The sequence below is a fragment of the Pseudorasbora parva genome, chromosome 11, assembly GCF_024679245.1.
Source record: "Pseudorasbora parva isolate DD20220531a chromosome 11, ASM2467924v1, whole genome shotgun sequence".
NCBI lineage: Eukaryota > Metazoa > Chordata > Actinopteri > Cypriniformes > Gobionidae > Pseudorasbora > Pseudorasbora parva.
In genome coordinates, this window is record NC_090182.1 from 19,627,990 (window position 1) to 19,758,157 (window position 130,168).

General features: G+C 38.0%; 8 protein-coding genes across 14 annotated transcripts; 5 read left to right on the forward strand and 3 right to left on the reverse strand.

Annotated features, from left to right (window-relative positions):
- Positions 1 to 8,464: 8,464 nt before the first annotated feature.
- Positions 8,465 to 21,118, forward strand: LOC137092837 (CMRF35-like molecule 6). The gene is made up of 6 exons (XM_067457328.1): positions 8,465 to 8,493; positions 8,576 to 8,612; positions 8,762 to 9,139; positions 9,312 to 9,434; positions 15,143 to 15,207; positions 21,005 to 21,118. The coding sequence occupies exons 2-6, from the start codon at positions 8,609 to 8,611 to the stop codon at positions 21,023 to 21,025; spliced, it is 591 nt and encodes a 196-aa protein (XP_067313429.1). The 5' UTR covers positions 8,465 to 8,493; positions 8,576 to 8,608; the 3' UTR covers positions 21,026 to 21,118.
- Positions 20,714 to 52,783, reverse strand: nitr13 (novel immune-type receptor 13). 2 transcript variants are annotated; one of them, XM_067457327.1, is made up of 6 exons: positions 52,666 to 52,783; positions 30,589 to 30,933; positions 29,923 to 30,258; positions 29,538 to 29,654; positions 29,337 to 29,380; positions 20,714 to 21,633 (listed from the first exon to the last, which is right to left on the reverse strand). In XM_067457327.1, the coding sequence occupies exons 2-6, from the start codon at positions 30,890 to 30,892 to the stop codon at positions 21,481 to 21,483; spliced, it is 954 nt and encodes a 317-aa protein (XP_067313428.1). In that variant the 5' UTR covers positions 30,893 to 30,933; positions 52,666 to 52,783; the 3' UTR covers positions 20,714 to 21,480. The 2 variants fall into 2 exon arrangements, with proteins under 2 accessions (XP_067313428.1, XP_067313427.1); XM_067457326.1 differs by lacking the exon at positions 52,666 to 52,783 and adding an exon at positions 31,345 to 31,428 and having other exon boundaries at positions 21,481 to 21,633.
- On the forward strand, positions 44,399 to 46,190 carry LOC137092079 (uncharacterized). Its single transcript, XM_067456352.1, has 6 exons — positions 44,399 to 44,465; positions 44,637 to 44,981; positions 45,169 to 45,273; positions 45,353 to 45,484; positions 45,573 to 45,616; positions 46,074 to 46,190. The coding sequence occupies exons 1-6, from the start codon at positions 44,426 to 44,428 to the stop codon at positions 46,188 to 46,190; spliced, it is 783 nt and encodes a 260-aa protein (XP_067312453.1). The 5' UTR covers positions 44,399 to 44,425.
- A 4,589-nt stretch (positions 52,784 to 57,372) lies between the features above and the next one.
- itga6l (integrin, alpha 6, like) lies at positions 57,373 to 71,386 on the forward strand. The gene is made up of 26 exons (XM_067457330.1): positions 57,373 to 57,545; positions 57,860 to 57,987; positions 58,156 to 58,247; positions 58,404 to 58,641; positions 58,755 to 58,859; positions 59,165 to 59,381; positions 59,492 to 59,697; positions 59,783 to 59,874; positions 60,104 to 60,231; positions 63,385 to 63,474; positions 63,546 to 63,610; positions 64,910 to 65,061; positions 65,144 to 65,287; positions 65,372 to 65,487; positions 65,784 to 65,940; positions 67,349 to 67,432; positions 67,535 to 67,614; positions 67,796 to 67,870; positions 68,272 to 68,374; positions 68,674 to 68,850; positions 69,025 to 69,135; positions 69,280 to 69,390; positions 70,048 to 70,146; positions 70,267 to 70,392; positions 70,522 to 70,600; positions 70,910 to 71,386. The coding sequence occupies exons 1-25, from the start codon at positions 57,373 to 57,375 to the stop codon at positions 70,570 to 70,572; spliced, it is 3,120 nt and encodes a 1,039-aa protein (XP_067313431.1). The 3' UTR covers positions 70,573 to 70,600; positions 70,910 to 71,386.
- Positions 70,933 to 76,164, reverse strand: chrnb3b (cholinergic receptor nicotinic beta 3 subunit b). Its single transcript, XM_067457331.1, has 6 exons — positions 75,904 to 76,164; positions 75,355 to 75,503; positions 74,101 to 74,145; positions 72,790 to 72,899; positions 71,843 to 72,710; positions 70,933 to 71,076 (listed from the first exon to the last, which is right to left on the reverse strand). Exons 1-6 carry the CDS (start codon positions 75,962 to 75,964, stop codon positions 70,933 to 70,935), a joined length of 1,377 nt encoding a protein of 458 aa, XP_067313432.1. The 5' UTR covers positions 75,965 to 76,164.
- Positions 76,165 to 82,297: 6,133 nt separating this feature from the next.
- Positions 82,298 to 126,980, reverse strand: chrnb5b (cholinergic receptor, nicotinic, beta 5b). Of its 6 annotated transcripts, none has more exons than XM_067457335.1 (8): positions 103,999 to 104,189; positions 103,541 to 103,621; positions 103,270 to 103,385; positions 86,415 to 86,560; positions 86,291 to 86,335; positions 86,109 to 86,218; positions 83,883 to 84,846; positions 82,298 to 83,039 (listed from the first exon to the last, which is right to left on the reverse strand). In XM_067457335.1, the coding sequence occupies exons 3-8, from the start codon at positions 103,340 to 103,342 to the stop codon at positions 82,893 to 82,895; spliced, it is 1,485 nt and encodes a 494-aa protein (XP_067313436.1). In that variant the 5' UTR covers positions 103,343 to 103,385; positions 103,541 to 103,621; positions 103,999 to 104,189; the 3' UTR covers positions 82,298 to 82,892. The 6 variants fall into 6 exon arrangements, with proteins under 6 accessions (XP_067313436.1, XP_067313435.1, XP_067313440.1 ...); XM_067457334.1 differs by having other exon boundaries at positions 103,483 to 103,621; XM_067457339.1 differs by lacking the exons at positions 103,270 to 103,385; positions 103,999 to 104,189 and adding an exon at positions 126,962 to 126,980.
- Positions 105,661 to 113,401, forward strand: tspan6 (tetraspanin 6). The gene is made up of 8 exons (XM_067457332.1): positions 105,661 to 105,903; positions 107,169 to 107,357; positions 109,017 to 109,091; positions 109,191 to 109,280; positions 111,690 to 111,851; positions 111,932 to 112,015; positions 112,091 to 112,175; positions 112,336 to 113,401. The coding sequence occupies exons 1-7, from the start codon at positions 105,817 to 105,819 to the stop codon at positions 112,157 to 112,159; spliced, it is 756 nt and encodes a 251-aa protein (XP_067313433.1). The 5' UTR covers positions 105,661 to 105,816; the 3' UTR covers positions 112,160 to 112,175; positions 112,336 to 113,401.
- Positions 114,022 to 116,038, forward strand: mid1ip1l (MID1 interacting protein 1, like). Its single transcript, XM_067457333.1, has 2 exons — positions 114,022 to 114,177; positions 114,922 to 116,038. Exon 2 carries the CDS (start codon positions 114,929 to 114,931, stop codon positions 115,415 to 115,417), a length of 489 nt encoding a protein of 162 aa, XP_067313434.1. The 5' UTR covers positions 114,022 to 114,177; positions 114,922 to 114,928; the 3' UTR covers positions 115,418 to 116,038.
- Positions 126,981 to 130,168: the final 3,188 nt, after the last annotated feature.

The following is a 130,168-nucleotide window of genomic DNA, read 5'->3' on the forward strand; positions in this document are numbered from 1 at the left end:
TTCGACACCAGTAAAGTAGGGAAATATTCCCAGCAGGATTTGATGGGTATTAATATTCGGATAGGGTTACAAAGAGGGGGCTACAGTTCTTAAGACTGTTTCCTCTGTGCTCCCTGTGGATGACAAGGGCAAGAAAAACTCTCCACCAACACCAAACGCCCCAGAGGTGAGTGCTGACTGAGCACTGGGCATTTGAGCTTTGAGCTTTTACAAGAAAAAAAGAAAAAGGTTTAGACTGCTTTAATGTACTGAAACAGCCGCATGGATAGAGAAACTGTTGGTGCCTGCCAAACCAATTGTACGGGTAATATAGACAAAGTTTATGGTGCCATCTAGAGGACTTAATTGTTGTTACCAGTTAATGTGAAATAAAAAGCCTGTTTCTACTTCTCTTAAAAACACCATGAAATCAAACCAAACTATTTTTTTATGGAATGTTGCAGTAATAATTATAAATGATTTATCCAGGCACATTATTCTTTAAACTTCAACCTATCACTCATGCAAAGCATAAGCAAACCGCAAAGTTATAAAAAAAATCTGTAATGTGATAATTACAAGGTTAGCTAAAGCTGATCATTCATTTTCGGTTTCTCTTTTTTTTTTAGGTTCCCTTTGACTATATGTATCATTGCATGGTTGCACCTACATGTCTATTAACTCTCAATAGATGAGTGTAGGGGTAAGCGGGGAACAACGTGGGGCTAGTTGTAACACATGGTTTAACACTTTCCACAAATACCAGCATAACAAAACTTTGTGTATTTACTAGTTTCCATATCAACACTTTAAAGAGAAAAAAACTGCACAAAAATGTAAAAAAAAATCTTTGGAAGTTATCACTGACCATTTACTTAACCATACCAAAAGTACATTTTTTACTCAAAGGTGCACTATGCAACTTTCCGTCCACTGGAGGGCGCCTATTCAAAACAAATGCGTAGTTTGATGACGCAAAGTTTGAGCGCAGCATCTTGGGACATGTGGTCTTCACCTCACAGCCGGTGGAAAATAGGACTCGGGCAGAAATCACCTTAGTTAAAATAGCAATTTTTTTCACAATTTAGAAATAGTTGGAAACATCTGGGATATTGTAGGTACTCAACTGAACAAAATATGTAACACCGGCCTAGTCGTTTTTGGATATTTTACTGCAAAAATACTACATAGTGCACCTTTAAGTTTATTTTTCATCACTGTAAAATAAGACAAATCTGATATTTGTTCAATCTTATATCTATGTGGTGTGTTCTAACACTGGATTACAACGAGCCCATATTAGAACTACGCTATTATATTCTATACTTTTATGAATTCTATTGAGAAAAAGATGAATAAAGACAAGTCAAATCATTCATTATGTTTTTAACTATGCTGTATAGTGGTTGTCTTGTGTGTTTATCGTCAAACTAAAAAAAAAAAAAAAAGATTATTTTTAATTGTTAAAAAAATCCATTATTTTATTTGAAAAGTTGATAATTGTATTTTATGACATAATATTTTAGTTTGTGTTGGATATTTTTTTGATTATATCAGGTAACATTTTAAGCTGTCATTTGGTTCCAATGTGCCCCTCAAATGTTAATGTACCCCACCTATGGGGCATGTTGTCACATTTCAGTTCCATTCTTTCAGAGGAAGTCAAGGCCTGTGTTCAACTTCCTGTGGAAGTTCAATGACCTGTTCGTAAACGACTGCCTCATTCTTGAGTGAATCAGTCGTTTAAATGAATCGTTTGAATTAATGACTCAGTGACTCACTCATTAAGACTTACCTGCTGCCACCTACTGGTGGTTTAGTGAAATATGCCTTTCAACATTTCTTTTGTTTTTTCAAAAATACAAATCTCATAACATAATCTAATGTAATTTTTCATGGTAAATTATTGAATTTGATTGGTAACACTATAGAATGTCTTTTTTAATTGAATGTATAGATCAAATTTAAGATTATAATATGAAACCTGAAGCATAGCCTATATTTAATAAGATTGGGGAAAATGCCCTTTATAAAAGGTAAAAATATCACAAATATGCAGATTAAAAATATGTCTGATTGAAAGCTGATTTAACACTGGTGAGAATATTACACAAAAATCTACCTTTTTTTCAGACATGCAAATTTTTTACTCAGACAAGTGAATGACCAATTTACTTAGAGGTACAAGCACATGAACTTGCTTAATGTCGAGCCCTGTTAGAGCTGCAAAAGAGTAAACAAGAAAGGCTATACTAAGTCCTTTTTTGAACTTTATTTGAGTTTCTGTTTATATCATTTTGACCTTTGTCTTTTTATGCTCTGCCTCATGGTTTTGAAGTAGAAGCATATCTTACTCTTGTGCATCTAAAAATAAAATGCATTTCATGCTATCCCACAACAGATCATCATTCAGAACACTCCTCCTTTATGTGGTTTTGATCTGTCTTTTGTCAAAGTGACCAATGAAAACGCCTTTTTGAGCAGTTATATGTTATTGGTGTGATATACCAAACATGTTTTCATATTATTAGATTTGCATGAATATATTTATTTCTATCTGATTCAACTAATAGTCATATGAAAAATTGTGTCTAAATTGGAGTGGAAAGGGGAGGCTTAAAGTTTTATCTGACATCTGGACACCAGCGCAACACATCTTAAATATGAGGCTCTTCTTTGTTCTTCTACTTCTGAGCTGTTTTTGTAAGTATCATTTTATATGTTTAAGACTAGACCCAAAACAAACTGAATATGAGGTATGGAATATAATTCAGTTAGTGCTTATAAATTGATATATTGGGATGATTTAGTGAGACAGAGAGAAAAAAAGTGCAATTGAAATGACTTTCCTGTAAAGCAAATATGTTTATTTTCAGACTCTCAGACCAAAGGCAATAATTCCAGCGCAAGTAAGGAACTTTTGCATTTTAAAATAGTTGTATTTATAAAATACATTTAAAATATCTATTCATCTGTATGTCTGTCTTTTTTTATTGTGTTAAACTATATATTATATTTCAAGATCACATCCTTTTTTTTCAATCTTTCAGGTTCTAATGAAAACATATTGATTCCCGTCATTGTAATCCTCTGTGAAGCATTACTGCTTTCTATTACTGTAAATGTCTACTTCATTTGCATGACAAGATACAGAGAGCCATGCCAGAACTTTTATAGTAGGTATCTTTTATTTACTTTACTTTTACTTTCCAAGTAATTTTATTTTTCCAAGTATATGTACTTTATCGGTGTTCTCCTTTGGAAAACTTTCGCTTCACAACATTCCAAAACATAATATTGTACTTTTTACTGCAATACATTTCATATTGAATATCATTTAATACTTAATTACATTAAAAATGTAGTACTTTTACTCAAGTAAAAGTAATTCAGTTTTACTTGAATAAGTTAAAAAAAAGTACTACATTTTTAATATAATTCAGTATTAAAGGTATAAAAAATACTTTTATTTATAATATGTAGTGCAGTAAAAGGTATGGAATTATACTGTATATATGGCTTTGGAATGCAGTAAAGTAAAAGTTTTCCAAAGAAAAACCCTGATAAAGCATACTTAAAAATTTGCTTGAGTAGAAAGTAAAAATACTCCACTACTGTCTGCCTCTGAGCGTAAGTCACATTACATCAAAAACAGCAACATATGCAGTTTAAATTTTCTTTTTTTCCACAGATAATTATATTGCTGTCTGTTGTTGTTGTGGCAGACCAAATGAGCCTGAGCAATCAGATGACCAGGTACAAATTTATCAGATGCAAACTGTAATTGTAATACATAACATTTCTAGTTTCAAAGAACTTGATGTGATTGATGAAAATGAAATATTCAATGTACATAAACAGTTCTCTAAACTGAAAGTTTATCATATGCAGTCAGATACCATTCCGTTAGATTTTTCTTTATGTATTAGCCTATTAAATCCTCACACTTCTGAACAGATTTTATGTGTTTACTTGTAGGTTCAAGCGGACACACAATACTCTGCAATAAGTCATTTCAGTGAGACAAGAGAGCGTGAGGGACAACCAGAAGAGAGCTCCATGGATTGTGTGTACTCTCATGTGAAACACTAGAATGGAGACCATATCATAAACTTATGCTAAAATTGGTGAAATATTCAGTTTTTTCCTTCAATCTTTATTGTTAATTTTTTTATTTGTTTTTGTTTAGTTTTTTTCCCATACTGTATTTCTAATGTGTTAAGCGGATCATGATTAAATATTTCAAAGACTATATTGAATGGTTTTCTTAATATGTATGTAGTTCTGTCTAAAGTTAAAGCACAACACAAAGGTAAGTGCATTATTGATGTTGCTGGGTTATTGTACAATATGTATCATTGAATGACATTTTTTTGGCTGTCATGTGCATGAAATTGTGAAATGCCTGCTAATTACGCTGCTCGTTCCGGTCACTTATATTCTGCACTTTTTGCTCAATTTAATATTTCCCTGATTTGATCTGGTGTTCTGGGAAATTTAATGAATTTAGTTTTATTTTGTCACTAGTATTTTTGTTTTAAGGAGAGAAAAAAGTGCTTATATACCTTGATTGGCATGGCAATAAAATTCTGTAACATTATTTTGTTAGTTTTGGGTGGGTTTTTGTGAGCTTGTGGGCTGGAAATCGCTTACCCAATAGCTTGCTATTGCTAGCCTCTCTGAAATTGCCTACCATACCTTTCAAATTCTAGAAGATTTTTTATTCAACACGGTTTACCAGTTTTGGGCAGATAGAGGTAGTAGTTAATTGGTGTAGGTTATTAGTTGTGCAGTAGTTCCCTCAATAGTTTCCACATTCTGGATAACTCACATTAGTTTTTTACCCCTTTTCTGTGCAACATTTTAAGCTAGGCCTTTATTTAAACTCTATTTGCACTTCTGGTTAGATGCTACATTTCATTGGCTCTGTACTTGTACTCTGTGCTCAATGACATAAAGTTGAATCTGAATCTGATCTGAATATGTGTTTATGAGAAGCGTAAACCTAAACCTGTGGGCCTACCTAAAAGAAAATGGTCGCTGTCAGAACTTCAAAACATAGCTTATGAATTTTACCTTTGAAGCAGTATTTTTCAGTTGAAAGATTTCTCATTTCTTTTATGTGTGAAGTCTCTGTCATGTAGGTTTGTTTTCCTGTTTGTTGATTTTTTTTTTTTTAAAGCAGGCCTTCACATAGTGTAATGTTCATGATGTTAATATAAACTATTATTAAACAGTTATATTTACAGCGTATGACTTAAACTGACTTAAATTCTCCCGTTTTTGTACACATCCGTATTTTGTAGAGGTCGTATCAAGTTCAGTGCATAAGGTTTGTCTTCATTACCTGCAATCTCAGAGTTCACCTTATGAGGGCAGCAAAACGTAGTGGGAGAGCTGGGCACAGCCGAACGCCCTCTAAAATTCTCAGTTTGTGGTTAAGACAGAGTACAAAATTGTGGTTATTACAGTTATGTGGTTTTGTTTCATTAATGCAGTGTATATTTCTTTCTTGATTTACCCCAAAAGAATGGAAGTGAAATGGCAGCTTAAAATGTTACCTGATATATCAAAAAAAATTAGTCAACTAAATTAGACCCCCAAAAAAACTAAAATATTTTGTCAATACAATACAATTACAAACTTTTCAAATTAAATAAGGGCATTTTAATCATTAGAAATAATCACATTTTTGAGTTTGACAACAAAGACATCGCTAAATTTTAACTATGCACCATTGTTAAAACATCATAATAATGAATCATTTCTGAACAACATTGACTCTCCGTCTTTATTCACCTTTTTCTCGTGGTTTCTAACTAGAATTAATAAAAGTATAGAATATAATAGCGTAGTTCTAAAAGGGGCACAACGTAACGCAGTGTTAGAACACACCACATCTGCACAAACTGGGATTTAAACCCGGCTCGTGTCTTCTGCTGCTGAATGTCTTCAGAATTAAAGAACGATCTCAACAGTTAAATAACAGATATAATAGTATAATAGTATCATATTTGTCTTATTTAAAAAATAAAAATAAATGGTATGCTTAAATAAATGTTCGGTAATAGGCCTCTTCCAAAGATTTTTAATTTTGGGACAATTTTTTCTCTAAATAATGTCGTTATGGCAGCTTGTAAATACAATAAGTTTTGTCATGCTGGCATGTGTGGAAAGTGTTAAACCATGTTTGTTACAACTAACCCCACGTTAGGTTGTGCCCCGCTCTCCGACTTATAAGGTCCAAGAGAAATTGCCTACCCTTTTTTTTTTCTTTACAACTGTTTTAATTGTTCTTGTTTTTATTTGAATTCTTACACATGGTTTTCTTATTTCTTATGCATATGTTATCACTATTTTAATTAATTTCTATGTAAAGCAAATTGCCATTGTGTATGAAATGTGCTATACAAATAACTTGCCTTGCCTGGCCTCTACTAAATGAAAAACAAGGATACTTTATAAAATGTGCAACATTAGAAAATAGGCTATTAGAAAAGTCTATTCCTACAAAATCAATGCATTGCACTGGAGATTGGATGGTCAAAATGGTAAACGGATACAGCAGATACAAAAATGCATTTAACATATGCCAGTGAACACTGAAAGATCTGCCGCACCAGATAAACATCACAACCTGCGGAACCTCCCTGGCTCAGACGGCAGCTTCTCATCCACTCATACATGAGTGTGTCCTTTGAGGCTGCTGGATGACTCAGGGTTTGCATGCTTGACCCCAGAGGTGCCCTTAACATGACAAATGGTGTTAGCATATGCATTACCAGCAGGCCGGAATAACAGCAGTCAAGACAAGTTTTACTTTTTCTTTCGCTTCTTATTTAAAGGGTTAGTTCTAGAACCTCCGTTCATCTTCTGAACACAGTTTAAGATATATTTTATATTCAGTCCAAGAACGTAACCAAGTGTATGCACACTATACACTATATATGTCCAGAAAGGGAATAAAAACATCATCAATGTAGTCCACATGTGACATCAGTTGGTTAATCTTTTGAAGCATCGAATTGATTCATGATTTTTATCACGTGTCAAACTGCTGAAATCATGTGACATTGGCGGAAGAGAAGACAATGCGTAATAAAGTCGTAGTTTTTGTTATTTTTGGACCAAAATGTATTTTCGATGCTTCAAAAGATTCAAATTCATTCCTAAACATATATATTGCCCTATTTTTCAAAGCCAGGATAGCAAAACCGCCAGCTTGTGGACACAAATGTCATGTTCTAGGCTGTGCAGGAGACCTGAGGACTTTTCTACTCCTCCCACAGATAAAAATGTCAACAGTCATGGTTGACGATTATAATCCGATACCACAACAATTTAATTCAAGATCGTTCGTTTGTTCGGCCATTTCAAGCCAGCTTGGCTCAGCTTCTTAAACTGAAGAAAGTGGCAACTATATTCCTGCAAGCAGTAAGTAGATATTTATCCACTTATTGACTGTTAAGGTTAAACAATTTCTGATTAAATTGTAAGTTTCTTAGAGAGACCGCATTGTCCAGAAAACGCAAGACTGCTTGTACAGTAAGGAAACTCAAGTACCGTATAAAACTAAGGCGTGTCTAATGGCAAAGGTTAATAATATTTTGTAGTACAAAATACAACCATAGATACTTTGCTTAGATAGTTCACTTGATCCTTCTAGCAAACGTCACCTTTTCCACCATATAAATTAAAACGATAGTCATTTGACAAGGCTATTCATTTTGTAAAAATATATATATTTAAATTTTTGAGAACGTAAGTATGATGTTTTTGCATGCTTGTATTTCAGAGTACATCACAGTCACTGCGTAACCTACATTGTGACTAACGTTATATAAACATGCAATATCGTTGACGAAAAAAGACGAGTCTAAAATCACTGGCTTTGGTTTGGAAAAGAAGAGAGTTTGTGTGGTTGCCAGATTTCAGTAATTTAAATCCCCCAAACAGAGCTTTTCTGTGAAAAGAACACGTATACTATCCAGTGTTTTACCTAAACATGTCCAATCTGGCAGCCATAAGCTCTCTCTCTCGTGCGCGGTGTACTGAAAACACCAATAAACAAGTAAGCTGTATTTTAGCAATCTCCATTTGAGATGTTCTGCTTAAAGTGTCATTCAGTCAGCCTGTGTTCTGTCAGGACGGTCAGGACTCACGAGCCGCTTTGCTGAACAACTGAAATGCTGTTTCATTACAGCAAACTCTAATTTTAATATTAATGACTCAAATGACCAAATAAGGCAAAAACAGAGCATTACATCCTAGGAACAATTTGTAAAATGGACATGTAAAACTGTAATTTTTGCCCTTAAATAAGCCACATACCCTCTATGTAGATATCAGAGAACAATTTAACATATTGTTTCAACTCATTCTAGGGCACCTTTAAGAAAACGAATGGCTTTTACATTTAGTAATATGTAGAATGGAAACTTGTGGTTTCCCTTGTACACCTCCTCCACACATCAGTGACAAAAGACTAACGAAGATCTCTCATACGACACCTATGTAGGTATGCATGTGTTATATGTCTCGTGTGTTTCGTTATATTAAACATTAGACTATCAACCCACAAATGATGTTTGTCCAGATTATCCAGGCGGTTTTGGTGCTGTATCTTAATATGTGTAAGTGTAGTTTATTATTTAAACAATTTCAGTTGTAGCCTGCAGCAGCAATAGACTGTGAGACCTGAAAAAAGGCTCTGTGTCTTCATTTTTTATAGACCAACTAATGCTTAAACTTGTGAAAATGTTTTTAATTTTGTTTGTTTCAGATTACACTCTCTGCACGGTTCTCCATCAGCATGACTCTGTTATCACAGTTAAACCTGGTGCCAATGTGACTCTGCAATGCTTTTTCACAGAAAACTACACTATCTATGACATGTTTTGGTACAAGCAAATCAAGAGCCAACGGCCATGCGCTGTCGTTATGGCGAGAGCAGTCGCTGATCCCATTTTTTATAAAGGGTATACAAACACACGCTTCAATATCAGCAGATCAAAAAAAAGATTTTCTCTTAGTATTATTAACGTTAGTCATTGGGATGAGGGGGTCTATTACTGTGGAGTGGAGGTTTTCTTTGATATTGAGTTTGGAAATGGAGTATTTTTGACATTAAATGAATCAAATGCATCATCATTAGGAACAGGTGAGTTCTGATTTTTAAACAAGAACATAAATTGGCTGTACTGAACTTGTCAGTTGATTAAAATTAAAACAAAATCTGTATTATGTTGCTTAAGTTATTCAGTGTGCATGTACCAGTGATTTTTAGATATACAATTTATTATAATAATTGCACTTTTCTGTTCGTTTTTCAGATTTAGATCCAACTAGGATCCAAGATCAGACTTGGATTGGAGTTGTGATCTTTCAGTGCAATATTATTGGAATATGTGCTGTGTGGATTGTATATCTCTGCATCAGGATTAGACAAGAAAAGGGTCTGTACTGCAAAATATTGTATTATACATGTGACATATGTTTTCAATACTCTTCTGTACTCCTACAACCTCAAATAGTACATTTGTAAATAGACCATATTTTGACATATAGGGTATTGAACAGCAAAGAAATAAGTAAAATGTTATGCATATTAGACATTGTTTGGCACTTCTGTAGAGTTCTGTAAGTTCTGTAGAAAATCTAATGTCATTTTTGATTATCTTAAACATAATTCTTACAGTTAAACGAGTAATGCTTTCAAGTATAACCTTTACAAATAATATTAAAGGTGCACTATGTAAAAAAATGTATATATCCAAATATCCAAAAACCACTAGGCCAGTGTTATATATTTTGTTCAGTTCAGTACTCACAATATCCCAAATATTTCCAGCTATTTGTAAATTGTGAGAAAATTGCTATTTTAACCAATGAACCGGGATGTCTGAGGGAGTCGCCTGTCAATCGAGTCATAGCTGCCCTACTCTCTGTTTTTCCCGTTTTATTTTATAGAAACAGCTTTACTCTGCAGTGTACAACAAGTGCAGGGTATATGCAGGAATCCTGAAGTTAATTTCAATACCTTTTTAAGACTTTTTAAAGACCTTCTCAAAATATTTTAAGACCTCATCGCACTTCAAGTTCTAATCGGCATCAAACCTTTAATAAACAGTTGTAGTTGAATGTAGACTTAAAATCTCTATCGTAGGCCAATTTTGTATCGCTTATATTGCATATCTGTTTCGCAACGTATGGAGGGCGACACATCACCTAACTGCGCATTTCGCAAAATACATGACTTCACCCGTAGAATGCGCTCGCCAGGGATGGAAATTAACTTTTTTCAAAGTCTACCACTCAATGTTTTTACCAGCCACTTTTTTGTTTTTAACTGACAATGTGTAACTGCATGTGAAAATTAATACTACAAGCTCTACAATGGCTTCCAGTTTTATGGTTTTTAGTCCCAACAATGAAACTATTCGTTCTGGCATCTTTGAAGCGTGTTGAAAACATACCGAGCAGAACATTGTCAGTAGGGATGCAACGAATTCAAAATTCTTGGCCGAAACCAAAAAAGAAGAAACCAAAGCCGAAAACCGAAAAATCTAATTCAAACTAAAATGTTTAACTCGACCTCACTCATGTGTACATTAAATAATGCACATGCCTACTGGCCTGCAGAAAGGTACAGAAATTGAATTAAGATATCAAATGTAAAATAACTGCATATTTAACTGTTTAAATTAAAGATTAATCCTTATTAAACGTACAAAAGCTATTCAATCAAGAGCGTTGTTTAATGCCAAACTAAATATAAGGACATCACTCAGGCAGCAGTAAAGGCTACTGCGCCTTTAAGACCTGATGCAGGGATATGCTCGTCTTTCTCGACTGTGCATACTATACAGTTCACTTAAGGGCATATTCAGACTATGTCTGCTAGGATACTCATCAAGATGGACATGTTGACATACTTCTTCTGTGAGTTGGTCCGCTTAAGCGCAAGACTTGAAAGAGAACTCAATATTTGCGCGCTGTGAGACGAGTGCGCGCTTTCGGATGATGCACAGCGTCAGATCCACTCGCTCCGTGAGTCTCACAGCGCGTCTTCACGCGAGTGATGATGGAGAAAACGACTGGTCATATGCGCACATACGGCAGCACTCGCATGCATTGAACAGTTTACAAAGAGATGAAACAGCTCGGTAGGTGAAGCGAGTTTACCTGCCACAACTCAAAATCAGCCGCATTTGGCTGATGGTGGTGCTAATTTCCATCCTTGGCGCGCGCGCTCCGGGCCGATCTCAGACTGAGCGCCCCGTTGTTTTTTAATACTTATGGGGATGAAAATAAATACTTTTTGGAGTCAAACTCTTTTGACAAAGCTTGAACAAAATACTTTCAAAATTTAACTTTATAAAGCCGTGATAAGACTCTTTAATACTTCATAAGGGTCTTAATTTTCCCAAAATTGATTTTTCACCTTTTAATACTTTTCAAGACCCCGCGGATACCCTGAAGTGTCATATCGTCATAACATCATTTTTAACAAACATAAATGTATCTAAACAGAGCTATGCTACATCATCCTCACGACCAGAGAAGCGGAAATGGTGCTGGCGACAGTGTCTCGTCATAATAAAAGTCCCGCTGCTTGTGAGCCATCAGTTGTATAGCAATCGCTCCAGCGGCCTTGCTCAGCTCTCTCAACACTCGGTCCTGCTCTGCTTCATACTACAGTAACATTAATAATCACATCCATGAACATGATTTCTGCCCGAGTCCTATCCCGAGTCTTTTCCACCGGCTGTGAGGTGAAAACCACGTCCTAAGATTCTGAGCTCAAACTTGGCGTCATCAAACTATGCCTTTGTTTTGAATGGGCGCTCTCTAGCAGAGGGAAAAATTACATAGTGCACCTTTAATGAGACAAGGGTAGCTGCAGCTTGGAGAAATGTGCGTGCCGAACTGTAGGGGGCGTGCTGAACCGTTTCCTATATTACAATTCATAGTTTTCACGTGTTGTCACATGCTTAAAGGAACGTCCACCTGGAGGGCAAAACAAGGCTTTCCTCCATTGACTGCCAGTCATTTTTCCAGGTTTGTAGTCAGTATTAATGCAGTAAGACAGTGATGTTAAAATACCAAATTCAATATACAGGAAAGCAGAAGAACACAAAATATTAGTGCAACACGAGGTTTCTCATTAAGTGTTTTCACCATCCAGGGACGTGCACAGGGGGGTTGCTCAGGTTGCCCGGGCAACTGCCCATATGCCCTTCTCGGCTCACGTTGCCCTTCTGAGGTGGAAAAAAATAAATTAAAAAATAGTACAATGGATGCAGAATTTCACGTAGGCCTAGATAAAAAATTTTTTTTAAAAAAGTGATAGTGAAAGTGAAAGTCAAGCAAAGTGAAAGTCATGCAATTGATTGGGGCCCCGAGCTGGCCTGGGGCCTCAAGACAACGACAGGTTAAGAATAAAATGCAACGACAAACTGCTTGAGCGCCCCTTTGATAGTCAATGCAGTAAAGTGCGATTACATTGTTATCGGAATCCCCCTCAAGGGGGCCCTCTCAGTCGTCGCTGACAGCAGCCACCCAAACCATAGACAGTAAAAGAAATGGACAGAGCTATCCCATTGACTTCAACGTCGGAAAAATGAGGCCAATCAGAGGCACTCACTTCCTGATGGCTGAGCGTACTGCGCAGGCTCAGACTGAGCTTGACGACGTAGATGTGACGTGAGCCTCCTGTCTGACAGTTGTAGGTCTTCTAGTAGTTGTGGAAAGTGAAAGCTGAATCACGTTGTTTAAATATTTTCTCCCGTTGCTTTTGGATCACTATCGGCTTCTCCCCATTCTTCTCCCTTGACTTTATCGGACTTTATGTTTCAACGTCCCCCCGACTGCCTCATAGACAGTAAAAGATTGTTTCTGAGCGTCTCCTCCTGTCTATACGGTAATTTCTCAACTGTACGACAGAGTTGCGTTGGTTATGACGCAACCGTTAGCCTATTTTTACAAAAACAGCTTCTGCGGGGCGATAGTGTAAGGTAATGAAGCCTTTTATGCATTGTCGTGTTTCTTTAGAAATAAACAATGGACAAATGGAGTCTTTAAACCCCTCAAATGTAAAGTTATTCAAAGTGACTCAAAAATGAATGGGAGTCAATGGGATGCTAACAGCAGGTGATGGCTTGGTTAGCAATGGCCGCCCCTATGGGTGGAACGCTTTCCGAGTGCTATATTACCCGCTTGACCCAAACACGCAATCTCTGCTGCCGGCAAAATACAAAACCTCCTCAGCAATCATGAAACGGAATTATGCTTTAGGAAGCCAGAAAAGCAAAAAGAGAAAAAACAAGATCGTGGTAAGTGATAAATTACACTATATAAAATAGCTCTATTTGTACAGAAATTGTGTAATTTTGCAGCAGGTAGGCTAGCAAAAACATTCAGTTTTTGGGGGGGCTTTTTTAGGTCAGAGCAACTGCCCCTCAAAAATCCTGTGCACGTCCCTGATCGTTACAATATGTTATCGTTATCGTAACAACTAAATATATTTGTATTATATGATATTATTATCGTATTTTTATTATAAATATGATGCAACCTCTAAGATGGACACCCAACTTAAGATATTTACCATTTTAGTCAGCTGTTTATCATCATGTTAATTATGCCTTTTACCCCAAATACCATACTTTTACATATTCTGTTATTAAAAAAATGTTGCGTATGATTTACATAAATCATAAACAAGACCTTTGACCCAAAATATATTCAATAATTTTAGTGATTCTCATTTGCTACTTAAATCTCCAATAAAAAATAAAAAGAGAAAAGAGATCAAATTAGCACAGAATCGACTTTTTGGAAGAATAATTAGAACAACATAAATTCAATTAACACAAAAGCCTAACAATTGTATTTACAGTATGATTGTAAAAGGTTTGTTATTCATTCTCTATATTAAATGATACTCAACCCCTTTATAGTGCCCTTTTTTTTGGGTTTGGACCACTGCCCCTCAAAATGTCTGTGCACGGCCCTGCTTTGCTCCACCGCTCCATTTCCACGAATGCCTACGGTTGCCCGTGCTGAGCTATGAATGCAATCTTCCACAGCTCCAATGTGCAGTTTGAAAACATGTGGAAATAGCTCCCTCTGCTGGCTGTATTCTTTATCCTCTGGCCAAAGGTTCTTCCGATGAGCAAATTGACGTCATCAGAGGATTTTTTTTATAGAAATAAAATGCATAAATCTCTTCCCACGAGTATAGGTTTCTACTGATACAAAGCCACTGTGAGATGAAATGATGAATGATTTTTCTCCTGTTTTGTTGTTGTTGTTGTTGTTGTTGTTGTTGTTGTTGTTGTTGTTGTTTTGGCCTGTGAACCCAAGCCCTTGACCAATTAAATTGAAAACTGAATAAATGGTTTAGTGGATAAAGCGTTGTGTGTTTGCTAAATTGGTTAATGTCACTCAACGAGGTTAAGAAAACAGATATCTATTTTTAAATTAATTTGATCAACAATATATAGTTGTCTCTATCAGGCAAAACATTGTTTTAAAGGTAACACTTTACAAGGTTTCATTTAACATATTAATTAATTAACTATGAGCAATAAATACATTTGATACAGTATTTATTAACCTTTGTTAGTAAAAAATTTAATACAACTGTACATGTTCAGAGTAAATGATTTTAATGTGTATTGGTAAATGTTGAAATTAACATTAATAAAGAATAATCATTTTTGATCATAAATTTACATGGTTGATAAACTTAGACCTAAATCGTGGTGATGACATCGGTAATCTGCGTTATGTAAGGACAGTAATCTGCGCCATGCAGAGGTATTTTTGGGGGAAAAAAATTAATCGAATGTTCTTAATATCATTAACATTGTTTTTACATTAAAAGAATGGAATTTGGTCTTATAGGATTATGTTTGATGTAGCGATTAAGAGTATAGCAACAGGAACAGGCAGCTTTCCCAACCAATGAGAAACCGTTTGGCACGCCCATTACTCCAAGCTACAGTTACCCATACTTGCCTTTAATCATAAAATGTTATACCAACACCTTGAAAGGTAAGTGCTTTGACTACATTCACTGTTATAATAGGTAAAAAGGCAGGCCTTATCACTGTTTAAAAAAGTATGTATCTTTATCTATTTTTTGCTTTATCTCCAGCTCCTTTTTCCAGCCGGCCTCATAGCAACCACATGTCCATCCATATTGAAAATCCTGGTGCAAAGGTAAAATACACTTTTTTGTTTTACTTATCAAATCTCTGTTTGTTCATTCGAAAGACTTTTTTCAAAATACAAAATGTTTTAAAGGAACAATATGAAAGATTTGTATTAAAATACCCAAAAACCACTAGAACAATGTTATATATTTTGTTGATTTGTGTATGTACTTTATCCTAAATGTTTCCAAGAATGTTTAAATCCAGAGAAATAAGCAATTTTAAACAGGACACGGACCATGTCCATGTGTCGCCTATCAATGACATCATACACGCATTACCCTCAATTCCGTTTTTATTTTGTAGAAACCATGGAAACGTCAACAACGTTTTATTAGACATGTGAGCAACTGTTTGGAGACATTCATTGACAGAAAACGAACGTACTCGGTTACTTTCGTAACCTCGGTTCCCTGAGAGAGAGGAACGAGTATTACGTATGGGAAAACTCCTTTTCTCGAGAATATGAAGCAAAACTTTATTAATAAAGGTATCCATGTAAAGCGTAGTGCCGCTGTACGGCCATAGCCCAGCGTGAGGAGCGCTCTGATTGGCCGGGCCGTGGCAACTGCAGGAACCTATGGTGAGGCGGCTGAGAGGAACGAACCAATGGGGGGCGTTCCAGAAAGCCCACCGTAAAAGGTGCTTATATTTGCATACAGGAGGCTATATAAGACCCTAATTCGCCATAGGTGTCAGGTTTTAAGATCGACTGAAGCGATACCTGAGAAGCATAAACACGGCACGGAACGTAATACTCGTTCCTCTCTCTCAGGGAACCGAGGTTACGAAAGTAACCGAGTACGTTCCCTTTCGAGAGAGGTTCCTCATATTACGTATGGGAACACAATGTAAAGCGCCGTGTGTGTGCTGACTGACCCAGTATACCCAAAGCACATGTTAATAAACCCCTGATAGACCGACAGAGGCGGCTTATAAGGGGAATGAAGAACTGGAAGAGTCGGTTCGTTTGAACAGCTGATCGGACATAGTCGGATCTTATGATGAATGAATAAGTGCTTGAGGGCTAATGTGTACAGGCCAAAACGTAAGGCAATCTGTTTGTCAGGGTCAAGATAGAGCCTAGATGGAGAGAAGCCCTGCTTGCAGAGCTGGAACCTCCAATTTGTAGAATCTGTTAAAAGTGGACGGAGAGATATCTTCCAAAGAAATGCCGCACGACCAAGCCCAAGATGAGGCCATGCCTCTAGTGGAGTGGGCTTTAACGCCTATAGGGCAAGTCAGGTTTTTAGACTCAGGTTTTTATATGCCAGCGAGATCGCGTCCACTATCCAGTGTGAGAGTCTTTGCTTCGTGACAGCACAACCTTTAGTGCGGCCGCCGAAGCAGACAAACAGCTGGTCCGACTGCCTGAAGGGGGAGGAGCGCTCCAGATACAGTCTCAAAGCTCTGACCGGGCAGAGTAGGTTCGCGTCCTGTTCACCCTGAGACGCGGGTAATGGAAGCAGAGTAATAACCTGTGCTCTAAAAGGGGTAGAAAGCACTTTGGGAATAAAACCATGTCTCGGTTTGAGAACAACTTTGGAGTTGTTAGGCCCGAACTCGAGACAGGACGGGCTCACTGAGAGTGCGTGTAAATCACTCACACGTTTAACCGAGGCCAGAGCCAGCAGAAACGCGGTTTTGAGTGATAAAAGCTTTACGGTCGCGGTCTGGAGTGGCTCGAAGGGGGGACCCTTCATAGCGCCTAAAACCACCGCGAGGTCCCAAATAGGGACCGAGGGGGGGCGAGGGGGGTTCAATCTCCTAGCCCCTTTAAGAAAACGTACAATGAGCTCACTTTTCCCTAGTGAATGTCCAGCGATCCGAGCGTGGTTAGCTGCTATGGCGGCGACATAAACTTTGAGCGTGGAGGGGGAACGACCCGCGTCCAGTAGCTCTTGGAGAAAAGTGAGCACTTCTGCTGTTTCGCATGAGCGTGCGTCGATATTTCGGACGGCACACCAGTTAGAAAACACCGACCACTTCAGAGTATAGAGCCGCCTAGTCGCGGGGGCTCTAGCTTCCGCAATAGTGTTCATAACTCTGTCAGAGAGGTTTCCCGATACCAGTTGATGGGCCATATGTGGAGGGCCCATAGTTTGGGACTGGGAAGCCAGATCTTCCCCTTCGCCTGCGTGAGGAGGTCTTTCCTCAGCGGAATGGGCTATGGGGCTGTGTCTGACAGCTGGATCAGATCGGAGAACCACGTTCGGTTCCTCCAGAGCGGGGCTATTGAAAGCACCGTGGATGCTGTCCCCCTGATTTTCTTGATGGTTTGCGGCAGCATCGCGATCGGGGGGAAAGCATATAGCGGGAGACTGGGCCAGGGCGTCCCTGCGTTTGGAGAAAAATATTGGGCAGTGAGTGTTGTCTTCTGAGGCGAAGAGATCCACCTTCGCTCTGCCGAAGGTGTTCCAAATTAAGAGAACCGTTTGCGGGTGAAGAGACCATTCCCCTAGGAGATGGACATAAAAGGAGATGCTTCGCCATGCGGTGAAGAGAATGTGATCTCAGGCCGCCCTGGCGATTTATATACGCTACCACCGACATGTTGTCTGTACGAACCAAGACGTGGTGGTTCTTTATATGTGGAAGGAAAGCTGTCAGCGATAACGAGACCGCTTTCATCTCTAGACAGTTTATGTGCAGCCGTTTCTCTGTTTCTGTCCACAGGCCAGAGATCGGCTTGCCCTCGTGTAGGGCTCCCCACCCTCGAGTGGAGGCGTCTGTCGAGACCACTTTCAACCTCGTAACCGTGCCCATAAGCACGCCCCTCCGATACCACTCTGTCCCCGTCCAAGGAGCCAGAGCTTTGACAAGGCTGTGGTTCACTTTGACGGGAAGACGGCCCCATTTCCATGCATAAGGAGGGACACGGGCGTGTAGCCAACGCTGGAGGGGACACATGTGTAACAGTCCCAGCCTGAGCACTGACGATGCCGAGGCCATAAGGCCGAGCATCCTCTAAAAATGTTTCAGGGGAACACGAGTCCCGGCTTTGAATGAAGCCGCCATGTTCTGGACGGATAGCGCGCGCTGTGTCGTTAGCCGCGCGTTCATGAGTCTCGAGTCTAGAATTATCCCCAGAAAATATATCTTTTGAGTGGGGGACAGCAAGCTCTTGGCGATATTGATCCTGAGACCCAAACAGTCTAAATGGTTGAGGAGCCAGGATCTGTGTGTTAGTAGTTGTGCTCGAGACTGGGCTATCACTAGCCAGTCGTCGAGGTAGCTGAGCACCCTCATCCCTTTCAGCCTGAGCGGGGCTAATGCCGCGTCCATGCGTTTCGTAAACGTGCGGGGCGCCAGGGATAACCCGAATGGCAGGACCGTGTACTGATAAGCCTGCCCCTCGAAGGCAAATCTCAAGAATGGCCTGTGGTGGGGGGCTACCTGAACGTGAAAGTATGCATCTTTCAGATCTATCGTGAAAAACCAGTCCCCGGGGCGAATGTGCGCGAGGATCTGTTTCACTGTCAGCATTTTGAAAGAGCGAGACATTAGAGCTTTGTTCAAATGCCTTAGATCTAGGATTGGCCTGAGACCTGCGTCCTTCTTCGGAACGAGAAAGTATCGGCTGTAGAAGCCCGACTCGCTTCGGGATGGGGGAACGGGCTCCACCGCTCCCTTCTCTAACAGTTTCGAAATCTCGGTGCGAAGCACGTGACTGACGCTGCTTTTCACCAAGGCCTCGACCACGGCGCGAAAGCGCGGGGCTGAAAGCGCGCGTGCAGACAAGCGTATTTGACCACAGGCTAGTTGACTGCAATAAGGCTAGTTGACTTTATATGGTGTAATCCGGCCGCGGCGGGATTTATTTGTGATTTTGTGGGGCTGAATTAACAGTGCTTATGTAGGGGTGCACACTGTGTAGTGGACACTTTGTCTACAGTGTAAAAACCTTTCCAGCCGCCTGAATAAAGGGGACTGGAAGTGATAGAGTAAAAAAAGGGCTTAGCTTGGCAGCCATTTTCCGACGCCCTTATGCTCTGACAGTGAGCGCGTGCTATGACGTAAGTCGCGCTCTAGTCAGCAACGCGCTGTGGAAGGGGGCGCGCGCGCTATCATGACAAGGCAGCCATTACAACTTCCTTGGCAGTAAGCGCGCGCTGCAGCGACATTGTTCTTGACATACCCAACAGCCCGAGCTCGCTCGTCTAACTTACTGTAGTATTCTCTGTCCGCAGCGCTTCAGCACGGCGGCGGTAGAATGAGCACGGCGAGAGCTTCGGCTCGAGTTAGTTTATTCACTCTAGTATTCTCTGTCTGCGGCGACAGCGCGGCTGAACGAGAGAATTGGAAGCGTGAGGAAAAACTCTGTCCGCGGCGCTTCTAGCACGGAGTTTTTTTTTTCACTCTAGTATTCTCTGTCCGCGGCGACAGCGCAACTGAACAAGAGAATTGGAAGCGTGAGGAAAAACTCTGTCCGCGGCGCTTCTAGCACGGCGAGAGCTTCAGCTCGAGTTTGTTTATTCACTCTAGTATTCTCTGTCCGCGGCGACAGCGCAACTGAAAGAGAGAATTGGAAGCGTGAGGAAAAACTCTGTCCGTGGCGCTTCTAGCACGGCGAGAGCTTCAGCTCGAGTTTGTTTATTCACTCTAGTATTCTCTGTCCGCGGCGACAGCGCAACTGAACGAGAGAATTGGAAGCGTGAGGAAAAACTCTGTCCGCGGCGCTTATAGCACGGCGAGAGCTTCGGCTCTAGTTTGTTTATTCACTCTAGTACGTTATTCTCCGTCCGCGGCGACAGCGCGACTGGACGAGAGAATTGGAACGAGAGAAGAGGGAGAGTGAGAAGAGCTCCGTCTTTCCGCGGCGCTAAACGACGCGGCGGAACGAGAGAGTCCTCAAATAGAACAAGCCTGTAAGCTCTAGAAGTGGCGTTGCAGCGGCAACACACACACAAACACATATAACACTCAACATAGACACACAGTATAAAGGATATATATCGCCGGATGGCGCAGCAGGAACACAGGTGGCTGAAGGCGGAGACTCGGAGGAAATTCGGCGTCCTCAGGGCTGCAGGAATGTCCTGCTGGTTGCTTTTCGACGGCGGTTTGCTTGATTTCGGAGGTCAGCGACGGTGTCGCTGAAGGAGATAAAATCTGACACCTATGGCGAATTAGGGTCTTATATAGCCTCCTGTATGCAAATATAAGCACCTTTTACGGCGGGCTTTCTGGAACGCCCCCCATTGGTTCGTTCCTCTCAGCCGCCTCACCATAGGTTCCTGTAGTTGCCGCGGCCCGGCCAATCAGAGCGCTCCTCGCGCTGGGCTATGGCCGTACAGCGGCACTACGCTTTACATGGATACCTTTATTAATAAAGTTTTGCTTCATATTCTCGAGAAAAGGAGTTTTCCCATTCGTAATACGAGGAACCTCTCTCGAAAGGGAATCATTGTTACATAGCTCAACACAGATAGTCTTATTGTTTAAATCTGGTTTTCTTTATTTATAGCACGTATGTTTTGCCATGCATTATATCAATCTAACTTACTGCAATGTGCAACAAGTGTCTCATAGCAGCCTCCGAGTGAATGCATAGATTAGCATTATAATTTTTAACACTCAATATATCTAATCTGATAAAAATATATATTTCTATATTTCAATAACATCAGGAACACTGCTGCTTAAATATGTTTTGAATCACTGCATAACAACACCATACTGATAGCTCTTATTTTAACAGTTTAGAAAATGTGGCCAATAAAACAGTAATTCCTTACTACTTACTTAAAAAGTAAAAGCTTTGCAATAGCTTATTTACTAACTTTTTTTTTTATTATTTACAGAGAAATACATCCAGTTTTTGATGCTAATCAAGATCAAAGCCTGAGGGGACAGTAATGCCAAAAAAAGGACAATCATTCCCAAATGAAACATGTTCAGTAGAATTTACAATTCTACAAATCTAGAATAAACTTCTCAACTTTGTTTCAACACTGAAGTAATTTAAGCTGAACAACAGCTGAAATTATATATATATGTATTGTATACATTGTATATATTGTATTGTATATATTGTAAAGCCCTTTATAGATAAAGGCAATATAACCTGACTTGATCCATTATAATTATGTGTCAGATTTAAAAGGATTGCAATATGGATTTTGGGGAAGAAAATAAAAAATAAAAAGTTTTAATGATCACAAATGTGTGAAATTAAATATGTTGTGTGTTCAAACTTTTACAAAATGATATACACTGTTAGTAAATTAATAACAATAAAAGCAAGTGTAGCACAAGTTAATTGGCTGTTTAATAGAGTCTACATATTTCTGTACTCAACTATATAGTCAGTGTGGATATAGATTTGGTTGTACACGCAGTCTTGAGACGTTTCCTCTTTCCTCCGAACTCTTCTGTTTTTTTTTTCCTTAAAATGCAATGCAGCATAACTCAATTCCACCACATCATGGTCCTATGAGAGCCACACATGGCAGAAAGAAAGACACAAAGTATAAAAATATAAGAAACAAAAACAATTTTAAATACTTTCAGATTTCTTTGCAATAATTGTTCATTTTATTGTGTGTGTGTGTGTGTGTGTGTGTGTGTGTGTGTGTGTGTGTGTGTGTGTGTGTGTGTGTGTGTGTGTGTGTGTGTGTGTGTGTGTGTGTGTGTGTGTGTGTGTGTGTGTGTGTGTGTGTGTGTGTGTGTGTGTGTGTGTGTGTGTGTGTGTGTGTGTGTGTGTGTGTGTGTTCTCCTGGTGGGGACTTCAACCTGAACACACACTCAATAATGAACCGTAAAAGCCAATAGTTGTTTATACTTAGACTTTTTAATTAACTTTACTTAATGTCCAATAATTTGTGGAACTTACTTTTTAAAAAATTGTAATCTGAACTATTGGCATGCTAATGCATTTGTTACTCAGAAAACCCAAGTAAACATTACTTGACTGGTTTGAGTAACATTTTGCCAAAGGAAAAAAAAAAACGGTGGGCGGGCAAAAGGTTGAGGTGGGGCAATTCTTAATAGACTCATCACTCATTTCCTCCACTTCTGCAGTCATCGTTCTTCTTAGTTGCATTCACTCATTTTCCAGTCAACTTGAATCTTTTTGACAATACAACTAAATACTTTGGGAGAGCGTCACATAAGCTGACTTCATAAATTTATGTTGATTTCCTAAAAAATTTCTCACCATTATGGTGATCTGTGTTCCCTTTGGTTGGGAACTTGGAAATTAATTTATATTACTGTAAATCTCATCCTATTGATGCAGCAATGCGATACGAAATCAAAGTTATCTGATTTCAAACGAAGGGATATATATATACATATACATAAGTGTGTGTGTGTGTATATATATATATATATATATATATATATATATATATATATATATATATATATACATATATATATATTACACATACAGATACAAATGTAATGCCAATCAATGATCTATTAACATTTTATTGCTAACACTTATGACAAACTGTGTTGTGTTGATATAATGCCGTGTTGATATAATGCCTCTATATTTGTGACAATATCTAACAATTGACCATGCTTGAGTCACACACATACTTTAAAATTAAGCATGCAAAACAAAACAATGGTAATATATATATAGTGTATATATATATATATATATATATATATATATATATATATATATATATATATATAAATACACATACTTAATAAGACCTTTACATGTTCATTTGCTGTCATTATTGGGGCTATGCTGACAAAAAAACAGCAAATAAAATTGTCAAATAAAGCCAAAAATAATAAAACAAAGTTAAGATTGCCCTGTGATTAATTTATTCGTTTTGCAATGCATTCTGTGAGTACACTTCCTCAGCTCACAGATAGAATATGTTGACACAACTTGAATGGTTTAAGTAAGTACAACTTGATGCAATTAAGCTTATTTGATTGAGAGTTAAGTGCATTCATGCTAGGTGAACTACTAAAAATACGTTCACTTTACTTGAAGAAAATGTGGAAACCGATTGCACAGTTTTTTAAGTCACCATAGCTGAAAATGACAGATTAAAACTATGCATAACTTAATATAAAACTGTTAGTTAAATGGAACTACTCAAGTATTCTTTCGGTTAAATCTTAAGTAAGATTAGTTAATATCTAGAGTATGTTAACTAGAATTGGCATTAAACTGACTTGATATGCATTACTTAATTCACTTGGGAGGTGTTAGCTTTCTTTACTTTTAGCTGAATATTAAAGGGGGGGTGAAACACTCAGTTTCAGTTAATCTCATGTCAGTCTTGAGTACCTATAGAGTAGTATTGCATCCTTCATATCTCCGAAAAGTCTTTAGTTTTATTATACTTATAAAAGAAATTATAGGCTGTACCGAGTCTTTCCGGAAAAAAACGAGCGCCTGGAGGCGTATTGTGTGGGCGGAGCTAAAGAACGACAAGTGCAGGTGACGTCCTCAAGCGTGGAGAAGAAAACGCTATACCCTAAATAAACCATGGCTATCAATCAGATTCAACTAATACATATATGATCCAGAATCAGATCCGGAGGCTGAAATAAACTGAACAGGAGAAGCAACAACGGCAGGACGTCCATCTCTGTGGTATGTACTGTATTTATTGGCCTGTCAACATTTGTGTGTGTTTATTCGCAGTTTATGAGGACATGATTCGGTTTATGGACTATTGTATGCAACTAAACCTTAGCAGTAGCAAGCAAAACAGTTTTGCACGTCAGACTAGTGTAACGTTATACATAGAACAACAATGGAGTTAGCGCATTTGAATGAAGAAGCACGCTTTGTGAGAACGCTAGGTTTATGTTTGGGTGGTTTTCCAATAAACAAACTGACACCTATATTGGTCAGCTAAACAAATGTATTTAAACCATAGACTGTAAAAAAATATGGACGTAGTGTCCGTGACGTCACCCATAGGATTCTGATAAGCCGTTCTGAAGCTTAAAGTATGGTCGAGCTGGGCGTTGCCATCTTGTGAGCGAGTCATCGCGTGTCACTCTCGGATAACAGAAAATGGGCAAAAAGGCGGGATGTGCGCGGAGCTGAGGTGACGCAATAACTATAGACGGCGGATAAATGGCTATCCACTTGTAACCACGCCCTTTATTATGCAGAACCTTAAGGCTTTATATAACATAAACGAATGAGTTATAAAAAAATTCACCCCCCTCAGAGTTGTCATGAAGATCAAAATTAGCCTTATAAGCCAAAACCACAATTTGTACCAGGCTGTAAACATGTTTTTTTCTGCTTTAAAGTTGAGAATTTTAACATGGGGCTCAATGAGATTCTGCTCCCTTCTGGAGCCTGTCCCTAGTGGCCAGTTGAGGAATTGTAGTTTACATTACTTCCGTATTGGCTTCAAGAGAGATCGCGGGAGGTTGCCGCTTGATTTAAACACACACCATAGATCGCATGCTCCATTGATAAATTAACTAACGGTTTACACGGTCGTGTTGTTTACTGATGTTTACTTACACGACGATAGCCAACAACATATTTGAAGCAGTTTTACTCACCGCCCGTTGAAGTCGCTTGATGTCACCCATAGGAATAAAGTGGAGCGCGGAGCGACAGAAGTGTTCACGGACGAGTGGATCTGCACCTGAGAGAGTGTTTATGGGCATGCATTTCCTCTCTCGCTCTGGTCACGCGCACGCGCACGGTTCCGGGAGAAGAGGCCGTATGGCCCATACAAGGACCTTCCGCTCTATCGACGTCAAGCCGAGCCATACTCAAAAAAAACTCTCCGAAACTTGTGAGAAACCAAAAGGAGTATTTTTGATACACCCCCCCCCCCCCCCCCCCCCCCTTTAAATTAACTTCAGTTTTCCCTTTAAGTTTGCTTTGCAAAAATAAGGCAATCGGTTTCCAAACTTTTTTTAAGTAAACTGAATTTGTTAGAATTTACAATGTGGGGACTCGTCTCATACAGTAAACAGTTTCCACAGTAAAAACTATTATGTATATTTAGAGAGTCCCCATATACAGTCCCTGACAAAAGTCTTGTCGCTTATCTATTTTATAGAAATACCTGATATTAACCTGACTTTTAATTAATTAATTGGTGTTAGAAATAGCTCATATGAAAAGCTGAAACCCTCCCAAATGATGTTTAATGCACTGAAATAAATAATTTTCATAGAAAAAATATTTATCATTTAATCAAGACAGAAAGGTCAAATTTTGGCAAAACAAAAGTTTTGTCGCCTATACAGAAATTGAACAAATTTACTGCAAATACAAAAATATGTCAGCAAATTAAGTTGTGGTGCTGTGAGATCCAAATTTAATATCTTGTATGACTTCCATGAGCTTGAAGGACTGCATCCATGCGGTTTGGCAAGGACTCATACAATTTATTGATGAAGTCATCAGGAATAGCTAAGAAAGCAGTCTTGCATGCCTCCCAGAGTTCATCAATATTCTTTGGTTTCGTCTTCCATGCGTCCTCTTTCATCCTACCCCACATATGCTCAATGATGTTCATGTCTGGTGACTGGGCTGGCCAATCCTGGAGCATGTTGATCTTCTTCGCCTTGAGGAACTTTGATGTGGAGATGGAAGTATGCGATAGAGCACCGTCCTGCTGCAGAATTTGGCCTCTTTTATGCAAGGTTATTATAGTTTTGCTTTTTGAAATTAGTTTTTATTTTAGTATCGTTTTCAATTTTGCTACAAATTTCAGTTTAGTTTTAGTTAGTTTTACAAATGGTTTTGCTAGTTTTAGTTTAGTTTTTATTTTGCAAATACATTTCTATTTAGTTTTTATTTATTTAGTTTCAGTTTTAGTTTTAGTAATTATAGTTTAGCAAAGTTAGCATAATGAAGTGTAGAGACCAAATCAAGGTTTTTAATTTCAGCAAAGTTTAATGTTTGCACAGATTAGAGTTTAATCTTACTAAACATCCTTAAGTGAAATAACTTGATAAACGAGCATTATTGTTTAAACCCAGGAAGGTCTTACAAAACATGCATAAAGTTGGGTCTTCACCTTTGAGAAAAAAAGCTTGAGTCAAACTATGACCTATACAAACAACGATCTGGAGATTAAAAATGAAATAAATTATATTTTGATATTAAAAAATTATATTTGATATTTTTGACATAGATCCTCTGAGTATTAGCCTATCTTAAAGAACAAAATAAATGCAACGTAAAATATAAAAGTAAAAATTATAAATTCCAGACAAACATCATTCATAACAAGGATGAAATATTGTTAAACAATTAAAAGCTTATTTTAATTTCTTCAGTAGTACAATGTAGGCTAGCAGCGTAAGACCACAGCTAAAGTCATCTGAATACAGCCAACACACACTGTTGTGCGGTGTGTGTGTGTGTGTGTGTGTGTGTGTGTGTGTGTGTGTGTGTGTGTGTGTGTGTGTGTGTGTGTGTGTGTGTGTGTGTTGTGCTATAATTGTAAAGGGGACCAATGTCCTCATTTATCTAGTAAAATATTATGATAACTTTATTATTATTTATAAGCCTTTTTAACTAGTGAGGACCAGTTAAATGTCCTCACTAGTTAAAAAGGCTTATAAATCGGCCAAAACATGTTTTTATTTAAATCTATTGTTTTGCACGTTCTTGGCATGGGTAGGTTTAGGGATAGGGATTGGGTTAGGGGATATAAAATATCATTAACCTGATATAAAATCAATGGAAGTCCATGCAATGTCCTCGCTTATATAGTGAAACAAACGTGTGTGTGTGTGTGTGTGTGTGTGTGTGTGTGTGTGTGTGTGTGTGTGTGTGTGTGTGTGTGTGTGTGTGTGTGTGTGTGTGTGTGTGTGTCCTGGTATTCCCTACTTTGTGGGGAAATGTCTCCACACAGATAATAATATTAGTAGTAGTAAATGATTATGATAACACCTTTGAGCCTGTCAATATTATGCACATGAAATCTCAAATGCACAGTAGGCTAGTACTTGCTACTATAGTTGCTGACTTTTGCGCCTGCGTCTCTCGTCGCGTAAGAAACGGCATTCTAAAACAGTGAGCTTAAGTTAAAAGAAGTTCAACGTGCATCTCATTACCTTGTGTTATTTCCCATTTCACTGCCACGGACGCATTGATTCTTTGTGAACTGCCTATTAGGATGTGTTGCCTGTCTGCACGCGTCGGTCACAGGACAGCGGTTAATCTCCTCAGATCACTTCACGCGCAGTAGCGCAATATACAGACACTCCCTCAACCGCCACAGTCAGATTTTCCACCACATTAAATAGGGGCTTATTAATAACGAAAACGAATACTTATTTTTGCTAATTATTATTTTATTTCAGTTAGTTTTTTAGTAAGAGTAGTTCGTTTCATTTAGTTTTAGTTTTTTATTTATTCCGATTTTTAATTTTATTTCAGTTTACGAAAATGTTTTTTGACCAATAGTTTTAGTCTTAGTTTCAGTTTTCGTTTACGAAAATAACCTTGCTTTTATGGTTGAGAATAAGAGGTAGCTAAGATTTCTTGGTATTTTAGACTATTGATGTTGCCTTCCACCCTGCAGATCTCTCGCACTCCCCCATACTGGATGTAACCCCAGACCATGATTTTTCCGCCACCAAACTTCACTGTTTTCTGGGTGAATCTCGGATCCATTCTGGCTCCAGTAGGTCTCCTGCAATATTTGCGGCAACTGTGGTGTAATTCAACAGAAGATTCATCTGAAAAATCCACCTTCTGCCACTTTTCCAGCATCCATCCTTTTAGCAGGCTGTGGGCCTTGGCAAATGCCACACGGTTTTTCAATTGTCTTTTGTTTAGTGCTGGCTTCTGGGCACTGATACGACCATGGAGGCCATTTCGAGACAGAATCCGACAAACAGTTCTGGTTGACACAGGGACTTCAGGTGACCAGGTCTCGTGGAGCTCTGCTGCAGTGGAAAATGGGCTGGCCTTGGATTTTCAAGCCAACAAACGGTCCTCTCGAGCAGTTGTCTTGCGGGGTCTGCCTGACCTGGGCTTGTCAAAAACGTCTCCAGTCTCTTCAAATCTTTTTTTTATCCTCTGTACTTGACGCTGAGACACATTGAAGGTGTCTGCCACGTCAGCAGTGGATCTGGTCTTCAGCCTCTTGATAATCAAAACTTTAGTCTCTGGGTGAGTCTTAGGCATGTTTGCAGAAGTCTAGTTGCAGTTGATGTGAAGGTCTAGCGTACTGGGGTTCTTTTTATACACACTTGAGACCTAATTGATCCATTATTGGTCACAGGTGAAGCTCATATGACAAGGTGACAACACTTATGTCTTTGCAAAAATTGACTCAATGGGCTTTACCAAGCTGTGAACATTAGAATACTTTTTGAAAGTTTAGTTTTTCACTGAAACATTATCACAAAAGCTGGTGGGATTAAAATGAGCCATTTCTTGTAAAAAAAAAATCTTGATTAGAAATATATTTCAGCTGCACTTTAGGTCAATTTGTACACAAGCGACAAGACTTTTGTCAGGGACTGTAGATAGGGAACCAAATGTGTGTGTATGTGTGGCCTGGTAAACCCTACATAATGGGCACAAAATATCAAAGATGCAATACACAGAATCCTTGTCCATGTGGGGACATTTTTTGTCCCCATGAGGAAAACAAATAATGTTTTTTGAAAGTGTAAAAAAATTGTTTAGGGGGATATACAGTTTTTGCAGTATAAAAATAATTTTAAAAAATATAATTAAATAATTGCATAAGAAATTATCTGTAACACTTAACAATAAGGAACCATTTGTTAACATTAATAATATTAGTTAAAATGAACTAACTATAAACATACTTCTAAATAATTTATTAATCTTAGTTCATATTAACCTCAACATTAATGAAAACATTATTCAAATCAAATGTTGTATCTGTTAATATTATTTAATGGACCTGAGCTAACAATGATGAACAGTTGTCCTTTTATTAACTAACATAACAAATATAATAAATAAATACTGTAACAAATGTAAAGCTATAATGTCAGTTAATGCTCATTTGTAATGCATTGACAAACATTAACTATTGGAACCTTATTGTTACCAAATGATCTAAATGGACTGCATGGACTGCATTTATATAGCGCTTTTATCCAAAGCGCTTTACATTTTTGCCTCACATTCATCTATTAAATACATTAATCAATTAATCAATATCAATTTATGATGCGCACCTGACTAGTTGGGTGTTCTTTTTCAGTGTCTTTTGGCCCTTTTTCTGGTTGAAAGACAAAAAATAAAAATCATGTTACAATGGAATGGTATAAAATATTTTTTTGTCAGGAAACTAAAATCTAAAAAGATTTGAATAGGTCAAATCATGGAAAAACACTTCCTACACAAGTGTCATTTTAAGTAACAAATGAAATGCTCACCTTTGTTGCAGTAATATCTGTCCTTTTTATGACTTAAAATAGCTTGTGCAGTGATCACAACCACACAAACACCCAGTAACACAGCCAATATCATCACCAGAGGATCCACTGGCTTTACTGTAAGACCGTAAAACATTATGTAGTATGTCATGTGGAGATGTACATTTATCATTTATATTTAAAATACTTACATGAATATTACATTCATTTAAATATGTTTGCTCTTTGGTATACAGAGACATTTCTAATATTGTGCAAACTTTCTTTTTTGTCTGCTTTATACAACAACGATTTTTTTTAATCAAATAGCATGTGCAGAAATAACTAAACCATTTATTCCCTACAAAATATTAAAATACCTAAAATAAAATATTTAGGCACTTACCTATATTAATGTTTGTCCCATTCCCAAAAATAATTTTTCCACAAGTGACTACAGCACAGTAATAAGTGCCAGTGTCCATTTGGCTGACTATGTTCTTGGACAGAGTGAACGTGCAGCTCGGTGCAGGGTCAGTCTCACAAGTCTTACTCTGATTCTGAGTGTAGAGGATTTCTGATTTTCCTGATTCAGATCTGAACCAGAACATTCTGATATCTGTGGCGGTGTATTCAGACAGCACAGAGCACAGCAGGGTCACGGTGTCTCCAGACTGGACCGGCTCTGATACGGGATGCTGAAGAACAGACACGTTTGATTTATATTGGTGGTTTTGGGATCCTAAATAGACATGGAGACATTTTATGCAGAGGAGTATCTCTCAAATATATAATGTCACATGTCAAAAACAAAGGTCATATTTTTCTAATGATTTTAGAATATAAATAATTTAGAATATAATATAGCAAATATGTAACTAATAATGACTCCAAATGTATTTTTTCCTTCACTCTTAAAAATAAAAGTTCTTTATTGGCATCGATGGTTCCATAATGAACCTTTAACAGCAATGGAATCTTTCAAATGCACAAAGATCATTTAAAAAGAAAAGGATTTTTAAAGTTGACTACTGAATCTTCAATAAATGTACTCAAGGATAAAAACGCAAACCTTTTAAAGCCAAATATGTGCCTCCAGCAAAATATGTTTCGTACTGTCTCCAGCCACAGTAATACATTCCTTCATCAGATGAAATGACATTTGAAATCGTTAAATGACATTTTCTTGAGTCCATCTCAATGCTAAAACGTGAGGATTCAAAATTGTTGAAAACATGAGTTTTAGCTAATTTCTGCACCATTGCAACTGCTTGAGGTTGGCGTCCAGCAGTTTGCTTGTACCAAGAAATTGGATCACTGTGATCTATCAGAGAAAAGCAACGCAGAGTAACATTGTCCCCAATAGAGACCATCATTACTGGATCCGGTTGAGAAACAACCTCGGAATGTGTTGAGTCTATGGGGGGAAATAATGAAAATTATGTGAGAAAACAATACATAACCTCATACTCCTGAAAACCCATGTTATGTCATTGTGAGTACTTTAAAACATGCATTTCATCTATAAATTTGAAAGTATTTTAACCGTATACAGCCCCAAAAGGCTTAAACATTGAATTAATTTATGAGATGCATGGTTAAGATTTTAGTTTTTCAATAGGCATATCAATTCTCATAAACAGTGAAAAAAATGTTTAAGGTAATACATTTCTTTAAATAAAATAATTGCGACAAAAAATTATGTCAAAAAGTTATCTGCAGGGATAAAATAGCATTTAAGTAATTATCTCCAACACTGGATGTGATTTATCATTGTCTATTACAGAAAATCATTGACAATTAGTACATCCATTAGATACACACTTACACATCTCACTTAGAAGAATGAGAGAAATCCAAATAATCATCATTTTCTCCGCGGCCTTTGAGTGATTGGCTTGCCCTGATAAACTTCTGTACTGCAAGATTATATCTGTGTACACATCTGTGTTGTTTCTTTTGTGACATCACAGACTTCCTGTAACCTTTTCTTTCAAACATTTTCGCAAACCACAGCAATTTTACTTTACAATTTAGAGTGATGATGAAAATGTTTGGAGATCACATGCGGTCACCTTCCCTTTTTGTTTGCAAACTCTTTATTTGTTTGAGGTTCATTTGAACACCTTCCTGCATAAAAAAGTTACCTGGTTGCCTTAAAATTTTGAGTTCATTGAAATTAAAATTTTGAGTTAATACAATGAACATTTTTTGAGATTTGACAACCTTTATTAAAATATTATTAAAAGATTTTGTAAGCATATTGGGTAATTGTGTGTGTTTTATTTCTGATGCGAAGTGAAAAATACCAAATAGTGCTATTTTCATGATTTATCCATTTTTTTATGTGGTTCAGATACAATAATATTTTGAGTTTATATTTATTAAACAAATTCCCTTCATTATATCAACTAAACTTTTTAATTTCAATAAACTCAAAATTTTAAGGCAACCAGGTTACTTAATTTTTTAAGTTAAACCAACAAAAATCAACATTTTTTTTTTTTTACAGTGTAGTAGCCTGCTTCTTTTCTTTTATTCCTTTTGTATAAAATCCCTGTCGAACTCTTAATTTGAATTCGTGTGACATCGCAAGGGGGTGGAGTCAGGGACATGCACAAACAAATTCGTTTCACAGAATGTTCGGTCGCTGCAATGAGACAGATCGCGGTTTGTTTGGTGTGTGTGCGTTCTTGATAACGTAAGTTTACTTTAATATACATCATTATGTGACTGTGTATAGGTTTATATGCAGACATATGCATGCTTATTCCATATATTGTTGTTTTGCCGCGATATTTATTGCTCGTGCTAATAATGTTTAGATTAACAGACGCATTTATGCAGGCAAGTCTGTTATTGCAGACATGTATATAACGACGCTGATATGGATCGCCGTTATATTTGTGCTGTTACTTTACTGGCATACAGTTTAGGTGTGTTGTTTACATTATGTATGAGGAGTAGGCCTTTTTGATTGTGTTCAGCATAAAATAATGTTATGCCTCTGTTCTATTACTGGAACAAGAGCTCCACCTTGTGGTCATTGGTTTAATTTCACCCTGTACTACTCAATGTATAACTAAAGGTTGCTTTATTTACTGTGATATATATTTTCAAGCATTGCATTTCATTTATTCATTGTTATAGTTTATTTATTTCAGAAACCACACATAGAACTACATCTAACCCAAACTACTTTTGTATTTGACGGAATAAATCAATGCTTGGGAACTGAAGCTGTCATGCATTTATTTGCCTTTAAACCTTCTGATAGAGGTTGAGTATTGGATGTTGACAAGCCAGTGCATTTACGCACATACATCTTTAACACCTTTATATGACGTAAAAATGCATAAAATGGTGGAAATTTGCACAAAATCTATCCCAACATCTTATTATAAATAATTATTTTAGGCTTACCCTTTAAAAACACAGATTGGTTTAATAAAAAATGTGTAGCATAATGCCTGTAGGCCTAAATGTCTTTTGAAGACAGCATAGTTCTCAAACATCATGTAAATGTGAACCTTACACTATTTAAGAGAGAGAGAAAAAGTGGTTTATGACTTGATTTTCTGTCAGAGAAAGCTGTTTGTTGTGACATTAAATGCAAAAGTGACCTTTTTAAAGGTCCCGTTCTTCACGATTCCGCATCTTTCAAACTTTAGTTAGTGTGTAATGTTGATGTTAGAGCATAAATAATACCTGTAAAATTATAAAGCTCAAAGTTCAATGCCAAGCGAGATATTTTATTTAACAGAAGTTCCCTTTCAAAGCCTACAGCGAACGGCCGGTTTGGACTACAGCAGGAAGTGCAGGGATGTAATGACGTCACTAGAACCGTTTGTTGACTAACCCTCCGCCCACAAGAACACGCAAAAAAGAGGGCGTGGTCTTGTTGCTCTCTCACGTGGAGAAGAGCGCATTCACGCTTGCGGTGGGACCTTTCCGGGCAAAGTGCGCTAAACTGCTGTCCAATCACAACAGGGAAGTGCTGGCCCAATCAGAACTCGTTACGTATTTCTGAAGGAGGGACTTCATAGAACAAGGAAATCATCAGGCCAATTTTAGGACAGAGAAAACAGCGCTGTACAGATAAGCAAATTGGGTGAAAAATACTGTGTTTTTTTACACGCGAAACATGAACTCATTTTATATTGCACACTGTAAACATAATCAAAGCTTCGAAAACACGCGAAGAACGGGACCTTTAAGGGAATGTATGCTGGAGCGCTGGAGAACAACTAGAGTGCTTTTCAAACAGAAGGCTGCATCCTGTCAGGCTGTGCGATTCCTTGACCAAAAGCCAACCTATCTGGTACGGTAAGACCTTGTTTGGTCTACCTTTTTATATAACTGAAAAAACTTTAAAAAGTTAGAACTAGTCTTGAAGAATTAGAAGACTTACAAATTTGATTAACTTTTAAGATTAGTCTAAGCAGTTAATGCAACCGGCCACAATCTTTCAGTCTTGTATATAGAGTACTGCTCAGCATAGCTAGTAAGTGTGCATGGCTATGTGTCACACATGTCCCTGCCCCAAATACTATTAAAACTAGGGATGTCCCGATCAGGTTTTTTTGCCCTCGAGTCCGTGTCATTTGATTTTGAGTATCTGCCGATACCGAGTCCCGATCCGATACTTCTATAATACATAAAAAAAGAATAAAGAAGAGCGAAAAAAAGAACCAGGATGTTCCTTATTTTTTATTTTATTCACCTTATTTTAACATTCAACAACTCTAACAAACAGAGCACTTCTGTGAGGTAGATTGAACAATCAAGTAATAAATAACAAATACTTTTGGATTTTAGTGCTACAGTAAATATAAAAAAGTCCGGGACCGGAGTTGCGCAGAGCAGGAAGTACAACGGCGATATCAAAAGCACACCCATACTCTCACAGATGCAGAACAATTAATTATGTTGGTGTGAAATAAACAGTTATGGAAATTAAATTAAATAATCTGCTCCCAAAAATCCTGAAAAAATCTGTTAGTGCCTCAGTGACAACTTCACTCAGAGAAGACGTCGATCTAAGCTCTCAATCATGACATCACACAGCCGTTTTTATAGCATCAAATAACTAACTAAAACTAAACTTATTGAAAAAACAAACACTTTAAATGAAATCATCGTGATGATAACTGCCTACAATGACATAAATCAACTTTGGGGAAAAAATATTTGAAGTGTAATTTGACTGAAGTGTAATTAACAAGGCTTTTCAGGTTTTTATAGGTCTAACATTAGTTTTTAGGTAGAGAAATTGAATAAAGTAGGCTAATTAAATGTAAAATAGCTGGATATTTTAACTGTTTAAATTAAAGAATAATCCTTACAAAAGCTATTTAATCAAGAGCAGTTAGTGATTCCCTATCTTTTGTTTGACATTAAACAGACAGCAGTAAAGGTTACTGCCCCTTTAAGACCTAATGGAAGGCTCTGCGTCGTCTTTCTCGACTGTATAAAGTCCTCTTAAGGCATATTCAGACTATGTCTGCTTGGATACTCATCAAGATGGACATGCTGACATACTTCTTGTGTGAGTTGGTCCGTTTAAGCGCAAGTCTTGAAAGAGAACTCAATATTTGCGCGCTGTGAGACGAGTGCGCGCTCTCGGATGATGCACCGAGACAGATCAGCGCGCGCGTTCTCATTCGCGTCTTCTGGCGAATATACACGGCCCACGGGTGATATTAGCGCTGTTTTAATGTATCACCGAGGAGCCAGCACGTGTATCCATCTACAGAAACATACATAAAGCATTATTTTCAAGTTACAACCCATATTATCGATGCGTCATCATGCTCACCTCACCCCAGAATATACATTATATCCGAGTCCTGATCGGGATGTAACGTCCGATTCCGATCGAGTCCGAAATCACGTGATCGGGCCCGATTTCCGATCATGTGATCGGATCGGGACATCCCTAATAAAAACCTGAAAAGCCTTGTTAATTACACTTCAGTCAAATTACACTTCAAATATTTTTTCCCCAAAGTTGATTTATGTCATTGTAGGCAGTTATCATCACGATGATTTCATTTAAAGTGTTTGTTTTTTCAATAAGTTTAGTTTTAGTTAGTTATTTGATGCTATAAAAACGGCTGTGTGATGTCATGATTGAGAGCTTAGATCGACGTCTTCTCTGAGTGAAGTTGTCACTGAGGCACTAACAGATTTTTTCAGGATTTTTGGGAGCAGATTATTTAATTTAATTTCCATAACTGTTTATTGCACACCAACATAATTAATTGTTCTGCATCTGTGAGAGTATGGGTGTGCTTTTGATATCGCCGTTGTACTTCCTGCTCTGCGCAACTCCGGTCCCGGACTTTTTTATATTTACTGTAGCACTAAAATCCAAAAGTATTTGTTATTTATTACTTGATTGTTCAATCTACCTCACAGAAGTGCTCTGTTTGTTAGAGTTGTTGAATGTTAAAATAAGGTGAATAAAATAAAAAATAAGGAACATCCTGGTTCGTTTTTTCGCTCTTCTTTATTCTTTTTTTATGTATTATAGAAGTATCGGATCGGGACTCGGTATCGGCAGATACTCAAAATCAAATGACTCGGACTCGGACTCGAGGGCAAAAAAACCTGATTGGGACATCCCTAGTTTTTATAGGTCTAACATTAGTTTTTAGGTAGAGAAATTGAATAAAGTAGGCTAATTAAATGTAAAATAGCTGCATATTTTAACTGTTTAAATTAAAGAATAATCCTTACAAAAGCTATTTAATCAAGAGCAGTTAGTGATTCCCTATCTTTTGTTTGACATTAAACAGACAGCAGTAGGGCTGGGCGATAAAACGATAACGATAATTATCACGATATAATTTTCCTCGATAAAACGATAACAACAGGTCGATAAATTCTCAATATAATGCTTACGCGCTATGCGTAATGCTGCGCATGCGTATTGCAGACCGGGCGTCTGCGTGCTGCACGCGGTAATGTTTACAGTCTGTGGCTGACCATATGGCTGACAGGCTTGGAGGATCGGAGATAAGTGGAGCGATAAAAATGAGCAATAGTGAAGAAAATGCAGCGCTCACGGCCAGCTCGGGGGACACAGATATCGTTGACAAGTTAGTTCGCTCAGCTTGAGTGGTTTGGAGATATTTTTAGCACTTTGGGATTGTTTTTAACTATGAAAAGGGCTTTACAAATAAAATATATTATTATTATTATTATTATTTTAGCGATCCCATCCGATATATAACAGAGCGACGTGCGTGGACTGCTTATCATAGGTTCACGCTCACCACACGGAATTTAATTATTAAATTATCGTGTTTCTTCAAAGTCCTTCCATATAACATGCAGCCCAACACAGAATCTACATTAACTACATTCACACAACGGCTTATTACCTTGTTAGCTGTAGTGGGTGACTTATTTACAACAGGCTAACGTTACCAAACTATAATCACTAAAACATCGGACTTGTACATCGCTATCATAATTGTTTGTCTTTGGTGATGTATTAATGACTCCGCATCGCCTGTATCAAAAGAGAAATAATGTCATCTGGTGTTTAAAATTAATAAAATAGACTAGACAGCCCTTACTGGAGATCCACAAATACTGAACTTTTCTCTCTCCCGACCAGCCCACTGTCGGTGAGGTGTGTTTGTGTGTGTGTGTCGGTGAGATGCACGGTGGACCAATCCACTGTGAGGCAAGAGAAGGGGCCTCAAAATGTTTCTTAAAACGCTTTTTTTTTTTTGACCGTTTGCGTTTTTAGTGTTTTACTTACACAATTAAATATATATGATGCAATATTGAGCGTTTTTGTTCTATTTAAGCTGCGAAAATCGTTCACAGCAGAACCACAACGCGTCTCACAACAACCTGTGTAAATGAACGATTCATTGTTTGAATGAATCGTTTGAATGAACGACTCAATGACTCGCTCAATACGACGGCCACCTGCTGCCACCTACTGGTGGTTTAATTTGATCTTTAAACATACTTTCCAACATGTCTTATTTGTCTATTCAAAACTACAAATCTCAAAACATTATTTAATGCTGTTGTAATTTTTCAGTGTAAATTATTTAATTTGAATGGTAACAGCCCTTATAGTGTTTTATTTTAATTAAATGTATTGATCAAAATTACAAATATAAAATGAAACATGAAGCTTAGCCTATATTTAATAGGATTAAGGGAAAATGCCCTTTATAAAAGGTGAAAATATCACATATTTCAAATGATGCAGATTTAAATATGTCAAAGCTGATTGAACACTGGTGAGAATATTGCTTCAGAATAAATTATATTTACAACACACAAACACACACACACTTTTCCGGACAAGCTAATCTTTTACTTGGACAAGCTTGAACGATTTACTTGTTCGAAGGACAAGCACATGAACATGCTTAATTTCAAGCCCTGTATAATGATATATTATTGATATATAGTGTTGAGTAAAAAAATGCTGGCCACAGTTAAGATTTTAATAAATAAATCTACCTCAGTTTAAATAAATTGTTAATTTGTTTGGGAAGTGTTTGTCATGTTTTGACAATAAAGGATAGTTTAAAACCACAGCTAACTGTTTGTTTTCTACATATTTCACTCAGGAGCAAAAATATGCCTTTAAACTTTAAAGAAATAAACATTTTACATTTATCGTGATATTTATCGATATCGACTGATATGCTAAATTATATCGTGATAATTTTTTTGGGCCATATCGCCCAGCCCTAGACAGCAGTAAAGGTTACTGCCCCTTTAAGACCTAATGGAAGGCTCTGCGTCGTCTTTCTCGATTGTATAAAGTCCTCTTAAGGCATATTCAGACTATGTCTGCTTGGATACTCATCAAGATGGACATGCTGATATACTTCTTGTGTGAGTTGGTCCATTTAAGCGCAAGTCTTGAAAGAGAACTCAATATTTGCGCGCTGTGAGACGAGTGCGCGCTCTCGGATGATGCACCGAGACAGATCAGAGCGCGCGTTCTCATTCGCGTCTTCTGGCGAATATACACGGCCCACGGGTGATATTAGCGCTGTTTTAATGTATCACCGAGGAGCCAGCACGTGTATCCATCTACAGAAACATACATAAAGCATTATTTTCAAGTTACAACCCATATTATCGATGCGTCATCATGCTCACCTCACCCCAGAATATACATTATATCCAAGTCCTGATCGGGATGTAACGTCCTATTCCGATCGAGTCCGAAATCACGTGTTCGGGCCCGATTTCCGATCATGTGATCGGATCGGGACATCCCTAATTAAAACTTAATTTTGGAAATATAGCCTACTTTGTATTGAACATTTTTATATTAAGCAGGCTTTCAAATGATAAAGTCGGGAACATCTTTTAATAAAGCGATCAAAACTGCCTGCCAACTGACAGACCAACTGACAATGGCTTTCTTATTTAGGTTTAAATAAAAGGTAATGGATAAACATTCGTAAAACGTACTCGCATAACATTTTAAAGCCGCAATCGAAATAAAGAATATCACACAAATATATACAAGAACATTTTGATGAATAAACCTAAAAAAATCCCTGCCTAGAAATGAAAAGAACACTTTGAGTGCATTTACATGCACGTTCTTAAACAATTATACCTAAATATACCTAATTTTATACCTAAAATTATATTTAGGTATAATTGTTCTTAAACAATTATACCTAAATGCCTAAAGCTCTGCGCCGCGTCTCCGGTATCTCACACCAGACGGGCACTTTATATACGCCAAGCTCAAATTCTGTGAATTGATGCAATTTAATTCGCAGAAATCAAATTCAGCCAACTGAAAAATGTAGATGTTGAAAATTAAACTGAATGTGGAGGATTTGAACTGACGATGATTGACAGGGCAGTTTAAAAGTTGACGGGATGCACGTAACTAAGCGACAGAGTCCGTTAAAAATGACGAAGTAGTATGTCCCAAAGCTTCCATACTCTTCTGCTACACACTCAAAAGTATGTACTTTTTCTTCACAAAAAGAGTACATACTTTTAAAACGTAGTATAAGTAGCCGAATTGGGACGCAACAAATGGGTTAAAATTTTAAAGACGTGTCACAGCGCGGTGCTGCGCTGAGCTTCGTCTGGTGTGAGACCCCCTTAAAGCGCCACGTCTTTAAAATATTGAGCACCCCCATGTTCCCGAAATGGTATGGTCCTCGTTTCATAACATCCGCGAAGATTAGACCGTGAGATCAGTGGCCTAATCTGTCTCCGCATATCGATGCATGGAATCTTCGACTATTCAGGGTCACCCCTAGCCTAGAAATCTAGACGCACCCTAGCGGCAGCAAATTTAATTTGTCCGCAAGTGTGGTCTAGCAACTCTCAATTCCTATCTGAGCTGTATTCCTCAGAATCTGGACGGCCCAATCACATCATGTAGACTATAGAGTCGGCGGGCGGGGCCATAATGACGACGGCCGAGTTGCGTTTGCGTGCTTCTAGTAACACAGTCTTTTAGTAAACACAGAAACTGGCGAACGGCGGCGGTCTTTCGAATCAGCTCTGCCCGCGCCTCCGGAAGACTTGGAGTTAAGCTTTCCTCTGAGAAAAGAACAAAGAGCGGCATTGAAGTCATTCTTAAAAAGGGAAGATGTGTTCGGAGTTTAGCCGACCGGATACGGCGAATGTTTAATCTATCAGCGAGCTCCCTTTCACCGTCGTTGCTCCGGTTGGTGTACCGCTATCCTATCGCGTGCAGAGGGAGTTTGAAAGACAACTGTTTATCCCCCCCCTCGGATTGAGCCCTGTCTATGGTGAGTTTCCAGACCAAACATCTTGATGTGGGTCTGGCTTGTCAGGCTAGGTCACCCCTAGCCTGACAAGCCAAACCCACATCAAAATGTTTAATGCGGGCAAATTAAATTTGCTGCCGCTAGGGTGTGTCTAGATTTCTAGGCTAGGTCACCCCTAGAAAATAGTGATATATTCTATTTACACCATATAAAAGTAGCAGTTCTTTGCAATATGTGTAAATAGTAATTGACAGATACATACCATTTGCACCTCAGTATCGTTGTACATTAACAGGATGCAGTAATAACAGAGTGTAAATTATTATTTTTATTTAAATTATTAAATGGATGCCACCGTAAAGGGACACTATAAGCCCATTGACTATAAGACTAGACTATAAGCCTACACCTACCCAATAAATGCTTTTATTTTATTTAAAATATTTTATTTTATTTTTTTAATTCTTTTAAATGGCACTTTATTTCCACATTTAGAAAATTATCTTGATTTTTATTGAAAATAAATGCCTTTCCGATGTGATTTTTGATGAGAAAAGAGAAAAGAGCAAGCTCAAATTCGAACCTGTGTTGATCGCGGTTGGATTGGGAAAGCTCTGGTTTTGTGTGGATGTGGACTTAGTTACCCATCAAACACGCCAGTGTGGGCTCGCTGTGGGTAAGTGTGGGTGTTCTGTACGTGGGACAGGGCAACAGCAAACCCTTTGGGGTCCCATGTAAGCTTACTGCCAATCCGGATGGGTTAGCCCATGCAGTGCCCATATCAGTTTTGCCCATTTGGGCCCCAGATGGGCTTACTGTGGGCTAGCCCACAGAAAACCCACTTGGGCCCCATTTGGGGATCCTCTGTAATTCCTCCTTGCAGATATTCTCCAGTTCTGTCAGGTTGGATGGTAAACGTTAGTGGACAGCCATGGACAGACATTTTCACTGTCCACTGAGTTGTTGCCCCTCCTTCGTTATTTTAGCTGTGTGCTTAGGGTTAGTGTCTTGCTGGAAGGTGAACCTTCGTCCCAGTCTGAGGCCTTGAGCACTCTGGAGAAGGTTTTTGTCCAGGATATCGCTGTACTTGGCAACATTTATCTTTCCCTTGATTCCAACCAGTCGTCCTGTCCCTGCAGCTGAAAAACACCCCCACAGCATGATGCTGCCACCACCATGCTTCACTGTTGGGACTGCATTGGACAGGTGGAATTTTTCGCCATACATACCGCTTAGAATTAAGGCCAAAAAGTTATATCTTGGTCTCATCAGACCAGAGAATCTTATTTCTCACCATCTTGGAGTCCTTCAAGTGTTTTTTTTAACAAACGTTCATGTGTCTTGCACTGAGGAGGAGAGGCTTCCGTCAGGCAACTCTGCCAAAAAGCCCTGACATGTGGAGAGCTGCAGTGATGGTTGACTTTCTACACCTTTCTCCCATCTCCTGACTGCATCTCAGCCACAGTGATCTTTGGGTTCTTCTTAGACGGGGCTTCTGGGTGCCGGTGTTGTTTACAGTCACAGTGGCTGACAGGCTTGGTGGATCGGAGTGAAGTGGAGTAATAAAAATGAGTGATAGTGAAGTCCATCATAGAAGATAGATATCCATCATATAAGTAATCCACACAATTTCAGAGGTTTAATAAAAGCATTTAGGCGCAAAGTGATACGTTTGTGCAAGAAAAATATCCATATTTAAACCTAAAATAAATAGCCTATGCAAGTCGACTTGCGCCAAAAGAGTAATCCTTGACACAATGTATGACGGGAAGAGCAACGTAAGCTTATGCCGCATTCAGGAAATCTTATGTTAATACTGTTTTAATGATCCTTGGTTTTATTTTTGGTTAGGGCTGTTGGGAGAGTTGAGAGAATTGGGAAGTGAAACGGTAAGTTTACTTACACACTCAGACTTGAGTGTGGGACACCGGGTCCTTGGATGGTGTACTGCCGAATGTCATCATGATCAACTCTACTCCACTGAGAGGTTGGAGGGGCACTGGAAGCCATTTGAGGCAGAAGTTGCTGGAAATGCTGGTTACTAGACACAAACCAAATATCTCTGACTCTTCTATTCAGACAGGGGAGCCCTGAATTTAGTAATTTAGTCAGGTATAGTATTTTTGCCTTTAGTTAAATACAATTGTTATTTTTATTTCTGTTATTATTTTATTATTAATTTAATACATTTTCTATATGTAAAATACTTTCATTTACCATTGTGTATGAAATGTGCAATTTAAACTCGTCTTGCCTTGCCTAATTTGTGACCAGTGATTTGTTTTGCTCTATCTTCTGCGTTTCCATATTCGTCAATACGGCATGCGTCGTGGCTTCTCTTTCGCCCTAAGTGTCTTTTTTTGCTGTGTGTATAGTTTATACATATATATAAATTATACATGTATTCCACATTTGATGTAAGTTGTAAATGGAATAAATATGATATAGATGTATACACCCCCAACACAAAAAATTGCTTGTGTTTTTATGTTTTTATGAATTTGTGACATGTGGTTACATGTTTGCTACATGTGCCACATTTCATTGCATTCAACAGTTTAGCTGTATTTGTGAGGTGGTAATGTGATCCACATGTTTAAAAGCCATTACAACATGTGGAAAAAATGTCCACATGTGCTTCACATGTTGGTAACATGTTTGCCACATGCCAAATTTTGTTGCAAAATGTGGTGTCATGTTTCCCACGTGATCACATGTGAAATTCATGTAGTTTGGAATGTGTAAGTGTCGCTTTGCTTTAGAAGGCCTTTATTAACTCCCTGGAGCCGTGTGGATTACTTTTATGATTATGGATGGATTTTATGTATGTATGGATGGATGTATGGATGGATGGATGGACAAGAAGCAAGAAATTCATATACACCTAGGATGGCTTGAGGGTGAGTAAATAACTTAGTTTGCCTCTTGCATGGTGCTGCAGCGATCCCCTCCATCTGGTCTTCAGCTGTCATGCCTCGGTGACATCATCAGGACACTGCCGAATTGGGAATATGTAGCAATAGAGCCTCTAGCGCTGGGAAAAACATGGAGTGGATCACAGCGTACTGGAGCTTACAGAGACCTCCGCCATCAGCTCTGTTTTCTGTTCAGAAAAGCTGTTAACTGTTATGTGTTGCTTGATTGTTTGTATTATTCTATATTTTTACTTGTTAATAATGTATTTTATTTTTTATTTTTTTCATTGTTGCACTTTGAGATTCTTCGGAATGAAAAGTGTGTTATAAATAAAATCTATTATTATTATTATTATCTCTGAAAATATATTTTTTGTCTTACATTTCATAATGAACTCATATCAAGAAAAACTATTGCAGCTCTTTCTATTGGTTTTACAAAAATCACAATCCCTTCTCTCAATGAAATTCGAAATATATCAAATCGATTGAGAAAAACTAAATGTGCTGTGTTGGGGGTACTCGGAGGGGGATGGGAACCATTGGGCCAACAGAAAGGTGTGGAGAAAGTTGCTTATTCTGATGCTGCATGAAAGTTTACATGTGGCATATGCTAATGGTGTTCTGTTGGTCTGCATGTAGTTCTCTCACTCCCTCTCTGGTCAAAATAAGCCAGCATGTGACAGCTCAGATATGTCTGAGTCTGTTATCTGTCACATGCTGGCTTTACTGTGACAATAAATTCTCACTTTGTGCATCCTCAAGATCATTTTCTTAACATGAGCCATAATTATGATACAACTGGGAGTAACTATATTTAAACTGCATGTCATCTAGATATAGCCTACTGCTACTACCTAATTCTGCACAGCCAGCCCTCAAAGAATTCATTTTAAAGTAGACTATAAAGAAAATAAATGAATTGATTTTGGGTAAACCAAAACCCACTTTTTTTATAGAACAAAAGACTACTGAAGAGGACAGATATTTTTTTTCTTTTTTCTTTTTGTGTGTGTGTGTGTGTGTGTGTGTGTGTGTGTGTGTGTGTGTGTGTGTGTGTGTGTGTGTGTGTGTGTGTGTGTGTGTGTGTGTGTGTGTGTGTGTCTGTGTGTCTAAACCAATGGTAATTGTCTGGTTAACAGTGTGTTTAGTCGAGGTAGTATATAAGACAGTCCTTCTTTGCAATCCCTGTTTGAGAGAGTAAATGGACAGCAGGGAAATTGTTAGTCATTTTACAATGATTCCTTGGGCATTTGTGACTGTTATTTCTATAATGCGTAAGTCGTTTTAATTAATTTAAAACCTCCCTTTGAAATTGTATTTGAAATGATTGCTGAGATTAATTATTTTGACATTTTTCTGATGGATTTCCATAGATATTGTTGATAAAAATGTATTTATATTGAATATCCAGTACATTTCATGTCTTAACCTGTGGATATTATCAGTTTTCTCCTCAGGCACTGCATGCCATCGAATTCATCAGCCAAATGGAGTCATAACTGTAGCAGTTGGCAACACTGTGACTCTACAGTGTTTTGCAAAGGGAGATAACTTATTTTGGTATAAGCAAATTGTTGGACAAAAACCTCGAGTCATAACAGCATTTGTGAAATGGTCAGAACCCAAATTTTACAATGAATTCAACAACGATCGATTCTCGGGCAAGATATTGGGCAGCAACTTTAATCTGACAATATCAGACATCACTCAGTCAGATGAAGCAGTGTACTATTGTGGAGCAAAAGTATTATATATGGAGTTTGGAAATGGAACACATCTGATAGTTAAAGGTAACACCTGAATTAAATGAAGACAATGACTATCTTAATTCAGAAACATGTATGTATTATGATTTAATCTTTAATTTGTGGTTATTATGTACATCTGTAAAATAAAAACTATTCATGCATTTCTAAAACAACGAGTTAAAGGCTTGACTTCTGCACTTATTTTTTAACCCTTTGTGTTTGATTTTAGGTCAAAAAAATTTAACATCAAAGATCTTAACGTCCGATCATCTAAATGACCACATGGATTGTCCACAAAAATGCTATGAAAACAGTACAAAACAAATCAATAATGGTAAACAAATTTAATTAATTTAATATTTTTGTGACTAATGTATTTATATCAATATCTTATGTATTCATAACATATACAGAAACATTCAGTGTGCATATTGCAGAAGAGATTTCAGAAGAAAAGCTCTGTCCAGCAGTGCTTGGGTTGGCATGTGCTTTAGGATTTTGTGGAGTTCTAGTCTTTGCTCTCGTGGGTTTCATATGTAAGAGAGGTAAGTCTGTAAGTAGTTTTTGTTTTTTTATTTTTGCATTTGTTTTTGTGGATGTGCTTATGGTTATTTATGCATCTTTTTTATACAGTGCGAGGCTCTGGACAAGACAACCATGGGCAGTCAAATGCTCAGGTAAAAGGATGATTTGCTATCTGTACTTTTACTGCACGTTTTATATTGAATTGAATTTAATTACATTAAAAATGTTGTACTTTCTTACTTTTATTCAAGTAAGAAAGTACAAAAAAAATGTAATTAACTGAGTATTAAAGGTTAAAAAAAACACTGATAACGTTTGTACTTGAGTACGAATTAAAAAATACTTCACTACTGTCTGCCGCTACAAAAGCAGAATCTGTAGTTTTAGTAATGCTTTAAATGTAGACACTTCTGTTTTGGACTTTAAGTGCTGCCAAACTTTAGTTTTCTATTTTCATGTTGCTTATGTGAATTAATAATGATTTTTAATAATGTTTTGAAATGTAATTGTTAATGGGTTAAACGGTAGTTGTTAATAATGGGTTAAACGGTAGTTGTTAATAATGGGTTACTGTAATCTTATAATCATTCAGTAACTTTTTCTCTTCAGGACACTGATGATGAGAATTTGACATATGCAGCCTTGCGGTTCAGTCTGAATAAAAGGAAATCTCGAGAAAAGAGAGAACTATCTCAGCAGACTATGCGTGTGTGCACATCTGATTAAATGTTCAGTACGAGAGCTATTATCTGCTCTGCTCTGTTGTGCTGTATAAGATATAAAAAAAAATATAATATAGAAAAATAAATAATATAGTGTATTATTTATCTGTTATTCCATTGTGATTTATTCAACATTAAGTGTATTTTTATTAATCACTTACCTTGGTCCTGTCTAATGATTTTCCCTGCACATATTTTACAAGTCTCAATGTCAAATGTAACTATTTAAATGCAACCTTCTGACAAACGTTTTATGTTGTTTGTTACGTATAGTCATCACATATACTGTACTCAGTAATAGTGTAACTATAGTGTATACAATATTGTGTGTGGGGGGGTGCATGTTTTTGACATATGAGGACACAAATGTGTATAATGACATGGGTATGACATAGGTATTACAAGGAGAGGGTGCAGAGGACATTGGCCATGTTCCTACTTTTCAAAATGCTTATAAATCATAGTGCATCAAAATGCATATAAATCATCCTACAGGATGAGTTTTTTTGAGAAATTAAAAATGCAGAATGTTTCCTGTGATGGGTTTAGGGGCAGGGGCAGTGTAACCCGTTTCACACATACTCCGTCTGCAGTGCGTGTGCGGTGCGTGTTGCGTTGCAGGAGCCCCACACCCTGTAGTGCTTTCACATATGCTGCGTTTGCAGTCCGCAACTGATCCGCTGTTGCACACCACAAACACAGCATTTATTCATTCTTTTTTATTTAAAATCCAAAAGTTTTTACTGAACATGCCTCGTCAGAATTCCAATTCTCTTTGTTGACTACTCTTTAATAAAAGTCAGGTTACGTAGGCTACTACATTTAAACAACATTTTATTAAATTCATTTATTCATATTTATATACTTTAGATTTAGCTCACACAAGTGGCAAAACATTTAAACATAGGTTATAGCCTTAAATCACAAACATTTTAAATTAGAAACTTACAATAGTCTATTCAAAAACAGCCGACTCTCGTCTTTTCTTTCGTTTTTACACCCTTTTAAAAGAAATCTTGCCGGTCAAAAATAACTTTTCACCTCCAAGAAAGTACAAGTGCTATCCATTATGGCACTTTTTTTTTTACCTAAATGCCAGGTAAGGTGTCGTTTTGTTGCTTTACTTGAGAAAAAAAGCCATGTCTTGACTTTGAAACAAGAGTAGCCTATATTTTAAATGATATGCATCTGTGATGAAATTACTAGATTTTCGTGTCAGTACACGTTTATTTTAATGCGAACAATGTTCTATCGCTTTAATGCAGCAACGCAGCGCAGCAAAAAATAGACTCGGTACGAAAACGATCCGTGCACTGCTGCAGACGCACCGCACCTGGAACGGACTGACGGACAGCATCCGCGTGCAGTGTGAAAGCTGTAATCCGTTAACATGGGTACTGAAAAATATACGCACCGCACGCGCTGCAAACGGAGTATGTGTGAAACGGGCGTAAGGGGATAGAAAATACGGTTTGTACAGTATTAAAAACATTACGCCTATGGAACGTCCCCATATTAGGGCTGGGCGATATGACGATATTATCATATATCGACGATGTCTAGCAAATATGTCGATATCGATAACAGTCAGTGTTATCAGACGATAATCGACATCATAAAAATGACGACTGATAAACTCACAGAACATTGCGTTGCCAAATACATTATAAATAGTAGTAACCATACACTCACCTTTTTAGTGTTTTTGATGCATAACTACAGTAGCCTATATGTGTTAAAGCAAAACATTGAATTATGGATAAGACGTTGGTTGTGTTTTCATTATACACGCGCAAAGAGAAGCACATTGGCTTGGCTAAATGTTTTAAAACGCTCTAAAAATATTATTGCCTATTAGGCTAAATTATAAATATAATAGCCTATTAATAATACAAACATTAATCAAACATGGAAACCTGGAAAACATTTAAAATAGCCTACTTACGCTAAAAATAAAACGAAAGAGAAACCTTTGGGGGAAAAAATAGCTCAACGGGAAAAAAATAGCTCAACCTTAAACGGTTGAAAATGTCTATAAAAGCTAACCATAGGCCTGTATTTTAAATACTATAAAATAAAGGTGTCAGAATAAAATTATTATAATATAAAAAAATGAAAGAAAAATATATTAAAGTGAAGTAAAAATGCGCGTTAAACTCACAGCTCGTGCAGTGAAGGAGCGCAGTTCTGAACAGAAACGCATGAGCTGCTCGCGTCAACACTGCACTTTGCTTCATTACATATTTTCGTTTCGAATGCTTCGTTTAAAAGTGGACATTTTAAGCTTTCTATGCGCATATGTCTGTGAGGCAAGTAGCCTGCTGCGTTTCGGTTTATTTATGAGACACGCGCTCAAGTTCATTAGAAATTAAAGCGATCACTCCCGCGACACGATTCATGTCTTCCATTTCCATATTATTTATTAAACCCAGGCAATTGGCCAAAGAAACCTTTATTAAAATTAAGATACAATTTAAACTAAACGAAAGAATGCTTTCTACAAAACAAAACTTAATATTAAACTAAATATAACCACCAAAATCATTTCTGACTCACTCGCATCTTTGCACTTATCATAATCAGATGAAATGTAAAAATACTATTATAATAGGCCTATTCAAACATAATATGCAAAAAGAAAGAAGACAAACATTGTTTAATGGCTACAACAAAGTGAGCTACAGATAAATGTCTGAGCTGGATTTAATTATTTTACAGGTGAGCGGTTCATGAGCGTTTATTTTATTTATTATAGTTCAGTTTATTTATTATAGTTCTTTTACAATGACGATTGTTTCAAAGCAGCTTCACAGTGTTAAACAGGACAATATTGCAGCAAAATTTGATTTCCAGTCGTTCTGGGAAAACAGTGATGTTATCAGCTTATTTCGTTAATTTTAGTTTTAACATGAGTCACACCGGTCCGCTTCGCTCATTACAGGCTCGTTCTCATAATTACAGTTAATGTGCCGGGCCGGGCAAGGCTCGGACACAACGAGCACAAGCTCGGGCTTGATCTTTTAGGGTCGGGCTTGATTTTTTGAGCACGATCTAAGCTCTAATTGACATTTACAGTGACATTGCTGCTCGACCATATATCCGTCGTCTTTGAGAAGCGGCTGCAGAGCGGGGCTCAAAGGAGACCGCTAATGCTGGGTAGTGTACGTGGATATGGCTGCGGAGATTAGTGGTTCACTTTCTTTCTTTTTTTTCTTCTTCTTTTTTTTGCAAAGCCTGCAGATAGCTTCTGTTGAATCCACTGGTTCACCATTTGCATTTGGTACTTTAAATCCATAATACTGCCAAATTACTGATGTACATCTTTTCTTGGATATTAAGCGTTGTCCTCCATTTTATGCCTGGAAAATTTTGTGGCCCGCAGGGGAGTGGGCGGGATCAGTGCGGAGTAGATGATATTATCGGATATCGCGATATTTTTGAAGGCGATTATCGCCCCCCAAAAATTAACATATCGCCCAGCCCTACCCCATATGTCACAAAAACAAACGTGTGTGTGTGTGTGGCCTGGTAATCCCTAAGTTATGGGGACAAAATGTCCCCACAAAGATGGCAATATCCGAAATCCTTGTCCTTGTTTAGTCCCCATGAGGAAAACATCTTATAAATCACACAGAAGGAGTTTTTTTGAGAAAGATGGGTAGGTTTAGGGGCAGGGGCAGTGTAGGGGATAGGATGTACAGTTTGTACAGTATGAGTACAGTTGTACACTCTAAAAACTAATACTATGATTTACTCAATTTTTTTGGTGAAACATTTTTACACTAAAAAAAATGAGTAAATTTTAAAGCAGTGGAATCAATTATAGACACCATAAGAACTGAGTAAATGTAAGTAAAAAAATTAAGTAGATCTGAGTAACTGCATTTGTTACATTAACAAATTCAATTTATGAGTATTTCTAACTTGTATAGTATAACTTTAATTTCCTCTAAACCTTTGTAAAATACTCCACAGTCCACACAAACACACTTATACATGACATGGCCTTTATTGTCCACGAGTACAGCAATAACGTTACAGCATATAACAGTTATTAGGCTACTGTTTTGACATGTAAAGAATAACAGTTATTTTACAACATTTAAACTCATGTAACAAACATTTTAGAAGTAAAAATTACACATTTAAAAGTAATTCAAGTGTAATCAACCGGTCTGTTATCCCATTTCCACCGTATCAGCGCTGTTTCTCGAGCCTGAGATGGACTAACGTGGTCTGCGGGTGGACTTTGAACTTGAGACCGCTGTCCTGCGTTTCATTTGTAGCTGAAAGATGCTGCGAGGCGCCAGACTCCATAACCTGACAATGAACAAAAAGTGCCCAGTTTTAATAAGATTTTATCGTCCAAATTCATTATTCATTATATTCATTATCTTTACAAATAAAGTTGTGTGTTTTGAGCCACACAGCAGGCGTTTCAAAGACCAACGCCACACGTTAACTTAAGGTGACTCACACTGTCCCTGTATGTTGTTTTGAATTAAATAAAATGCCTTTAAGCACAGTAATGATTATATAGATAAAAAAAAAACATACAAACCTGAATTTCAGAGGAAATGCCCCAATTCTGCGACGCTGAGAAGAAGAAACTGCTCTGGTGACTGAGGAGAATTCAAATATCCGCACTCACTCAACCGTCGAGCTGTCGTCACGTCAGAGGGTGGGGGAGGGGTGCATAGTTTTAATCGAGTAAATTTACTCAATTTCCCTTAGTGTGTGTTAAATATTAATAATCTTGATTTTAATTAAGTAATATTTGTGGTTCTTGAAACAGATCGGTTTAATTCTCCATTCTCAAATATTTTGAAATAAATTTCACAAATGTATTAAGTATATTTAAAATAAAGAATTGGTTATTTGAATACTAAATTATTTTAGTGAAAAAAACTTAAATATAACTATACATTTTAGACAAAATTAACTGTTGGATTTTTTGTCAATTATTTTGGTATGTTTAACTAAAACCATCAAGTAAATGATATTGAGAGATTTTATTAAGTTAATAAAGTTAATTATTACTGTGATATTTACTAAGCCACTGAATTATTTTTTAGAGTGTACAGTATACAGTACGCCTATGGAAAGTCCCCATAAAACATGGAAACACGATGTGTGTGTGTGTGTGTGTGTGTGTGTGTGTGTGTGTGTGTGTGTGTGTGTGTGTGTGTGTGTGTGTGTGTGTGTGTGTGTGTGTGTGTGTGTGTGTGTTGTGCGTGTGTGTGTGTGTGTGTAAATACAACTGGCTAACAGGAGGACTAAGAAATAAATGTCGTTGTTGTTTAATCTCAAAATACATTGCTGAACTAAATGTAAATCTAATTGAAACAATACACTCAAAAGAATAAGAAGGCTAACCAACCACAAATCAATTTCATGGATGTTTGCTAAAATGAATGCATACTTTTTATAGTAGGTTACTCTTTGCACTCAGACTCAGCAGCTGATGTAGGTGTGAATAGTTTTGTTTTCCGCACTGTAAAAGCAGCGCTATCATAAAGGTGTTATTGAGCGGCAAATGTGTGATTGCTGCTGTTATGATAGTGTGTTAACAGTGTGTTCAACTGTAGCTGAAAACTGGAATAATCTGGAAACTCTGCAGTGAGCACTGGTTACATAAACTAAGCTTTCATGTGTGCTAGTCTCAAGGGCGTAGATTTGGTTCGAACATTGGGGGGGGTTGAACGTTGGTGTGCTGCGTGTTTATATATATATATATATATATATATATATATATATATATATATATATATATATATAATTTTTTTTGTATTGTTATTGTATAATTTCTCTCTCTCTCTCTCTCTCTCTCTCTCTCTCTCTCTCTCTCTCTCTCTCTCTATATATATATATATATATATATATATGTATATATATATATATATATATATATATATATATATATATATATATATATATATATATATATATATATATATATATATATATATATATAGCCTAACTTTAAAAATCTGCTGTTTTTCTTTACCTGATCACCTCCTCTCCCTCTGCTGACTTTTCTACCCTGCTGGTATATTTACCTCGAATCTGTTATAAAAACATGTTAAGAGATTATAGACCTCGTAATCATATGAAAATTGTGTTTAAGCACTCATAAAATTCTAACATAGTAGAAATTATAAAAAGAAAGAAATTAGGCTAAGTATTAAAACCGCCAGTATGCGGCAGCGATTCACTGTTTAAATGAGCCACTAAAATCGTTCATTCATCCAATTCGTTCAAAAGTCAGATTGATTTAGGAAGAAAACAAACCACCGATGTAAATACTTTTGTCAGTGATAATTACAGACACTATTGAAAAATGCTGTCATTGAACTAATGACAGCTGTTTTGGTAACTTTTACTGATAGTTATATAGCTAAGTAGGCTACATTGAAATGGATGAGCTAGCGAAATATATGATGTCATGTGTGTTGTTAGATATTACACAATATTCATACCTCATTCTCAGTAGGCTACAAGCTTAATTTTTTTGCATCCCTCTCTGACCAGCAATTATAGCCGCTGTGTAGCGCTTCTCTTCATTTTTGGCGCTAACGTTTGCTCTCCCATTCAAACACCACTCCCGTTTATTTGGTGAAAGTGCGACTCGCTGATTGGGCGTTACCAATCAGTTCAATGGAGGGGGAGTATTTTTGTCTGATTTATTATAACACAGTCATATTTGATTAGAAACAAAATTATTGTTACAAAATAAACTAATTCTACATATTTTTCATTTGATCTACTATGATTTTCATGTTGAAATATTGGGGGGGTTGTAACTGATGGACTTGAATATTGGGGGGGTTACCTCCCCATCAACTACGCCCCTAGTCTATATCTAGGACATGATGACCATCAGAAGGAAAGGGGGGTCAGTCGGGGTCAGTCAACCATAAAAGTCGCACATTACATTGTAAATGGATGATAAAGAGAACACTTACCACAATGACTTAATTTAATAATTAAGTATTCTGGGACAGTTAAATATTCCCTTGCGACCACATAGTAACTTTTCATTATTTTCTTCCTTTTTGCACTTGTAAGATTATTGTTTTTGTTGTGTTTTTTTTATTTTTTTTATTGCATATACTTCTGCATATACTTCTTTTGTCACCTTCTGCAAGTGAACTTTATCTGTGATTATGTGACTTAGGCTCCGGCTCCACTGCGGGACTGACACGCCTATCTTTGTTTCTAGTGTTTCAAAGCTTGCTTTGTGTATTCTCAGACCGGCCATTATTATGTCATTTTTAAGAAAGAAATATAAACATCAATATATAAATATAATATATAAACTTAACACTAGTGTTAGTAAAAAGTACAGTCCATCCTGTTGTAAATGATTCGGAGGTGAATTAATTACTACAGAAAAAAAGTAATGTAATTTCTAGATGAAAAACGGGAATTCTATAACAGTACTCAATTCAAGCTTGTAGAAATTAAAGCATGCATATCAACATTGTAAAATTAAGATATCAACATATATAAACATTACATCAACATTATAAAATTAAGATATCAACATATATAAACATTATAAAATTAAGAAATCAACATATATAAACATTACATCAACATTATAAAATTAAGATAACATATCAACATTATTTCAAAAACTAAGCAAAACTACTCAACTTTTCTGATACTGGTGTTCCCATCATACACTGGGGCTTGAATAAATAAAATTAAAATAAATATATTTTTTTTTTTGATGACATTTGGGGTTAATTTTTTACTCAAAATGACATTCATACGCCATCATCCATCCATCGAATGTTACCATCATTGTGTATTGTGTACCAAGTATTGAGGTCTGGATACATAATTTATATTGTATTATTTAGATGTTTCTAAGTAAAGCGCAATTTAATTCAGTGGATTAGTAATGTTTACTAATGGTTTTGCTAGTGGTTAATAAAATAAACTTACTAAGTAGAACTTACTCAACGATTTATTTTTTGAGTGTTAGTTCTGATTTCAGAACACACTAATAATAGGAGAACAAAACAAGATTTTGTATCTTGTGGGTCCATCAAATGTGTATGCTGTTAAAGATACGGGATGCATACATGTTTTTACATATCAACTTGTGTTCAAGGTGCAGTGTTGGAATGACCCAGCATCTGTGAACGATAGTTTTTTAATGTGCATGGGCTTCTGTCTGTGCAAGAGTGCATCTGTGCTTATATGTGTGAGTGTGTGAGGTATTGTTCAGATCATGAGACCTGTTATTTTAAGCGGTTTCACTCATGTCCCACTCCTGTCCTCTTATCACCCACACCCTACCCATGACCACTCATATATTCTCTACCGTCTTACACATCCTCAGTGGGTTTCTCAGTAAACAACTTTTAAAGTTTCCACAGGATGTTTAGCTATTTTTGTCACAGGTACCGTTAGTAGCATTACTTTCATTTAAGGAAATACTTCAGAATGTAATCTCTCAAACACTTTTTATACTTTTATATTAAAATTCATTTTAAATTAAAATAACATTAACGGTTTTGTTGCGGGTTTTATTATGGTTGCACTTTATTTTGATGGCCCCTTTAGACATTCTGTTGACTATTATTAGCATTGCATTGGAGTATTAGTAGAATTTTAGAGGTAATAAATATTAGTATTAGTATGTCTTAATGTGTATTAGTATCAATCTATTAATACTCTAATGAGAGTTAGTTGAGTAATGAGTTTACTTATAGTCAACAGAATGTCTAAATTCAAAATCAAAATAAATAAATATAAAGGTTACCATTATTATTTGGGATGCACTTTATTGTACAGTGCGTGTACTTACTGTGTTAAGTGCTGGTTAATGGTTAGCACCTTGTTATTATCCATATTGCAATTACTATAATAAGTACATACATAGTATGTGCATGTGGAACAGGACTATACAATAAAGTGCAACAGTTATTTGTCAGTTAGTTGTATGTTGTTGATAATCAGGAAGTGAGACATACTCATTGCTAAAACCACAGTAATGCTTAAGTTTCCAAACCATGACCACTTTGCGAGAGACAGTCAAATCAGACAATACTATCATACCAGAACTAGTTTTCACATCATTTGTCACATAATTTAACTTCTTGTCTGTATTTTATTTATTTTTCTAGTGGTGGTATGTTGATTTCAAACTGCTAATTCAAAATTTTAAATTAGAACGCATTTTGTGAATTTTGGCCAAACTTAAATTTATGAAACTCATTAGTTTTTGGTATAGCTGGGTAGACAAGAATACAAACTAACCACATTAACACCCATTTAGACCAGAATCATTTATATAAGGGTATTAAATGTAGAGGGAGGGCAAGTTGTCACTTTTTTATGTTGTTATAAATTAAATAAATACAACTTACTTTCTGCAGTCATCATAGCAGCTATTTGTCCTGGTGGTCACAAAAGTCAACACGTGTTCTGTATTGTACTGTATATTTCAATTCTAAAAACAATGGAAGTATTTAATAGTTTTGTGTGTGTGTGTGTGTGTGTGTTTGTGTGTGTGTGTTTGTGTGTGTGTGTGTGTGTGTGTGTGTGTGTGTGTGTGTGTGTGTGTGTGTGTGTGTCCTTGGTTATATTACATTGTGGGGACCAAATGTCCCCATAAGGATAGTAAAACCTGAGATCACCTATATTGTGGGGACCAGCCAGCATCCCCACTTTTCAAAAGGCTTATAAATCATACAGGATGAGTTTTTTTTTTTTTTTTTTTTTTTTTTGAGAAAGTAAAAATGCAGAATGTTTCCTGTGGTGGGTAGGTTTAGGGGCAGGGGCAGTGTAAGGGGATAGGATGTACAGTTTGTACGGTATAAAAACCATTACGCCTATGGAGAGTCCCCACAACACTATCTGTCTACCGTGTGTGTGTGTGTGTGTGTGTGTGTGTGTGTGTGTGTGTGTGTGTGTGTGTGTGTGTGTGTGTGTGTGTGAGCCTGTTTATGTGGTTTATGAGGACACAAATTTGTATAACTACATGGGTATTACACTGGTATTACACTATAAAGGTGGTTTATGAGGACATATCAAATGTCCTCATAAATCAAATGGCCTTAAAAACATACTAAATTATGTTTTTTTGAGAAAGTAAAAAAGCAGAATGTTTCCTGTGATGGGTAGGTTTAGGGGCAGGGGCAGTGTAAGGGGATAGAAAATACGGTTTGTACAGTATAAAAACCATTACGCCTATGGAGAGTCCCTGTAAACCACATAGACCAACGTGTGTGTGTGTGTGTGTGTGTGTGTGTGTGTGTGTGTGTGTGTGTGTGTGTGTGTGTGTGTGTGTGTGTGTGTGTGTGTGTGTGTGTGTGTGTGTGTGTGTGTGTGTGTGTGTGTGTGTGTGTGTGTGGAGTCTATATTTAGCCTGAGAAGAAACAAAAGATCTCTAGTCTACAATATTCTTCATCAGGCCGTAAATCTTTAGCGCCATCTTTTGGTGCAATGTGTTTTATCTGTCCACACAAAATACATGTTAATTTACATTATGACAAACATATAATGTAAAAGCTAAAATGAATAAAATTTCATTCAGCTTCAAGGTATATATTAATATTTGATGGTTACAAAGGTAGCATATTTTAACCTTTTATGGTAGGCCTACAGCGTGCCATATAGCAACAATTATGATTAATTTCCTTGTTATAAATAAACTGCAATAAACGGAACTATAAGAATTAAAGGGTAGCCCTTAAAGTTGACACAAAATGCATTAATACAATATTTAAATTGTGATCTGATATCTACATAGAATGTGGATTTGCAAAGGGCAAAAATAGGTGGTTTGAACATAACGCATACTATAGATGGTTGAATTATGTATATGGCTTGCTCTTGTAGGCTACAAAGATTTATTTTATCTATCCCATCCACACGTTGATCATTCTCATTGCAAATTGTGCCGTCGTAACATGTTGATTCATTCCTACCTAAAACTTGGCTAAACCAGACAGGAAATGATTGAGGATTAGGGCATGTGTTCACGTTTCCTTTGCAGGTAAACATTAACTCTCTTTACTGTAGCCTACAGTTGGTCTTATCAACACCTTGAGAACATAAATCAGCTAAGGCTTACATAAGGGGTGACATCGCCCTACCCTTACAGTTGTTTTTCTGAAGTGTACTACAATCTCTCAGCACCTTTTCCAGTTCCTGAGAGGTCCATCACCATGTTGTTCATCCAGTGGGGTCTCCTTCTGTCCGTGTGGATGCTCCGGCCACCGCGGGTTTCTGCTTTTAACCTGGACACACAGAACGTGATAAAGAAGCGTGGGGAAGCAGACACGTTATTTGGCTTTTCTATGGCCATGCACCATCAGATCAAACCTACAGAGGAGCGAGTGTGAGAAACCTGTTTTTATTTTGTTTTTTTGTTTTGTTTTTAAGCGAAGACGTGATAATTGTAGAAATTACAACACGATTTGTATTGTATTTTAAACGTCCAACAGCACAAACTTTGTAACATTATGTCTAACAATCTCGCTCTTCCACGTGCATTCGTATACTAATGCTAAATTAAATACTTGAACAATATCCAATTGATAAAATTAATATTGGATGGTATCTATCTATCTATCTATCTATCTATCTATCTATCTATCTATCTATCTATCTATCTATCTATCTATCTATCTATGACATCACTTGCATCTTCAGATTGCTGATTGGAGCGCCTCGTGCAAAAGCGTTGCCTGTTCAAAATGCCAGTATATCTGGAGGTCTGTACAAATGCAAATTCACAACACAACTTGATGACTGCGAACGCATTTCCGTTGATTTAGAAGGTTGGTTCTCGTTTACTTGATTTATGTTGTTTACTTTAGCATGTATTTCGCATTTTCTATCAGTCATCTGCACTGAATATTGTAGAGATCAAATACTTTTTATTATGTGCATTATTTAATAATACAATCAGTTTAAGTATCCTAAAGCTCTCTTTTCTATACTGGCAGCTCGTCCTAAGGATAGGATAGGAGAAGACTATAGAGAAAACCAATGGCTAGGTGTTTCTGTCCAAAGTCAGGGACGAGGAGGCAAAGTAGTGGTAAAGATTTTGTGCTGTTCATTTCAACTTGTTCTAATTCTTTGTGAAAGCTTTTTATTTTCAGTTGACACTTCAAACTTAAACACTATATTTGTGTACACATCTTAATGTTTTATAGACGGGCTATGTGTAATGAATATGCTCTGTTTTATCTAGACTTGTGCCCACAGGTATCAGGATTGGAGTTTTACCAACCAACGGTTATTGGGCAGATGTTTTGTCCTGGAACAGGACCTTAAATTGGTGACCGATGGAGAGAGCACAAGATCATTTTGTAGAACTCGGGAACCAGATAAGGACAAGTTTGGATACTGTCAACAGGGTCTTTCTGTAGCATTTTCCAAAGACAGCAAATATCTTGTTTATGGAGCTCCAGGAGCCTACGACTGGAAAGGTACTGCAAAGCTTTGTTTTATTGACAATGTTAAACTTCACACTTACAGTGAACCAAAATCATAAGTTAACCTATGATTTAGTCTATAATGACTTCTCCTTTTCACAATGAAGGTATTGTGCACATGGAGCCTGTGGATGACTTCTCTCTAGAGATCTATGAAACAGGAGATCAACATCAACATGAGCTTATTACTGTGGACATTAGTAGCTTTTTAGGTGATCATAGTCAACCTACTACTTATGTGATGCAGTAGTTAGCAATAAATTAGAATACATCAGCAACTATATAAAATAACGATAAATGCATTTTCATCGTTAATAACATGAGGAATACATTTTGTTTTAAACATACAGTAACTTTCAGAAATTTCAATGAGCATGTATTGAAACTAAGCTACAAAAAAGACTCATTCTACTCGTTCTAGCAAGTATTAGTAGACCTCAGGGGAAACATTTTTTAGTATGATTTTAAAATCTTATATCATCTGTTTATCTACAAATTTCCTTCTGTTATTTTATAGGATTTGCTTTAGATACTGGGATGAACCTAATGAATGAAGGAGAGCTTATTATTGTCGCGGGGGCTCCACGCTCATATCACAGCGGGGAGGTCTTGTTGTTAAGACCGGAAGAAAAGGCAGACACAAGGAACTTGAAAGCTGAACACATCCTTCAAGGTCCAGGTTTGGCCTCCTCCTTTGGATATGACCTCGCTGTTCTTGACTTAAATGCAGATAGGTGGGTTTACACTAGAAACGGATGACTAAACAGGATGTGATTGTAAAGTTTCTTATGTAATCATAGGGCATTATACTGTATTAAAGATGACAATGTCCTTATCGCCTTAGATGGGATGACATTGTTGTGGGTGCGCCTGAGTTCTCCGAGAAAAACATGGATGAAGATGTAGGAGGGGCTGTGTATGTTTACATCAACCAAGCCAAAGGACAGCGCTGGAGCCAAATCAAACCAGTGTGTCTGTACGGGAAAAAGGACTCCATGTTTGGACTAGCAGTGGCGCACATTGGGGATATCAATCAAGATGGATACCAAGGTTGAACGAAAGGTTATATTCACTTCAGTCTTGGGCCTCAGTTTTACAGTGCATCTGACAGATTTTTTTTTTTCCTGATGAACAGATTTTGCAGTGAGCGCTCCCAATGAGGATTCAGGGAGAGGTCGATTGTACATTTATCATGGCTCAGCTGCAGGCTTTCATCAAAAACCGGTGGTTTGTAAAAGGACTCGCATATTTATAAACTCTTTGAATATCGCGGGATAAAAATCACTTTTTCAACCTGTAGCAACAGTTTAAAAGTAGGAAAAACTGCAGACTTGGCAACACTGATGGGAACCACTAATGGGAGCAGTTGAAATATATTATCATGATTCATTATAGAGATCTAGTGAGGCATTTTAAAACTTTTTTATGTGACTGTTGAAACAATCTCTGTTTATAGACTTTAGATGCTGGAGACCATGGTATCAAATTGTTCGGCTACTCCTTGGCTGGAAACATGGATATGGACGGTAACGGCTATCCAGACCTTGCTGTGGGTTCACATTCGGATACTGTGCTGATTTACAGGTTAGATGTTTCCATCTCTTAAATTTATAGATTTAATGTTGATCAGATATTTTGCGATCATATAATTCATATGAAGTGATAGAATAAACCGACACCCCAGGCTATACTTTCAATAAATATAATTTCATAGGATCTGTATATTTTTAGAATGATAAATTAATTACGATTTGTAACGAAGTTCGTTCATGGGAAGGAAGGAACTTGTCAACATTAATCACCGGCCCGCTCTCGCGGTCCCTCGCCCCGCTGCCTGTCACACCACATACCCCCATCGCCCCTCGCAGGCCGGGGGGCACTCCCGAGACTGCGCTCTACTCGGGGGATGGGGGGGGGGGATCACGGCGGCCGCGGCCATAGATATCCATAATAAAGGCTAGATGTCTCGTGTGCGCTGTTGGCCAATGGAGGTCGACGTCCACAACTGGCGGCCATCTTGTCACAGGCAGCTCGCGCACTCGTAACAGTGTTTTAATGGTGGATGTACTTTTAAATAACCATAACTTGCTCAATTTTCAACCGATTTTCAAACTGCTTTGTTTGTTATAAATGTCAGAGATGTACATTGAACAGAACAGACAGGTGCAATAAAAAAGGTATTTATGTTAAATCAATATATAGGCTACTAAAACTGTGTACCGAATGGCAACAGATTTCATAAAGAAATCTATTAATTCATTTGTTATCTATTATTAATTAATATATATATATATATATATATATATATATATATATATATATATATATATATATATATATATATATATATATATATATATATATATATATAGATATAGATATATATATATATATATAGATATATATATATACACACACACACACACACATATAGCTCTGAATTTTTTTCCAGAGCTAGCTATAGCTAATATATATATATATATATATATATACTTTTATAATAACAATATTGCTATTATAATAAATAATTTTTTTTTTAAATTAAAACAAAAAAAAACATGCAAACTAAGTTTATTTTAACTAGACAAAAGATTGGTTGTCATAAAATCGTTATTGGTGTCAATAAACCTATATAATTGAACAGCTCGATTGTGGTCTCAGCCTTGATAAAGTGCACGTAAGTTAGCCGTGATACACAAACTGCACAATTAAGTTGTTTATCGAAACGAAAAGCTGCAATTTCAACGTGTTAAAACATCCAGATTTGTAGCCATGTTAATAACGTTTGTAAGAAACCAAACCATTTGTAAATCCGTAAAGATTTCAGCGAGATAAGAGTATTTATGTTCGTACAGATCACTCATCTTACATCAGGTTCCACAGAGCCCAACAGAAAGCCTGCCTGTGACAGGATGGCCGCCGGTGATGACGATGGTGACTCTGCCATAAGACATCTAGCCTTTATTATGAATATCTATGGCCGCGGCACCTGGGGGTAAGGACAGAGAGGCGAGAGAAATGTAGACGGGCGCACAAGGAGCCCGCGGACGAGAGAGGGGAGAGAGGGAAAAAAGAAAGAAAGAGAAAAAAAAATCTGGTTCGGTTCCCCGACACTAGAGGTGGGCAGATCGATACTAATATCGATAATATCGATACCAACGTTGGTATCGGTATTGATCGATACCAACGTGAAAATATCGATACTTAAGTTTCAGTTTCTCTCGTTTTGCGACCTTGCCATGTTTGTCAAAATGCTGCTGCTGTCACAGAGCAGAGGAAGCTCTCAAGAGAGTGCTGCTCGTGCTCGACACTGCTCTCCTCCCCCTCTCCTGTTTTGTACCGTCACGTGACTCACCACTATAGCGCTACCACCAGCAGTCAGGCGCACGCGCCGCTCAGCCGCGCATTTTAATTTTCAGCATTATATCGTATTACAAGGAGAATTTGTTTTACATTTTTTATATTTATTGTGAAGTAAAACTTTGTGACTTTGTTTATTTAAGAAAAAAATCCTGAAAAGAAGTGCACTAAAGAGGAGAAACATTTTTTGTTAACATGCTACTTGAAAAGAGAATTTGTTTTTACATTTTTTATATTTGTGAAGTAATCATTTTGTAACTTTGTTCATTTAAATAAAGCAGAAGTAACCAAAAGTTGTTTCTGAACAAAAGCTTTTGTAGCACTGATTAATAACTCAAAATGCAAATCACAAAAACAAATTAAAAGTCATGAAAATTCATTTTGATTTAGGTTGAAGACGCATCCACCTTAATTATTAAAAAGGATCGGTATTGGTATCGGTATCGGCGATACTGGCCCTGTATTTACTTGGTATCGGATCGATACCAAATCTAGCGGTATCGCACACCTCTACCCGACACACTGCCGCTCGGTCCTCACCAGCCGAGAGGCTCTTCCTCGCGGTGCTATGCGATGGTGCTGGACGCCCAGTGGACGGCCCGATCCTCCTCCGCCCCCTGGCGGCCGGCGGTGGCTCCTCCTATTGAGGGCAGTCGGCAGCGAGCTCCGCGTTCCCTGCTCCTCCCCGTTCAGGCGGATGGCAGCAGGCTCCGAACCACGGCGAACGCCGGCAACTCCTCCGCTCCCTCCAGGACGGCCGCCACCCCACCTCGACCCAGGGGCACGGCAGCGAGCTCTCCGTCCCACCGGTCTTCACTCGCTCCAGCACCACCGCCTCGGGAAGTCACTCGCGGTCTTTCATCATCCGCGCTGCCCAAACTCCTCAGCACCGCGATCCCCCTCAGCAGCGAGGGCTCTCCGACAGCGCGTCCCTCCTTCCTCCCGGGTTTTCGGCACCAATGTAACGAAGTTCGTTCATGGGAAGGAAGGAGGCGGGAACCGGCGAACGTTTAACAAAAAACTTTAATTCAAACAAATAAACAAAATGAAAGTAAAACCGCGGGCAGCCCCTCACGGACGACTGCCCGCAAACACACAAAATAAAACGTGGGCAGCCCCTCACGGACGACTGCCCACAAACACATACACAAACCATAACATAAAATTCCAGGCCTGGTCCTCTCTCGTCTTCCGCAGCTCTTGTTCCTCCTTTTATGCTCCCGTCACATGGCCACGAGACGAGACCGGTGTGCCACGCAGCTGGCACTTGACAACATTAATCACCGGCCCGCTCTCGCGGTCCCTCGCCCCGCTGCCTGTCACACCACACGATTATATAATTAATCATATTAATAAATAATTATGTTTTTTTTGAAGGGCTAAACCTGTGGTAAACATAGAAAAGACCTTGACATTAACACCGAATATTGTTGACTTCGAGGCACAGGACTGCAAGAAATATACATGGTGAGATTTTAAATATTAAAATTACAATATTTTTGTATTATTATTTTTAATCCATTTTGAAAACCTTTCAGCATTATAACAGCTCAGTCCTGTTTCACTTACACTGCCCAGCCAGCTACATACAATCCCAAACTGAGTGAGTCCATTTCCTGTTCCCCATACTGTATGCTTGTATATCGGTGGCCATATTCACAAAACATTTTATCTTACCATTAAGAGTTCTCCTAAATAGCAGTAAAAGTTCTTAGTTATGAGTTTTCTCTTAAAACCTATTCACAAAGCTGCTGAGAGCAACTTTTACTAAGGAATAGAGATTTAAGCTATGAGTAAGGGCGGGGTTGAGGGTTGACCTCGTTGCTATGGATGATGTCATCATGCTTGCTAACTATGACAACAGAGATTGGCTGATAGGGGAGAGAGCTCTGTCAGTTATTTAATTATAGAAATATTTTGTTGAACAAGGTTTTATGTTGCTATATTAAAATGTTTAAAATAAAAATGTTGCCATATTCAAATAAAGAGTTTAAAATAAAAAAAATTGCCATATTCAAATAAAGATTTTAAAAAGTAGCCTAGGCTAAGTGTCACTATTTGAACTAGTTTATGTTCAGCTAATTGTCCGACTCTAACATATGTGCATCTCAAAAGATTGCAGAATTCAGGCAAACATTTTTTTGTATAAACAAAGTTTGTGAGAAGCACATTCAAACTGTCTATCTGATCAGCACTAGAAGAGTTGTATATACACAGCGAAGATCCGACTGACTTAACGTTAGTCTCCTCCACAGTTTTCTGCATCCCACCCCATCGCTCACTCTCGGTCGGCGATATGGGGTAGAACTCTGGGTTTGGGCTAAATTCCAAGCTCGGAGCCCTCGATTGCTTTGGACAGCACGTCAAATACGCTTATATCGTTTTACTTTATTCAATTATTTGTAATGTGAACTCGTAAAAACAACTACCACAGGTAATCTGACATTATTATTTGTTTTTATTAAAGAAAAAAAATAATTATCACTATTGCCTCAATGTTGTATTAGTGTCTTTGCAGCAACAGCCATTATGATTTGATTTAGTCTTAGTGAATTAGGAGTCCTCTTGACTACTCCTACCGTTTAATGGATTTAGGGGATTCAGTTTTAGTGCTTAAATGCTTTGTGAAATACTCTTAGAGCAAAAATTGAGTAGTCCTAGGACTGATACACCCATTATTTGTAAGTTTCTCCTAAATCGACAAATAAGGAATGTTTTGTAAGATAAGATGTTTTGTGAATATGGCCCCAGAACAATGAACGTCCCACAGCAATCTGTATGAGTCATTCCAGCTGGGTGTGTTTGATAAGCTGATATAACTTGGCAAACAGATTCTTGTCTAAGCAATTTCTTTGAACTTTTTGAAGCATGTGAATTGCATTTGATAGTCACCTTTCTGTAGGGATTGAGTACAAGCTAAAAGCTGATACAGTGCGCAGAGAGAGGGGTCTTCCTTCACGAGTGGTCTTTGTGAATCCTGAGGCTGCCGAGGGAGACCGGGAACTGTCTGGCCAGGGCAAACAAGAGTGTGTCCAGACAAAGCTGAGGCTGCTGGTACAATCAACTCACATTTACTGTTTTTTTAAGAACTAAAAGTGGGAAATGTATGATTAAAAACTATTGTATTCTGTTGTAGGTAGACATCCAGGATACGCTGACCAGTATTTCCTTCAGCCTCTCTCTTTCTTTGCCATTTGATAATCCAAAACAGACAGTCAGAAACCTCCCTGATTTAGAGCCAGTTCTGAATGCTCTACAGGAAAACACAACCAAAGCAGAGGTAAATATCACTTCCTTTATTGCTGTAATATATGTCACATGTCTCAAACATGGCTTTCTTTACCACAAAACTCTTATCTCCCAGGTCACCTTTATGAATGCCGGCTGTGGAAGTGACAACATCTGCCATAGTAACCTGCAGCTCCAGTATAGCTTCTGCACAAAAGAACAACAAGAAGAAAAATGTGACCCTCTTGCCATGTAATATAATTTTCTATGTACATTGCTGTTTTTACAGTTCAAAGAGTGCATTATGGATATTTGTCATGCAGTTTGAATAAAGCTAATGTTTTATGGCTGTAACTGCAAAACATATATTGACAAATAAGGAGTTTAAATATATAGCATGCAAATTCATGAAATGCATCAAGATATAAGGCAATGTAATTTGCTTATTAGCTACATATTTGGCACATGTTTGGTCCTGTTCTAATATAGACATAAGTCCAAGTTCTTTGGAATTGCTAAATTTGGGTCTATCTCTTTGTGTGTTTAAGGGAAAATGGTGTTCCTGTCATTTCTCCGGGTGATGAGAACGTTGCCCTGGAGGTCACTGTAACCAACATAGGTGGAGAAGATGCACATCAGAGTCAACTGACTGTGACATTTCCAGAATTTCTGCAGCTGTCATCAGTCCTGCCAAAGAAAAATAGTGTGAGTGTCTAACTGAACAGAAAACAACAAATATTTTCTGTGTAATTATAATACATATATATAGTCTATAAACCTGTCTCTGGCGTAATGCCTCTGATCTTTCGAATATTCCGATCTAATATGATTTCTGACCTGTAAGGTTGCCAGAATAATAATCATACACTGTTTGTTAATAGGCCAGATGAGAACTGGCACCCCGACTTAGCCTGGTTTCTCCCAAGGTTTATTTTTCTCCATCATGCCCTGATAGAGTTTTGGTTCCTTGCCACTGTCGCCTTTGGCTTGGCTTGCTCAGTTGGGGACACTAAAATTATAATTTCCAAATAAATTTAATTACTAAACTAAATCAACTATATCAACTAAATTACTGATCTGCCCACATTATCACTATATGATAATTGATAAGAGCTGGATGACATCACCGTTTTCTACAGAGCAGCTGTACAGCCGAATCAAATTTTGCTGTGTTATTTTCCTGTTAACACTGTGAAGCTGCTTTGAAACACTCGGCATTGTAGAAAGCGCTATATAAATAAAGTTGACTTGACCTGACTTGACAAGTCTGATTGTGTTTAGCTTTTTCCCATAAAATAGACATATTTCTATAATGCTGTTTTAGACCTAGACTTATACACTCAAAAAAATACAATGTTGCATTTTAAGTGTCAAGTTGTTTCAAACAACTGTTTAAAGTAGTTCCTAAATTAAATTGAATGCACTAAAGAAAGTTTAAAATAACTACTAGCTAACAATGGGCCATGTTAGCATGCTAAATATAGGGTGACTAATTGTTTTGGTTCATCAATTAAAATGTTTTGCTCATTATGTAGATGACATGATGTAGACATTCTGGGCTCTTTTTTAACGGTCTGAGTGCATGGTTTGAAGCATGTGGCACAGGTGCACTTACTGTAGGGCATGGCCAACTTGCTCATTTAACAACGAAAAAAAGGTCTGTGTGCCAGGTGCATGTAGTCTCTTAATGAGTCATGGGTGTGTTTTGGGCGTAAAGTGCAATAAACAGAGTCTCATCTCCCATTCCATTTAAACACCAGTTGCCCTTGCACCATGGGGGGGGTTTGCTATTTACATGCCGGAATTTGTGAGCAGAAAGACTGAACGTCTCTCCAGGGAGAAATATTTTTATTTTTAATATTTAAAAATGTTTGTGTGCAGGACGTGAAAATGAAAACTGCAGAAAACACTTGTGCCACACCTGCCGTCGTATTGCGCCGGGTTTATGATAGGGCCCTCTGTCTGATATTTATCATTTCACTTACTAAACACTGACTGAACAAACCCTTGTCAAGGAAAGCTGACAAAGCACTATTGCATTTTTTAGTAACAAATGTATGTTTTTAGTGTACATTTTGCATAAAGGTACCTTTTGTTTTTTATCACTGTGCAGGTAACCCAGGTGAGGTGTGACCCCAATGAGCATAAAACACAGGCTGACTGTCAACTTGGAAATCCTTTAAAAAGAGACTCTGAGGTATGAAGAGTAATTCAAATGTTCTTTAAACATTTAAGTGTGTTTTCGATATATAATCCGATCTGTCAGCCTCCTAATCTAGGTTATTTTCAACACTTTCAGGTTTCATTCTTCCTGATACTAAACACGGAAAGGCTTTCCTTGAGAGTGACAGGCGCTAATGTGACTATGTCCCTTAAAACGTAAGAGTCTAGTCCTCTAGTCCAGTTTAACAGTTAATCAACATATGTTGTTTTTCTGTGATAGGTAGATTTAGGAGTCATATTAGGATTAGGAGATTGAATATACAGTTTGTACAGTATAAAAATTATTTGGAAACCCAACGTGTGTACGTCTCTTAAATGTATTTATTTGTATCAATAGCATCAGCATTCAAGATATTCCAATAGTTGTTGCAGAAGCAAAAATTATATTTGAACTGCATCTAAACATCACTGGGTAAGTTTTATTAATTTTTAAACAAAAATATACAATTCTATTAAAATATTTGCAGACAGTTTAGCAAAGACGCATTACATTGATCAAAAGAGACATTGATAATGCTATAAAAGATTTCAAATAAATGTTCCTTTTAGCTTTCTATTTATCAAAAAAGTCATTTATAAAAATATAAAAAAATAAAGCAACAACTGTTTTCAGTATTGGTAATAATAAGATATGTTCCTTATTATTATTTAACAAAACAAAATGTATGTTTATGCTTTGTATTTTTGATCAAATAAAGCTTTTTTTAAAGCTTTGGTGAGCATTCAATTATTTTATAAATATAGTGTTTGTTCTCTTTAATAAGAGATTGAATGCTTATCAGAATGGTTGTTTTTTTATGATGTATTTTGTAGTCTTGCTAAACCTTCCCAGTTGTTCTTTGGAGGAGAAGTGAAAGATGAGAAAACATTGAAATCAGAAGATGATATTGGCTCTCTGGTCCAGTATGAGTTCAGGGTTGGTGTCTCAGTCCCGTAATGTTAAAGTGATGAATTTCAATGTATTATTATTCATGATCATTAATTGTAATTTAATCTAGTTTAACAATTAAACATACAAAATGAATGGTTATAATTGCCTATATTGTAAATATTAGCATATTTATACCTCCAATCAAACATAAATCAGTAGCTTATCACTAGAGATAGCTATGTCTTTAAATCTACTGTATTTAGCAGTATATTATACTTATTGGCTTTAGTACAATTGAAAGCCTGTTGATTGTGTGCTTCTTGTGCTTGTACTTTGTATGGCAGATTTTTAACATTGGTCGGCCTCTGAAGTCCTTCGGTTCTGCAGTGCTGAACATTCAGTGGCCAAAAGCAACCAGGGAGGGAAAATGGCTCTTGTACCTTGTGCAAATCAGTGATCGAGGAAAGAATATTATTCACTGCACACCATCAGAGGCTATAAACCCGCTCAGATATATCAAGGTAATGCCTTGATGGGATATAAAGTTAAATAACTATCAATTATTAACATCAGCTCCCACTGGTTCTACTTTGCAGCTCTCTGTATTTGATGAATGATAAATCCTTTAGACTCAGACTCAATGTGACTTCTGGCACTGTGGGCGAGGTCGCTTATGTTGTGTGCTCACTTCTTAGGGGTCATCCAGAGGAAGGCGTGAACTAGAGCATGAATCAGGCCTGAAGGCTTTTGCCTCCACTACCGATTTTTTTCCCTTTTTAGGCAACAAAAGAAAGTATAAAACTCTGGTAATTTCACTTTATACATGATTTTATAGTTACATTATATTTCACTGCTATCACTACTTTTATACTAGTATCTTGTGACATTTATCAAAGGATTTAAGGTACTTAATTTTGTCTCTATCTCTACCTTTCATGTTGCCGGCCCAGACATGTGCTGATGACCTAAAATGTGTGGAGATAAAGTGCCCTCTTGAGGCAGTGGACAGTACAGCAGGCATTGTTCTTCATGCTCGTTTATGGAACAATACTTTTATTGAGGTGAACTTGTCATTCTTTTCTCTTTTTTGCACTGTAAAGGTGATGTTACAAGGGGAAACTTTTTTTGAGCAATGTTGCAGAGCAGTCTTTTTCTCTGCTTTTCCATTGAGAATGGGATTGGTCGTGGGCCCTGTGTTTCATCTGGTTGCCTGTTGACGGCAATTTTGATCAGTGTACCGACTTCGCAGTAACATTTACAAAATGAATTGAGATCATTTCAGTTAAATATTAATGAATGTTCATTGCATGCAGTAGGAAAAGAACTCACACTGAAATAGTTACTAGAATTTTTATTTTCAATTCAAATGAATTACAGCATTTCATTGGGTTTAGTAGCGTGTGTAAAAAAAATATGATTGCCCAGTCTGTGTTGATTAATACAGCAAAATTATATTATTTGAAACATATGGTAGCTTATGCATGTGTGCTATTGCCAGCTCATAATAGATTTATTTGAATTAACTTTTAACTTAAATGTTTTTTTACATATTTCAGTTCAATTTCAAATACAATGTATTTGAGCAAAGTTAGAAATAGTTTTTGTTAGAGGACTCGCATTGTTTCGTGATTTGGGTTAATTTTTCTGGTTTTACAGTGTGAGCATAGCTCAACGAATGTATAATAACTACTTGATTATTGATGAGATGGCTTTTACAGGAATATAATTCGTTGAACTACTTGGATATTGTACTGGATGCATCTCTGACCCTTAATGGGGCACAGGAGAATATAGGGATTCAGCCATCCCATACCAAGGTAGAGTAGTACATAAACATATATTAGATTAAAAATAAATGATTTATTAGTAGTAGAGATTTTTTTAAATGTGTGCGATGTATAGGCAAAGCTCACTCAGCACTTTTATGATTGCTATAGGTGAAGCTAACTGTTTTTCGTGAAAGGAAGCCTGCTTTGCTCAGTCGAGTCCCATGGTGGGTCATTCTGCTCAGCATACTGACAGCACTGCTGTTACTAGCTTTGCTGTTTTACCTGTTATGGAAGGTAAGGTGAACATCATACAATATCTTCATTGGAACTAATATTTGATTTACCAGAAGCAATTACTGTTAGATTGTAGATAAAAAAGAAAAGAATGTGCAATGAACTATTGTATTGTTTTGTGCTCCTCAGTTTGAATGTTTCAATTGTGGAATGTGTGCCAAAGAGAAGAATATTTATTAAGTATCGAGAGGAACGTATGACCAAACAGGTGTGTCTTCTCAAAGATGGACAAAACATCTTGTCTTCTGAATCTGTGGATTTTTTTTTTTTTATGTTGCCTGTAAATAAAAAGAATGAATAACTACATAAATTATCTACAAACAACAGATGACTCAAAATAAATTTGGATCAGGTGAAATCAGGTGCACTTTTTCCATTTGATTAACATCATTGGTCATCTTATAATGATAATCATAAATCAGCGTATTTAACGCAGTGAAAGAACAAATTACTTCTAGTAATGTGTGCTGTCTGTACTATTATAAGTATAGTAATATTCCCTTTTGTAATGTGATAGATTTGACTGTCATTTTGGACGTCTCATGGAGAAGGTGGAGGTGTGCTCAGGAACATCTTCACTGCAGGTGTAAAGATGAGGATGGTGCCAAGCACAGAGACAGTGAGGAATACCCAGAGAAAAATCCTGTCCAGCACCTGAGCCACAAACTTCCAGTCCTGTACTACCTGCAGAAGCCAAAGAATATTCACCAACACTTTACAATAAGGTTCCATTAGTTAACATGAACTAACAATTAAACATACTCCTACAGCATTTATTCATCTTAGTTAAATGTTCCTTTCAACTTTTTAATGACCATGCTGAATTTTTATTTTTAAATATGAGGGAAGAAAAAAAACGCTAAACTTTGTTCCTTTTATGAATAGAAAGTTGGAAATAATAGCATTTATTTAAAATAGACATCTTTAATAACAATGTAAATGTCTCTTTTGATCAATTAATTGCATCTTTGCTCAATAAAAGTATTTATTTTTTGATCTGTTTGGTAATGAACTTAAACTTTAGGATATATCTAAAAATAGCTTTATTTAAAAACGGCTATTAAAGGATTAGTTCAACCAAAAAAAATTAATTCTGTCATTAATTACCCACCCTCATGTCGTTCCAAACCCGTAAGACCTCGGTTCGTCTTTGGAACAGAAATTAAGATATTTTGAAGAATGTCTGTAACAAAGCAAAGCTAGATAGAGCAACCATTGACTACCATAGTATTTTTCCCTACTATGGTAGTAAATGGTTGCTCTATTTGCTTTGTTACAAACAATCTCCAAAATATCGCCTTTTGTGTTCAGCAGAAGAAAGAAACTCATACAGGTTTGGAACAACTTGAGGGTGAGTAAATGACAGAATTTTTATTTTGGGGTGAACTGTCCCTTTAATATTTGAAGTCATTCACTTTAACTTTATTTTAGGACATTTTCAAGTCCTTACCTCTCGAATAAAATGCTCCTTCTTAATGTGACTTGAGATGTAGTGAACCGAGTTGGTGGCTTGCTCCAGCATATTAATCAGAGCCTGGCCATCTACTTCAGGGCCCTTCTTGTTCCTGGGCTTCAGGTCAGGGCTGTGGGTCTCCAGCTCTGGGTAGTGGTAGCGGTCGTTGTTCCCCCTCATGCAGAGCAAATGCGGCAGTCGCTGGAGGAACAGTGTGCGCACCCATGGAGACATGGGGTGGTAAGTTGATGAAGAGCGATGGTGTACATTGATGACAAACACTGTCACGATGATGGAGAGAGTGACAAAGATCATGATAAAAAGCAGGTACTCCCCAATCAGCGGGATAACCTTAGAGGAAGAAGGGATGATCTCCTCGATGACGAGCAGGAAGACTGTGAGGGACACCAGGACGGAGGTGGAGAGGGAGACTTTTTCCCCTTCATCAGAGGGAAGGTAGAAGACCAGCACGGTTAGGAAGGACAAGCCCAGGCATGGAAAAATGAGGAAGAGTGTGTAGAAGAGAGGAAGACGTTTCAGGATGAAGGAATATGTGATGTACTGGTAGAAGAGGTGGCCGTCTCGTCGGCTTCCTCTGAGCCCAGTCGCACTGAGAATCTCCCATTCGCCATTATCGAAGAAGTCGCTTCGGTCCACCTGCTGGTTGATGAGCACAAGTTCAACCATGTTTCCATCATAGGTCCAAGAGCCAAACTTCATAGAGCAGTTCTGGCGATCGAACGGGAAGAACGTCACATCCATGGTGCAGGCTGATTTGTAGCTGGCAGGGGGGGTCCAAGTTATCATGCCATTGTACCTCACAATGACTTTGGTCATAATTGAGCCTTCAAAACGTCCATCAGCACTAAAAGATGGACAGGATGACATTCTTAATATTCCAAAAGGATTCATTTTGGTTCTATCAGATTGCTACACAAACTTACTTCTCATATAAAACAATGTCTGGGAGCCAGATGCTCTCTGACGGGACTCTGATAGAGGTGATGCCACCATAATTCTCAGGGTTCCAACGCAGTTTATAATCCAGCCATTCCTACAAACCCAGATTATACATTTGAGTTTATTATGATAAACATATCCAGCTTTTCGCTGTTGGTTTCATTACTTTACTATCATGTCAATGTCAGGTACAGAGAACTGCTAATTTAGTCTTCTGCATCATATGCTTTTTCTGTTATTTTTCCTCTTGCACTGCAGGTTTAATAATGTTGCTAGAAACAAGCATTTAGGTTTGGGGATTTGTTTTTAATAACCAAATTATATTTTTAAATATTTTTAATATGAAGGAAGAACAAAACACTAAACTTAGTTAAGGTATTTATCTAAAATAAGCTACAGCTATTGCTGCAGGTTTTATTTTATGCAACAACAATAAAACAAAGAAAAGTAAAAAATATATATACATTGACTACAACATAATCAGCTATTAATATTTTGTTGGCTCGTTTTTATATATCAAAAATTGAATCCCTATTTATATATTTTATATATATATATATATATATATATATATATATATATTTTATATATATATATATATATATATATATATATATATATATATATATATATATATATATATATATATATATATATATAATATATTGATTTGTACGACAGCCTGGATATAATTTGGCATGTTTCATTGTGTTATCACCAATAAAACTATTGACTCCTAATACAACTATGCAATATGCTTTAGCAAATGTAATAATTATTAATTGAAATAATCATTTGATAAAAGGCTGAAGATGTCCATTTTCCTAGGCTGGAAATTACTTTTGGCCACTACTAGAACAGCTATTATCACTATTATTTGTTATAACCATACTGAATGCAATGTTTTATTATTTAATGCAGCTACAGCCACGTAAATAATAAAAATCCTAAAATAAAAATTTAAAAAATTTATTATAAACAATACAAATGTACAACATTAAAAGAAGCTGTTAAAGGATTACAAATAGCATTTATTATTAATTAAAGCATAATTATTAATGTTTTAATCAATTCTTAATTTATCAAACTAAACAGCAGTGCTGAGTACAAATGTGTCTGTAAAAAGGTGAAAACTTGCTGTTACCAATAATATAAACCATATAATACTAATAATTTTTAATAAATAATAATTTGTCATATTAAATAATTTGACTTGAATACGACCAATTAATTTACCTGCACACAGCACATTTTTTATTACAAAATAATTTACAGTGATGTTTGAGGTTTCCTACCTGCCATAGCCACACATTAGTAGTCATGAGCTGGTTTTTCTCATCCTAAATACACAAACAAAGAAGAAAGAAAAATAACAACTGAGATATGTATGATTTTTTGTGGGTTTCAATATATGTAATTACTTTGCATAACTCCCAGTCTAAATTCTAGTGATTGGATTGTAATAATTTCTAAAGTCTGTTGTAATGCACAATAAACACAGCACAAAGATTAAAACACAGGATTATATTATCTATTTTTCTTGAGATTATGAGACCGTTGAGGGTGCTGAGAGGGGTGACTGGAGCCCACATAATAATAGCTGTATTTATTTATTTTCCATAGCCCTCAAAATCATTGGCTATATCTTTTGATAAACGTCCAGCATAACCACTTTCACAGCCATCAACTCTGAATTACGAGGCACTTGGGCACCTGCGCCTTCAGGCAGTTTTTAAAGCAATAATATCAAACAGGCACATCTGAGCTCTTGTCAAGTAAATCAAATTGCAAGATGTACATATAACAAAAGTTGACGTCATCATTCTTTATTATTATTATTGGGAGGAACAAGTAGCCCTAATGGCGCACTTTATTTGCTCGTTCATTATTACTTATTCGTTTTTATCGACACATTAATAAAATGCACTTCAAAGCCGACCGATTTCACGCAGGACTGCCAGCATCATCCAATGAAGCAGGTTTTACCCACAGAGCACATTATCCAGGCTTAAATCATCTTGGATGCTCTAGAAATCACGAGATTAAATTAATAGCTGCATTATTTGCTGAGCAAATACATTTGCTATAAAACGGGCTGAATTCATATCAGTGTAGTTGGTATAATTTAATCACAAAGGAAAAATGTACATTGATGGATTTGTGTGGAGCACACCGTTAAAACCAGGACAGCTCACTGATTCTCTGCACTCTTAATAATTCATCATCCCATCATACTTCTGAATCTTCTGAACAACAAAACCCTTTCAGAGAAAGAGCATGGCAAAATAAAACCAGGAGAATGGTGGGGGGGGGGGGGGTGAAGGAGGGGAGCAGCAGTAAGGCAATATTTTTCTATATATAGGCTCTAAGGAAGCAGATGGCCCTAATATTATACGCCTAATGTAGAGAGATGTATTGGCTTCATAAGTCAATGGCGTTCAAAACCATGGACAGCTCCAGCTGCTGTATTTCAGGACCGTGGACAGAGAGCATCAAAGTCAAGCTTCCAAAAGGAGCTTAAAAAGGCTGGATATGTATGGTGATCTTACCACATCCACAAGCTGAGATATCTTCAAGCCAAAGCGGACCTTCACAGTGTGGTTTGCATGCAGAACAGGCCTGACCCAGCGCTGGTACCCCTGAAACAAGTCCCTGAGCAGAGCATCTTCTCTTTCTGCCAGAGAAACAAACTCTCTAGCTGTGGAGTATGAACACACACACACACACTTATTACATTAAATTATTGATATGATTTCTATCGAATTTACAATAATTGTTTATACTATCTCGATTGATCAGGTATCAATGTTACCTTCTAACAGATACAATAATAGTGTTTTAATAAACTACTAAATAGTCATGTTATAAAAGTGAGAGTCATATGAATATAGACTAAGTACACGTTTAATGACACACACAAGGACAGAGTGAAACCAGACACTTCAGACATAGCAGTCAGCAGAAGTCCGCTCACTGCGTCCTCCACAAATTGTTTACTGACCTCAGCTGAGGACAAGACAACTCATCTGTTTAGTACAATTCTGAGTCAAATGTAACTAATCAATAAAACTGTACAAAATAGATTGGTTTGCACTTACCAGGCGTGGTGGCGATGATGCTGGTAAACAGGGTGAAAAGACCAATGGCTGCCAACGTCATTTCGGTAGAAAGTATTTTATATTGGCGGGACACCAGTTAAAATAAACTTGAACGCATTAATTGCTCTTTTAAAACAACTTTGCATAGCCAATCAAAAAAGTTTGTAGTTGTTATTTTCTGTGAAAACTACACGTTAAAGCAGTAAAAGCAGAGGATGGGAGCGACTCACTCCCAGAGAGAATCCATCCAGGGGCGCGCGCGCGCTCCAGTCCCACAATAGGCGAGGAGAGGAGGAGCGCGTACGTGCCAGTTTAAAGGGACAGATCGCTCCACCAGACAGATCACCATCCTCAGAAAATGTTGCCGTGTCATTTTTTTTTTACCAGGGTAGCCAACAACAGAACAGTTCTAGTAAGTGTAAATTGCATACTGCACCTTTTATTTTATTATTTACATCGAAAAAGATTTAATAAGTTAGTGAAAGAATTGTTCATCTGGTAAACAACACCCTATAAAAAGTTGCATTTAACAAAGTAAACATTTATAATAATATGTGTAGATGGAATATTTAAGATATTAAATACATTTAAAAAAAAATTACACATTTTATAATAACAGGCCATTCGGGGAAGTAATTGCATAAACTTGTTATATATGCATATTCTGGTTTAAATGAAGCACCTAAAGCTGTGTTTTCTCAGTGAAATGTTTGCATGGATTTTGAGCATGATTTATATGAGGCATGAGATTTGAATACATTAATAACACACTCTTTAAATATGTTACACAAATGGTAGTTATATATTATGTGTTTCCTTTTGTAATTTTGACAGATATTATTATTAGGGGAAAACTATAATTAAACATTCATCGTCATATCACTGTTTAGAGAGAGAGATAGAGATAGAGATAGAGATTTGAGAGCATGTTAAAAAGAAGTCAAAAGAATGGTTCAAAAAAAAAAAAAAGAAGCTATCATTGCGCTTCACAAAAAAAAAAGGAACAAATCAGAAACACTATTCCTACATACACCGTTGGAAGAATAGTTTCCAAGTTACAAGTTAAAGGAAAAGTGGTTACACTACCTGAATGGGGCAGAAAAAGAAAGCTATCAACGCCTGCAAAAATGCGTATAAACAAGTGTGCAATCTCGTGGAATGTATATGCCAAAATGAGTTTTGGCGTGCATATGATAAGCACTTTAAGGCGTATTATACGTACGAACCCCCCACCCCACCCAACCTACCCAAGAGCGTGTCATATTCACGCCAGAAAATGCGTATCATATGCACGCGAAAAACTGCGTAGCATTTGCTCATTTTGGCGTAGGCTATACATTCCACAAGATTTCACACTCGTACTATTGATATGCCATGAGATTGTGTTGAATATCTGAGAAGGCAGGTTCACAAAAACCCTTGAGTGAATGCAAAAGACCTGCAGCAAGATTTAATGGCAACATACATTAAGATTCTGTTAGGTGGAGCAATGAAACAACTTGTCAGCCATATGAATCAGCAGTATTGAGGAAGAAGAATGAAGCATATTCTGAAAAGGACACTCTGCCTACAGTTAAGCATGGTGGTGGATTGGTGATGCTCTGGTGATGTTATGCATCTTCTGGCACTGAAAACCTGCAGAGTGTGGAAGGCAAGAAGTATCAGGAAATCCTAGGTGGAAACGTCATGCAGTCGGTGAGGAAGCTGAAACTTGGGCGTCAATGCACCTTCCAACAGGACAATGATCCCAAGCACACCTCAAATTCCACCAAGGCTTGGTGGCAGAAGAAGTCCTGGAAGATTCTTCAGTAGCCATCAGTCACCTGACTCGAACCACATAGAAAACCTCTGGTGGGATTTAAAGGCATTTACAGTATGCAACCCCAAGAATATTACTGAACTGGAGGCCATTTTTTTATGAGGAATGGGCCAAGATTCCTCAGAAGCACTGCCAGAAGCTGGCATCTGGTTATACATCTCATTTACAGCAGGTCATAACAGCAAAAGGGTGTTCTATTAAGTACTAAATATGCTTGCATTTTGAGACTGCAGAAGTCATTAAAAGATGCATTTTCAGTTGAATGTGGGGAAACCTCTTAAAACATTTGTTTTGTAAGGCTACACTCTAAAAAATGCTGGGTTAAAAACAACCCAAGTTGAGTTGAAAATGCACTAACCCAACAATTGAGTTGTTTTAACCCAATGGTTGAGTTGTTTTAACCCAGTGGTTGGGTTAAATGTTGCTTAAGACAACCCAATTGCTGGGTAAGAACAACTCAACCATTGGGTTAAAACAACCCAATTGTTGGGTTAGTGCATTTTCAACCCAACTTGGGTTGTTTTTAACCCAGCATTTTTTAGAGTGTATCAATTCAATTTCTTTGATTTGTTTATTACAAACACTGCTGAAATTATGTTCAACAGTGTTCATTTAGAGAAGTTCCTAAACGTAATTTAGGGAGAAGCTAGCCAATCTAATCTTCCAATCAACTGCCAGAGTATAAACAGCTGCTTACCTCTCCACAGCATCACACCACCTGGCCAAACTCCACCTTTATCTCAGGTACCTTGCCCTACATAATCATATCCTATATTTAGGCTAACACTTTACAATACGGGTGCACTAATATGCATTAATTCATGCTTAACTAATGCACAGATAATCATGAGTTAATGTATTACTAATGGTGAACTAACCCATTTATTAATGATTAATACATCAGCAACTAATGAACATTCTACATGATTAATAGATTAAGTAATCATTAAATTGTTATTAGTTAAATGTGTCATACTTTATTAATTCCTTAATAACATATATTAACTAATAAAACCATAAATGAATGTGTTTATTACCACAAGTGGTCAAAGCCATGCATTTCAACTTCCAGTTGTCTGCTTTAATTAATCATTAGCTGATGATTTATAAAGGTGTCATTATGTTATGAATTTACTTGTTGAGGCCCAAATACTATTAACTAATTCAAAATTAATTCAAAACTCATAATCACAATTACATATTACTTAATCAGTTAGTTAATCCCTACGTTATGGGGACAAAAGGTCTCCAGAAAGATGGCAATATCCGAAATCCTTGTCCCATGAGGAAGTCCTATGAAGAAAACATCTTATAAATCAGTTTTTTTTTTGAGAAAGTAAAAAGGCCGAATGTTTCCTGTGATGGGTAGGTTTAAGGGCAGGGGCACTGTAGGGGACAGAAAATACGGTTTGTACAGTATAAAATCCATTACGCCTATGGAGAGTCCCCATAAAACATGGAAAAACTACGTGTGTGTGTGTGTGTGTGTGTGTGTGTAATACAAAAAATCAGCTGACTTTATTCATAAGAATAGTATTTCTTCAGCTTTGGCCAGTCTTGTATAAAACCTTTTTTTTTTATATATATTTTTTTGTTACATAATGGTCAAATTAAAATGGTCTTGGAAACAGTATGCAGTATGCACTAGAGTGTGTATTTACAACCTCATGGAAAAATTTGAATAAAAACTCAGCTGTGTCTCCTGTGTTAACACTCACATTGAGTCCAAGCAGCAGCTCAGGCAAACATATCTCAGCATTCATGGCTCCTGTCTGAGCTCATGATTTTCTGCTCCAGTTGGAACCAGCTGTGGCCTCCGTGAGGGTCTGTCACTTTTCTCAAACGCCATTGCATGTGATTCTGAATCATTCGGAATATGGGAATAAACTTAACTGGATTACAAAAACACGGTCAAATGTTCTGATACACATCACAACTCTGTTGAAATCAAAAATGCACTGATAGAATCAGAAACAGCATTGAATAGCAAAGTTAAGTGAAGACTACCTTGGTATTATTGCATTTGGCATTATGATTTAATGGTTGCTGACTCACATTCTGTGCTCATTAGCTTCCTTCATCCACACTGCATTTGCATGTCTGCATGCATATGCACATAGATGGCTGTCTTCAGAAGAGAGCAAAACAGGCTGGAAAATGACTTAAATATTCATACACTCCTTTAAATAATGCATCTCAGCCTCCATTTGCACACTCCCCTGACTGTACTGTCGCCACCTGTCAAATCAGCAGAGCCACAGTCATGATGAGTTAACACTAACAAAACACTAAAAATATCCACTAAGACACTAAGAAACTAACACTAAGAAATCTGAGAGTCCTGAGAAATTAATACAGCAAAAATACATTAACCCCAACAAAAAGGATTGGTGATTAAATTAATGAGAAGTTGAAAAGGCCCCCTTCTGCACTGCAGATGCATTCTTTGTTTATTTTTATTTACACACTCTTGTAGTGGTAAAAGCAGTCGTGTGGAAGCATTGTTTTTTTATGACAGTCTTTTTTTTAAATTGACCCAAGTACACAGAATATTTTATATCAAACTTAAAGGGATAGTTCACCCAAAAATGAAAAGAACGCATAGGAAGATATTTGAAAGAATGTTTGTAACCAAGCAGATCTCGGCAGCCGTTGACTTCTATAGTGGAGAACAAAACACTATTTAGTCACGCTCAAGTTGTTCCAAACCTGTATACATTTCTTTGTTCTGCTGAACACAAAGGAAGATATTTGGAAACATATTTGTAACTAAGCAGATCTTAGCAGCCATTGACTACGATGACCGAATTTTACATTTTGGGTGAACTATCCCTTTACTATATAATATTTACAAATATATTAGTAAATGTTTAAATTATTATTAGAAATACTGTTCATTGTTAGTTCATTTAAGGGGGGGGGGGGGGGGGGGGAATGCTGTTTCATGCATACTGAGCTTTTTACACTGTTAAAGACTTGGATTCCCATCCTAAACATTGACAAAGTTTCAAAAACTAATGTTGGACGTTTGATGGAGTATTTCTGTGTTAAAAATACTCCTTCCGGTTTCTCACAAGTTTCGGAGAGAGTTTTTTTCGAGTATGGGTCGACTTGACGTTAATAGACCGGAAGGTCCTTGTATGGGCCGTACGGGCTCTTCTCTCGGTAGGGTGCACGCGCACGTCACTAGCGCGAGAGAGGAAATGCACGGCCGTAAACACTGCTCTCAAGCTGCAGATCCAGTCGTCCATGAACACTAATGTCGGTTATAGTCCGCGCCGCGCTCCACTTCATTCCTCCAATTTGACATTAAGCGACTTCAACGCTTCAGCACAGCATTCCGGGAAGGCAGCGCTGCATTTGAACCGATTTGAACGCAGAAATGCTTCAGTCGCATCGCAAAGTGGATCTCCAAACTCCAAGAAGTGTGTTTTTGACGGAGCCGTCCCAGCGATAAAGGTTCGGTCCTGCTTTGGAAGCCGCCGGTGAGTAAAACTGCTTCAAATGTCTGTGCTGTTGCTTATCGTCGCGTATGTAAACATCAGTAAACGACACGATCGCATGCTTCGTCATTCAAATGCGCTAACGGACTTCATTGCTGTTCTCTGTATAACGTTACACTAGTCTGACGTGCAAAACCGCTTGCTACTAAGGTTTGGTCGCATACAATGGTCCATAACCCGAATCATGTCCTCATAAACTGCGAGTAAAGACAAATGTTGACAGGCCACTAAATACAGTACATACCACAGAGACGGACGTCCTTCTGTTGCTGTTTCTATTTCAGCCTCCGAATTAGATTCTGGATCATATCTATTAGCTGAGATCGATAGCAAGGGTTTCTCCACGCTTGAGGACGTCACCGATTTGCGCATTCGTCATTCTTTAGCTCCGCCCACACGATACGCCTCCAGGTGCTCGTTTTTTTCTGGAAAGACTCGGTACAGACCATATTTCTTTTACAAATATAATAAAACTAAAGACTTTTCGGAGATATGAAGGATGCAATACTACTCTATAGGTACTCAAGATTGACATGAGATTGACTGAAACTGAGTGTTTCACCCCCCCTTTAAGTACTAATGTAGTTAACTTGTATTAATAAATGAAACCTTATTGTAAAGTGTTGCCAAATTACCTGAAGAGATTTTTCCTTGTCCTCATGACCTAAGCGAAATGAATGATATGCCTATTACACATCAGCAGTAAAATGTAAATGAAAGAGCAAACATGACAATTTTGAATGGTTTTAATTTACTTTTCTAAATAGATCACATAATCATCATCATAAAATAACATTATGATAATTATGTTAAGCACTCATCAGTCATTCCAACGGCAGCACGTCAAAAACGAAAAAAGATTTCAGTCTGTAAATGTCAATTAAAATGCTGTTGCAAGAAGCTGCCTATGTAACTTTTAAACCAATCTAACAGTATAATGAGGGAACACGACGTGAAAATGTGTGTTAAAGAATGGTACATGCATTTGTGTACAGTATGTTAAGGTGTAAAATCTAAGTTCCAGTAAACAGCTTATTATAATTATTATATCCACATTGCTATTAAGATAAGATGGACCTTTTTTAAAAGACCCTATATATTTTAGTCGTAATGCATCAAAGCATCTTAAACATGTTTCAGGTTTATAATGAGCTTTTTTGAACAATTTCTTTCTATATAGATGTGCATTGATTTGTAATCCTGCACAAGAACATTTTGGGAATTTCTGAACATTTTAATACATTTCAGAAAAACACTCAGTTTTGACAAATCAAGTCAAGAGAAGTGTGGGTTTGGAGCCATTTTGGGAGTTGGGGAGTTACTTTCTTTAAGAGGTTAGAGAACGCTGAGGCCTCCGGGACTAAATGTTGTGGATGAATGACAGCTCTGAAGGGTTTTTGAGTTCGGGTCAGTGTTAAAGGCAGATAAATATTCAGTGTGTGTCCAGTATTGTGCTCTGAGTCAACGGCATCTAAGAATTTTGTGTCATTGTGCATTGAATGGTACACATAATGCTTTATGAAATGTGTCAGGTTTAAAATCCATTGTTGGGTTTTTGCTACAATATTTATTGAAATAAGTAGGTTGCCGTGTCAAGTTCATGATAAGACTAGGTTGTGGGGTATGCACTGAAAATAAACATGTGGGTTGGTCTGACTTTATGTGATCTACAAGTCATCAGTGGTGGGTGTGCTATAGCTCTTGAAGAGCGGCTGTGTAAAGAGGCCGAGGGTTCCTGTAACGCACACTAAAACAAAGATCCACAGAAACAGACGGTCAATCACCATAGCCACGTATTTCCAGTCCTCGATGATCTGTGAGAAAGAGATTCATTTGTGAAATACATGAATCTAAACAACTCTAAAGACATTATCTGTATAGTTTAGTAGTTAAAGTGTTGTGTGCAAGATTATTTATATATACATATTATATATATATATATATATATATATATATATATATATATATATATATATATCACACTCTTTTGCTGCTTTTTCTTAATTAGCTAGTCGTAACTGAAATCCAGACCTACACAAACTTGTTGGAACACATTACAACCTCTATGTATTTTATTTTATTTACTTTAAATACAATTTAATAAATGAACTACCCAATATGGGTGTTTTAAAAATTGTAGTGATATTGCTAGCATACAGTCAAACCCAAAATTATTCAGACACCATATATTTTTTTTACTAGTGGATAGTGCAGGACACTATGCTTAATTTATGTAAGTGAGGATAGCAAAGTAAACCGTGAGCCAAACATTCTTCATACAGTGGAATAACACTAAATCTGAAAAATTGGGGAATTTTGGGACCAAAATTATTCAGACACTTTTACACCACAGACAGAAGAAAATGAGGTTTTGCTTAGTCATTGGTTGACCTAAATACTTAACTCTAGTTCTTGTCATATTTTATTGCCATTTTCTAAACTATAGCAAATAAACTGTGATAATGTGTGAAAATGTTGAAGGTGTCTGAAATAAATTTTAGTTTGACTATAACAATATATAAACTGACCAATATTTGTATATATATATATATATATATATATATATATATATATATATATATATATATATTCACAATTATTGGTTAAAATTGCATCTTTTTTCAATATATTTGAGTGAAAGTCCATCCAGTACTCACCCCTTCATCATCATCCTCATTTTTCAACTTGTCAGCAATGTATCGGACCCCCTTCACAGCCTCCTCCATGTCTGCAGAGCACTTTACCGCAATTCGCTTACGAAACTCTGTGCTTCCCTGCAACTCGCCAGATCTCCAGCCGATGTGCTTGGCAGACTCTTCATTGACGAAGAAGGTGGAATCTGTCTCTTCAAGCTCACTTTTCACTGGGTGATCAGATGAAGGGCACTGCTGGTGCTTTCTGCGAAATTTCTCTTGTTTGTTGGAGTCTCCCGGTCGTCTCATGAAGAGGAAAGCAGGCACACGGGCTAGGAAGTAATATTTGACCCACTTGGGCATAGTGTGTGTGCTTGGGGACCGATGGTGCACGTTCAGCACACACACGCTTGTAACAATTGAAAAAGTCACCAACACCATGGTGAACATCAAGTACTTTCCAATAAGGGGCACAGCGAGTGAGGTCGGAGGTACGATTTTGGAAATCAGTAAGAGGAACACAGTTAAGGCCAGAAGAACAGAAATACACAAAGTCATCTTCTCCCCACAGTCTGATGGAAGATAAAAAACTAAGATGGCCAGTGAAGTGATGAGAACACAAGGGATGATTAGGTTAATGGTGTAGAACAGCGGTTTCCGTCTGATGATAAAATCGTACGTTATATCCAAATACGTGACGTCATTAGGGTCTTCGTTCTTGCGACCAGGCAAGGAGACAATATCCCACTCACCGCTTGGCTTGAAGTCATCACGACTGGCAAAGTCTGACAGCAAGATGAGGTCGATTTCTGTGTGATCGTAAGTCCATGAGCGGAACTTGAGTGTGCAGTTTTGCTGGTCAAAGGGGAAGTCTCGGACCTCGATTTTACAGGCACTCTTATAAATGGCTGGTGGTAGCCAGGCAACCTCACCGTTATTTGACACGACCGCATTGGAGTAGAAAGACACTTCATATGTCCCATCAGCACTAAAAAGGACAAACACATTGTTTTAAATTTGTTGTTTTAAAGTACAAAAGTAAAGTATCCTATTTTGCCTGTGTGGATGATAAAGTGCATAATAAAGTTGAAACTCAAAGCTGATGCTATTATCCAGAGTGCCAGCTCATCATCATGCAAAAAACACTGTCATTCTAATCTCAGTCTCAGTCTCCAGAGATTAACGCAGTAACTCTGTCCTTGGAAAAGGTGAAACTCTGCATCGATGCAGCATTGTAAAAAGATTACAAGATTACATTTTTATAAGGATTCAACCTTTGCATAAATAAAATCTCTTGTAAATTATTTAAAGAGATTCTTCAGCAAAAGAAAAAAAAACACATTCTGTCTTTATTTACTCATCCTCTTGTCTTAAAGAGATAAAAGTTTTACCTTTCTTTTTCTTGCCCACACAATAAAAGTCAATCAGGTCAATAAGACTTTAGGGCAGACTTGAAATAGTTAGCCTTGGGTCTATAAAAGTAAGAATAAAACAGACTCTACTTCACACCAATTGTTGTGTTTTCTGTCGACGTTTGACATTTTCTCTCTCAAATGCTGATACTGATGTTTACACAACATGCTGTGTTTCTGTGACTGTCCAAAAAACTGAATATGAGGCACGCTTTTGTTTGTTGAACCATTCTAACATTCACACTGTACATTTCATACTTTATAAGTTTTTGCACTGCAAAAGCAAGAGCAGGGTGAACCCCAGGTAAAAGGCCGTACTAACACCCCTTCTAAATAGTGAAACGTTCCTTTACCTAGGGTTAAAAACAGTGCATAGAATGTCGATATCCCGGGATGTGTGCAGTTTTTTTTGTATCAGCAGTTTTCAACAGTTCTTAAAAATATTTTCTCTTTTTTCCATAGAAGACAAAGTCATTCAGGTTTTGAATGACACATGTTCAAATAATTATATATATAAAAAAAAAAAATTAGGTATAAAAAAAAAAAAATATATATATATATATATATATATATATATATATATATATATATATATATATATATATATATATATATATATATATATATATATATATAATTTAAACTCGTGTCATTCCAAACCTGAATGACTTTATATGTTTTATGAACATATTTACAGGTACACTTTATAATTTTCACTTAATTATATATATTGTAAATATCATTTATTTGTGTGAACTATCCCTTTAAGTGTTTACAAGTTACAATAAAATCAGAACAAAACACCTTACAGTATTTTAAGTGCTAAAAAGTTTCTCACTTGTTGTACAGGACAATGTCAGGCAGCCATATATGCTGGGAAGGAAGGCGAACTTTCCTGATCCCTTCATACTCCTCTGGATCCCACATTAACCGGTAATCATTCCATACCTGCAAAAAACACGCCTTAGAAAGCTATTTTGAAAAAATACAGCCTAAACCCAAAAGTTCCACTGCTCATACCTGAGTAAGCCAACAGTTGGTGGTCATGATCTGCTCTCTCTCATTCTGAAATTCAAACATTAAAGTATAACATTCATATATTCATAAGCAATGAGAGGCAGCTTTTCACGTTTCAACTACCCACCACACTGATGAGCTGGGCAAGGGACACTTGGATTGCAATGGTGACCTGCTGGCTCTTGTTGACTGCAGGCCGGATAAGCTTGTTGTATCGGTCAGGGGAGAGTAAATAGTTCACCAACCGCTCCTCCACCTCTGCACAGCATACAGCTGAAAAACACAGACATACATTACATTGTACTTATGTAAAAAAATATTGACATAGTATCCATGACGTCACCGGTAGGTTTCTGAAGAGCAGTTTTGAAGCATAAAGTCAGCTATTGCCATCTTGGCAGCATGTCACTCCCAGATAACTGACAATAGACAAAAAGGCGGGACATGGGTGGAGCTGAGGAGCCTGGTTCCTGAAACCACGTCCCCGTAGCTTGACCATAGTAGCAATCCACCGGTCACTAAAAGTGGCCACCCCCTTAATTATGCAGATCTTTAAGGCTTAAAATAATTTAAACGGATGAGTTATTTAAAAAAAACACCCATTATAGTTGTCATGATGGGCAAAATTAGCTATATAGACTAAAACCACCATTTGTGCAAGGCTCTAAACATGTTTTTTTCTGCTGTAAAGTTGGGCATTTTAACATGGAGCTCAATGAGATTCTGCTATAATTTTGGAGCCTATCTCTATTCAGCAGTCGATGAACTGCGGCTTAAGTCACTTGCGTATTGGCTTCAAGAGAACCTGGGGGAGGTTGATGTGTGTTTCTGACACACTCCCACTTCTGACAGTCACTTTGTGTGAAAATCATCTTGTGTAAACAGCTACAATGGGGCCAGATTTACCAACAGTTTGCACCAATGCAAACCCTCTTTTAGCCTAATAAAAAACTACTGTCAGTATTAACGAAAATTTACATAGAAGAAAAAATTACCATCAAATGTTTAACCAGGTTCTTTCTTCTGTTCTCAAGTTATTTTCTACTCGTCATTACTCTAGAATAAAAAAAAAACTCAAAAAAACAGCTTAGAGACATAAATACATAGTCAAATGCAAAGAATTATAATTAGAGGAAATAATATGAAAAATAGTTGCATGGCCAATAAGAACCTGTGTTTAATATTTTCTAAATATACCCCTTATTAAGTGTACCTTAACACTAGGTTACACTTTATTTTAAGGTATTTTTGTTATGGTGTATATAATATTAATTAACCGCATGTACTTACTATAAGGTTAGGGTTAGATTAGGTTTGGAATGGATTAAAGCTAGTTGAGTTCATTATGCATAATTTGCTATAGTAAGCACATCAAAAAGACTGTAAAATAAAATGCTACCCGAACACTATAGCCACATCAAAATAGGGAGGCCCAAAAGTACTTTTCAGAAAGAAGCAAAAGAGAAAGCTCAAAACCCTACTGGTGTTTCTGTACCTCAGTCTCTAAGGAACAGCAAGTCAGGACAAATGACATCACTCTGTGGACAAGCAGTGTGCTGTGGGGACAGCGAGTACAGACTACAAGATTAAAGTTGACAGAAGAAGCATTGGGGCAGCAGTCAGCATTCAACACACAATCACCCAGACTGTGCTCAGTGAGACATACGCCATCTGACTAACAGCTCAACAAGTATAGCTGAAACATGCAAGAAATTAAATCAACACCATGATAAGCAATTTTGGGAGCCATATGCAAACGAAGCAGAACCAATCTGGAACTCTCCAAGAATATCTCAAAGCTGAGAGTGAACCTTTTCTTAGACAACCATCTTTTGAGAACACGGTTTTTTAGGTTATTCAATGCTTTGTGATCTGTCTTAATAATGTTTTATGTTCTGTATTTTTTCTAAGCAAATAGTGACATATTAAATGATCATATAAATTAATGAATCATTCAAACTGATAGCTCTATAAGAAACATGTCCAAAAACAATGCAATAATGTATTTTATGAATGACTAAGCACATGTTGATGTTACCTGTGGTAAATGTCTCTTAAAAATGTCAAATTTCATTACCCCCTCAAATGAATTAACACATCCATTATGAATCCAGACAGTTACATAATAAGCCCCATCCATTTGTAAATAAGATGAACCGAAGCAACAATCCTCATGATTCACAGACGGCATCATAAGGACATAGAAGCCCAATGCCACATCTCTCATTAAGACCCTATGGGGACGATCATTCTTTAATGCCAAATGTGAGTCAGCAGTTCAGCCCATCACTGCCCCATCAGCACACATTCTCTTTATCACAAGCTCTCGTATTACAGCATATAAAAGCAGAGTCTGAAAGTAATTCTGAAGGGTTAGTGAGCAAAATAGCATGACCATACATGAACAACAAACAAAGTGGTAACCATGTTAGTTCTCGTTTTCATTTGCACACATATTATGAAAAACATACAGGAACAGCTTCTAGTCAAAATATCAGATTACTAGAACATATACTACAGGGCTATTCAAATCTTACCCTTGAGGGCCAATGTGGTGCAGAGTTTAGCTCCAACCCTGATCAAACACACCCACCTGTGATTTTCTAATGATCTTGAAGACATTGATTAGCAAGTTCAGGTGTGTTTGATTAAGGTTGGAGCTAAACTCTGCACCTCATTGGCCCTCCAGGGTAAGATTTGAATAGCCCTGATATACTATATTGCCAATTTCCAAAAGTATTGGGACACCCCTTCCAATAATTTAATTCAGATGTTCCAATCACATCCATGGCCACAGGTGTATAAAATCAAGCATTGAGGTATGCAGACTGCTTCTACATTTGTGAAAGAATGGGCCGCTCTTAGGAGCTCAGTGAATTCATGCGTGGTATTGTGATGAATTGTGTTGAAAAAACTTGAAAAATCTGCACAATACAGTTCCAAAAAAAATTCAATAGAAGACTTCCACGCAGATTTCTACATTTCGAGCATGTCGGGCCAAATTGAAAATTAAACACACCAAGCCTTTATAGTTCCAGTTGATTAATCAAGAAATGCAAGAGAAAAAAGAGGAAAACACACACACACAGTGTCACGTCACGCTTCTCTGTCTAGCAATCTGATGGACGAATCTGGATTTGGCAGTTGCCAAGAGAACGGTACATGCCTGCATTGTGCCAACTGTAGAGTTTTGTAGAGGGGGGATTATGGTGTGGAGTTGTTTATAGCGGTCGGGCTTGGTCCCTTAGTTGAAGTGAAAGGAACTCATAATGCTTCACCACCAAGATAGTTTGGACAATGTCATGCTCCTTACTTTGTGGGAACAGTTTGGGGATGGCCCCTTCCTGTTCCAACATGACTGCGCACCAGTGCACAAAGCAAGGTCCATAAAGACATGGATGAGCGCGTTTGGTGAGGAGAAACTTGACTGGCCTGACCTTAACCCGACAGAACACCTTTGGGATGAATTAGAGCGGAGACCGCGAGCCAGGACATCATCTTATCCAACACAAATACACTTCTAGAAGAATGGTCTAAAATTTCCCTAAAAACACTCCTAAACATTGTAGAAAACCTTCCCAGAAGAGTTGAAACTGCTATAATGCAAAGGATGGGCCGACTCCATATTATACCCTACAGATTAAGAATAGGATGCCATTAAAGTTTTTGTGCATGTAAAAGCAGGCATCCAAAACTTTTTGCAATATAGGTTTTTCATTGTGAATTTGAATGTAAACCAATTAATCCTGGTAATTGCTTTGTGTTATTTCTTCATTTACTTATCTTGCATATTCAAAAGTGCATAAAAAATATAACTATAATATAACATATCAATATAATAGTTATATAATATAACCTGCTAAGCATGGGGGGGGGGTCTTTAATTTCTTAGTAATTATGTATAGATATGTATATTTCTGGTTAACAATAAAAATGTTTTACATTTTTTTGTATTCGCAATTTTCTCAATTATGACAACTCCTAATTGACACACTCTCACACAATGTGACTCCTTTTTATTTCAAGCACATTACCTTTTAGACAAAAACTTTCATAATTATGCAATACTAGCCTGGATGCTAGCTGAATTTAGCCCCGCCCACAACATTTAAGGTCGGGAAGTTTATTATGGACTTGATCCAATGTGGAGTAACTATGCCCGAACAGGAGCTGTTTGGACCAATCAAATTGTCAGGGCGGGCTTTATACGATGATGGACAGATGATAAACAGTAACGTAAGCCTCGTCACCAAAAAGCGATTGGATTCGTTCTAATCCTAAAATGGAGAACTATTTCTCTCAAAAATCATGATCGTATTGACAAGTACTCCGTGTATCCTTAAGTTCTTTTTACAACACCGGCAAAGAACGTTTACACTTATCTTCTTCTAGTGTGCTTGCAGTTGAGTTCTGTTGACAACTATAATACAAATGATTTGTTCTTTTTGAACCAATCTTAAAAAAGTTCTTGGGAAAAACGAGTTGTCTCCGAGAGCGATTCGTTCATTATGTGTTGACCGGGCACTACATGCCCTCGGTTCTGTACAGGATCTTCTGCCTTCAGCCTATGGGGCTGTGAGTTGGTGAACGAATGACTCCTGAAGACTCGAGAGGTGAACTAATCAATTCTGTTTTCGGGACTACATGCATATGGGGCTGTCACGGCCCAGATCAGACACTGATGACGGAACTAACGACTCAAACCAGAAGACAGGAGTGGTGTACTAATCAGACGTGATTAAATGTGAAGTGACAAGAGATTCTCGGATTCGGAGGTGAGGTAAACTAACAGACTGCTTAGCCTGAAGAGAAGACTCAGCTAAGCAATTAATAAATCATTTCTTTCTTAAAGTTTGGCCTTGGCTGCATTAGCTTATTTATTTTTTATTAACGTTTGCATTAGTACTAAATGTGTTGGAGAATTTAACATGTGACATTTTAATTATATTCTGCTGAAAATAAATGACTTGAGAAAAGATTTGTTAATTTTGCTGAACGAGATTCAAAGATCCAAATCCGTAAAATGATACAAGCTTCTCACTACTGATATGTGTCGCTCAACATACGTCACTTACTCCATTGCTCTGATTGGTTGTAGGTCTATCCAGTTGAGTGCAGAGGTATTTTCTTTCCTGGTTCGGTTTAAACATGCCTCATAATCACCCATTGGAGCCATATCAGACTCATATTCTGACTCTACCACAAAAAGCAGAACAATATACTCTTTAAGAGAGAAAGAAGCTATGTGGTTGAATTCATATCTTAAAATCAAGTATACACTTTCCACTGTAATATCAGATGCTTTTTTCTCTCTGTAAATCACTTTATTTCAATAGTCCAATTTAGATATTCCACTAATTGTAAGTAGTTATAACATATCAACTAACAGACATTAGAGTATTAGTTGACTCACTGCTTGGTTAATATCTGCTGCTAACACATTATCTTGATGGTCCTGCAAAAGACATTCTACTGACCAAACCTAACCTAACCTTAACATTTTACAAATACTCTAATGGAATTTGTTAGTTGACACAAAGTTGCAAATGTGTTAGCTATGTAGTTGCCAAGTTACTTAGTAGAATGTCTAAAGTGTGTGTGTGTATATTATATATATATATATATATATATATATATATATATATATATATATATATATATATATATATATATATATATATATATATATATATATATATATATATATATATATATATATATATATATATATATATATCAAAGTGTAACCAAAAACCCACATTTGGGGAGGGGCTGATTTTGATGATTCACAACAACTCAGTCACTGTACTTCCTAGACTAGAGATTTATTGCACTTATTAATTAACAAACACAGTACTCCAATATACTTTTTAAAAATTCAGTAATATAACAGTTAGAGATCACACCATCCTCAACATAATCACAATTACTATTCAGCTTGGATGATGCTGTCAACAGCGGTGACTAATATTAATGGAAAACCCTCTGCGTGAAAAAAAGCGTTGCTTAAACCCTTGACTTGCTCAGACAAGCCCTGTGTTCTGCTTCAGGGCTCTTCACAAAAATACATACACTCTTAGACAACCATGGTAGGACAGGCCAGGGCATTGGAAAGAAACACATACTTCCACCATCTCAAGATTATACAAAACAACACACACAAACACTCACAGTAGCATGCATTGAGCTTTTCCACCCCGGCGCACTTCCAAATCTGTAAATAATTCATCTGCACTAAAATAAAACCTGCATCCTCACACAGACAGCAACAACAGATACACACCAAAACACACAAACACACACAGACCAAGTCTACATAACTCTCAGAATACTTTACTGGGGATAGCACAGCATTCACATAATGCACATAAACACTTACTAATCTAAGTTTAAAAAAATACAGTTAAATACATTGCTCTACGGCTTGACAGGGCAGTGCTTAACCAGTGTGTATGAGCAAATGTGTTAGAGTTTGAGTGGCATAAATATCCACCATGTAAATTATTAAAAGCTACTCCATCTGCGGCCAAGCTTTACTGCATCAAACAACTTACACACATATTTACACACATATTCAGTAGCTGTGGCCCTAGAGTTACCCTATGCCACCGTTTCAGGCAGTATGTGAGAGTGTTGATTCCACTTCATGCTACCCTTTAACTCTAAAAGAGCATTTTTGTGCTTTCTCTCACTCTTGATCAGACACTTTCTTTCTGGTGAAGGCTTTTCCCCACATTTCAGTTTGAATTACATTAAGAATCTGAGACAGGGATTTCAGTATTTTACACAATTTCTGCAATAACGGAACATATTTTCACAATTCCTGCAAAGATTATGACTTGACCAAATTGTAGAAAACCTGACTTCCATTTATTGGGTATGCATGTCGTCTCAAGGCTTTCTAAGTTTTCAATATACTAATAACAGGTCATTGTTTCATTAGAAGCAACTTTAGATGACTAGTAAAAGGGATTTCCTTATATATCAGCCAAAACCAAAAGGTCCACACAATCATTGATGCTCCAGATCGAAACTGGGGGTCCAGATCGAAACAATTTGAGCCTGGGGGTAAAAACTTTTGAACAGGATGAAGATGTCCACTTTGTTCTTTGTGTGAATATCAATGTTTTTCTTTCAGTGCTGCCCTTCGGAAGCAACAGATGATACTTATGTTTATACCGGAAGACAAATAGAGTACAATTTACCTTGACTTTCACTGGCTCTTAATGTATTTTTTCCTTCTGGAGCATCAGTGAACGTTTGAACCTTTTTAATAGCTATGTTTGAGTCCCTCAGTTGTCTTCAACGTGTGAAAAAATGTATCCCAAATCATAGTCATTGCCGGGGAGGGTTCAAATTTGCAGGACATGGAGGAGAACACCAGGCAGTTTAACTGCTCAGGACAAACGAGGTACAACCATAAACAACCATCACAAAAACAAAAACAGCCATGGATCATCCAGTGAACGACACACAATATTACGAATCAAGGTAACATAAACTTCTGAACAGGAACTTTTTTATAAATTCAGCTTTTTTTTTTACACATATGTACACATATTTTATGTAAATATCTTATTCAGGAAAGTACAAAATAAAAAAATAATATGCATTTTGTATGATCCCTCTTATTTTATTAAAATTATTCACAGATTCTGCAAGGGGTGTGAAAACTTTTGAGCAGGACTGTACAATACCATGCAACTTATGAGGTCAGTAAGTCTTTTTTCAGAAGGATTCAATACTTTAGAAAGGATACATTAACTTGATCAAAGTGACATGTATAATACAAATGACTATTTCAAATAAATGCCATTCGTTTGAACTTTCTGATCATTCTGAAATATTTTTCCGCACAACTGTTCGTGCCTTGAGACCGAAATCAACATATCTGAATGATTTCTGATTCAGAGGGCTCATGTCAACACAGCTGTGACATCACAGAAATAAATGACATTTTAAAATATATATATTTATCAAATATCTGAAACTATTTAAAAGAAATAATGTATATATTCATGTACATGTCTTTTCTCATATCATTACATTGATTACCTCTGTGTAACTGACCCACTACTTAATAAGTAAAAACACTACATCAATAAAAAATCATTAATGGAAGCACTGATCCAGTGATCAATACTGCTAATGGCAATCACAACAGAAGGAAATGGGGTCCAGTCCTCATCCATATAGCTTATACAAGTGCTCAGTTTACTTTAGTTTACTTTACTCTAGAATGCAAGGCCTAATACAAAATTAATAATTAATAGAGTTCAGTTAAGACACTGCCTCTACAACACAAAAACATATTTTTTTTAGTTCTGCCAATCATAATACATTGGTTTAATTAACAGTATTTAATTAAGTGCAACTGTGAGGTTTGATCATACATGGAATGTATTGTCATTAAATGCCTGAATCGACTTGGATTCCAAAGAATGTTGTTGAAAGAAGGCAGTGCAAGAAGTGCGTTTAAAACAAGACTTTAATAAAAAGCTGTCCTTCACAGAAAAAAGCTATTTTGCTGTTCTGTAAGTGTGTGCGCACGTTCATGAACATGTTTAAGTGACCCTCTCTGCAACTCTGACTCACTGAGCAAAAGATCTAATCAGAGTTATGACAGAGTTAGCATGCCTCAAGAACCAACACACACACATACACACACACACACACAGAAACTGACTGAAAAAAAAAAACATTCTAATACCGAATTGTATTTGCTCAAGTTTCCCTCACTACTACTTGTGGATCATGTAAACACATGACCATGTATAACCTTTTGGTGGCAACCTAATTGTAAATAATCTTATAGTTATTTTTAATGTTCAGTGTGAGTCAGATCAATGATTTTAAGTGAAAAAGTCAAGTCATCATTCATACCCAATGAAACATGATGCACTCACAAAAGACTCTGCTGTGTGGGCAGTGGGCATTGATGTGATACTTCACAGTTGGAAACGGATCTGAGTGAACTGAGCTATGGGGCACAGAGAACGTGCTATTATGTGGACTGACCCAATTTAACCCCTTTAATCGCACTGGTTACAGATCTAAAGAGACTTGCTGATACAATTTGCAAAGAGTTATCAACTGTAAATCAAAGTGCAGACTGTATTGATTGCATATGAATCGTTTGCATGCATGGTGTGGTTTTCCCTTCTAAAAAATGATGTCTGTGTCAAAGGAACTAGCATATGTAAAATATATTGTTAATTTAATATCAAAAAAAGGTATATTATTAATTAATTATCACATAGCTTATATGCATTATGAAAAAAAATAAAAATGTAATATTTGTGACCAGTGGGAAACAGTGAACTGACTGATTTATACAACGATGTAGATCAACGACTTAATTTTTCAGTTAATTAAAGTTAAAAGAAACAATAATTTGTTTGGGGTTTGTCATTTTCCTCATAATTAACAACTTGGCAATTTTGACCAGGAATTTAAACACACACGCACGCACGCACGCACACACACTCATTAACCTTATAACAACTTTACAAAATTAAAAACATATAAGATTTAATCGTAACCATATAAAATAGAGGCTAAGAGCGTACGTCTTAATGAAAATGCATTTGATCAGTCAAAGTAACACACACCAATGGAAAAAAAGAGCTGCTTGCTTACTCGCCACGGTGAGCGCGACAAACCAAAGTCCTGAAGCCATCGGAGATGCCATCTCCTGAACGAGCCTCTCCGTCCACACTTACATCAACTGACGGATAAAGATCGCGCCTTTACAGGTCCATTTCCCCGCACACTTCACGACAGTCCCGCCGATTAAAACAAACAAACAGACCTGAATCCTCGACGGTGAAGAATCCAGGTTATGCGCTCGGGTTGTGGAAAAACACAATTGTTCGGTTCCCTTTCAGTGATAATCACCCACAAACACGTGCGGAATGATAAAAGATCTATGGGATTTCCTTTTCTGCACGCGAACTGACTCACGCGCTCTCGGCAGACGTGCGCTTCTCTCGCGCGCGAGAGAGACTTGGCATCCGCGAGGGCAATCAAGTCATGAACTTAAGAGAAAACAAGGCTTCGTCAAATTAAATACATGTCACAGTCCCACGGGCATATTATTCAATTATACTTCAACAATCCGTTTGGTTTCCCCATGTCAGCTATCTTCGCTTTAAATATTAAAGCATTTTAGAGAGAGCGCGTGTTGGTGGCCCTGTGTGCAAATATAAGATATGATAATTACAGGCTCAACTGCACATGGTTAACAGGACTGTAAATTGCCACGGTGTCTTGCATGGGCAATTGGCTAGTTGAGGGGGAGGAGAGTTTACTGGTTGTGTTCTGCACCATGGAGCATAAGAAAACTTAAAGTTTATTAAATATATTTACACTAGTAGGCTGTTTACTTTATGTAATATTTGCCACATTATGGGAGACCCTGGCATTACATTGACATTAAAAAAAATAATCTAACTAGCAGTGGTTTTGTACATTGTACGCCCACCAAACTTTACAATTTCATGTTTTTTGCTGTATCTGCTGAGTAAACGGGTGAATGCCATAAAACCACAACGTCATAGGCAACTAATAAAGATATATTTTAACCAAAAGGCAGCCTACTTGTATGTGCAGTTCAAATACGTTTGAGTTATTCTGCATTTCATAATTGTTATCCCTTTTAAATGCTGCTGAATAGTCTATATTAGACTGTTTCATAGCAGGTTGTTTTAGTGACAACTTGCCTCATGTAGTGTGATACTATGTCAACATGTCAAATTAACAGCATACTTTTTGTGGCAAATAACAAAGGAAACAGTCCCACAAACTGGACTTTAATATGCGCCTATAGAAACTGACTTTTTAGATTTAAACTTCAGAAATCAATGTAAAAGTGTGTGGTCCCATTCTTTCCACGGTCACTTTCTCTTGTGTCTCTGGTTCATTTAGTGTCAAGATCAGAATGAGGGGAGCTTATTGCAGTTTACTGCAGTTTCTCGTAAAGTAGCGGCTCACTTTAAAAGATAAATATATTGCTAGAAAAGCATTGTTTCCTTAATTAACTTTCAATGAACTTAATTAACCATGAAAACCCCAATCATGGACGCAAATTAATCTCTCACACTCAGTCAAGCATAAAATCTCAGGGGGAAAGACATCACATAAAACGACGCAAAGCAGTGGACCCTCGAGGCGAGGTATAAAGCAGAGACCTGACGTTATAGTCCTAGCACTGGGAAAAATAGGACTCTTGTCTTTTTATAAAGTCTGTGCAGTGTGAGGGAATTCAAGAAAGCATGGGAAGAATTAGAAAAGGGACTGTGATAAAGTTCGTTTGTGTAAGGAAGGAAGAGGACAAGGGGGTCGGTTTGACTGCTGACGCTTCTCTTTATTATAACAAAACTCAGTCTCTTCACACGGCTATTGCCCGTGTGTATCTCTCTCAGTCACTTCCGGGTTCCGGTTAAACGTTCCGCTTCCGGGTCAACGTGTCTCACAACTCAATGTCCGTGAGTGTGTGTGTGTGTCGCGTCAGCAGTCCCTCTCTCTCTCCTGGATCTCCGGTTCCACCTAGGTTTTATCCCCTCTCCGCGCTCATTACTGGAACGAGAGACAGGTGTTATTAATCTGCTTCCAACCCACTCACTTACCGCTCGTCCCGCGGCTCTCTCTCCCGCTGCAGACCTCGCTGAACCACGCCCCCCTTGCCACATACCCCCACCGCCCGACTCAGGCCGGGGAGCCGTCCGGCCTGCAGCCCCCCCCCCCCCATTTCTGGAGAGGAAATCGGCCACAGCCATCTGAGCACCCGGCCTGTGGACCACCTTGAATTTAAACGGCTGAAGAGCTAGATACCAACGGGTGATCCGCGCGTTGGTATCCTTCATGCGGTGGAGCCATTGGAGAGGAGCGTGGTCCGAACAGAGGGTGAACTCCCGCCCCAGGAGGTAATAGCGGAGAGTGAGAACGGCCCATCTGATGGCCAAACACTCCTTCTCTATGGTGCTGTACTTAGCTTCCCTCTTGGAGAGCTTACGGCTAATGTACAGCACCGGCCGCTCTCCCCCCTCCACCTCCTGGGCCAGGACTGCGCCCAGCCCCCTGTCCGACGCGTCAGTCTGCAACAAGAAAGGGAGAGAAAAGTCAGGGGAGTGTAAAAGCGGCCCGCCACATAGAGCAGCCTTCACTTGGGTAAAAGCCTGTTGACACGGCTCCGTCCACTGGACCGTATCTGGTAGCCCCTTTCTAGTAAGATCAGTCAAAGGGCTGGTGAGGTCCGAATAATTTGGTATAAACCGTCTATAATATCCCGCCAGCCCCAAAAACTGTCTTACCTCCTTTTTGGTCTTGGGCCTCGGACAGGTTGCAATTGCGGCAGTCTTATCAATTTGGGGACGCACCTGACCATGACCCAAGTGGAAGCCCAGATACCTTACTTCCACCCGCCCAATCGCACACTTCTTTGGGTTGGCCGTGAGCCCCGCTCCCCTCAGCGACCTCAGGACCGCCCTCACATGCTGCATATGCCGCTGCCAATCGTGACTATAAATCACTATGTCATCCAGGTACGCAGCAGCATACGCAGCATGGGGGCGCAAAATCCTATCCATGAGTCGCTGGAAGGTTGCGGGCGCTCCGAACAAGCCGAAAGGAAGCGTGACAAATTGGTGTAATCCAAACGGCGTGGTGAAAGCTGTCTTTTCTTTGGACAATGGAGACAAGGGGATCTGCCAATAGCCCTTTGTTAAGTCCAGTGTCGAATAAAATCGAGCCGTGCCTAACCGATCAAGCAACTCGTCAACCCGCGGCATTGGATACGCGTCGAATTTCGACACAGCGTTCACCTTGCGGTAGTCCACACAGAACCTGACCGAGCCGTCTGTTTTGGGGACCAAAACTATCGGGCTCGCCCAGTCACTGTTGGACTCCTCGATTACTCCCATGTCGAGCATTGCGCCTAATTCTTCCTGAACTACTTTTTTCTTATGTTCAGGCAAGCGATACGGCCGGCTGCGAACTACCACGCCCGGCTCGGTCTCGATATGGTGCTGAATCAAGTCGGTACGTCCCGGTAGGGGCGAGAACACGTCAGCGAACTCCGCCTGCAATTTTGATAAATCAGCGAGTTGTAACGGTGAGAGGTGATCTCCCCCAGGGGCCAGCGCGACTGATTGCGCTTTAATGCTCGCCTCTGGCCCGAGATCATCCTCTCCCCCGATCACCGTTGCCAACAACACTGATTCCACCTCATTCCATTTTTTTAGCAGGTTGAGGTGGTATATTTGACGTGCCCCGTTCCTATCGGATCGTATCACTTCATAATCGAGCTCTCCTATCTGTCGTGCGACCTCAAACGGCCCCTGCCACTTTGACATTAATTTTGAGCTCGACGTAGGGAGTAGAACGAGCACTTTCTCTCCCGGTGTGAATTTGCGTAGTTTTGTACCCCTGTTATATGACCGGCTCTGGCGGTCCTGGGCTTGCAACAAATTCTCCCTAGATAGCCGCCCCAAGGTGTGGAGTTTTGTTCGCAAGTCCATGACGTACTGAATTTCGTTTTTGGCCAAAGAAGGTCCCTCCTCCCAAGTTTCTCGTAGGACGTCCAGCACCCCCCGTGGCTGTCGTCCGTAGAGAAGCTCGAAGGGGGAAAACCCCGTGGAGGCTTGTGGAACCTCCCGCACGGCAAATAAGAGGGGTTCTAACCACCGATCCCAATTTTTGGCGTCTTCCTGTACGAACTTACGGATCATGGATTTAAGAGTGCGATTAAATTGTTCGACCAAGCCGTCCGTTTGTGGGTGATAGACGCTTGTTCGAATGGATTTAATGCCCAATAATCCGTAGAGTTCGCTCATCGTGCGTGACATAAACGCCGTGCCTTGATCAGTGAGGATTTCTTTCGGAATCCCCACTCGGGAGATCAGACGAAACAGTGCGTCCGCAACACTCTTCGCGGAGATGTTGCGGAGAGCCACTGCCTCCGGATATCGTGTTGCGTAGTCCACGATGACTAACGCAAAACGATGTCCGCGTGCGGATCGCTCCAATGGCCCGATGAGGTCCATCGCAATTCTCTCGAAGGGGACCTGCATTAATGGAAGGGGGCGCAATGGCGCTTTTGGGGCGGCCAGTGGATTCACCAACTGACATTCAGGGCAAGACGCGCACCACCTGCGCACATTGTCATGAATGCCTGGCCAAAAAAATCGGGTCATTAAGCGATTCAGTGTGGCCGCCTGCCCCAGGTGGCCCGCCATCGGGTTCGAGTGAGCCGCCTGGAAAAGCATTTCCCGGCGGCTCTTTGGTACTAATAACTGGGTTGTATCCACTTTTGTCTGAGTGTCTTGGGTCACTCGATACAACCGATCCTTAATTATGGCAAAATAAGGATACGTGACGGGCAACGCGGGTTGGAGAGACTGACCGTCGATAGAGCGGACCTGCTGAAATGCATGTTTTAGGGTCTCATCTTGAGACTGCTCCAGAGGGAAGTCATCGCGGTCCGAGAGAATCAGTCTCTCGACCCCGCTCGGTTCCTCTGAAGCTGTTCCCAAGGGTCCCGTATCAGTCTCGCCAACCTGCACTCGCACCGCCCCGTTCCTAGCCTTGTTTTCCCAAGCGGCATCCGCGCATAACGACCCCAATAATGCCGAAAAGGCGGGCCAATTCGTCCCCAGAATTAGCGGATGCCGGAGGTGGGGACTAACCGCCACCTCAACACTATGCTTTTTCCCCCTAAACTGTATCGTGACTGGGACAACCGGATATTCCACCACATCCCCGTGCACACACCGCACCTTAACCATGCGGCTTGTATCCAATGCCCCAGGCTGCATCAGGCTTTGATGGATCGAGGTTTGGTTACATCCTGAATCCACCAAGGCCTGATATGTCCCCCCTTGATACTTACAGGAATTTGGTACTCTCCTGCTTGATCGGGGGTGGTCCGCTGGACGACCGGGATCCGGATCATTGTCCCGATGTCCATCCTCGGACATCGGTCCACAAAATGATCCGGATCACCGCACCGCCAGCAGGCCAGCCCAGGCTTACCCGCCACCCCTGCGGCGGGGAGTGGGTTGGAAAATGAGCGCGGGGAGGGTGTGCAACCGGAGCCATTATCACCACCCGCCCCCAGCGGCCCCGCCCCCCTGGGCGGAGCCCGCGAACTCCCGGACGGTCCTGGGCCCATCCCACCCCGACCTCTGGGGGGAACGCGAGGAGGGCCTGGAGGACGGGACCTGGGGAGAGGGACAGGGCGAGAGGGAGAGACAGAGGGGGGAGAGAGAGAGTGAGAAGTTAGTGAGGGCTCGCCGACCCCCGGGCACGCCACCAGGTGGTCCTCCGCCAGCTGGATGGCCGTCTCCAGCGACGTGGGCCGGTGGCACTGGACCCACTCGGCGGTCTTTCTTGGGAGCCGAGTGATGAATTGCTCCAGCACCACCAGATCGATGGTATGGTCCACGTCGCTTCCGCCGGCCAAGAGCCATCTGCGGCACGAGTCCCGGAGCTGTTGGGCCATAGCGAAGGGTCGGCCGGCCTCGCCCCATTCCAGGGAGCGGAACCTCTGGCGGTGTTGCTCCGGGGTCCGACCGACCCTCTGTAGGATGGCCCTTTTTAGATCCTCGTACTTCAGGAGGTTCGCTACCGGCAGATGTTGGGCGGCCGCCTGGGCTTCTCCTGTTAGTAATGGAATGAGGCGCACCGGCCACTGTGCCCGGGGCCAGCCGGAGGCCTCCGCGGTCTTCTGGAAGAGGTCTATGAAGGCCTCCGGATCGTCCTCTGGCCCCATCTTGTGGAGGGGCATGTGGACCGATGCGCTAGCCCGCCCGGCGGCTTCGGCGCGAACCTCCCGATCCATCCAGCTCCGGAACCGCTCGCGGTCCTCTTGCTGGCCGCGGACAATCGCCTCGAAGCGGCGCTCCTGGTCCGCCCGCAGGTCCAGCATTGCCTGATGTTGGTCTTGGTGGAGGACCGCGAGGGAGGTGATGATGTCCGCAAATGGCGAGGCGGAGGGCGTTGTCATGGCGGCGGCGCTGTCCTACTTCCTTCCCGGGTTTCGGCACCAGTGTGATAATGTTCGTTTGTGTAAGGAAGGAAGAGGACAAGGGGGTCGGTTTGACTGCTGACGCTTCTCTTTATTATAACAAAACTCAGTCTCTTCACACGGCTATTGCCCGTGTGTATCTCTCTCAGTCACTTCCGGGTTCCGGTTAAACGTTCCGCTTCCGGGTCAACGTGTCTCACAACTCAATGTCCGTGAGTGTGTGTGTGTGTCGCGTCAGCAGTCCCTCTCTCTCTCCTGGATCTCCGGTTCCACCTAGGTTTTATCCCCTCTCCGCGCTCATTACTGGAACGAGAGACAGGTGTTATTAATCTGCTTCCAACCCACTCACTTACCGCTCGTCCCGCGGCTCTCTCTCCCGCTGCAGACCTCGCTGAACCACGCCCCCCTTGCCACAGGGACATAGGAGATTTGTTTGTGTGGAGCCAAAAAGGACGCTTTACGGTCAGTGTTTCTACAAAGCGGCTGTGGATCTTTAAACTGCCGAAGCCATTCAATGTTCGCACAGAAACATGTACATACTCAGCGCTCTCTCACTCAGCCGTGCCCAATGTTAAAGCCATTAGTGTTGGGTAAATGGCTGTAAATTTAATTTAGTCTGAGTGAAAGAGGACCTCACATAATGTTAACTGATTAAATACACAAACAATTCACAATATTGATTTCCGCACAGCCTCTCTTTTGTTTAAAAACATACATCTACAATATATTTTCTGAGCCCGACTGTATGTTAACAAATTTCAGTAACATTTTATTTAAAGTAGCCATGAAACAGTGACATATATCTGAATGAAATGGCTTCTCGAACAAGAAAACACAACGTAGGGCGTGACTCGATTTTGTCCAGTGGGAATTGTTTGAATCGTTGTGGTTTGCTATTGCTGTGATATAATAACGAGAGTGACAGGTTGTAAATGCATATGTGTCTGCATACACATACCTACACAGACATTCACTGCTATATTGCCCTTTGCTGACTGTCTGCACGTTGTCTGGTTCGCCATCCCTCTCATGCTCCAATTCCCCCAATGGGAGGTGTTAGGGGACTGAAGCAGACTGCAGCATAAAGATTTAAACGCTAACTGACATTAGCTCACCATTCTGATGCCTTATGTTTACACATCAAAAGCTCTCATCCATGAACTTCACCTACCACATATCCCAGATAAACCACTTAACTCTTCAGCATATGTTGGCTGATGGTTACTCACTTCAGTCATCTGATCTCCAGCAGGTGAAATTTGCTCCATTCATTCTCTTCTTGGCCTGAAACACTAGCCAAATGCATCAATCTAAGAGAGAGAGAAAACATATTTTTAAAATAGACTGTACAAAAAACAATATTGCACATTAACCTTTCAAACCACATGTATATATTAAAAAATATATATATTAATCTACTTATAGGCCTAACGTTACTTATTGTTTAAAAATCGAACTGAAGAATGTAGGCCTACAATTATTGCACTTTACACGTTCATTCCTCACTTTTAGTCTTGCGGTAAGGCTTTTAAACCTTACCAATAAGTCATTTACCAGCCGCCGATCACCATTACATCAACACAATCATAGCAACTATCATTGTAAAAAAAAACAACAACAACAACAACAACAACAAAAACATCCCATGCTAGCTTCTAACCCGTCTACTGTGAGCAAAAAAACATACCACGTGTAAGATCTGCTAATAATAACCAAACCATGGCTTGTGAAAAAAATGTGCTTCAAGATGAAGGGACAGGGAATTATGAAAGACAGAGAAAAGGAAAAATCTATCTAAAGAGTGATAAAAACATCATGTGCTTTTATGAAAAAGCCGCATTTCTGCCCCAGCCACAATTCATTTAATTGGCACCCATTCGCTGTGTTTATTTGTGCATTGCGTGGCATAACACGTTTTTTTTCCTATAGCGCCATCTTGTGGTAAAAAAAAATTGTTACACCACCATTGAACAAAGCATTCTTCCAAGAAAAAAATATTTGTCCTTTCCAGCACAATTGTGAAAATAAACAAGTTTTGTATTGTCTAGTAAATGATAAAGGATTTAGATTGTGTTCTTAGGCCTACCGCTGTCTCTTGAAAAGTTGTTATTCATAAGTGCAGATGCTTTAAATGTAAGCTAAAATTTTACCAGTTCACTGCCTGAAAGTTTTAAGTACAATCAACTTAAATTACATTAAACTGACTTTACAATTTTAGTTGATTCTTGTATAATTTGTTAAAAAGAAAGGTAATAATTGCTTAACTTATTTTGATTGAGTAAAAGCAATGTTGTCTCAACACAATTTTTTACAGTGCATGATAATTTGGTAAACTGAGTAAAATCATTTAAACTTGTTTAAGACAAGAAAGCCCTTAAGCTGATTTCACTTTTGGATAAGTAAACTGATTTGCAAAAGCTCCACCATTCATTTATTTGTTTGTTATTCCTTCTCCATAGTTCTTATGATTAGCTTAAACGGATCAAAGGAGAGGATTTATTGTGATGCTAGCCTATGCCGTTTTTGTTTGTTAACTTTTATTCTAATCAAATATTTTACATTAATTTAACATTAAATTAATAAAGGTATTTTGTTGATAACTGTTCTTACCAGTGTGTTTGGCTTTAATATGCATTTCCAAGTGTTTAAGTTTAATCAGAATTGTTCCAAACAGAGAACAATATTTTTTCTGTTAAGCATTTTTATATTTGTCTTTTTTTAACCTCCTGGGAGCCACTGTCCTCATATGATGAGATTATATTTTAGTGAATTCTCTGACATCATAGGCCTACATGTCACCAGGAATAAAAAAAAAATGACAATGATGTTTCTAATCTAAATATGACTTTCTGTTACAAAAAGAAAGTCATATTTAGATTAGAAACATATACTATGTTTTACATAAATATTAATAAAATATTAATACAGGGCACTAGTGCTATGTCCACTGTAGATGACACCAGAATATTTTGGGAGACAACAAAGTGAATATGGAAATTACATACTACTGTTCCTATAAAATATTATTATGAAAATGTTGCCAATTATTACACTTATTTTTTCCACTGCATGTTACACATTAATATGCACATATACCGTGTAGCTATATCTATGTCCTTTTATTTTTAAAACAACTGAGCCTTTAATGTCCACATACGACGAATATGAATAAAATATAATAATAATAAAAACTATGTGTTTTGTATGCGCTAAACAATAATAACATAAGGGGGAAAAAATAAATTTAAACGACTTTGTTTTGCTGGGTCTTAGGGGGTTAAAATGCCATTTTTAATGTTATATTTATATTTACTTTCCCAGATTGGATCCCAGTCCTTTATCTTGGTATCAGAACTTCCTGTCGGGAAAAGACTCCACAGCAGCACCATCCTCACCTAAACAAAACTTTACCAACTCACACTCCAATCCGCAACTTTTCCTCCAGCATTCTCCATCGAAAAATCCTGTCGACAGCCAGATCCGCTGGGAAAACAAAGACTGAAAAATGTCCCCTCCATCCGAACGTTTGCAAACCAAACCTGTGATAACGTGTCTGAAGACATTTCTCATCTCGTACAGTCTGATTTTCTGGGTGAGTTTATGTTTTCATCAGGTTTGCGTTAGCTTGAAGCGGCTATCTGTACAGCTAACTTACTCTGAACAATGGGCTCAGCCAGCTAACAGTTCTTACTCTTAGTTTGATCCTAATTTAGACTTACTACGTACCTTTTCTTTTTACAGAAACAAGATATCATTTTAGGCTTAATTTAACGTTTGCAGTTTCTTTACTTCTGATTAGCAAAATACATAAATCCTATCGACGACCTTTTATTGTTACCGGCTTAATTAAGATGTGTCGATTAATTTGATGTTTCCCTGCATTTTTTATAACAAAAGTGTAAAGTAAAACACAATTTTTAGGATACACTTTTTAATGTTACCTACTACTAAAGGAAGACCGATGTAACTTCTCAGCCTTTTTGTATTTTGGGAAGTAACTTAACGTTAGAGTCACAGCTGTTGTGACGTTTTTCAATATTGATGTATTCATATATTCGATAAAAGAAAAACCGATATGAATAGTTCATCGAACGTGGCCTATATTCATATCAGAAGTCCAATGTTTCACATTTATCTCGACTATTTATTGCTATTCACCGTGATTTATCGTTAGGCAGGGGACAGATGGTCATGTTTATAACCCCTGCTGAGAGAGGAAAGTGGATCAAGAAAAGTAATAGTCTTAGAATTAAACTCAATCAGTTGCTTATGGTCGAAAAATTTCCTGTAAAGTCTTTTACATGCATCATATAACTATATTTTATCCATAAACTATATTCACAGCTAGCAACTATACACTATCAAATCTCAAGTCCTTGAATTTTTTTTTTATCTTACCAAAATGTAAACTATTATCACAGCTATTTTAAAGTTGGGTAAACAAATATCTAACTTTACCCACACACACAATATATTAACATAATGCAATGTATTGTTTATATTTGCCGCAAAGTGAATAATATTATAGTCCAGCTCTAATGGACATTATAAAGATCAACATTATGATTTTTATGTAAAGCCACTTTAAAACTATGTGTAGGCCTATTGTAAAAACACTATTTATTTTGACCACTTTCTAAATAGGTCAAGGCTTATTTGCTAACAACTGTTGTCTGGGTACCTAAGCATTCCCAGATTCCCTGTTTTTATTTAATCCGCAACTGTCTGAGATTTGAAGCTGAAGTGTAATTACACAGGTTTGCAAAGGTGTTATCAAGAATCAGGGTAGGCAAGACATGGTGCTGTAATCCATAAACACATTTTAACATGTCTAAAAGTTTTTAACTTTCCTTGTAGTTCACAGGAGTGATCCTGTTGGCTGTTGGCGTATGGGGAAAGGTTAATTTGGAGTTTGACCTCCTTCTAAATTCAGACAAGGGTACGAATGCACCATATGTCCTTATTGGGACCGGAGCCATCATCATCATCTTCGGATTGTTTGGCTGCTTCGCAACCTGCCGTGGAAGTCCATGGATGCTAAAGCTGGTAAGTTCTAAAATAAATGTGATAACTTAGTTAAAGCACATTTTCTAAATATGGGTACACTTTTATGGCTTATGTGACAATCCTCTTATATGACATAAACTTGACCTTAAAGGGTTAGTTCACCCAATAATGAAAATTATTTCATTAATTACTCACCCTCATGTCGTTGGACACCCGTAACACCTTCGTTCATCTTGGGAAATATTGTTGAAAGCTGATGGCTGAGAAAGGCCTCCACTGGGATTCAGTACATTTCTACTGACCCACTCACAAGATCCATAAAAGGCACTAAAGACTTCGTTACAAAGTCCATCTCACTACAGTGGCTGTACAATAATTTTACCAAGCGACGAGAATAGTTTTTGTGTGCAAAAAAAATCAAAATAATGACTTTATCCGCCAAGATATTGTCTTCCGTGTAGGTCTCGGACATGAACTCACAGGATAGCGGTCCTCCTCCTCTTCCGGGTCATGTATTGAACGGTGAAGCTGCGTCATATTCTCGTTCATGCGTCGAGTTCACGTCAATAACTTAGTGGATAAATTCATTATTTCGATTTTTTTTGCACACAAAAACTATTCTCGTCGCTTAGTAATATTATTGTACAGCCACTGTAGTGAGATGGACTTTGTAACAAAGTCTTTAGTGCCTTTTATGGGTCTTGTGAGTGGGTCAGTGGAAATGTACTAAATGCCAATGGAGGCCTTTTAGAAGCCTTTCTCAGCCATCAGCTTTCAACAAAAATATCTTAATTTGTGTTCTGAAGATGAACGAAGGTGTTACAGGTGTCCAACGAAATGAGGGTGAGTAATTAATGAAATAATTTTAATTTTTGGGTGAACTAACCTTTTAAAAGGGTCATTTCAACCTACAAACCTGTTTAAAAAAACATATTTTTTACTTTTATTACTACAGACCTGTTTGTAAAATAGGTATCAAGGTCCCACACATACTCCCACTACCACAGACTTTGTCTGTATCCAAAATCACATTTCCCTACTATATAGTAGGTGAAAAACAGTACGTGTCAAAAGATGTTTTAAAGTCCCAGTGAACCGGAAGTAGCAATGGATTTTTTTTTTGTCAGTGCTGTATTTCCAAGTGGAATGGAAAATTGAACAGAGGGCAGGGTTTTACGTCAGCACTCCTCCTCTCCATCTCTCACTCATAGCAGACTAACGGTTGGAGGGGAGTTGTTACGCATTTTAAAACGCAAGCCGTCAAACTGACATCAGCTTAGAAGGAAGGCCGTTTCCAGACCGGAAGTAACTTTGTAGATTTTGATTAAAGATTACAATTTTTTTCTGTGTATTAACTTGAACTGATTAATTGTTCACCCTAAGACCTGTAATATGTGCTAACAAAGTAAATACGATTGATTTTTATTTCATGAGGACTTTAACATTGAGCTCAATGAGATTCTGCTCTCTTTTGGAGCCTGTTTCTAGCGGCCAGTCGATGAATTGCAGTTTAAGTCACTTCCGTTTGGTGAAAATGTAATGCCTCATAAAATAAATAGAAAGTAAAATATCTTTAGTATTTAGTTTGATGATTGACATTTTCTGAATGATCTAAATATTTTTTGATATTCAGGTTTTCAATCAACATTTTTGTGCTAATTGTTTTTAACTTTGTTCCCTTTCTCTCCTCTCTTGTAGTATGCTATGTTCCTGATACTTGTGTTCTTAGCTGAACTAGTGGCAGGTATATCTGGCTTTATTTTCAGACATGAGGTAATATTTTTTACTTATTTATATTTATTTTTAAATTATTCATATTTTGTTGTTTTCAACGAAATTATATTTATACTCTTTTTTTTTTTCTTTTTTTAGATTAAAGCAGTTCTTCAAGATTGCTATAAAAAGGCTGAATTAGCCTACAGTGGTACAAACACTGAAGATCTGGACAGGGTCCAGAGAACGGTATGTATTGTCTTGTTTTTTGTTTTTTTACTGGATGCAGTACAAAATTAGAAAGGATGAGGTTGAAAATGAGGAACGACTAATATATATAGGTCCTTCTCAAAAAAATTGCATATTGTGATAAAGTTCATTATTTTCCATAATGTAATGATACAAATAAAATTTTATATATATTTTAGATTCATTGCACACCAACTGGAATATTTCAGGTCTTTTATTGTTTTAATACTGATGAATTTGGCATACAGCTCATGAAAACCCAAAATCTCAAAAAATTAGCATATTTTATCCGACCAATAAAAGAAAAGTGTTTTTAATACAAAAAAAGTCAACCTTCAAATAATTATGTTCAGTTATGCACTCAATACTTGGCCAGGAATCCTTTTCCAGAAATGACTGCTTCAATGCGGCGTGGCATGGAGGCGATCAGCCTGTGGCACTGCTGAGGTGTTATGGAGGCCCAGGATGCTTCGATAGCGGCCTTAAGCTCATCCAGAGTGTTAGGTCTTGCGTCTCTCAACTTTCTCTTCACAATATCCCACAGATTCTCTATGGGGTTCAGGTCAGGAGAGTTGGCCAGCCAATTTAGCACAGTAATACCATGGTCAGTAAACCATTTACCAGTGGTTTTGGCACTGTGAGCAGGTGCCAGGTCATGCTGAAAAACGAAATCTTCATCTCCATAAAGCTTTTCAGCAGATAGAAGCATGAAGTGCTCCAAAATCTTCTGATAGCTAGCTGCATTGACCCTGCCCTTGATAAAACACAGTGGACCAACACCAGCAGCTGACATGGCACCCCAGACCATCACTGACTGTGGGTACTTGACACTGGACTTCAGGCATTTTGGCATTTCCTTCTCCCCAGTCTTCCTCCAGACTCTGGCACCTTGATTTCTGAATGACATGCAAAATTTAGTTTCATCCGAAAAAAGTACTTTGGACCACTGAACAACAGTCCAGTGCTGCTTCTCTGTAGCCCAAAAGTGTCTTGACCTGGGGAATGCTAGCCTAAAAAAAGGCCAGACCCACATCAAGATGTTTGGTCTGGAAACTCACCATAGACAGGGCTCAATCCGAGGGGCAGGATAAACGGTTGTCTTTCAAACTCCCTCTGCACGCGATAGGATAGCGCTACACCAACCAGAGCAACGAAGGTGAAACAGAGCTTGTTGATAGATTAAACATTCACCGTATCCAGTCGGCTAAACTCCGAACACATCTTCCCTTTTTAAGAATGACTTCAGTGCCGTTCTTTGTTCTTTTCTCAGAGAAAAGCTTAACTCCAAGTCTTCCAGAGTCGCGGTCAAAGCTGATTCGAAAGACCGCCGCCGTTCGCCAGTTTCTGTGTTTACTAGAAGCACGCAAACGCAACTCGGCCGTCGTCATTATGGCCCCGCCCGCCGACTCTATACACGATGTGATTGGCCCGTCTAGATTGAGAGGAATACAGCTCAGAAGGGTATTGAGAGTTCCTAGACGACACTTGCGGGCAGATTAAATTTCCTGCCGCTAGGGTGCGTCTAGATTTCTAGGCTAGGGGAATGCGGCACCTGTAGCCCATTTCCTGCACACGCCTGTGCACGGTGGCTCTGGATGTTTCTACTCCAGACTCAGTCCACTGCTTCCGCAGGTCCCCCAAGGTCTGGAATCGGTCCTTCTCCACAATCTTCCTCAGGGTCCGGTCACCTCTTCTCGTTGTGCAGTGTTTTTTGCCACACTTTTTCCTTCCCACAGACTTCCCACTGAGGTGCCTTGAGACAGCTCTCTGGGAACAGCCTATTCGTTTAGAAATTTCTTTCTGTGTCTTACCCTCTCGCTTGAGGTTGTCAATGATGGCCTTCTGGACAGCAGTCAGGTCATGGGCAGTCTAACCCATGATTGTGGTTTTGAGTAATGAACCAGGCTGGGAGTTTTTAAAAGCCTCAGGAATCTTTTGCAGGTGTTTAGAGTTAATTAGTTGATTCAGATGATTAGGTTAATAGCTCCTTTAGAGAACCTTTTCATGATATGCTAATTTTTTTAAATTGGTAAAATTTCGGGTTTCGGGAGAATTTTGGGTTTTCATGAGCTGTATGCCAAAATCATCAGTATTAAAATAATAAAAAAAATAATGAACTATCACAATATGCTATTTTTTTGAGAAGGACCATATATATATACATATTATTTTATTTTTAGTCATTCATAATAATAATTCATATTAATAATAATACACACACTTTTATACAAGTAACAATCACAACGCACAATCTTGGATTTGGATTGGTCCTATCTGACCAATACCCCATCCAACAAAAATGCACTGTATCAGATTGGTGCATCCCTATACAAAACATCAGGATTGCATATAACTTTACTAATCTAAAAATATTTTTAGGATGATAATTCAATATTTTGTTTTTTGTAGCTGCAATGCTGTGGAGAGAAGAACTACACCAGCTGGGAAAACACTGAATACTTCAAAAAAGAAGGCATCCCTAAAAGCTGCTGCAATGTGACTGCTGGTGTAAACTGCACTTCTGCAGAACTGAAGGATATTAAATTGGCTGAATCAGTGGTATATCAGCAGGTGATGACTGTTTCTAAACACTCCCAAATCAGGCATTATGTGTAATTATGGAATTTAAAAAAGATTATTCCTCTTATTAGGGTTGCTTCTCTCTAATGACTACAACGATGGAGGCCAATCTTGGAATTATTGCTGGAATTTCTTTTGGAATTGCATTCTTCCAGGTATTTCTCATAGTACCCAGTTTTTTTATGTTTCTGGTCTGTAATGCACCTAATAATGTATTTTATTTGCCTCAGGTCATTGGGATATTTTTGGCATGCTGCCTGTCTCGCTATATCACCAACAACCAATATGAGATGGTGTAGTGATTCTCCACAACGGGTATTTTTTTAAATGCCGCAATTTTCTATTCACTGATCTATATAAAAAATATATAGATCAATGGTTGTATTACATGTCATTTAATAAATATTTACATTGAAAAGACGCATTACTAGGTTATTATCTAGGAGCTCTTATTCTTGCATCTTTTTGTTTACAGGGTATCATCTGAAGATCACAGAGGACTGAATCTTAACACAAAGGGAAACCCATTTCATTTCATTGTTTTCTATGTGTGCCTTAGCTAAACATTTCATTTTAGAGGATTTCTAAATGCTTTTTAAAGAATATTTCTTGTTGGTAATTACATTGAAGGAAATAACCCATTCCAAAGGGATAAGATTGTTTTGCCAGAGTGTAAACATAATAGTGGTTAGAAGTTAGTAGAAAGTGCTTATGTTTAGCCAGTGTTAAACCAGGAACACACAGTCAGTTATGTACTGTACACCTTTTTTGTTTCATTGGAATTAACACACGCTGAAACTTGGCATCTAGTAAAAACATTTGTAGCATTTCTTGCATCCAGCCTTAAAAGTTCATTGATAATGACCTGACAGTAATTTGGGACATTAAGGTGTTATCCACTTAACATGTTACATACGAGTTCTGTTTGTCACCACTGGTTCACTTTCAATAACTAGTTTTAATACATGTATGTCCATTTCTTTTTGGATTGTTTCTTTGAAAATGATGTGGTTATTTGCAATTTCACTGAAGTCTTTATTATTGTAGCAGTGATAGTGTTAATTACAAGGTGGTTGAAAGTCATAGCTGTAATGTGCTGAACAGAAAATACATAGTGTCTCTTTAAGTTTATCTATGAAATGTGAAATCTGTTGTCGCTCCGGTTGATCAGGTAACAATATTTAACATGTACATAAAGCTACAATTATCAATGTTATCTATGCCGGGGTTGAAAAGTATTTGAAGCATCCTTGCATTTGTATTTGTAGGGGGGAAAAGTTGACATATAAATTCAGATTATGTTTGAAACTATTATTCTTTACTCTTCTGTCAGCATATTCTTTGTTGTCGTAAAGTGGATAATCCACCCTTTGTGCTTTGTCAGCATGTAGATTTATTTGTGGCCATGTGCACATTTATATCTTTGTAAGACAACAACATATTCAACAGCCGGTGATTTGTTCTGTTTGTTTTGGGGGGTTTTTTGTTTGTTTTTTGCAAACTGTAAAATGCATGGGAATAATAAACATTTTTAAATGCGATCAGCCTTAAAACCTCCAGATGGCGCTATCGGTTTATTTATACACATACTTTGCATACCTGGGTCAAAACAAAAAGACTTTAATATAAAGAAATGTGAGTACCACAAACACTTATAATTGAAACGTGAAAATAATGTAGTATTTATTTTTATATAAAGAAAATGTATTGCATTATTGATATACGAAAATACACTGTGGGAAAAATAGTATCTTCCTGTTATCTCCCGGTTTTGCAGACAAGACCTAACCCGAGTCACAGACTACAATGCCAATTTGAGCTGTTTTAACTGATAGCAACTTGCATTGTCATAAATTAAATCAGGGCCATTTTGTCTCAAGATACACCTCAGTAATGTTTTTTTCTAAGCCTTGTCCCAAATGTCTTAATTGAATTAAGGCCTAATCCTGGCTTAACCTAAACCCTGTCTATGAAACTTTTCACTGCGTTGAGTAAAAAATAAAAATAAAAAAATCTGTTACCCCCCCTCCGTGAAAAGAGGTTGTATTTATTAAAAGATACTGACTGAGATGGATGCGGATGATAAGCAGGCGTTTGATTGGTCCGATGGCCTGTCAATCACTTGCATCTCTGTGGTTCATTGGACAGGACGCTTCCCTGCCTGACGTCAACAGTATAAAGTTTGTCGGTCTTCCACTGCGCCCACAGAAGAAGGGGGCTTTCTTCTCTATAGGGGCGATAAAAAGCTTTGGTGATTTCATCAATCTTTTGCGGTTTATTTTCAGGTCATACCAGTCAAGTACCAGCTTTCATCCAGGTAAGTCATTTGCATTTAAGCCCTGTTTTAGATTCATTACGTGTCATTGCAAGGTCAGGTGAAGCGCTTGTCTCGTATAATTGTGAAATGCAAGGTTCTCTAACTTAGTACTGTTAAATTATGCACGCTTACCGGTTTAATATCTGAAAGTCAAAAGTTGTTTTTGTTTATTTTGACATCGTTTAATATTGTTTGGTTGCTGCTAGTGTTATAAAGAGACTAACTATGCGATATGCCCATCTGAACCAGCGACGCGAGGAACTGAAACATTGTGCGCAAATCGCTCTTTTGGCTTATCACGATTGAACCGCTCAAACCCGGAACGAAATGGTCGCTGTGAATTTGCCTCAGAGCTTCTCTGGTGAACTCTTTAAACCGAAAATACGTGTAGTTGGTTTCTTTAACTTATGTTTTATTGACGTTTTAACGCCTTCCCTCAGGAACGTAAACACATTCGTGCTTAAAATTAATGCAAGTTATAATTCCTTTCGAGCTGCAACAGGCTGAACTGAGATCCGTTAAACTACAATAAATGCCAACAAATGGAATATTGGGCGGTTTTATAGCATGCAATGTGCATTGCCGGTATGTCCGGGAGTCGGGACCATATGCCGTGACTTCTCTGTTCGTAAAAGAATAAATTCGTCACACTCGGTTTTTTTTTTACGCACTTATGTTTTCGTTGCACCGATTGTAGTAGATTAAACTAAACTACGTTCTGAATCTTTCCCATTTTAATTTCAGCTTTGCCATGATGCAGCTCAGTAACGACACACACAGCAACAAGCACTCGCTGCTCAACGTCATGAACCGGTTCATCGCTGCTGCCAACAACATGGACGAGACTATCATGGTGCCAAGCTTACTTCGGGACGTGCCTCTGGAGGACCAGGACAGTCAAGCCTCTGTTAGCAACAACAACAACGAGCCCCCTTTTCCCAACAAACAGAGGGACATGTATGAGCACTACCTGCTGCTGAAGTCCCTTAAGAACGACATGGAATGGGGCCTACTGAAGAGGGAAATGAGTGGCGGTGCCAGCTTTCTAGAGATGGCCGTGAAGCAAGAAGAGCTGCCACAGGTGAATGGAGGCATTGCAGAGGAGGGCTCTGACCTGGAGGGCCAGTTCCACTACCACCTCCATGGACTGTTTGCCGTTCTGTCTAAGCTTACAGTCCAGGCTGACCATCTCACAAATCGTTACAAGAGAGAAATTGGTGGAGGTAGCCTTTTGCGATAGGATTGATTAGATTAAATCTAATGTATGGACAATTTGTGAACTGTTGGACTAGGAAGTGAATGGGCAGCAGTGGACCTAAAGGGCTCTAGATTCCCCTCTGCCATCAAAAGGGTTTTGTGCCCAAATTAGTTGTCATATTGCTTGTTTTGGCAGTCTCTGGTGCTTTCAGGATGTATTCCTCTGGAAGTTAAAGGGCTATGAAAGAGTTTTTTAAACTGACCATTTCAGCAGTGTGAATCTATTCCAGCTATACTTGGGTTAGGGTTTTGTCTTTTAAATCTCTGTATGCCAAGTCGGCAAGCCCTTGATGTTGTCATTTGAAGCTGTAGAAGAATGTGAATGCTGGTAATTCAGTTCTTGATATTAGCCAACCAATGCCTTTTTAATGAGGGGATTTTTATGCAGTAATGCTGCTCTTGTGCACTTGTCCATGTTTAATGGCGTGCCTTTTGGTCTTCATTTCCCACTTGTACTGTTCAAGTATGTGTGCTTGTCATGCATTGTATCCTTTTGAACAGTCTGTAATGCCACTTTGTTTTTTTGGTTCGTTCTAAAAGATTTCACGTTTTATATTGTGCTGTACTGTAATATAGTGACTTATAAATAAAGCATTAACTTAAATGGCCTATCTGCACTGTCTTCCTCAGAACTGGGTTGCTTCTAAATGCAATAAGATGCCAACGTTTCCTAGTGGGCTGGGTCATATATCTAATCCTGAATGGAGTTAGAGTGTCTGCTAATCTGGTTTTGTAAGAGGTGCATTGTGTGACGACTGTTCTTACAAAGGCATGTTTGAGCTTGCTTTTATTACAACGTTGTGCTCATGTTTGCAATGTCTTAAGGGGGGCATTGCCCATATTTTAGTCTTCTGCACAACAAGAATTTGTAAAATGAGTGTAGACAAGTTTTTGGTTATTGACTTTATATGACTAACCAAATCTTTCTCAACTTCTAAAGTCAAATAAGTTCATGGTTACATGAAGGGGAGAAGTTTTGGCTTAAGTATCCCTTATTTTCAACAGTTTTAACTCTCCTTAAAATACACCAAGACTGGCTAAAGTTGTTGTAAATGCTAATGCAGACAGTTCCAAAAGACATAATTCTTATCGGTTCTTAGTGAATTAGACTCATAAATGTCTGAATGAGATTATCAGTTCATGACCTTTTAATCTAAGTGAGACTGTATGTCTTCCTTTTAAGATTCACTAAGGGTTTTTATCTTTTCATGAGTGTTTGAAACTGATTTTAAGTCGCAAAAGATGTAGGCTTGTTTCACAGACAGGGCTTCGATTTAAGCCAGGATTAGACCCTAGTTCAATTAGCTTCTGTTAACATGCCTTAAAGCATTACTGGTGTTCATCTTAAGACAAAATGACTTCCAATTAAAACGGATCAAACATGCATTTTATGTTCCTGGCTTTATTCTGTATAACTGAATATTGATCTGGTTTTCAAAAAACCCTCCCACCTTTAAGTTGTCTTTCATCTTCTACCAAACATTCACTCAACAATGAATAATACAATTCTCTAACCACCCAAGCCACAGTCATGGTAGCAGACGTCCTTTGAAGTAATATAGGTGAATAGAAACAGAATAGACAAAAGCAAAGCACATGTGACTTGCCATATAATACCAAATATGGCTGCTATAGCTACGGAGGACATGATGGCATGTCAGACCAAATGTATTCCAACGATCTAACCATTCATGTGAAATAGGTCAGCATGAGACGCACACACTGGGCCAGGCGGTCAAGGGAACAAATCTGCATGATGCATAGCAACTAAATGAGGGGATTTACAGCTGTCTAAAAAGGCATGAGGTTTCAACAAACGTAGCGTGGATAGAATTTATTTATTTTTAAGCATTTATCTCGTTTTATTACTGCCAGAAAGCATACAGGATCCACACATGTAAGAGTGCAAAGGTTATGATGCTGCGGGGAAACAAAAGAGTTATCAGTAGGTTATCATCTGCTCTCTCTCTCTCTCTCTCTCTCTCTCTCTCTCTCTCTCTCTCTCTCTCTCTCTCTCTCTCTCTCTCTCTCTCTCTCTCTCTCTCTCTCTCTCTCTCTCTCTATATATATATATATATAATGTGCTTAAATAAGATTTATTTTTATTGTTCTCTGTTTTATAAAGGTTACACTACCGTGACAGATTGGCTTCAGAATCATAAATCAGTTTCAAAATGTTTGGCTGCATGGATCAGCTCTTCCCCGTGCCATGGTGCATTGAGCGACAACGTGATCAGGCAATCCAGACTTGGCCGGGCACATCCAGTCTGCTGGATGATATCTAACAGCTGCCCTTTACGTGCTCCCAAGTATCTTGGAACCCGCAGTGACTGGCATACGTGTGTGATACGTGACAGAATGTTTCATGTTCTCTGACTATCAGATTTACCATATCGGTCAAACTGAATTAAAGGTGCAGTGTGTAGTATTTATGAGGATCTATTGACAGAAATGTATGTAACTTGTTACAACTAAAAAAAAGAGTAAAATGTGGAGAAGGGGTGGTGGAGGGATGCTGATAAACTGTCAGCAATACAGAGGTAAGACTACTATTTGTGGCAAAATAAAATAAACTCACATTATGAAATCAATGTATAGGCACCCCTAGAAAGTCTTATGAGTAAAATATTTCTGAAGTATTTTCCCAGTCATATTAACCTTTTGTTTTGTTTTGTTTTGTTTTTTTAGCACACCATTGTGACTAGGAGCATGAAATTGTCCAGCCATGACTTCCTGTTCCAAAGAAGTATAAATATGCCAAATTCCCTTAATCATTCATCACACTGAGTAAAACCAAAGAATATAGTTCTGATGTGCAGCAATAGATTGTTGAGCTTCACAAAATAGAAAGTGGCTGTAGGAAAAGAGTTAAAGCATTGAAAATCCTCATTTCCACCATCAGGGCAATAAGAAGTTCCAATCAACTAAAGATGTTATAAATCTGACTGGAAGAGGACGTGTTTATATGGACGTGTCTATATGTCCTAATGCAAGTCGAGGAGGAGGGTTTGAGTGCCAAAGACTCCTAGTTAGCCTAGAAATCTAGACGCACCCTAGCGGCAGCAAATTTAATCTGCCACGAATGTCGTCTAGCAACTCTCGATACCTTCTGAGCTGTAAAAACCAAACTCTGGTCAGGCCAATCACATCTTGTATAGAGTCGGTAGGTGGGGCTTAACATAATGACGGCGAGTTGCGCTTGCGTGCTTCTAGTAAACACAGAAGCTGTCGAACGGCGGTTATCGAATCAGCTTTGACCGTGACTGGAAGACTTTGCAGTTATGCTTTTCTCTGAGAAAAGAACAAAGAACGGCACTAAAGTCATTCTTAAGAAGGGAAGATGTGTTCTGAGTTTTGCCGACTGGATACAGCGAAGGTTTAATCTATCGACGAGCTCCGCTTCACCTTCGTTGTTCTGGTTGGTTGAAGCGCTAACCATTTGCATGCACGCCGTGCAGAGGGAGTTTGAAAGACAACCGTTCATCCCGCCCCTCGGATTGAGCCCTGTCAATGGTGAGTTTCCAGACCAAACATCTTGACGTGGGTCTGGCTTGTCAGGCTATCTCCTAGGATCACAGATAAAGAATTGCAGAGATTAGTTGAGCCCTGGAGTCAGAAAGCCATAAAAAATATTTGCAAACAGCACTTACATCACTAAAAGTTGTTAGGGGGCGTTCCAAGAAAAATCCTCCTCGCTCATCCAAAAAACAAACAGCTGTCAGATACGACTGGAATTCAAAAGGAACCTTGTTCTGTCAGACCCACATCAAGATGAAGTTGAAGTCTGGGAACACACCGTTTGCAGGGCTCAATCCGAGGGGCGGGATAAACGGTTGTCTTTCAAAGTCCCTTGATAGATTAAACATTTGCCGTATCTAGTTGGCAAAACTCAGAACCCTTATTTACTTCAACCCTTATTGACTTCAGTGCCGTTCATTGTTATATTCTCAAATAAAAGCTTAAAGGGAGGGTGAAATGCTGTTTCATGCATACTGAGCTTTTTACACTGTTAAAGACTTGGATTCCCATCCTAAACATAGACAAAGTTTCAAAAACTAAGTTGGACGTTTGATGGAGTATTTCTGTGTTAAAAATACTCCTTCCAGTTTCTCACAAGTTTCGGAGAGTTTTTTTCGAGTATGGGTCGGCTTGACGTTAATAAGAGCGGAAGATCCTTGTATGGGCCGTACGGGCTCTTCTCCCGGTAGGGTGCGCGTACGCGTGACTAGAGCGAGAGAGGAAATGCACGCCCATAAACACTCTCTCAGGTGCAGATCCAGGCGATCCAGGCGCTGCGCTCCACTTTATTCCTACGGGTGACGTCGAGCGACTTCAACGCTTCAGCACAGCATTATGGGAAGGCAGCGCTGCATTTGAACCGATTTGAACGCAGAAATGACGGGAAGCTTCACAACATCGCTTCAGTCGCGTCGCAAAAGTGGATCTCCACCGTTCACTGCTGTCAGGACTTTACCAAATCATACCAAAGAAGTGTGTTTTTGACGGAGCGGTCCCAGCGATAAAGGTTCGGCCCTGCTTTGGAAGTAGCCGGTGAGTAAAACTGCTTCAAATGTCTATGCTGTCGGCTATCGTCACGTAAGTAAACATCAGTAAACGACACGATCGCGTGCTTCGTCATTCAAATGCGCTAACGGACTTCATTGTTGTTCTGTGTATAACGTTACACTAGTCTGACTGCAAAACCGTTTTTTTTGCTACTGCTAAGGTTTAGTTGCATACAATAGTCCATAAACCGAATCATGTCCTCATAAACTGCGAGTAAAGACACACAAATGTTGACAGGCCACTTAATACAGTACATACCACAGAGACGGACGTCCTGCTGTTGCTGTTTCTCCTGTTCAATTTATTTCAGCCTCAGAATGATTCTGGATCATTATCTGTATTAGCTGAGCTCCGCTTTGCGCGCTTGTCATTCTTTAGCTCCGCCCACACGATACACCTCCAGGCGCTCATTTTTTTCCGGAAAGACTCGGTACAGCCCATATTTCTTTTATAAATATAATAAAACTAAAGACTTTTCGGAGATATGAAGGATACAATACTACTCTGTACTCAAGATTGACATGAGATTGACTGAAACTGAGTGTTTCAACACCCCCCCCCCCCCCCCCCTAACTCCAAGTCTTCCAGAGTTGTAGCCAAAGTCGATTCGAAAGACAGTTGTTCGCCAGTAGCATGCATCACAACTCTGTCATCATTATGTTAAGCTATGACCTGAACCCTATAGAAAACGAGTGGTGTGAACTGAAAAGAAGATGCACCGACACGGAGCTGTGAATCTGAAGGATCTGGAGAGATTCTGTACGGAGGAATGGTCTCTGATCTCGTCAGGTGTTCTCCAAACTCATCGGGTATTATAGAAGACTCAGAGCTGTTAAAAGGACATTGCAATAATTGTGGCCCCAATGATCTAGAGAAAAGCATTTATTTCATAATGAGATTTCACCTCCCCAGAACACACACTTTCAATACTTCAAAATAAAAGGTTACTTCAATGAAAGGTTAGACTTTTGTGGATTTATTTAACGAATGATCAAACAGATAAGCAATGCAGATTTATTTTCATAGCTGCCTTTGCTTATATTTACCAATGGTGCTAATGTTAATGGAGGCCACTGTATTAAACCAATATATTAACCAATATGTGAACAATAAGTAGATAAACACTGAAGTTGTTTGAGATGGCTTGAAAAATTAAATGTGTAATGTCATTTATAATTTAATCAGATCGGGGAAAGGGGGATTTATTTTGGGTTTTTAAATGAAGGTCTCAATTAAGGTGAAAACATAAAAACATAAATTGAACACATAAACACATATTAAATATGGCTTAATTCATTAAACATAAACTCCTCTCATTTACAATACTGATTTAAAAAACATAATACATTGAGTCAAGAAAAAACATCTGTCAATTTATAAACAGTCTAGACAATCTATTTCACCAGAATGAATCTGACTTTCCAACTCTACATGAGAAAGGAGGAGATCTGTTTAGCCTGACAGTATTCACTAAATGGAGAACATTCCCAGTGCTTCATATGAAAGAGAGAACCACTCAGGAGGATGAACCGATTAAGTGGAATGAATCCAACTTGTAATTGTACACATAAGAAAGGACTGTTTATGATGAACCAATTCACTAGAATTAAATCAAAATGTTCAACAATAGGCTCTATTTCAGCAATAGAGAGAGGACCAATTAGATGAGCATGTCTACTTATTCCATCAATGTAGCCTATTAATTAAGCTGCTCAATGGAAAAAGAAGCATGTTATTTGATATTACATATTGTTAAGATATTAAATATGAAACTCTATTCGTGTTCTGATTGTTTTTCAATACAACTTCCACAGACGAACAATTTCACGTATCCATTACTACTTCCCTTAAGCACAAAATAATTATTTGGTTTGAGTAGAGCCAACTCAAATTAACCCTTAAATGCATGACTGTTTTGCCAATAATTCTCACATATTCGGGTCTTTAGCAACCCGGATCTATATCTAATACAGATTGATCTCTACCTGTCGCGATGATATAAAACTCTCCTGATATTAGATTAACAGTTACAGAAGAGCAAGATAAAGCAAATTCTGTTCAGTTTGAGCAGATGGTTTGTTCCGTCATCCCTGTCCTTATCAGAACTCATTTAACAGTACATTTAGCATCTGGCTCATATTCGATATCTCAAACATATTCACAAAACTCTTTTTCAGCATCTTCAAAATCAATATTTCACCAGATCCACCATCAAGTTCAGTACTTGCTCTGCAGTAATTCACTTTATACTTTTATACTTATATAAAAGATTATACTTATACATAGATTATACTTCTAATTATACATAGATTATACTTCTAATTAGAGGCCAAGCACCGAAAGTGCGCAGGCACCTATTGTGTCCGTTCACCTATTTTTTCTTCCGCCAATGAAGTCTAGGGCAGCCCATAGAACCGTTTGCGGGAAAGTTGTAACGATTTGACATTCTGATAGAGGACATTCCCGACATTAAATACACCAATGTTGGTGTCTCTAACTGTAATATGTTATGTTATATGTTGTTATGTTATGTTATGTTATGTTATGTTATGTTATGTTATGTTATGTTATGTTATGTTATGTTATGTTATGTTATGTTATGTTATGTTATGTTATGTTGTTATGTTATGTTATGTTATATGTTGTATGTTATGTTATGTTATGTTATGTTATGTTATATAAGTTATGTTATGTGTTGTTATGTTATATGTTGTTATGTTATGTTATGTTATGTTATGTTATGTTATGTTATGTTATGTTATGTTATGTTATGTTATGTTATGTGTTGTTATGTTATGTTATATGTTATCTTATGTTATGTTATATGTTATGTTATGTTATGTTATATGTTGTTATGTTATATGTTATGTTATATGTTGTTATGTTATGTTATGTTATGTTATGTTATGTTATGTTATGTTATGTTATGTTATGTTATGTTATGTTATGTTATGTTATGTTATTTTTTCTTGGAGAATGACCTTAGTTTGAGAACAAATGCTGAATGTTAAATGTGTTATATTGTGCTATGCTAATTGCCTCAGTTAGGGGTCTCCCTCTGTCTAGCAGCAGCAGCTAGTTTCCATTAATTTTATGTTCTGACCATTTAGCAAAAGCAACCATAGCTCCAACACCAGCACAACAGATCTTGTCCACTAAGACCATTTTATTTTATTTAAAAAAAAAAAAAAGTTTTACTATCCTGAGAGTCATAACTGAACTATATACTGTTGCAAGTGAAAGGCATCTAAAATGTTAATAGCGTCGCTACATGTTAATAGCGTCGCTACACTGCTACTTAATGTTGTGCTCCTGGGTATAATGTTAGATGGGTGACAGCTGTTAGTGAAGCTATGGTGAGATGATCAGCTGGTTTGAGTAAGGAGACGCTCACCCCACTCAGCTTTACAATACTAACCCTTGTGTTATATAATGAGAGCCTGTGTGCTCCATTACAGCATTACCAATCTCTCGCTCTGTGTATCTCAGTGCTAGAGGCCGAGCTTTCACACCATCCATGGAGCACAAAAGTTAGATGGTCCCACTATGGTCCTGTTTTTTCATTGTGATTTTTAGGAGATGCATGACAGTTGTGTGCCAATATCCCTTGTGTCTGCATGCAACATGTCCCTGACAGAGCAATAGAGACGTGATTGCATAAAATGCAATAAAGCAATAGTTCCTAAGCAATAGTTATGTTTTATTGTGCCCTATTTCTTGAGAAAATCTTAGGCGTGATATATAACTCTGTTATTTGAGTGTGTAAAATACATCAGAATAAGATTTCTATGGAAGCTCATTTCTGCCTTTGAACACAAAATAAATATTTATTGTGACAATATCATTACATTCTTTAGAAATCTATTTTCCACCTTAAAGTATTATATATATAGGGCTGTCAATCGGTTAAAATAAATCACGATTAATCGTATGATTGTCATGAGTTAACTCACGATTAATCGCAATTTAATCACACATTTAAATTAAGTTTAAATTAAAGGGGTACTTCAGTGCTGGGAAGATGAATCTGTATTTGAACTGGGTCATCAATGTAGTAGAAATGTGAAATTATTTTTGAATTTGGTGCTTTCTAGACTGAGAAAAGACAGAAAATCTATTTTTGTCCCATGGTGATGAAAGACTACAATTCCCAGAATGCTTCGCTGCCCTGTGCCATTCCCCAACGCCACCAACTTGATTACAGTGACTGAGTTAGAGAAGACACTACAATTAAAAACTGAACGTGTCTGTTCAATATAATGAGTGAGTCACCGCGCGAGTCTCACAGCACTGAGCACTAACTGCACGAGTGATGAGAGCTGAGGTAATCGCGACTACACTCGCGGCATACATTCACAACGCGAGTTCAGTCTGGCGCTTTTCAGTTCATGCCTTTACAAGCTTAACTTTCATAGAATTTAATTTGAGAAGTTAAAAGACTTACATTGCGCACCATAGCTCCGTTTAAATAATCCTGTAGCTGAGCTGAGCTCTCCCTGCAAGCTGATCTCCCATCCCCCATGCGCGGATTCAAAACATGCGGAAATGGCTCCCTCTGCTGGCTGTAGTCTTTAGCCTCTGGGCAAACATTCCTCCTATGATGCAAAAATCGTCAATTTGCATCATTGGAGGAATTTTTCTAGAAATAAAATGCATAAATCTCTTGTCTCAGGGAGATATGAGGGGGGAAAGCACAATAATTTGAATAGTCTCCAGGGTTTCTACTGATACAAAGCCATATGCTAATCGCTGAAGTAACCCTTTAAGGATTAAATAATCTAATCAACATGGGTATGGACAAATATGCATGCTTTATGCAAATGTAAATGTATTATTAGTGAAACCATACTTATTCAATAATAATCAATACAGCATGAAGACTAGAGGTATCAAAGGTCATAGATGTTAATCTAAGAAATTGTTCATGTCTCTTAAGCCTAAACTTAAAAATTAAGAGTAAGTAGTGATTTCTCTCATTTTAGGAATATAAAGGGAGTTTTTACACTGGCAGTTTAAAGGACAACTCCAGTGAGAAATGAACCTAGGGGTAATTAACAGATGGTTACAGAGATCATTCTCTGGGATGCGTTTTCATGGTAATCCATGGTAATTCATTGGAAATCCAATGTAAAGAATTTTATCTCTAAAAACAGATTATCTTATAACGCTAGTCTATGGGGCACCGGGTAGTGAAATTAAATCGCTAGTTAATACCACTAACAAGGCTAAAAATAGCCTCACACTAACACAGTAGCATAATGAGGGTCCCTACATGCAAACCGAAGCATTGAGAACTTTGTAAGTGTACAAACAGTTTAATAAGAAGATACTTTATAAACATAGTACCTTACGCGTTCACGGACAGGCACCATCTTGGAAAACAGTCTCGACTCATCAAGCCACGAGCGCTGTGATGAACTGTGACTTGGAATCTCATATGGTCCGTTGTTTCCGGAAGAAAGCACTGAACGCGACAGAGAAAATAAATAAATAAAAATAAAAATGTCCATGTTATTACATTTCACAAACTTAATTCCTATCGACCAGCTCACGTGAGTACTTAGAACAGCGCTCGTGGATCGATGAGTATGTATGTATGCATGTAGGGACCCTCATTATGCTACCGGGTTAGTGTGAGGCTATTTTGAGCCTTGTTAGTGGTATTAACTAGCGATTTAATTTTACCACCCTGTGGCTACCCTGTGCCCCATAGACTAGCGTTATAAGCTAATCTGTTTTTAAAGATAAAACTCTTTACATTCGAATTTCATGAAAACGCATCCCAGAGAACGATCTACTCAGTAACCATCTGTTAACTACCTCAGGTTCATTTCTCACTGGAGTTGTCCTTTAATTCAGAGCAGGGCACAGTTCCTATGAAAAATTGGTAATGTGTAGGCCTACATGTGAGCGCACCAGAAGCACACCATACCTGGAGGAGGTCCATATTCCACGAGTAGGAATATAGTGTGGCCCCTTTAAGAGATCCGCATCGGTATTTTGCATGCGCGCCGAACTGGGCCGTGGACAGCGTGAAGAACACGGACTTGGGAGCGCGCTTGTTCAGGAAAGTAACCTGTGTATTCGTTTTAGCCGATTGTAATGTATTTAGTTCAATAAAACACGTGAACTGTAAGCGGTGATGGTGTTAATGATTTACCTCAGACATGAATGAGCGAGAGTGAGCTTCAGTGCATAGCGCTCAGACTGCAGAGATGTGCTCAGTGAAAAAACGCACTTTTTTTCTGGAGTCTAATAAAAGTTAAGCAGAAAATATGGTAGCTTATGTAGGCAATAACTGCACTTTTGGTTTAGAATATGTTAAAAGTGGGGTAAGTGCTAACCGTTGTTGGTATTTCAAATCACCAAAACAAACACGCCCCCCCCTAACGTTACCCCCAAAAGGGTCTCGCCCCTATTTCGATAGAGCCGCCCCACATACATAAACCCAGAGGCATCAACGGCTATGGCAGAATCTCTGTGTATCTAATCCAGGTCGAATATTCAATGAAAAAGTAATCTATTCAATCACAAAAACACAAACCGTTCTTGTTGTGAACAGCAAGACAATCCAACGAAAGAACATATTACAATTATGACAAGATTAGAGTTACAGCAATCACAAAAACACACACAAACCGTTCTCATGAACAACTGGATAGTAGCCTACACAAGCGCACAGTCCAGCTAACGACATATTACAATTATGACAAGATTAGAATCATAGCGATCACAAAATCACAAACTGTTCTCATGAACAACTCTATAGCACACGAGCCTACAGTCCAACTAAACGACATATTACAATTATGACGAGATAGTGAAACTGTTCTCATGAATAATAGAACACAAGCACGACAGTCCAGCTAACGACATATTACAATTATGACTGAATAAGGGTTATATAGATCATGAAAAGAGTAAGCAAACATATATTAGGAGTAACGTTATAGTATCTTACTTGTCGGAGACCTTGTGTGAGCTGATGCTTGAAGCACACAGTGAGGAGATTTAGATGCTCCATATGGTGTGGAAATGAACGGGTCTTTTTTATCGCTGAAGTGAGCCACAATACGATCGCAAATGGACTAACAAGTGAACATGACACACGAGCATAGTCAAGCAGCATATTAGGCTAGTTCTCGGCTAATGTCCGTCATGTGTGACTCGAGTGTTTTGAATAATGACGTGCACAGAGCGAGACCGAGCGCTCTTCTCACCATCAATGGTAGACACGCCCCTTACCTGCTGATTGGCTACAAGTTTGTTATTCCGGCCGTGTCCTTTTTCTAAAACGGTTTTGAAATAAGACTTACCCCGGTCCCCACCTTTAATGTCAAACCTTTTCTTTACCTATTAATGTTTGCTGCTGCATCCTTTGCGTTTGACTGCTCTCACTTTTTCCACCGGGCTATAAAGCGTTAACTTTGACAGCCCTAATATATATATATATATATATATATATATATATATATATATATATATATATATATATATATATATATATATACTAATACAGTGTATTCATACTTTGAAATAGCTTTTATTTTGATATATATTGTTTGTGTAATTTTCCTGCCAAAAATGAGTTCCTGCCGTGAGTTATTACCCTTAAGGCATGGACTCCACTAGACCCCTAAAGGTCTGTTGTGGTATTTGGCACCAATATGTTAGCAGCAGATCATTTAAGTCCTGTAAGTTGCAAGGTGGGTCCTCCGTTCACCACTGTTCCTTGCTTGGACCACTTGATAGTGACCACTGCAGACCGGGAACACCCCACAAGAGCTGCAGTTTTGGAGATGCTCTGACCCAGTTGCATCACAATTTGACGACCCATGCCAAACTCGCTCAAATCCTTATGTTTGCCCATTTTTCCTGCTTCTAACACATCAACTTTGAGGACAAAATGTTAACTTAACATATCCCACCCACTAACAGGTACTGTGATGAAGAGATAATCAGTGTTATTCACTTGTTCATTATACCTGATCAGTGTATATATATATACAGAAGCAGAAACAGGTTTCAATGTGTTTCCCAAATCATCTTAATATTCATATATGAGCAGTGCTTAAAAAAAAAAAGTGGATTTCATGATACTTTAACTAATCCAGACCAGATGCTAATATAATGCCCTTCGGACTGCTGATGTTTTTCCCTCTGATATCTTTCCTATCGAGCTCTTTGCGCATGCATGGTGCAAGGCTAAAGTGCAAATCTTTTCTCTATCTTTTGCAGGAAACAGAGCCTGCAGAAAGTGCAGAGGTGTATGTAAGCAAACAGTCAGAAAAGAATAAGTGCTTGGTGACCCTGACAACTTGTAATGTGGACATTGTATTGTATACAAACTATCTTATCATGAAATGTTTGTTCCTTTTGTATGACACTGCAGACATTATGTGGAAAAAATACTAGACATGTTGTCGTTTAACAGTCAGAGAGGGCAAAGAACTCATCCTGCAGCTGTCTTAAATGATCGACACATGCTGACTGTAAGCCAGGGTGCCCCGTGGAAAACGTGAATGTTCAAGGCAGCTGAGGTTACATAACATGGAAGGTGTGGCGCTCAGCTGGAACGTTTACAACCCAGCATGCAGTGTTGCATTGGATCCCTCCAACCATACAGCCTATCACTTAGGACAATCATAGCAAATTTGTTCAGTTGACTATATTCTCTGGTAAATTGAGTTTGCTCATCCATCCACTGGAATACACTTTTTAGTGATTATTCTTATTATGGGAAATAACCTTCTCTGCCTGTTATCCTCAGATTAAATAGTCTGTCCTTAGAAAGGGTTGAGTTTACTCTTTTATATGATATAATCTTATCTAAAGGACAGAGGAACACTAGGTATTGTCTGTCGGTCATGTCATAAACTGCTGGATTATACGAAATTTTAATTCAACGATTCAACTTTTAATAATTGAACTCAAGCACTAAAACTGTATCTCTTTAAATGACAATATTTCAGTTTGAAGCAACATATTTCTCAGATTGTAGCCTATGTTTACTCATAATAACTTAAGGTGCAAAATGTTACTGTCTGACATATATTTCATACTTTTATATCCGGGTTCATTATTATTTGTAATTTTATTTATTTATTTTTGTTTTGTATTATTATTATTATTATTATTATTAGCTATTATTATTAGCTATTTTAATTATTATGTTTTTATGTCTTGTTATATGAAGGTCCCATTAAAACTTGGGGATTTGTTATGCTTTATTTAAAATTAATTTTATTTATAGATTTTATTGTTTTACTCTTGTCCCAAGCTCAGACTTAAAAAAAAAGAAAAGAAAAAAAAGAATTATTATGTGATTAAAACTAAGATAACAAACAAAGATTTCAATATTTATGTAGGCTAAAATATATGCATTCACCTTTTATAGATTACATTTTTATTTTATAGATTAAATATTAAAAAAACAATTGAATTGTGAGAGATTTGTAAAGAAAATAAATAAATTCAAGTTAGATATCACTATAGTGAACAGAATATTTTTATTGTGCATTATTTACAAACAAGCCCTAATTTTGTGAATGTATGCAAAATGTATGAAAACAATATTTAATTGTGGATTTAGGATACATATCTAAGATGCCAGCTTTGAAATCTGCCATTTTATGTTAGTCGACCATCTTTAAATTATAGCCTAAATCCCTGCTGTCATGTCAACAGAATAATTTCACACACAACACATAATTTAAAATGTGGTGGAAATGACATTAAGACAATGTTCATAAAAATGTAATAAACAGTTAGAGATTATTTCTAGACAAACACAAAGTCCACAGTAGGCTATACCAAAAGTGCCTTTAATTGAGGAAAAAACGGCTGCAGCAACCCATGAACTGGCCGTGTGAAAGATTGCACACAGTCACACTGTTCACGCGTGTGATCGGTACGTAGGCCTACGTGATCATCTAGATTCAGGGCCACACATGCCGTGATGTTTGAATGATATTCTATACTTAACATGCAAGAATATTTCTCCCTGGCAGAGATGAGTCCTTCCAGAATAGGAACAGATTATCGAGCCATGCTAGCCAGGCTATAAATAATTATAAAGAATGGAATTAGTGGCACTGATCAGTGGCGGTTCTGCTCAGTCATCACTCAGCATGTTTGGTAAAGCGTTAGCCTACACATAAGACTTACA

Coding starts and splice junctions, on each gene's coding strand:
- LOC137092837 (XM_067457328.1), top strand. Junction 9,435..15,142: donor CAGGATTAGACAAGAAAAGG/GTCTGTACTGCA, acceptor CTTTATCTCCAG/CTCCTTTTTCCAGCCGGCCT. Junction 15,208..21,004: donor TTGAAAATCCTGGTGCAAAG/GTAAAATACACT, acceptor TATTATTTACAG/AGAAATACATCCAGTTTTTG.
- nitr13 (XM_067457326.1), bottom strand. CDS start 31,387: ATGATGATTATTTGGATTTCTCTCATTCTTCTAAGTGAGATGT. Junction 30,934..31,344: donor CATTCTTCTAAGTGAGATGT/GTAAGTGTGTAT, acceptor TTCCCCCCATAG/ACTCAACACATTCCGAGGTT. Junction 29,381..29,537: donor CAGATATTACTGCAACAAAG/GTGAGCATTTCA, acceptor TCTTTCAACCAG/AAAAAGGGCCAAAAGACACT.
- LOC137092079 (XM_067456352.1), top strand. CDS start 44,426: ATGATTCCTTGGGCATTTGTGACTGTTATTTCTATAATGC. Junction 44,466..44,636: donor GACTGTTATTTCTATAATGC/GTAAGTCGTTTT, acceptor GGATATTATCAG/TTTTCTCCTCAGGCACTGCA. Junction 45,617..46,073: donor ATGGGCAGTCAAATGCTCAG/GTAAAAGGATGA, acceptor TTTTCTCTTCAG/GACACTGATGATGAGAATTT.
- itga6l (XM_067457330.1), top strand. CDS start 57,373: ATGTTGTTCATCCAGTGGGGTCTCCTTCTGTCCGTGTGGATGCTCCGG. Junction 59,698..59,782: donor CAATCAAGATGGATACCAAG/GTTGAACGAAAG, acceptor CCTGATGAACAG/ATTTTGCAGTGAGCGCTCCC. Junction 59,875..60,103: donor GCTTTCATCAAAAACCGGTG/GTTTGTAAAAGG, acceptor CTCTGTTTATAG/ACTTTAGATGCTGGAGACCA.
- chrnb3b (XM_067457331.1), bottom strand. CDS start 75,964: ATGACGTTGGCAGCCATTGGTCTTTTCACCCTGTTTACCAGCATCATC. Junction 75,504..75,903: donor CATCATCGCCACCACGCCTG/GTAAGTGCAAAC, acceptor CATACTCCACAG/CTAGAGAGTTTGTTTCTCTG. Junction 74,146..75,354: donor TATCTCAGCTTGTGGATGTG/GTAAGATCACCA, acceptor TTGTGTATTTAG/GATGAGAAAAACCAGCTCAT.
- chrnb5b (XM_067457334.1), bottom strand. Junction 86,561..103,269: donor AGCAGTGAATGTCTGTGTAG/GTATGTGTATGC, acceptor TGTGTTTTTCAG/CTGTATGCTGTGCAGAGGTG. Junction 84,847..86,108: donor GACATTGTCCTGTACAACAA/GTGAGAAACTTT, acceptor TGTCCTTTTTAG/TGCTGATGGGACATATGAAG.
- tspan6 (XM_067457332.1), top strand. CDS start 105,817: ATGTCCCCTCCATCCGAACGTTTGCAAACCAAACCTGTGATAACGTGT. Junction 109,092..109,190: donor GCTTTATTTTCAGACATGAG/GTAATATTTTTT, acceptor TTCTTTTTTTAG/ATTAAAGCAGTTCTTCAAGA. Junction 109,281..111,689: donor TGGACAGGGTCCAGAGAACG/GTATGTATTGTC, acceptor TGTTTTTTGTAG/CTGCAATGCTGTGGAGAGAA.
- mid1ip1l (XM_067457333.1), top strand. CDS start 114,929: ATGATGCAGCTCAGTAACGACACACACAGCAACAAGCACTCGCTGCTC.